This window comes from Carettochelys insculpta, chromosome 2, assembly GCF_033958435.1.
Source record: "Carettochelys insculpta isolate YL-2023 chromosome 2, ASM3395843v1, whole genome shotgun sequence".
Lineage (NCBI taxonomy): Eukaryota > Metazoa > Chordata > Testudines > Carettochelyidae > Carettochelys > Carettochelys insculpta.
The window spans coordinates 71,682,730-71,826,908 of record NC_134138.1 but is presented as its reverse complement, the minus strand read 5'-3'; the positions used below and the strand labels follow the sequence as shown (position 1 = coordinate 71,826,908).

The 144,179-nt window shown below is 41.8% G+C and overlaps 1 long non-coding RNA gene across 1 annotated transcript; it reads right to left on the bottom strand.

The window, feature by feature from the left end:
- Positions 1–79,978: 79,978 nt before the first annotated feature.
- Positions 79,979–136,645, bottom strand: LOC142008549 (uncharacterized). Its single transcript, XR_012644175.1, has 3 exons — positions 136,542–136,645; positions 135,106–135,241; positions 79,979–80,359 (listed from the first exon to the last, which is right to left on the bottom strand). It is a non-coding gene; the product is annotated as an uncharacterized LOC142008549 (long non-coding RNA).
- Positions 136,646–144,179: the final 7,534 nt, after the last annotated feature.

Sequence of the window (144,179 nt, the reverse complement as noted above, 5' to 3'; positions counted from 1 at the left end):
TTCTGCCTCTTGCTCCCCATTACCTGGAGCACCTCCTCCTCGCTCCAGAGCCCCAGCAGGTCCCGCAGCTCGGCCTCCATCCACGAGGGGCCCCGCTGCTGCTTGCCAGCCTGGCTGCCCGCCTGGCTGGGCTGGCTGCCCTGGCTCCCCTTGGGGGGGTGGTCCCCTGGGGGCGCTGGGGGGGCTGCCGGGCAGCCATCGCAGGTGGGGTGGCTGGTTTGGATGGCTGAGGGACGTGCAGGCTGGCCGCGTGTCTGGGCTGCTGCCTGCACGTTCCCTCAGCTTCCTGCACAGGAAGGGAGGGGGAGGGGACCTTTAAGGGGCCGCTCCATGCGGCCACCATTGAGCTGAGGGGCTGGAGAGAGCGTCTCTCAACCCCTCAGCTGATGGCCACCATGGAGGACCCCGCAATTTCGACGTTGCGGGACGCGCAATGACTACACGGTCCCTACTTCGACGTTGAACGTCGAAGTAGGGCGCTATTCCTATCCCCTCATGGGGTTAGCGACTTCTACATCTCGCTGCCTAACGTCGAAGTTAACTTCGAAATAGCGCCCGACGCATGTAGCCATGACGGGCGCTATTTCGAAGTTAGTGCCGCTACTTCAAAGTAGCGTGCACGTGTAGACACGGCTACTATGAACAGGAGGCAGCCAGACAACTCTTCAACACCACATTTTGCAGACCTCTCTCCTCTGATCCCATTTTGGAATTCCAAAAGAAATTATAACTGCTACTTAAGGAACTCCCTGCTGCTACTCAGGACCTTATTTACTCAGACATACCATCTGAGCCCCAAAATGGATTATTGTATTTACCTCCCAAAATCCACAGACCTGGGAACCCCGTACGCCCTATCATTTTGGGTATTGGCACCCTTACCACCGGACCATCCAGTTATGTGGACTGCCTCCTCAAACCCTATGCCACCAACACTCCCAGCTATCTCCAAGATACCACTGACTTTCTGAGGAAATTACAAAACATCAGAAAAGTTCCTGTCAACACCATCCTTGCCACCATGGATGTAGAGGCTCTGTACACTATTATTCCACATGGAGATGGATTACAAACAATCAGGAATACCATCCCTGATGTCACCACAGCCAGTCTGGTGTCTGACATCTGTAACTTTGTTCTCACCCACAATTATTTCCGATTTGGGGACTATTTATAAATTCAGATTAATGTAACTGCTATGGGCACCCGCATGGCCCCACAATATGCTAATATATTTATGGCTGACCTGGTACAATGGTTTCTCAGCTCTCGTCCCCTATTACTCCTCCTCTACTTAAGATACATTGATGACATCTTTATGATTTGGACCCATAGTACAGAGGAAGTATTCCACAGAGACTTTAACAATCTGCACCCCACCATCAATTTATGCCTCGATTACCCCACGTGAGAGATACATTTCCTGGACACTACAGTAAAAATCAAGGATGGCCAGATCAGTACCATGCTCTACCGGAAACCAACTGATCACTATACTTACCTACACCCTTCTAGCTTCCATCCTGCACACATAACTAGATCCATTGTTTACAGTCAAACCCTTCGATACAATCACATTTGCTCTGATCCTACTGACAGAGACCGAAAACTACAAGATCTTTACCAAATATTCATAAACCTGAATTACGCACCAGAAGAAACAAAAAAACAAATCGACAGGGCCAGACAAATACCCAGAGACCAGCTACTCAAAGATAGGCCCAAAAAAGCCAAGAACAGAACAGCACTGGTCATTACCTACAGCTCCCAACTCAAACCACTGCAACACATTATTAAAAACCTACAACCTATCCTTAATCAGGATGCCACACTCCAGAAGGCCCTAGGTGACAGGCCTGTTCTCTCCTACAGACAACCTCCCAACCTTATGAGGATTCTCAGCCACAACCACAGTCTATACCGCAGGAGCACGAGTCTTGGAACTTTTCCTAGCAACAAAGTCTGTTGACAGCTTTGTCCGCATATCTATTCTGGAGATACCATCACTGGACCTAACCAGGTTATTCACAGAATCACAGGCACATGCTCATGTTCCTCAGCTAACATCATATATGCCATCATGTGCCAACAATGCCCAGATGCTTTGTATATTGGACAGATTTCAAACTGTCTCAGACAAAGAATTAATGGTCACAAAACAGACATAAGAACACTCCTGACTCACAAACCAGTCAGTCAACATTGTAATGGAGTGGGCCATTCTGTTAATGACTTAAAAGTCTGTATTTTAATGAAGAGGAATTTTCACAACAGTCTGCAAAGAGAGGCTGCTGAACTCTCTTTTATATTCAAATTTGACACATTAACACGTGGTTTGAACTGAGATGTGAATTTTCTGGGTCATTATAGGAGCTGTTTTGCATACTTGGCTTAATCTAATTCTTGACTCCCGCCCCTCTTCTGCCCCTCTACTCTCTGATTTGCTCACCTTGATAATTTTTTTCTCATTTGTCAACCTTAATTACTTTTTTGGTTCTCTGTGCCTTAAATATTGAGTCTGTTCTGGTACGGATATGGTCTGAAGAAGTGGGTGTGTCCCACGAAAGCTCACCACCTAATAAATTATTTTGCTGGTCTTTAAAGCGCTACTTGACTGCTTTTTTGTTTTGATAGTATACAGACTAACACGGGTTTCTCTCTGTTACATTTAAAAATGCTTGAGATATAAATTTATTCCTTATAAAAATATGCAGCCAAATGAGAAGAAAGAAGAATAAAGACAAAGAAGGAGAGAAAGTACAATAACTGAACAAAACGGGACAATATATAGCCAATATTCCCATTAAACTACACTGCCAACTACCCAAAACAGCACAAATAGTCATTCAAATATGCAAGTGCAGAATGCTGGCAAAAAGCTTCAGTCATGTACCCGAATGTCCTTTCGTGGTGATGGGCTTACATGAATATAGTTTGTATGATTTTTCTTTTCTTCGTACTTTTTGTTGAATTTACATGAGTCTGGGAGAAGAAGGCTATGAGTTATTAATCAGAGTGGGTCAGAAAATTAACCCCCCCCACCACAAAAAAATTAAATTTAAATTGAGTTTGTGGGGATTTTCATTGACCATTTATCTTTTTGATGAATAACTTACTGGCCTCTCAATTCAAGGGACCCAGTCATCTAGAGATAGGCCACATCCTATCATATGGAGTTTTATTAGGCTCATTCTGCATTTTTATTTGTATGAGTGAGTGCAGAGCGGGTTTTTTTTTTCCTGTGAATGAAGTGATATACATTTTAGACAATACATTTATATCACTAGATCCAGGTAGAAAGATCACAGGGGTATTCCTTACTCAGTATGCAAACATAGCTCATTGCCTGTAGACCATCCTGTGGCTCTAACTTGGATTTTAACATGTGTATACAGTGCATACATATATAGTATATTGAAGATAAAAAGCTTGTTTTCTGAACAAATCCCAAAGTAGTCAAACCACTTTCCTTTGCACTTGGGCTGGATATATGTCAGGACAAAGCCTTTTATTGAAAAACAGCAATATAAAATGTATCAGTTCTTGTAAGGCAAACTGCCATGTAGTATTTACCAAAATTTAAACCACATGTTTGCAAAAGTTTACATCACAGAAGGTGGCTGAACTAAAATTATGCCCACATCTGGAGGCAGCCAGTTCTCATTGAAGCAGTTTGGTAAATCTATAGTGAAGGCATAGTCCCAAAATCCAAGTTTCCTTGGACTAGAATAAACTGATTTAACTGGATAAGAAATGAGTGTAACAGGGCACTCAAAATCAAGTAATTTTATTTTTGCTTCTATTATTAATCAGACAGCATGCAGATTATTTGGAGTGATGTCTTTTCATTGGAGATGTCATGTTGGGATGGGAACCAGAAGTTCTAGAAATGGCAATTAAAATTTGATCATTGTAGAGGTCATAAATATGGGAAGAGTGGAAATTAATAGGATGTAGCTAAAGCATATCAGGAATGTAGTGTAAGAAACTGAACTGGGGAATGAAAAAAACAGGAAGAAAATGGGGGAAAAAAAGGTTGCAGATTCCAATTCAAACTATGAATGTACTCTTTGCTTTCTTCCACTGCATTGCAGGATGAAAATTCTAATTAATGCCTGACTTGTCTTTTTTGTGTAAAATTCAGCTATCTTCTGAAAAGTGATGAGGTAAATTTCACCTTCTTTATGGACAGGTCCGATCCCTGTCAGGATTCCGTCACATCTTCTTCACTGATTGAAATAAGTTTTTACTATTTAGGCCACCTGGGATCCCTAGAGACCTATCTAGCAGAACTCTGAGTAATTAACTAGATTTCTTTCTGTTTCATACATCAACAACAGAATTGTTAACCCAGGAGTTGTCTATACAGTGCCGCAGTCTGGACTATGGGGGTGTGAATTGTTGAGGACCTAAAATGTTGCATTCTCTCTACCATGTGTGGATGGTGCTGATATGATCTCAAAGATCCCACAATCATGCTGAGATAGTCTGATTATACAATCCACGTGAGGCAGCTAATGTGCAGCATTTCTGAGACCTCTATACAATTCAAATCTCCATAATCTGTACTGTGGTACCATATATAAAATACCTATGTTCTGATTTCAGAATCTTTATTGCTTATGGCACAAGTGCCAGAAGAGGCAGAAAAGCCAGAAACAGATCAGCTTGACTTTTGGATTCCAGGGGGATAGGGATAAATGTAGTCTATAATATTACTAGAAGTGATGTATTTCTATAATATTGTGTGAAGATTTGTTACCATGTATACTAGAGCAAGGAACATTCATGGGACATCCAGGCTTAGTTACTTCTGTTGAATTTCCTGAGCTTCTCTAGAGTATTCTGTGTGTCTTCAATTTTATGATTATCAGTCTTCCTTTGGGACTCGTGCTTGCTTTTTAGAAAACGAGGTTGAAGCACATGCAAACATCAGAAGAAAGAACATTGTGTGTATTTTTTTCCCCATATTCGTTGCTTGCTGAAGAGATTCTTAGCATGGAGATCTCAGTGGGGAATAAATACCATATGGATATGAGCTCCAAACAAGAAAAAGAGGTATATCAAATCCTGAAATATGGAAGAGAGCACACATTTTAATAAAGTGCTGACAAAGTATAAAAACTAGGGAGCAGGGCATGATAAGGTTATCCATGCCCTCAGCTGAACTTCTCTCAGAAACATGTCATTCTCATTACTCGTGTGGGAAGCCTCAGCACCATGAAAATTTTAGACTAAGATTAGAAGATCCAAAAGCAGCAAGGTCTAGCAACTTCACATGACTTCACACAAACACTTGAGATAGGCTGCTTTCTAAGTGAAAGAGCTTTACCTTTTTTAGCTTTCTCAGCTGTTGAAGACATTCCTGCCAATAGGGTTAGCAGGTGGGAAATTACTTTTTTTTTTTTTTTAAAGAAAGAAGTTAATGTGTTTCTTTCAAACGGGTGCACTATGCCTGCAGCAAAGAATGAGAAAAAAACATTTGTACAAGGAGGCATTAGAATAATAATAAAAAGAGATCTGCACTGCAAAAACTGAAATACCTTCTCAAAATGGTAGATTTCCAGTGTCTGGAGAAGGGAACGTTTTTGTATTTTATGTTTTTATCATTTTCAGTTTGGGATGTAAATAACATTATTCTGTTTTCAGATACTCAATTACTGTTAATGTTTAAAATGTGAAATCAAATGCTGTGCAATAGCTTGTTTAACAAGCTAGACAAGGATATAGACTGGCATATCTGAGATCACTGTCAGGTACAGCTTGCCTGTCTCAAATTTAGGAACTGGGAAGTCATAACAGCGCATGCACACATGCAAACTTCAACATATAATGGTTCTGCAGATATGAAAGAATTTAAAATTCACCCCCCTCCCAAAATAAATCGGCAAGTATATGCATCACTAATTAAAGAATTATGTGACATTTTAGCAAATAAACCTAGTATTTAATGAGCACACAACTCCAACAGCTTCAGTGGCAATATCTGCCCCTGCAGTTCATAGTGTTTGCAGAATTGGACACTAAATTGAAGATGGATTGGTAAACTGATAGACAGAAGATCCTTAAAACATCTGGCCTTCATTATCACGGTCAGGACTTCTCAGGGTCTGTATGAAGTTATCAGTACCTTCCTCAATGTGTTTATCTTTGTGATCCATAACACACTTAGGCCCATTCTTGGGTTACACAGATATTCTTTTGGTACACACAGGTAATTCTCATAGGTAATTTAGTGGTTAGCTATAAATAAAAGCTGTTATTCTTAGCTCACATCCCTCAAATGGAATTCCACATTTATAAAAGATGACCCATAATGTTGTTTATGACCACATGACTGACTGTAAGATCCCTCATACTAAATATCTTCCATTTTTCTCACATCCATGTGAATTTTATTCTGCTTCCCCATTGACAATCATAAAAGAAAAAGTGCTCCACTTATTAATGTTTTCGTTGACATGCATAACTGGGAGAGTATGGGCTAAGCTTCAAACACTTCAGGTAGCTAACTTTAAGGAAAACATTCACAGACTAGGTTTTGTGGTCTAGTAACAAAGGTTATAATTCAACATTTCTAACAGATAATGTACCTTTCATTAGTTCCCTTTTATTCTTCTGGGATTTATTATGGGGCGCAAAAAGCAAAATAAATTACGTTGTTGTGTTGTTGTAATTTTTTTAGATTATACACTTTACATCCATTCCCATTCAATGTAGTATGAAATTGTTCATGTTTGCTGTCAATGCATGTGAAACATTCCTGCATGGAATCAAATCTTCTCGTCATAATCTTACTACCTTTGGCGATCATGTCTGACAGCTCTTGAAAATGCAGATTGCCATCAAAACTCATGAGCAAAGAGACCTAACAAGATGCTGGCACATCCTTCGGGGGAAGAAGTCAAACTAAAAAGTTTGTTGTTTTTAAAGCAGATCATATCCCTTTAGGCATTTTCTCAACCTTCCGCTTTCCCCCTTCATATTCATGTTTTAGAAATGAGAAGACTGATGACATATAGCAAAATAAACATGGAAATACAGAAAAATCTTTTAAAGCTCCTGGCTTCTGAGTTCACATGGATGAGGATTAGGTGACCAATTTGGTTAAAATAAACATACCAACTCTCACATTTGCCTGGTATTCAAATCAAATATCTGAGGTCTGAATGAGTCTGGAAACTTTTTTCTTTTTGGCTATTGTTTTTCATATTTTTCAAAGAATCTTTGAGGATCCAAGAATAAGCCAACCTTACAATACTCAGCCTTTAGTTAGTAATTCTGGATAGATGGTGAAGGAAAATAAATCCAGGTACTTCCAAACATAAAAACAGATAGGAATTTAGACATGAAATTGCTGCATATGGTAAGATTCTGCACAAAAACATACCCGGTAACAAGAGCAACAGCTTGAGGCCACCAATGCTAAGTATAATCCACCTAAGTATTGAGAAGTGTAAGAATAACCTGAAATGCTTTATTTTTGCCATCAGATAAGGCACCCAAATGTGAAATCTGCAATATATAGGAAACAGAAGACTGACAAACTGCACGAGATACCTGGTATACCTTTCTTCAAAGGCTCCATAGACCTATCTGAATAAAATCAGGAAGAGATTACCTGTGATTAATTCACTGTTTCATTCTTTCTTCTCCTTCTCTCCCCTCCCCTTTTTTAATTCTGTAATTTTGCTGTTGCAAAACACTGGATAGTACTGTAATAGCACAGTGGGTCAAAATTTGGACAGGGCACCAGATGACTTAATAACAGATAATGGTCTGCAAGTTTCTATGGGCTCATTTTGGCAATGCCAGTGAACACATCAGTTCAAGCATGTACAGTTAATATCCATACTTTGAATAAAAGGCTTAAGCGAAAAAGTTAGTACAAATAGTAAAAATATTGAGTAAAAACAAGTCCTGGTAGATTCAAAGTTTACCTATTTAACATGCATCTGATTAAGTGGGTCTTTGGCTTATACTCCAATAAATCTGTTAGTCCATAAAATGCCACAGGACTTCCCTTTGTTTTTATTTAACATTGCTGCAATATGTCAGAATATTTTACAGTGCTGGAAGAGGATTACTAGTTCAGAGACTGATGATAAGGATGACAATCTTAGTGCTAGTGTATAACAAATTTCTTTAGCCAAAGACAATGAACTCTGAAAAACTCCAAAAGATCAGGATATACCAGGAAACTAAAATTGAAGATACACTCTGACCAGAATGCAAAATAAATAAATAAATAGATAAATAACCTTGGTCATATTTGGAAGAGAATGCTGGATTTCAGACAGAAGATTGTCAGCAACCTGACCAAGTAACATCTATATCATGCACACTGAAGTTGGATGTTACAATCATTCTTGAAGGTCAGTGTTTGAGGAGTAGCAAAAGTCATTTGAAGAAAGCTGGAAATGACACTTGATTTCTGTTTCTTAAGCACACCTTAATGCTGGTGACAGTATGTGTGGACTGACAGAAAGAATGCATGCCCTCTTAGTCATTGACAACACCACCCAAAATCAGCAAACACAGGCTCTAGGTAAAGTTTTCATCACAGCAGCCAAACCAACCTTTGCAAGGGACTGTCCAGAGACCAAAAAATGTTTGTGTAAATTAGCCAATCATTTGGGATCAGAAACAAAGGTTATTAACAGATGTTCAGTAAATCAGTAAGAGGTAGGAGTATCTGTCAAAGAAGTTCATCTCATCTATCTTGACTTAATAAGCTATATTAGTTTGTGGTGCTGGTTTTTGGACAACTGTATATTTTATTTGCCTCTGACCTTTCCTTCAGGGATGATCTAACAATACTCACCAGAATCAGTGGACTCTGGAATCAGCGTTGACTCAGTGATAGGTCCAAGAAGTAAAGACCAGTATTTTACAAACACTTCTGAGTGTCACAGACTTATGACCTAGAGGCTGTTCAAATGGCTCAAGGGGCTAAGCACAGAGTTAAACAAGGAAAGGGACTAGAGATGAAGTTGAACTTTCTTGTGGGAATCAGTGGGGTGCAGCTGTTGGGAATGGGTAAGAGCTTGTAACAAATTAAGGTCATGTTAGTTATTAATTTATTGTTCAAAACAGAGTTCTTGACAGAAAAGAGTTATTGGTTTGTTACATAAGAACTTACACATAACAAAAGAACCAAATGCAACAAAGGTGAGGCATTTTAGATGATCAGTTATGAAAATTAGATGTATTATTAAAAATACATGGTTTAGTCAATAGTTTATTTTAAACATTTCTAGAGTAACAGTTTACAAAGATTTGCTAATACACGGGGTCTGATTCTACTTTCCATACATCAGCAATTGCACTGAAATGAATTGATTTACATCAGTGTGAAACTGGTGTGAGATCAGATCAGGCGGATGGTCCTTGCCCCAAAGAACTCATCACTGATGATGCGTTGGAGAGGCCTTAGGTGGGGGCTGTATGTGATGGCCAATGGTGTTCTCTTGTTTTCCTTGCGAGGCCTGTCTTGTAGCAGGTGGCTTCTGGGTACCCATCTGGCTCTGTCCATCTGCTTCCTCACTTCCTTAGCTGGGTATTGTAGTTTGAGGAAAGCTTGGTAAAGGTCTTGTAGATCTTTGTCTCTGTCTGATGGATCAGAGCAAATATGATTTTACCTTAATGCCTGGCTGTATACAATGGATCATATAGGTACCCTAGGTGGAAGCCGGAGGTGTGTAGCTAAGCATAGAGGTCCGTGGGTTTTCGTTATAGGGTGGTATTTATGTGACCATCACTTATCTGCACAGTAGTGTCCCAGAAGCGGATCTCTTGTGTGGACTGGTCCAGGCTAAGGTTAATGGTGGGGTGGAAACTGTTGAAATCATGGTGGAACTCTCCAAGAAACTCCTTCCCATGGGTCCAGGTGATGAAGATGTCATCAGTGTAGCACAAGTAGAGGAGGGGCACTAGGAGATGAGGATTGAGAAAACTTTGTTCCAGGTCAGCCATAAAAATGTTGGCATACTGTGGGGCCATGCAAGTGCCCATAGCAGTGCCACTGATTTGAAGATACAATTTGTCCTCAAATCTGAAATAGTTGTGGGTGAGGACCCTTGCTCAGCACCTATGTAACCTGAGAGGCGGCCTGGCTGGTGAGGACTGATTCCAGCACAATGCAATGGCTGCCGTTGTCTTCCGACACAATGTCCAGCTCTGCTCTGGCTCCAGTGGGGCTTGGGGCTTGGAGGGCTCCTCCTCCTGCTGGTGGTGCTCCAGCTGTGTTGGGGGGGCGGTGCTCCAGCACCATTTCCATGCTGTGAGTTGGGGCTGATTGTCCTCCCCCAAGGATGAAGTAGAGTTGCATGTAATAGGGGCAGGTGGCAAGATCCTGCCCCAGAGCATCAGGCAGCATCTCAGGGCCTTATGTAGCCATGGTGGAATTCCTTCACCTTTGCTCAGATCTGCTCCATGAATGGGGGAGGTTGCCCCATTCCACCAGGGTGGCGGCCGTCCGAGCATAGATGGGGGAATGTGGCATGTCGTCTTGTGGTCTTGGAGTATCTCCCCCGCCCCCACAGGTCCAAGGGGGCACGGACCTCAGCCTTGGTCCAGGCGGGGGCCCACCTCTTGCCACCCCAGGGTGGATCCTTGGACTCTTCAGGCTAGTGTCTCAAGGGCATGGAGGGTCATGAGATGCCTGTGTGCGTGCTATGCTGCTGCCTGGTGTGGCTGTGGACACGATAGAGGGAGCCATGTGGCACGCTGCTGCTGCAGTAGTCAGCTTCCTGTCACGGGGTTTCCCAGAATCTCTGTGTCTTTAAGAAGGGCTGGAGGCAGAAAGCTTAGAGTGATAATTGCTGTGGACAGTGTGTCCTGTAGGGCACATGCACAGTCCCCTGGAGGCCTTTTCTGTTGACAGAAAATTTCCTGGAACATTTTTTCAATCCGCATTTTTTGTGCGTGGATGGGCTCTTTCAGAAGAAGCGTTTTTGGATGAGCTCTTTCTGAAGAACTTCTTTTGAAAGAATGCTGTAGCGTAGATGTAGCCACTCTGGGCAGATCTGCAGTACCAGGATCAGACTCCTGAGTCAGCTAAGTACCCACATGTGAGTGCATGACAGAGAAAATCCCTGAATTGCCAATGGATGAGGAATGAATTAATCAACCAACTGGGTAAGAGAAATTAGCAATGCAGAGAAACAGATTTTAATCAACACATTATTCTTCAGTGCTGCAAGCATGGAGTTTCTTTTTTTATTGATTTTACTTAGTGAGTTTCTGCTCTGTCTCCTCACCCCACATGCATAGTCACTCAACTGATTTTATTTACTTGCACGCATAAAATTTAACAACCCAAAATAGATCAAGTATAAAGCAGCACATTAAGAAACATTTTCTTTACTTTGAGTATTTGCTATATAGAAACCATAAATGAAGGAATCCACAAATATGCCCAGTGACAAAGCTTCAAGAATAGCCGTAACTCTATATTCTGGAGTTACCACCCTCTCAGGATACCCCGATAGTGAATGAACTGAACATTAATTGTTTAAAAGTGGAGGGGACTAGTGGTCTGAAGTACCAAAAAGGAAATTAACCTGTCCAAAGGGAAGTCAAGCTAAAGTTTTGGGGACTTCCATCTTCATTCTCTTTTTTTTTTTCAGGGACAATGGGTAAGGCAAACTTTTTACAGAGAGATCCCTGCCACTCTTATCCTACCATGAGTAAATTAAGTTCCCCCAGAAGATAAACAGCCTGGCTATATTTCTCCATGCTATGGCATTCTGAACTATTTCCTGTTATATTTTCCAAAAGAAGGAAAAATATGATTGGTTATGGCCATTGAATACCAAACATAAACAAAAAGCCTTATCTATGAGTCTATGTGGCTCAGTAATTGACACCAGAATGCAGAAAGTTTTATCTCTAGGTCACTGATTTGAATGATGCCCAAGATGCTAGTTGCCAACAATTATCAAAATCTGTTTGAGGACCTGTGTGAAAGTGTTTGGATTGTCTCATCTCCTTTTGTCCTTGGAAGCCCCCCCACATCATGAAAACAGCAGCCACAATTGGTGTTCTGAGGAGAGTGGTCAAGGTCTGAAGGAGAACGATGATCAAACTAATTTTCTTCTAGAGAAGGGATGGGCAACTGTGAATGGTGGGCAGGCCACATGAATGGCCCTTGTTCACTTCAGTGGGCTATAACAGCCCGTTGCCTACTGGGGCTCCACCTGTGGCCCCCTCCCCCCAGCTACCCTGCTTTCTAATGCACCTCTCATGCACTGGAGCATTGGATCCCCTCACTTACTTGCTCTCCCTCCCAGAACTTTTGGAGCATAGGAACTGCCTGATTTGTGCTTCATCCCCACTCCTCCCCAACCCCCCTGTCCTCTGGCCTGGAATGTAATGCTGCAAACAGCTGATTCACAGTGTTCCATTACTGTGAGGGAAGGGGAGGAGGGGGAATGGAGTGTAAATCTGCAGCTCCAGAAGCCGTGGTAGGAAGTGGGAGGCGTAGAAAATACTGGGCTCTGCTGCCCTGCTGCACAAGAGGTGCATGAGGGAGGGGTGTAACCAGGGAGCAAGTGGGCTATGGTGGAGCCCCAGAGGGCCACATGTGGCCTGTGGACTGCAGGTTGCCCACTGCTGTTCCAGAGACAATATGAGTGATTTAATTTCAGTTACAGAAGAAGTACCTACATGGAACTCAATTAAGTCACATTGTTCTTTCATGGGAACCTTTCAATATCCATTCTTGTGTATGGAGGTCTGAATTGTGAGGGCCTCCATTTTCACTTAGTCCGTATGCAGTCATTGCAGTCACTAAGACTTCTGGCTGAAGAAAGACTGATTAAGGATTGGACCTAGTTAGAAAATTTCCATTCCACCTTTTGTGATTACTTCCATCAAACATAATTATCCATTACTATTAGTTTCACATCAGTATTAGTTGTTTCACAGCTTTCATTGTTGCTGCTTCCTGGTTTCCACAGTCTGCTCCTAATGGCCATTCAAATAACTGGAGTACAAAGTTGTTCCTAATACAGCATTTTCTGTTAGATCAAATAAGAATGATTCACCTAAATTTCTCAGGACTTGAGCTTTTTCACGGTGACCAAATATACCAGCTGTATCCATGATTTCCATTCATTCAAAGGGCTGGTTAAGTGAAATCTTTGTCAATATGCACATTCAGTTTTGCTGCTCCTAAAGGTTTAAACTTCCTATTCTGCTGAGAAAATTTTAGTTCATATGGGCTACGTCTACACGTGCAGCCAACATCGAAATAGCTTATTTCGATGTTGCGACATCGAAATAGGCTATTTCGATGAATAACGTCTACACGTCCTCCAGGGCCGGCAACGTCGATGTTCAACTTCGACGTTGCTCAGCCCAACATCGAAATAGGCACAGCGAGGGAACGTCTACACGTCAAAGTAGCACACATCGAAATAGGGATGCCAGGCACAGCTGCAGACAGGGTCACAGGGCGGACTCAACAGCAAGCCGCTCCCTTAAAGGGCCCCTCCCAGACACAGTTGCACTAAACAACACAAGATACACAGAGCCGACAACTGGTTGCAGACCCTGTGCCTGCAGCATAGATCCCCAGCTGCCGCAGAAGCAGCCAGAAGCCCTGGGCTAAGGGCTGCTGCCCACAGTGACCATAGAGCCCCGCAGGGGCTGGAGAGAGAGCATCTCTCAACCCCCCAGCTGATGGCCGCCATGGAGGACCCAGCAATTTCGACGTTGCGGGACGCGGATCGTCTACACAGTCCCTACTTCGACGTTGAACGTCGAAGTAGGGCGCTATTCCTATCTCCTCATGAGGTTAGCGACTTCGACGTCTCGCCGCCTAACGTCGAAGTTAACTTCGAAATAGCGCCCGACGCATGTAGACGCGAGGGGCGCTATTTCGAAGTTGGTGCCGCTACTTCGAAGTAGCGTGCACGTGTAGACGCAGCTATGTTCTGCAGTGCAGTGTAACTTAATTCTTTGGAAGGCATTTTGCTTTCCAGCAATACTATTAATATTACAATGTTCCTTTCCTGGTATGTCCTAGCTAGTTTTTTAAATGATGGGGAAAATACAGATGTGCTGACAGGGTAATGCCATCCTTAGATTTTTTTTTTAAATTAATCTAGTATATTTTAATTCACAATTATATGCCCCCTTTAAAATTCAGAATACCTGATTATTTTAGTAATGCAGTTTATAACATACTGATATAGGTCAGTATTTAACATAAAAAAGACATGCTCCTTTAACACTGTCATGATCTTTTATTCATCGTTTAGCTGCAATGGAAACTCATTAATTATAACGAAAATGTGCTAAATGGGTGTTATATTGAAACCTTTACCAAAGCCAATATTCCAAAGCCATAAAAAACAAGACAGACAATATGACTTCTCTTCCTAAGAGCAGAAAAAATGAAACAAACCCATAATTCCAGAATGATTGCTGGGGAAAAATACAGAAGGTGGTTGTTACTCCATACAACTGCTCCAGTGAAACAAAAATCATGAAATGTCTCTGCAGAATGCAAAGAAGGTTGACAGCACACTCAAAGTGTAATGCATTTGTTGGACAGTCTCATTTCTAGCTCAGCTTTGGCAGCCAGATAAAGGCAGAAACAGTTTATTACAATATACACAGGGTTCCTAGAAAGTCAGCTTGCAGAGTAAATCTTGGCAGAAAGCTAGCTGGGCATAATGCCTCCTGGAAACAGATTTAACAACACTTCTTCCACTTTATTCAACATAGCATTAAGTTATAGTGGGTTTAGCACTAACGTATTTAAAGTGAATATTATTCCCCTTTCAAGTTACGTGTTTACGTTCCCCATGTAAGTATGAATTTGTTGATTATAGTTTCATTTCAGGGTCCAGTCCACAGCTCTAGATATGTTCATAACAATTTAAAAATACAATATAAAAATTAATACACTGACATCTTGTTGCAACTGCCAAATTATAACCCTCCCCACAAATTATGATCATAATCATAGAAATATAGCCATGAACAGGACTTCAAAGGTCATTTATTCCATCCTCTCCATGCTGAGGCAGGACTAAATATACCTATATCACCCCAATAGATGTTCATGTAATGTATTCTTAAAAATCTCCAATAATGGAGAGCCAACAGTTACTGTGGTAACTTATTCCTGTACCTATCCTTTTAGTCAGAAAGTTTTTCCTAATACCTAACCAAGATCTCCATTGCTGCAGATTTAGCCAATTACTTCCTGTCCTAACTTCAGTGAACAGGAAGAATAGTTGATTATCATTCTTTTATAACAACTCTTACCATGTTTATTATTTAATGGTATTTATTTGTCATGCTAGATAGCTTTTCTGCAAGCCCTTGCTGACAGCTAATGTAGTTCTAGTATATTTTAGGGTAAGAAATACCCTAAGATAGACAATGACCAAGATACCTTTTCCCACACTTACACCACCAAAGGAATTGCTTCTCTTTCTTTCGGCCTTTTTATCTAAGTGCATATTTAAGCTCCCAGGGGCTCCTTATCAATTGTCATGGGAATCCATGAATTGTTCTTTCAGATCCTCCTCTCAGGATTTGCCTGCTCAGTTATCAGGTCATATAAATATGTAGCCCAAGATGCTCTCTCTCTCAGGGTATAGAATCATAAGTTCATAGACTCATAAAACTGGAAGGGACCTCGAGAGGTCATCAAGTCCAGATCCTTGCCCTCTTGGCATGACCAAGCACCATCTAGACCATCTCCGACAGGTATCTGTCTAACCTGCTCTTAAAAATTACCAGTGATGCAGATTCCACAGTCTCACTAGGTAATTTATTCCAGTGTTTAACCATCCTGACTGTTAGAAAGTTTTTCCTAACGTCCAACCTAAACATCCGTTGCTGAAGTTTGAGGCCATAGGTCCTTGTCCTATACTCAGAGGCCAAGGAGAACAATTTTTCTCCCTCCTCCTTGTAACTCTCTTTCAGGTACTTGAAAAATGTTACCTTGTCCCCTCTAAGTCTTCTCTTTTCTAAACTAAACAAGCCCATTTCTTTCAGTCTTCCCTCATAGCTCATGTTCTCTAGACCTTTAATTATTCTTGCTCTTCTCTGGACCTTCTCCAGTTTCTCCACATCTTTCTTGAAATGTGGTGCCCAGAACTGGACACAGTACTCCAATTGAGGCCTCATCAGTGCAGAGTAGAGAGTAAGAATGACCTCTTGTGTCTTGCTCACTCAAGTCTTGCATCCCAGAATCTTGTTTGCTTTTTTTGCAACAGCATCACACTGTCTACTCATATTTAGCTTGTGGTCCAGTATGACCCCTGAATCCCTCTTTGCAGTATTCCTTCCTAGACAGTTATTTCCCATTCTATACGTATGAAGCTGACTGTTCCTTCCTAAGTGGATCACTTTGTATTTTCCTTATTAAACTTCATCCTGTTTATCTCAGACCATTTCTCCAGTTTTTCCAGATCATTTTGAAATATGACCTTATCCTTCCAATCAGTTGCAACCCCTCCCAGCTTGGTATAATCTGTGAACTTAATAAGCATACTCCCTATGCCAGTATCTAAATCACTGATGAAGATATTGAATAGAACCGGTCCCAAAAACAGATCCCTGCAGAACCCCACTTGTTATGACCTTCCAGCATGACTGCAAACCATTCATAACTACTCTTTGAGAATGGTTATCCAGCCAGTCATGCACCCACCTCATAGTGGCCCCATCTAAGTTGTGTTTCTATTTGGTTACAGGAATAAGGGGATTTCAAAGTGTGCAGGGTCCTTTTGAAAAGCACCCCATGTAGATGAGCTGTGTGTGATGGAAAGTGGCACTTTCGAAGTGCTGCAGCCACCACTATGCTAATGAGGTGTTGCATATTCATTGCAGCACCTCATTAGCATATCCTGAAGTGTCTCATTAGCATCCCCCTTTTGAAAGGTGGGTGCTAGTGTGGACCCAGCCAATGCGTTCTTTTGAAGTTTCTGTATATTCAAATACTGGCTCAGCTATACAAATAACATTCATAAACATCAAGTGCACATGATTCATGTTATGTTCATATCTTGCCACCTGTCACAATCATGTTTGAGCCAGGCCAGATCCCAAATGTGACAGAGAATTCTGAAGCATTGGTGGGAGCAGGAAGAATAACAAAGCTTCTTCTAGACAGGTAGGATAATTATAAGAGGAGGAAAAAAATAAGAGTGTAGATTCACCCTAGGCCTGTCTTAGCTTCTGCAGATCCTCCAGGAGAGGTACTTACAGTGCTGGAAAATAACTCCAATCTTTTTCACATCTGGCCCTATACTGCCCATGAAGTGGAGATACTGCCTGGGAAAGAAGCATGGCTAGGACAGGGCGAATGTACCAACCCCATGCCTTTTTGCAGTGCTCCCCATCAATTGAGCATTTTTGGAGTTCCACCAGGCATTAGCTTCTGTTACCAGTTGCAGACCTTAAGAGGTGGTGTCATCTGCCCTCTGCCTCTTTTCCTCTGATAGCATTCCCTTCTGGTTATGAGAGACCCAACTAGCCTAGGAAGTGACAATTTACACATCTCCAAGACAGCTTTGGTACATCTAGCCTAAGAATCTGTGAAAATTTTACTGCAATATAACAGAGCTTCTATAGCAAAGAACCAATAAAAAGATAACTAGACCATTAAAAATAATTCTTCCATAGACTGTGGTTGCAAATTTATATAAAGGATTTTACCGCCACTATATATCCTGCCATAATGGTTTTACTCTCACTAATATGGCCAGTCCCAATCCCCTAGAGTGTTTTTCATACCACAATGCATCTTCCTTTGTTATTAGAGTAAATTAGTTAGGAAAAGGGGGGGATATTAATCCAGTAAAGGTCACATCATTTGGATTACAGACAGCCTATAAAACAGAAACCATATCTTTAGCAGAAGTGAATGGCACAAGACTGGGAACTGAAAACTTTTTAAATCATCTGTGCTAACAGACAGAGTTCCAGTCCTTTATGATGAATTTGTAGAACTGTTTGCATGCAATAATAACTAACCAGAATTCTTCTCCCAGAATACATATGTCATTGTCGCACCCCCTGGTCTTCTAAACTATACACAATGGTTCACTTATTTTCCTCTTTCATTTCATGAAATTGGTTTTCTGAGCACAAAATTTCCACAGTGGATCAGAAAATTCATTTCCTTACATATTTCTGCATCCTAGAGTCCAGTGATTACCAGTTATTATTTACTGAGAGCTAACTTTTTTTTTCATATTTTGCAGGCCTGGAGGAAGACGTGTCCCTCCTGGAGGGGCTTCACATCTAACTCAAATAATGTAGTTTAGACTTCCACAGAATGCATGTTGAAGGGCTCGGGGTCACCTTCAGCAAGACTTACATGAAGAGTCCCACAAATTTCAAGCACACAAATTGCATGAATAAGTGTGACTGATGATGACTAAGTCCTGCAGAATCAAGCCCCTACAGGCTACGTCTACACTTGCCCAAATCTTCGAAATGGCCATGCAAATGGCCATTTCAAAGATCACTAATGAAGCACTGACGTACATATTCCTAGGAATAAGAGGATGTCGAAGTTGACTGGGTCCTTTTGAAAAGGACCCCCATCTGGATGAACCGCACGCCAGCAAAAAGTGGCAATTTCAAAGAGCCGCAGCCGCCGGCATGTTAATGAGGCACTGAATGTGCATTTCAGTGCCACATTAGTAATCTTCAAAATGGCCATTTGCATGGCCATTTTGAAGATTTGGGCTAGTGTTGACACAGCCACAGTGATGCTTTTCAAATATAAAATGTAATAAATGACCTGCACTTCATCAATTAATGTTGACTGACTTCATGGAAAAAGTATGTTTTGAAGAGTGATTTTAATTAGGATAGGGTAGTCAACCAGCATATAAGGTGAGCGTGGAAGACAGCAAATCAAGGAGAAGAGGTGGCTTGTAGGAAGGTATGAAAATGAGAGTGGGAGGAGGAAACAAAGGGAACAGTGGAAGAAGATTTTGGAGGACTATAGGTAACGGAAGATATTTTTGGTAATAGTAGCAGCAGACTGTTGTATGAACTGGAATGTGGCAAGATAAGTGGTGGGAAGAGAGACTGGAGAAGGCTGCTGTAGTCAAGATGTGGTATGACTATGGTGAGGCCAAAGTGGGAATGCAGAGAAAAGTAAAAGTATTCAAAATGCGGTAGCAATAAGAATTATCTAGACCCTGGCTATAGGATATTAAGCACTCCGTAATCCATTTGAGTTGTCAGACTAGCATTAATGAACACTTTATGTGGTGACACTTGAATAGGTAGGTTGTCTTTTTGGTCTGCAAACTAGCAAGCCAAGGAACTACAAGGACCATAACCAGCAGCCTAAATAAAAAAAAAATCTGCTATGTGTTAATTACAGCATAGTGTTCTTTCACTATCAAGTGTGACAATACACAGACAAGAAGGAGACAGATAAGTCAGACAGGACACCAAAATTACAAGCTTCTCAGAAAGGTGGATGGTGAAGTGGCCAATGCTAGTGGGGAAGAAAGAAACATGATAATGCAGATTATTTACTACTTGCAGAACTGATCTCCTGCTCCTATATTAAGTAATTTCAGTAAGTATGAGTACTTATAAAATACCTAGATAAAATTTGTGTGCTAGTAGAGATAGGTACCATGTACTGGTTGAATGATGATCGGTTTTTATATACTATAATTTTCACCAGTTTGCCTAATGATTTCAGAACTCTTATAAATCCTTTTGAGAAAAATCTTGGTCATGTCATAAATTGAGCTAGTTATAAAAAAAATAGATACCAAGGTTGCAATTAGAAAATTTCCACATATTAAAGCTGTATTTGCACATATTAAAGCTATATTTTTGTGCAAGGATGTACTTATTCTACAATTAAATGTTTCACCTATGCAAATGAAGGGGTTTTGCATGCAACAGGTGTATACACAAATTTTTCAAGTGCTACTTAGACACCCATAAATGAAAATTTGGAATAAGCTATCTATAGACTCCAGCCTTAGTAAACAATTTGCAAATACAAGCCTGTGTGTGGCTGATATTATTAGATATATCTCAAGCAAAGTAAACATTGTATTTCCATCCCATATTAGGATAGCTCACTCTAACGACAAACATACTTAGTAACAAAATAACGTTTGTGCTCTGACTCATTATTTTCTGCTCCAAGCAAACCTACAACAGTATATTTCATGAAAGGTCCATCCATTCACAATGAATATGCAAAGATTTATGTGTAGTACTCCACGGATCATTTAGCTGCCGTACAAACCACAGACCAGTTGCCTTTCTTAGTGCTGACTGGAAATGGGGTACATTAAAGGGTGAAAAGAATTGCTTTCTTATGATTTTGTGAATTTTATCGTTGCTAAAGGTGCTGGGCTGTCAGCACTGGAGATTGAAGTCTTTGCTTGAACTACAGAATAGGAACAGAACATCAGTGGGAATGGGAATGCAATCTTTTCTGACCAATGTGCCTTAGCCTTCCTTTGGAGGGGCCTCCTGTTTCAACTCAAATTCAACTCATTGAGGCTGTCCCTTCTTTCCAGTTATGAAGCAAATGTGATATAGAATGTTTGTCTAAAACATTTGCTTAAGAAACATTGATACTTCTGGCTTTTTATCTTCTCTTTCTGGTTCTTCCCATTTATCTTGTGATAGCTCTTCTGAATTCTCATGAAGCAATACTTGATCCAACTCTTGACACTTATTTTCAGTTTACAAATACCCAGCCAACAGTTTTGCTAGTAAATGATAGATTGGTTAACACAAAAAAATTTAGATTTTTTTGGTACTTTTACTTAGTATGTGTTTGAACTCTGTCTACCCCTGCTGCAGTGTAATGAAATGGGCTGAACAGTATCTTGTTTTTCCCCGCCTATTCTTGTTACAATCATTCTCTCAGAAACTGATTTGTTTTGTCCTGTTTTCCATTCACATCACGATCCAATCAAACTGCAGAATATAGGAAAGATCAAAGTGGTACAGCATACTCGTCTACAGTAATTCACAGAATATATGAGGCATTAAAATTTCCATTCTTCATTCCCATAAGAAAGACTATAAAGGTAACAGAAAACGATGTAGAATATGAATCTACTCTTGAGACAATGACTGTGGCAAGAAAGGAAAATGGTATAAACCAACAGACCTGTTCTTGTTACAATTTTTATCACTTTGAAAGCTGTTCTTGCTTGTACCATTCCCAGTTTTACTTTTTTTCCTATCTCCATATATTTCTTTTAGATGGCAACCACAATTTGAAGGGGAAAAAAACAAACTCACTGCACTGTTTAGCTCACCTTTTGCCCCACACAGATTTACTGATTTTCCCATAAACAAAAGAATAAAACAATTTGCTTTTGCTTAACAAAATTAACAATAGTGCAATAATGGCACAGAGAAGAAAATGAAGATAAAAATTAAAATGAAGGTTGATTTACAAGCAGCCTTGATCTGAATCTTACCTACAGACTTCACTTGCCAACAGAAGTGGTTGGGAATAACACAGAAGCAGGAAACAATCACAGGAAAATACAAATCTGCTCTCATTATGGCTAGGGCTCCACTACAGTGATCCTCAGAATGAAGTTGTTCCAGAATATCTCTTCCAAAAAAAACTCTTTTGAAAGGTCACAGCCACACACAAAAAGTGGATTGAAAAATCTGTCCACTCTTTCAATAGAGAGCGGACACACAGCCTCAGCAGCTCTTGTGAAAAAACAGAGCAGGAAACACCCCGGATGGGGTCACATGGCAAGCTAGCCCTTGTGGGAGCTCTGGGTACATGCCCCTTTAAGGGCCCTTCCCTGCACTTGCTGAGGCCTGCTGAGCTGACGAAAGCGCAGCAGAGCCACTGCAGGGACCCCAAGCTGGTAGCACCCAGCTACGAACCCACAGCAGCTCCCAGGCTGGCAACGCATCCACACCCTAGTCAGGCCGCTGGTCACTGTGATTGCAGCCGCCCTCCAGATCCTCAGGTGCCAGAGACCTCCCTTAGGGGCCAAGGAGCCCAACCCCGCAGGGCCCCAGCAGCACTACCTTCCCCAGGTGATAAGGTGTGTCTGCAGCTACCTCATCAGCTCATCCACATAAAGTGGCTCCAGAACTTCCACATAAGGAAGAAGATGTTTCTGGCCATGAGCCCCTGGGTGAAGCCCAGAATGACAGCCAGGGGAAGCTCAGGCAGGAACGGGGCAGCAGTGGGGACTGAAGGGATGTGGGAGGAGCTGTCCTCACCCCTGAGGAGGCTGTTGAGGTCCTGCTAGAAGGGGCAGGTGGAGGATCCTGCCCCTGAGTGCCTAGCTGCATCCCTGACCCAGGTGGACCACTGCCACAGGTCCTTGACCTTGAAGCAGGAGAGCAGACCCAGTGAGGTCAAGTTACACTATTTTAATTTTTTACACAACTATTCAGTAAAATAAAAATTAGCCTTCACTATAAGACCTGTCCATTATTTGCTGTCATTATCCTGTCCTGCAGGACAATACTGTAGAATTAAAGGAGAACAATATTGCTTTCAATAAACTGCTTTGGGTATATATACTAAATCTGTACTCTGAATCATATATGCGAGAGATATCTGCTTTCTCTTTATTTGTTTTTAATATTTAGATTCATTTACCTCACCACTAATTTCAGCAATGCTGTTTTCAAAACTGAACACTTTTGCCTCAGTTGCATTAATCTCAGTGTAGTTCACCTCAATGCAGGAATACTGCTGCTGAGTAGTGACATTTTCCTGATAGTGATTTAATTTCATATGATACTTATTTCGTGTTTCAGAACCACCATTCGATTTCCAATCCTTCAAGGATTTATACATGTACTTAGCTTTTTATGAATGCTGAGTAGTACCTTTGACTTCAGTGTTATCTAAATAAGACCTAATGTTTTGTGTTCGCTCACATGTTCTGATACTTGTGTTGATCTCGGTTACTTTCATATCCTAACTTCACTAAGACTACTCAAAATATGCAAAGTGAAGCACGTTTGTAAGTCTTTGCAGGACCACGGCGTTGACTATTGTAGATATATTTGAGCTCTAGCAGCTATATAGCACAGAAATCTTAGTTTATCATAAACGTGTTAAATGTTAAACATTTAGTACACTTCTGATATTTAAATAAAATACATTGTCCATCTATTATATTAAAACTAGGGACATAAAATATATGCAATATCTATTTTATGTTTGATATAAACCAATTATTAAAATAATTTACTAATGGCTAAGAACTAATAGACAATATATATACCATTATACCCTTGTTAACCATCAAGAGCAGGGTTTAAATAGCAGATTGGTATTTCGTTCACATAAAGCTGTTTTACTAAACCTAAATTAAATCCTTATGTGAGAGATTTAAAGTGTGACTGTTTTCACTAATGAACTACCAATTTGTTTCCCCACACTGCATGTTCTAATTTGTGCTTACGATGATCTCTGAAAACATATGGGTACCAAATGTGGTTACATATTTTGCAGATTACCTTCTGAGATATACATCTTGAAACCTTCTGCAATTTTCTCTCTAACTCTATTGTTTTAAATCACATTTCCGCCAATATTTTATCAGATGAGTTTCCTGTGATGAGCATAGTAGATAGTGCTAGTTAATCTGTCCAGAGACTCTGTGATCTTTAGAAAAGATCAATCCTGTGCTCATAATTTACAAATTGTTCCCAGATATCAGACATCATCAGCCTTGTTATTTTCATACTGCAGTAAACACAAAAGGAGAAAGAGACATAAAAGGTAAAAGGCCTTTTGCAACATAAAAGAGAATGCAAGGTTGATGTATCCTTTGCTCATGGTAGTTTTTGGCAAAAGATACAATAATGCAAGTATCTTTCTGATTGATTAAAGTATTGAAGCGCATTCTTTGCTTCATAAATAATGCTCTATTACTTTTCTTCAAAGACAAGTAAACCTTGACAGACTGACCTTTTGCAGGGCAGAGAGTTGTTTCAGTGCCATAAATTATACTGTAAAACGAGTGGAAATGCTACTGAGAAGTGTGTGACAAAATAAGATTAAAGATTACTACACACAAAAGATTGTTGTTTTATTAATGGAGTCCTGTCAAAGGGATGAAAAATTCTCAGCTTTTTACTGGATACTGAGATCATGTCAAAGAGAAAATTATGAATGCATTTTCCAAAAGGCAACTGAATATGGCAAAATAACAATACACTGATTAGTGCCCTGTATGCCCTTTATGTGTTCACTTAAAACAATTTCATTGGTCTTCAAAAAAAGTTTAAGTAATGGGGTTTGCCTTGCACCCCTGAGGGATCCTGAAGCCTGCTGGCCTGTGATGTTGTATGCAGGTGTATCAACATTACAGCGAAGACAATTTGGAAGAAGGGAGGACTAGGCATTTCCTTTTTTCAGTGTGTTTAATAGCCAAGAGGAAAAAACATATGGTGTTTCTATGTGCATTAATTTATCCAATAGAGTCTCAGCTTGAGAGAGATCTCCATGGTACTTGGAGCAAAACTTTTTAGAAGCTGTATTAGAGCTTTGTTTCTTGTTATCCAGATAACCCGTCAAATCAATATGCCTTTCATGAATGTAGAGACTAAAGGTTCATCAAGCAAGTCAGTAGAAATGGAAGAATTTGCAGTCTAAAGAACTCTTTGGGGCTCTTTATTTTTTTTCATGCATTTACCTAAAAAATCTTGATCAATGAGCTCTGGATCAATGCCATATAGTGATAAATAATGATGAGAACTTACAAAAATGAAATACAGCATTGAATCAAAGTGAAGAAAGTGTAGAAATCAGAATTTTTCTGATGCTTGAGTCAGTGCATTTCACTCAACTAATAAAAACTGTAATAGTTTCATGGAACAAATCCATGTTATGCAAAGCTGATATAAATCCATTTCCAGTGCAGATCATTATTTTGATGATTGGATAGGATGTCCATGCACTGGCATTCATTATAGTTAGCAGAAAAGGCCTTGAATCAGAATTACCCTTATTACAGAAAGCTGTGTAAGAGTGAGAGGATGCATGTTCTAACCTGTGACCACTTTTCAAAAGAAGTCATGACAGTTCTTGAATACAAGAGCCAAAGGCTAAAATAATCTTTAGATCACAGATGTGCTCCTACAATTAGCCTTCTAATGCAAATGCTGTTTTATACCTGTGGCCAGCCCTAGGGGAGTTCACTGCACTAGGCAAACAGCAATATATATCACTCTGCACCCACCAACCATAAGTCAATCCTATTGTAATAGCTTTATTTCACTGAAGATTTGGGGATTAGGGTTTTTATTAAATATTATTTATATAAACTTGTCACTATATGTCTCCTTTGTGGATACAGGTTCAGCCTGTTCTTTAGAGGTTTCTTCATTTATTTTTTTCTTTCTGCTAGCTGTACCTTTTCCTCCTCCCTGCCTACTCACCCCCATTCCCCCTTCTGATTTCCCCATCAGACTTGTTTTCCTGTGTAATATATCTGTCCTTCTAGTGCTCTCCAACAGTCTCATTTCTTCCCACTCCCTCTCTGCTCAAAGCTCATCCACAAACACCCAGCCACTCTCTCTCCCTATTTACTCCACCTACACCAGGTCACACCCTTGCTTTCACACACAAGTGCATGCTCACTGACCTCAACTGACATGCATTCATTGCCCCTTGCTCTCTGCCCCTACACATTCACTGTCCCTTACAGGAAAGGCCTATTAAATTTACTAAAAATGATATACCTGCTTTAGAATTCTGTAGTGTGCTGGGCAAGGGGAGTGGGACCTATTGACAAGATCACATTCCCTGTTTTGGGAATCGTACAGAGCTTTTTTAAATTTCCACAACCCTGTTGCCTGGATCCCCAGTTAAACTCTACGGGACTTTTCTGAAGTAAATTATCCACCCAGCCGTACAATCTTCCATTCTAACTTACTTTTTCTTGCAGACTTCTGCATTTCTCCCTTATCCAGCACTCACTCACTCACTCACTGACTGACTGCTCATCTGCTCCTAAACTCACTTTCGCAGAATGCAGGCTTTCTGTGACAAGTTATTCACCATCTTCCAAATCACAGGGCCTAAATGTGGCCTACCTGATTCACTGAACAAATCATGCCAAACAGAGTGAGATGAGTCCCAATCAACAGGTCTTCTGTGCAAAGACAGTGGGGAGAGTGCTCCAGTGTGGAAGGATTCAGGACTGGAACTAGTCAGGGAGGTAACAGGAGAAAGGAGTGAGGAAAACCTGTCTGGGAGGCAGATGTAACAAGGATTTGGTTGCTCGTTGTGCTGCTTGAAGAATACTAGTTGAATTATTTACTTGCATTTAAAAGGATCGTTTGAATAAATTTAAGAGGATAGTTTTGTAATTAGTTTATAGAGATGTGCAAATATGTGTAAATATTAATTTTGGGATACTTTTGAAGAACACATTGGAGGCTAAATATAATTCACCCAATTTTGGTTTCTTTATTTTTCTTGCCAGGATGGTTTATTTTTCTATGACATTTTCAATTCTGACACCCTAGGGACCAGCATGGTCTGTCTAGGGTGGAGTCATGTCTTTTTATCTGACTTGTTTAAACCAAGAGAGAGGCACAGTAAGAGAGAAAGATGTGCACATAGAGAGTAAACTTAATTACCGTGCTGGAATGTAATATAAGATCTTCAGTTTTGCATCTTAAAAATTTCCTTCACTTCTGCACAATCAAGTGTAATTATGCTGAGGCATAACAATGCTTATCCAAGGAGAGATCTATGTTTTCTGTACAAACTGCCTAAATGCAACTCATCACTATTAAGTCTGTGCTCTTTAAAACATTACTTTAAAACTTGATTATTATCATTTACTCTATTACGACCCACTGTTTTTCATGTTTCTTACACAGAGATTTAGAGTATATTTTAGGTGTTAAGTATTGATATAATGAAATTTATAGCAATGATTCAAAATGAAATGAGGAAAAGAACATTAGTATTACTATATTATATATACACGCATACACTGAAGCATACAGGAAATCTGATCTTTTGCTATGATAATGCCAGACATTGAAAGTTTTGCTTTTGAACAGAACAAATCTGAAGTCTCTCAAACATCACATATAAAACAGTTTTTATTTATAGAAAAAAGTACAGCCAATATAGGTATTACCTCCTCATATTTTGTCTTTAAAACCTTCCACCTTTAATTAATTTCCTATTTTGATTTTTTTTCATGGAGGTCAATTTTGTTATCAATTAGGGAAGATATTTTGCATGAACTCTGTTATCTTTATATTTATTTTTATATTTACTTATCCTAATAAAAATCAGAAGCAAGTCCCCTTAAATCAACAGAGCTAAATGCCATCCAACCCCTCTGACTGAGATCAGAATCAGGCTTGATATACATTTGTTAAGGTAACAATGAGGTCATCTTCTCTCAACCCAATCTTTATATTCCCATGGATTTAAAAAAAAAAAAAAAGCCCATTTAATCTAGTGGAGTAAAGGACCTATTCTTCCCTGCCTACATGTTGTGGAACTTTAAAAGCTTCATAAATAGAGTGCAGAGTGCTAACCAATGAGATCAGTAATCTTTATGCACTCTGCCCTCCCTCAACACAGGTGAAAGTGACTAGACAAGGAGCTGTGGGGCAGGGGTGGGAGCATGGTTTTGTATTGCAAAGGGTGAGGGCAATTCTTGTTGGGTTGTAATATATACACATTACAAAGTCTTCAGACCATTTTTTTCCGTTTGACAGCATTACTCTAATGCTCATTAATCAAATAAATGAAGGCCAGGGAGAATGTATATGTATGGGAGTGTACTTCAGCATCTGCAGGGCTCAGTGTGTTTTTCATATGAGCAGGGTTCATAATCTGAAATATGCTACTGAGGGCATTGTGCATTCATATTACACATAAGGACAGATCCTCAGCTGATTTAAATGAGTACAGCTCCTTTAATGTCAAGGGAGTTATGCTGATTTACGCTAAGACAAAACATGGTCCATGACATTTGTTTGAGCTTGGTAGTAAATATGAGCTTTTTTTTTTTTTCTTTTAAAAAGTCAATGTTTCCAACAGTTACAACATGTGACTTTGAAATAATGCACTTAGCATCTATTCCATGCACAAGAACATACGGCAGTACACCAAATATAGAAGTTTGATAATGATTGACAAATATTGCGTTTTTTTAGTTGCAGACAGTGTGAATATTTACATCAATTGTGTGCCATAGATCAGTCTGGTGGCTTATTTTAACTCTGCAATTTCTCACAATGTTCATTTGTGTTTACTTGAATCTATACAAAGCTTTTTCCATCAATGTAACTGTAAATAGTTTAACTACTTTTATAAGACAAATATGTAATGAAAATCCAACTGAAATCATTTTATTGGAAAAGTACAAGCTTTCTAAATTCAAAAAGCAGTAATTCTACCGTATAGAGTGAAAGGCTTGATATGGCTAAAGCAACTCATTTAGAAATGGGCTAGGCTCCTCCTTGAAATTCAAATATAAAGAGGGCTCAATTTTCTAATTTCAGTTTTAAACTAAGTGCCCACAAACACCAAATTTATGCACGCAATGGTCACTTGTGCTTAGAAAATGGATATCTTTATGTATAAACATGTCTTCTGTATTAAAAAAATCTATTGTGCATATGCAAATCTGAATGTGTTCTGTGCTGGTGAGTTTAGGTTGTGCTTCTAAAACTTTGTTCTGAAATGGTCAAGTTAAAGACCACACAGTGCCATAGGGCTCCACTGGGGCTTTGTCAAAAGTAAGGGGAAGTACATCATTGTGGTGCCTCTACAGAAGGCAAGAAATTAGACTGTGATTTATGCTCAGTGGCTCCCTTGTTCCTTCTGGAGTTGGGTGGCTCCAGCTCTATCTGTGGTGCAGAGTACTCGTCCAACTCTGTGCTGGCTGGCCCACCAGCCCTCACTCTGTTTCCTTGCCTACTTGCTCCTGACCAAGCTATAGGAAAGAACAGGAGCCCTAAGCTGTGTCTACACGTGCACGCTACTTCGAAGTAGCGGCACTAACTTCGAAATAGCGCCCGTCGCGGCTACACGCGTCGGGCACTATTTCGAAGTTAACTTTGATGTTAGGCGGCGAGCCGTCGAAGTCGCTAACCTCATGAGGGGATCCGAATAGCGCCCTACTTCGACGTTGAACGTTGAAGTAGGGACCGTGTAGACGATCCGCGTCCCGCAACGTCGAAATTGCCGGGTCCTCCATGGCGCCATCAGCTGGGGGGTTGAGAGATGCTCTCTCTCCAGCCCCTGCGGGGCTCTATGGTCACCGTGGGCAGCAGCCCTTAGCCCAGGGCTTCTGGCTGCTGCTGCGGCAGCTGGGGATCCATGCTGCAGGCACAGGGTCTGCAACCAGTTGTCAGCTCTGTGTATCTTGTGTTGTTTAGTGCAACTGTGTCTGGGAGGGGCCCTTTAAGGGAGCGGCTTGCTGTTGAGTCCGCCCTGTGACCCTGTCTGCAGCTGTGCCTGGCACCCTTATTTCGATGTGTGCTACTTTGGTGTGTAGACGTACCCTCGCAGCGCCTATTTCGATGTGGTGCCGCGCAACGTCGAAGTTGAACATCGACGTTGCCAGCCCTGGAGGACGTGTAGACGTTATTCATCGATGTTGCTACATCGAAATAAGCTATTTCGATGTTGGCTTCACGTGTAGACGTAGCCCTATACAGGCTACTTTACCAATATGGGTACACAATACAATAGAAACAAAGCTTACATCCACTTACTCCCTCCTTTAGGAATATAGAACAAGTCACAGCCTTTTTCTACACAAGTAAGATAAAATCATATTTTGCAAAATTCATCCCTGGTGAGACTGTGTTGAGTCAATGGAGAGGCAACAGGGAGGAAATCCCCCATTTTATTTTTAAAATCTAGTCTTGCAATTTTATTTTAAATTATAGCTCAAGCTGTGACCCTGAGTTAAAATTCTGACCAGGATTTGCATTGTGACACAATGGCAAGCAAAGGGTCCAAAGGATTCACAACATATGTAAATCAACCTCAAAGCCCAGGATCATGTAGTACTCTCAGTTTAACTTCATCTACACAGCAAACAGCCAAACCGATTTCGAGCAAAACATTCCTAGCCCTGTAAACAAATAATTGGACAAAAATGTTTTTCTTTGTGAAGGAAAACACTGTCCTGTAGGGTTGGATAGAAGTATTTAAACATTTTTACACTTATAAATATTAAATGTATCTAATAACAAATTACATACATGAATGATCTTTTGTTACTGAAACTAAACTTTTTTTATGTTCAAAATAAAAAAGCTGTCAAGTAGCACTTTAAAGACTAACAAAATAATTTATTAGGTGAACTTTTGTGGGACAGACCCACTTCTTCAGACCATAGCCATACCAGAACAGACTCAGTATTTAAGGCATAGAGAACCAAAAACAGTAATCAAAGTTGACAAATCAGAAAAAAATTATCAAGGTGAGCAAATCAGAGAACAGAGGGGTAGGGGGGTGTTAAGAATTAGTAGTCTTTAAAGTGCTACTTGACTGCTTTTTTGTTTTGATAGTATATAGACTAGCACGGCTCCCTCTCTTTTTTTACATTGTGCAGGCTTCTTTAGATTACTTAGAAAATTAATGTAATTAAGATCAAGTAAGCAGGGCTGACCATTCACTTACTAGGTATCCTAGGTAAATGCTACTTTGGTTCTTGTCTCTTCAACTAATACTTTACTCTCCTTTAACTTTTAACACTTTTAACTTTTACTCTACTTTAACACTGGAGATCACATCTCAGCAATAACCCCAGTGTTCTATCTTTGTCATTTCCTCTTTGGAAGGATGCTCTCATTTCTGCTCAGTCACCTGCACCTTTAGTTCTCATGTTGACTTCACAGTTTTGTGCTGTGACTGCAGTGTCATTTGAAAGGAGGTGCTAGAACAAAGGGACAAAAGGATTGTGGGGGGGCGCGAGGGATATGTTCGAGGCTAAGAAAGAAGAGGAGAATCTCTTTTGGCAGGGCTGTAAGAACAAGGGACTGACAGGCAGAAATTCTGCAAACAGAGAACAGCAGTTCCATGCTGGCTCTACATTGAATGACTACATTGTTCCCAGTGCTATTGCAGCACTCTTTAGCATCTTGTGAAGCTGCCAAAACAGAGTGTGCCTAAGGCTTCACCTGCAGCTAAAACTCTAGGAGAAAGCATTTACCTCAGAAAGAATTGTATTTCTTGAAACAGACATTTTTATTCTTCAAAGTGTTTTTCCACTTACTAAGTTGAAATATTCCCTTCTTATTGAGCAGACCAAGCTTCCTGTATATATCCCAGCCTTATCTGCACAGGCAACACAGGGAGGACACAAATGATCTGGCTTCTATTCCTTTTTGTGCATCACTGAAAAGTGTGTTTGCTATATTCCAGTTACAGGGCCTGAGGACATAAGTGGGCCTGCAGAACCTTTATTACTGGTGATGATGTGCAAGAAGGAAAGACTTTGGCTTGCCTCTCAGATGCCTAACAGAATTTACAGAGGTAAACTCAGACACTTTTGGGAAAAAGCACTTTTACTGGTTATGTGAGTGTGTGTTAACTGGAAGTCATTCAGAGACAGATTATTAGTGGGATTTAGGGGTCTAAAGATGCAGAGAGGTGCTTAGTGGGATTTTCAAAAGTGCGTATCTTGCAGTGATGTGTTTTATGTTGATAGTCACTCTGGGCCAGATTTCTCTTAATGGGGCCCAGGGCCTCTATAGTACAAGATACTCCTCCGTAAATGAGCAAGTTATGCTTTGCGCAGATCCAGCACTAATGACTGCATACATACAATTATATAAATATTCATTCTAACTCCTGACAGGTTGGGAACATTATCTGTGATAAAGCTCTGAAATAATGAATGCATTGTAAATCAAATCAAGGAGAAGAAAATATTAAGTAATGCATAGATTAAAACATTTTGTATTAGAATAGACAATCATCATCCTTTCTCTTCTGTATAAAAACATACAGTTTTCTTTTAATAATTAAATATTCATAATCCTTTTATGTCAAAAATTTACATATACTAGGGAGCAATTGTTTGCACACAGCTTTTTATTAAAGACCATTCAAATAATGCCTGTGAATGGCACTGTAACTTAGTTAATGTTCTTAAAATATTAAAATTTCTTGAAAGTCTTTGGATAATTAAAACTGTAATCATTAGTATGTACTATATAGCTATCTCTAATGAGGATATAGCTAATGGATTTAAGAAGTGAGAATAATCACTAAAACTGGAATTTTTAGGGCCCTCTGAGATCACCAATTTAGTTTCACTATGGTAGATACATAAAGACAAACAGTAAGAGGAAAAAGAAATAAATAGCATATTTTCCTCCTTGTGTCTGGCAGTTACTTCTGTTGAATGGGTGACTTCATCGTTTCCTTTCACTATTTGTAATTCTAGGACAATTGCCAATGACATATTTTCTCAACTATTCAAAGGCATCATTCAAGCCTTGTTTACACAAAAATTGCCAGAGAAAACATTCACTTGAAATGCAGCCACCCTTTCTCAGTGGTCAGTGCTACTCACCAGAAGTGTTTTTTTCTTATGGCAATTAATAGGAAATTGCCACTATTCATCACTTTTAATACAACTGATATTCATATCCATTGGGGAAATATATGGAAGACAAATACCTGGATTACTTAAAGTTGATCTCAAGGTCAGTAAAAATGATCCACAGGAAACATTTACAGGCAGCTGAAACTGCTTATAATTTATCAGTAATCTTTTGGAGCAGTCTATTGTAGATAAGTTGTGTCTTGATAATTTGGAGTGGCCAATATGAGTTTTGATTCAAAGAGACAGGCTTTGAGTAGGTTAAATGAAAGAGAATGTGTTTATGTAATCTAAAGCCTTGCAAGGCAGGGAGATCAGTGGTACACGTCTCCCAGTGGTGCTCTCTTACACTGTGTGGGTTGATGCTCCAGTCTGATTTAATACCAGATTACATAGCCATAACCTTGTATTTCTTTTTTATTTACTGAAAAAGTACCGTGTTTTGAAAATATGTCACTTGTGTGTATTTCTATAGCAAATCTGTCAATTGAGCACATCTAAGAAAAGCCATAGTCATGCCACAGCAAATTCAAGAATTGAATGTTAATCTGTCTTCCAGTATGTTTTAAAAATGTCACTATTTTTCCCACATCAGATGATGTCCCACCACAGTAAATGCCTTGAATACTGGAAATAAGACAACAGAATCATCATATCGGTGAGACTGGAAAACACATTAAAAATCCAGGACCATAAACTCCAAGTACACAAATAAATATGTATTTTTGTGGGGGGTCCAGAGAGGAGGGATTTATGGATAAAATCAGCAAGAGAGTAAAAAGAACAGTAAGAACAAGTATTAATGTAGTGGAGCAATCAACCAGAGTTAAAACTAGGAGAAAGGAACTAGAGGTCATTTTCTTCTTTCTCCCCTCCCCCGGTCTTTCTTTTGGTAATAGTAGCATTTAGCAGCTATAAAGAAGGATAATATAGGATATAGTCATAAAGATTTGAAGGTTTTGTCACTACACTGTCAGCACTCAGAAATCAAGCTTTAGGAATATAAGGCTACGTCTACACGTGAAGCCAACATCGAAATAGCTTATTTCGATGTAGCAACATTTCGATGAATAACGTCTACACGTCCTCCAGGGCTGGCAACGTCGATGTTCAACTTCGACGTTGCGCAGCACCACATCGAAATAGGCGCTGCGAGGGAACGTCTACACGCCAAAGTAGCACACATCGAAATAAGGGTGCCAGGAACAGCTGCAGACAGGATCACAGGGCGGACTCAACAGCAAGCTGCTCCCTTAAAGGGCCCCTCCCAGACACAGTTGCACTAAACAACACAAGATACACAGAGCCGACAACTGGTTGCAGACCCTGTGCCTGCAGCATGGATCCCCAGCTGCCGCAGCAGCAGCCAGAAGCCCTGGGCTAAGGGCTGCTGCACACGGTGACCATAGAGCCCCGCAGGGGCTGGAGAGAGAGCGTCTCTCAACCCCTCAGCTGATGGCCGCCATGGAGGACCCGGCAATTTCGACGTTGCGGGACACGGATCGTCTACACGGTCCCTACTTCAACGTTGAACGTCGAAGTAGGGCGCTATTCCGATCCCCTCATGAGGTTAGCGACTTCGACGTCTCGCCGCCTAACGTCGAAGTTAACTTCGAAATAGCGCCCAACACGTGTAGCTGCGACGGGCGCTATTTCGAAGTTAGTGCCGCTACTTCGAAGTAGCGTGCACGTGTAGACACAGCATAAGTGTTATAGGAATCTTTTCCCATGTTTCCTCTCAGCTCCATGAACAAACACAGATATTGAGCCTCAGTACCACAGCAATGGGATATTTAGACATGCCAGTATCTATGTCTGTACTTAATTAATAGACATTGTTTTAAAACCTGTTACAATTGAAATCTGTGAACAAGTGTAGAGGTAATCAATATTGTTCTATATGAAAGAGACAAAATATACCTGGTGAAAGACACTTCAGGACAGAGAGCATATGTACCTGTTAAGCCCTTCGTGGACCTGAATTTCAATTGTGAATGTTTAACAACATGCACACAAATAAAAGAGATTAAAATTTACCCTGTAATTTGAGTGATTAGTTTTTGCATTTGTTTATTTTGCAAAAACTACCTTCAGTTTTCTATTGTTCTCCATGTAAAATTCCAATAACACATTTTAATTTTTACCCTCTTTCTTTATGGAAAATGATAGGGAGTTAGGGGCATGTGCTCTCAGAACTGATATTGGTGGATTGTCTGTGCCCTGAATGAAGGAGACTTCTGAGAGCTTGCATATACTGCATGACTAACCTACTCCATATTAAAAGAGTTAATACACTTAGTATTTCAAGTCTGGCAACATCATCTTTCATTAACTGCTGCTGCAGCTGTTTCTTTTCCCTTTAATGGCTGATGTTGTTTATAGGATAGCTTTTTAATATTTATCCCTGTTCTTATTAAATATTTCTACCTTAAACACATGTTGATGAAAAGCTTCTAAGTCATCTAATCCACTCAGAGTAAAATTCATTTCTCTGAAGGTTAGCACAGGGCCTACACATCATTTAGGTACCAGTTAACTTCTGTTTTGAGAGGCAAACTGGGAATTAAGTGCTGATCCCCTGCATTGAGGAGAATTTTTACACTCTGATTGTAAGGCAATATTTCACTTTGCTGTCACAAACTAGTCTACAGAGGAAAAACTCTCCCTCCGTTCAAAACATTCTCACTTGACTTAAGCAAGGATTTCACCCCAGCTCTTCATATCTAGTGCATGAGTACTGCTGTGAATGTTATGGGTGGGCTCTGTAGAAGACGAGCCAGAACTGGATTTTGTTGCATTAAGTCATAAGATAGTTTGGAAATTAACACTCTGAGTGAAGAGACCTAAGCCTCTTGGTTGACTGGGTTGGTGATAGACTTTGCCAGACCCTGGACTATGTGGCAGTACTTGGCTTCAGGCCCCCAAAATGGTCAGGGCTAAGGGCTAGTCTATCCCAGCCTGAACTAAGCACCCCCCAGACCATATTGTGTGGGGCTCCAACAGCAACTTAAAGGGCCCAGAGTTCCAGCTGCTGCTACTGCTGCAGCAGTAGTTTTAGTGGCAGCCCAGAGCCCTGGATCCTTACAAATCATCAGTGCCCATGGTGGGCAACTGACTCCTTTAACACACACACACCCCGTCAGCAGCCCTGGTTTTGAAGGCCATTACCTTAACAACCCTCAATATACTTTAAAAAGATCACTGTTTCACAGACAAAGTAAATAATTATGGGAATTAACAAAATATAAGCAACCTCCCAACTCCATCTCCAATTTGGCCTTTTTCACCTCTGTTTCTGTCTCCCATGTTGTTCCTTTGTCTTCCTCCTCCTTCCCCATTAGCTCCACCTGTACTTTGTTAAGAGGGATCCACACTATCCCTACTTCTGAAGCGTCATTGGGATCTGCTGCTGTAACAAAAGAAACACTGTCTTCTACCTGATCACCCTCTATGGCTTAGAACTACTCCAAGAGGTGTTTTGGTAGCTAAACCAGAGAACTGCTGATCTTTGCTTTCAGATTAAGGCTTCTGTCTTGCAGTGAAGCCTCAGGTTCTCAGGCACAAGGAAAGGTAGAATCCAATTTAGATAATCACTTATTGCAAGACCAACATCTACATGTGGGACAACGACATATCAGAATGAAAAGGGTGTGAAGGAAGAAACAAAAGAAAAAATAGCAGGATGAAATTGGGAGGGATGCAGGAAACTTAAAAAAATAGGAAGCCTGAAAAAGAAGAGTGGAACAGGAACTAACAGCCTTTTATGTTTTACTTCAGTCCCTTTAAATTAGGAAGTATTTTGGTGGAACAATAAGGTCTTACATAAAACTTCAATGATGTTGCATTCATAGCAAATTTAAATCTGGGGCAGTTTATAACTGTAGTAATAGGGTACTGTAGCTGTATGTCTTGCTAAAATATGACCATTTCTCTGGAGGATGCAGCTCTTGGCCTCTAGCTTCAGTCATATATGTTAAAGCACAAAATCTCAGCATGTTTCACACCCTGCCATGTCTAATCACCTGAGTAAACTACATTTAAGCTTCAGGCTCCGCGTTAAACATCAGAAAGGAAACATAGAGCCCTGGCTAAAAATCTGGTCTAACAACATAATGTAGAAATTTTTGAGGCATGTTGGATAGAGATGGAGTAGCTGAAACATTTATGGACACCAGATACCTGATGTTTGACTCTGTATTACCAGCTTTTTCTTAGCCAAATGGGTCAATTTCTGACTCAATATAAGTGAGCGCCAGCAGAATGTATTTTAGAGGACTGGGCGCAGTAGCTCCCATACAAACAAGAAGGGAAAGTAACAGAGGGAGTGAAATAAACTAATGGGAGAATGAAATTTTAAAGCATTAAACATGCCAGTAAGCCTCTCCTCAGGCTAATTTCAGTGAAATGAGAACTAAATATGCAACAAAGAGGGAATGAAATGACAAATAGAGGTTAGTATTTTTGCAGCATGAAGGCTTAGGAACACATGGTTTGCTATATAGCATGTGCAAGATTGCATCATCCCTGTCCCAATAGGTGGGACCTGATATCACATATTATTTCCCAAGTTATTATGGAGAGACTCAGAATTATTTGTCCTATTTGGAGGCTACTCGTATGAAGTTATTGAGTGAATGATCCCATAATAACCCAGGGTAGCATAAGAACCCATCCTCCCAGTGAAGCAGTAAAATTATTTTCCTTCACCCTTTTAGGTTTTACCTTTTATTATAACTTATGTAGGTGTAAGTGAAACACCTGAGGAAAATGCTTATGAAACTGCACAAATGAGAAAGAAACTGACCTGGAGGCAGGCGAAAAGAATAAAGTTGTGATTGGTGGAGGAGGATGAGAGAAGAGTCAGAGTTTTTGTGGTTTGTTTTGTTTTGAAAACAGGTTCTGTTCTCAAATAATGATAGGAGCACAGATGTTCATGAAAAAAGTCTTCTTGAGCTACATGGGTAGCTTGCTAGGGCCAGAGAAGATCTAGAATGTATCACATTTTCCTATAGTTTTACAGCACTTTTTCTTTCCTTTATATTTCATGGCCTGAGAACTCACTACTGGTATTTCTTTTACAACTGGCTAGTTTGTCTTTCTTTAAGAGCTGCTTTGAACTGTGTTTACTGACATTTCTTACACAATGCCAAGCAGTAAATGAATTCTGGCATCTTTTTTTTTACCAGCTGTGGGCTGAGTCTCAGAACTTTCACATTCCCCAGGTTGTCACATGTGCTGCCTAACAGTCAATGGCGGCGTAAAGCTCGTAAGAAATCTTGAAATAATGCAGTAAAGATAGAAGTGGCTAGTTAGAGCTATTTCTGGAACATTTACTGACTAACATTGGATACAAAGATGTGAAATGAGAACCAGAGTACAGTGCTTGCCTTCACAGGAGGATAAAACATCTCAGAAGCTGCACAATAACTTTTGATTTTCCAGCAAGTGATCCTCTCAAACTTTTAAACAGTATATTGAGGATTTCCTGGGTATAAATTTCACTGTACAGTGACCAAGATGGTGTGTATTGTATGGCCACAGAACCCATAATTTGCTTCAGAGTATCAGCCTTGTGAGTGCAGAGAAAACCCTAAGACATAGATTTGAAGTAAACCAATGCAATAGTCATCCTCCAGAGACATGAGCTGCACTGTTAATTTCAACATGGGGCTAATACTAAAACCTGAAGTTCAGTTTAAATGTCATGAATTATTTCACTTATGATAATTTTAACTAATATACTTCCTCTGTGTTCATTCCATAATCCCAAACTCTCCATGATTTCTCGGGTATCAGAACTCCCAGCAACTTCTACAAATCAGTCATTAGAAAAATCTGTGGTGCATGAAAATGAGGAAGGAACACGATTTACTCTAATATAAACAACACAAGACCAGCTGTAAAAATTAAGTTATTCACTTTCATATCCATGTCAACGAAAAGCTCCATATTTAAATGAAGAAAATCTAGAATTACAGCATGCAAAATGCAACCCGATGCCTCAGACTGCATGGAGCCTTGATAATAGCCATGAGAAGCTAAACCTGTGGAGGATCAGTACAATCTTGTTAGGGATGTGGTAGAAATAAACAATTTGAAATACCAAATCTAGTGTATCAAATATAGGGTTTTATTGCACTTAGAATAATTTCCCTTTAGAAAACCTACCCCTGCTTGATGAGGCCTCTGGATCTGTATTAGAGGTGTAAGATATGACCATTCAACCTCTGTTTCTCTTCATGTTTTGCAGAGGTGGAGGGAAGAAAGGAGACGAATTAGGTGAATTATTTAGTGAGATGCAACAACTACACATAATAGAAATTAAGAACAGCTCAGCATCAGAGGTGTGGGGGAGAAGGAATCTATCTTGGAGGTCTAAGCTTGAGCAATAGTATCCCAAAAGGCAAACCAATCACCCTAAAACTGAAATAAGCACTAAAACTACAGCGAGACAAGGCAACAGTCTCAACTGTAAATTGAGATCTTGGGTGGCCATCCAGGTGAGATTCAAATACTGCCCAGATGATTAGCAGCGTGCACAGAGCCATCAACCTGTGTGTCTACTGGTGGTGTACACCTGCACATGCTTTGGTTCACATAACAAAATTCATTCTGCACACATGTGGAAAAAATTAAAGGGGACATTGCTGGGCGAGCCTGCAAAATAAATTTCAGGGAACAACCAGGATTACTGTGAGGTTCTATCACCTCTCAGTCCCAAGCATACAGCATTGTAGAACTACAGCTTTAAAGAAACAAATACAACAATTGCTATGGTCAGATCCTCATCTGGAAGGAGTGAGCACAGTCTCACCAGGCAAAAGAGAAAAAGGGCATTTCTTATTACTGATGCAACCAGTCTGCCCATGTGTATTGCAGTGCTAAGGCCAGCTTCAAGGTTTTGACCTACTAGCTAAATGCCCAGGTAAGATAAAACAGACTCAATGGGCAGATGTTCTTGGGAAGGGGCCAGTCACAGATTATTCAGAGCCTTTGAAGTGACTTCCCCTACCTGCTATCCCCATCAGCATTTCTTCTGGCTAAGCCTTAAGTGCTCCCCGTATCCAGTCATCAAAGCACAACTTTTAATGAAATGACTGTGACTATGATGGGATCATAATAACTAGGAAATAAGTTCAGTACAAAATGAAAAGGTAGACAGGTGAGAGAATCCTTGTTTGAGCTTTGTCTGATCCCTTTTAGTTCCAATCTTCAGCCAATCAGCAGCAATGGCTTCCAACAGAGGACACCCTTTTTAAAACTTTGCAGCCAAATATTCAAGGTCTTAAAAGGGCAGAAACTACACATGATCATCACACCTGTTAACATATTGATCTTAGCCTGGCTCCACTTCAAATAATACATCTGATTAGCTACCTTACTGAATTTGGGGTCTCTATTAGTTACCTTAGGAAAGTCACAACTGCTCTGATTCAGTTTTCCCATTGTAAAATGAGGATAATGATAAGTACCTGCTTCATAGGAAACTTGCCAAAATTAGTCACCTAATGTAAATTGTCATACAATTACTAAGCAGTATTATTACTAGTAATTATTACTAGCTTTTTAATACTACAATGAGGGATACTGAACTTAAGATTTCCCTTTCTTATCTACTCAACACAATATAACTTACTAATCATATAATACACTACTTGAATCATAGCAAATACAGTGGGTTACATCCATATATTCAGAGAGCTAGTGGGAGGTAGGGAAAATCACATTCATTTGGGGGACATATTTCCCAAATAAATTTTGAGCAGTTTACCTTGTGCCTGCTATGATATGATACCTTGTGACTTATGATATTTTTGAATAGTAGGACTGAACCTAATGGAGTAATTCATGGAAAATCTTTCTGCAAAGAGGAAAAAAAGTATCATCTAATAAATACAACTATATTGGTTGTGTTGTGGCTAATAATCCCTATAGATACATGGATCCTGCCCATTTTATCTTCCCTAAGTCACTATTGTCAATTACTTTGTATATTTCTGTTTAGAAAATGGGGTACAATAGCATGTCTTGAGCTCAATTATTTTTGTGCTATTAATATGATTAATTTCGTAATTTTTTTTGCACAAGCAAGTCCCTTCCCACATATACTGAGTTAATTCATTAGCATTTAGAACTGGGAATTGACACCACTCTGATTCTGTCTTTCATAATTGGTAGAGTGTTATTCCCAAACAGTGCCTTTTGTGTGAAGCCTTGTTTCATGCAAACTGACAGCTTGATCACTGTGATGCTGCCATATTAACTTAGTTTTTGGCAGGATGACATTTCTTGTAACACGCAAGCATTCTATTTATTTTGATTTTATTCCTAACCTGAGTAAAGTGTGATACTATTCTCTTATGGAGTGAACAAATCAGGCATTTGATTGGAAATTTTCCTCCTAACAATGCCACCTAAGCAACAAGGCTATGTTTTGTGTGTATGCATTTGTGTGTGTTTTGGCTTGTTTTTTTTTAATGACACAAAGTTGGATTTAGGACGAAATTATATGGTACAATTAAGCAGTATTTTTAAAACATAATTGAAGAAACTAATGAGTCCAGTTGTAAGCAATAGCTGATTACAAGGAAACACAAATTTACCCTTGACATACCAGAAGGATGGACAGTGTGGGGCATCTAAGCAAATGATAAATGACAGTAACAATAGACAAAGGCTGTGTCTACACTACAAAAATAACTTCGAAGTTGCTTACTTCGAGGTACCACTTCGAAGTACCAGACTTTGAAGTTGAGCATCTACACACACCCTACTTGGAGGTTCAACTTCGAAGCAGGGCACTACTCCATTCCCAGGAATGGAGTAAGGATTTCAGAGTTGGGCTCCCTACTTCAAACTTAACTTAGAAGTAAGGGGAAATGTGTGTAGACTCTCCATGGGCTACTTTGAAGCAGCCCCTATCTTTGAAGTTAACTTTGAAGTTAATTCCTCGTGTAGACACACCCAAGGTGATTATGTCCACGCTATTAATGTTACATTCATTACTGCTATATGATGGGTTACTTAGGGGACATTTGTGCCAAATTCTGCCATTCTGCCAATCACCCCTCACAGCCTGATTGAACTTGATCGTGAATGCATTAACAAGCTCCTCAGGGTGATTGTGATGGTCACAGTATGACCTTCCAAAATCAGTGCAGGGCTCCTGTTCTGCAGCCCTCTGTTGAGTACTTTTGAAGCACCAATGTGGGAGATGGGTAAAACAAATAGAGACTGGTAACTTCCTAGAGAAACTGCATCTGCTGGAAAAATAAAGGATTTTGTCATAAAAGTTTGACATAAACCTTCTCAGAACCACTGATTGCAGTTGTGCTGTAGTAGCTTGACCTGGGTAGTATGTGCCTTTGCTGCCTAGGTCTCAAGGGCCAGGTGTTTGAAAATGCTTGGCTCCTGTTGACCTCAAAATGGCTGCCTGCAGAGCACTTTTGAAAACCACACACCTGTTTGGGGCCTAGATAGGAGTACGCATATATATGCATATAGCTTACAGTTCAAGTAGATTAAATTCACAATACAGCCTTAAAACTCCCTTTATCTTTTCGGTATGTTTGATCAAACTAAACCTAAACCTCACAGCTCTCACCAGTGAGAGAGGTTTTAGTTGGCTGATAGAATCTGCTTTTGCTTTGTGATACCATGACAAATTTTAATAGGTATAGATTCATCCATGATCTGAATGACTATAATATATCCCACCTGACTCTCAGCATTATTTGTTGTGAAGAGTTGTTTAAACCTTTCTTCCTTTGCCAAATTCCATAGTCCAGTTTGTATTAATTCTGCTATTTTGGATTCAGTAGAAAAAACTATTCTCTGACAAGACTGTATTTCCCTTCCAAAAGTGTTCTGAAACATCCTCAGCATCCATTCTTTGATACACTGCAGCGAGCTGTCTGCATCCACAAATAACTAACTCAGGGAACTGAGGGTAACATACAGCTATCTTGAATGGGAAGTTCCACAAACAGAGATGTAAGCACTGAAGTTGCACAGTGCTATGCTCTCAAATAATAGGTGTCAACCAAACAGACTCCACTTTAACACTGCAATAGATTACGGTAGCCATTTCCTCAAAAACAACTGTAGGAAAAATGTGTCCCAGGACTTAATACTTGTTCATTAAGCTGTCAGCCATTCCTCTTTTGTAGCCATTAATTTTGTCTTTCTGAAGAAAAAAATTATAAAGGAAAAAGAGGCAACATTAAGGGTAGCAGCAGCAGGAATGAGTGAATTTTCTTATGGCTGACCAGATAATTCACCATAAATAACTCATCTGACAAGTTTAACCTTGATTTCTGTTCACAGTGTCTGTAAGCATAGGTTTCCTCACTTTAATATATGTGTTACTAACAGATTTACCTGGCATTGCTTGGGTCCTTAACTCAATTAAGAAAATTTTAATGATAGAAAATTAAGGCAATGTACATCATTTATGTAAATGATTGTATTTTTCAGAAATAGAGTACTACTTTTATACAGTTAATTTTTATTTCAGATTTCTTCAAGAGATTGATAAAATTTCTCCTTTTAATTTTTTAAGTATTTTTAAATAGGAATTCCATCAAATATATTTGTTTTTTACTCCAATGGGGGAAAAAGAATAAAACCCTCTTATTATTCGCTATGTCTTAGCAAAGAAATTTTATAGTCACTATAGTTTTCAGTAACATTTTCTTCTGGTTTTGAACCATAAGCATTGATTTAGCTCTGTCAAAACAGAGCACTACTTCAAATTTCTCTGTGTATCTCTTTTCTGTAAAGTTTATTAAGAAGCAATCCCATTCCAGGCACAGTCTATTGTCCTCGAACTACCAAATCCTTACGTTGCTTTAAGTTATGATAAGAGGAAGCTGTAAACCGAATTTTGTGCTCCTAGCTCTTACGGTTCAAGAAGAGTTATTCTTCAGTCAGCTAGGCAGACAAACTCTCAAAAATATATAGAAGATTTGAAGTTACCTGACCATTTTTTAATATGCATTTTTTTTAAATTTTGAGGCTTAAATATGGGAAGAACTGTGATTATTCGATCTGCGGTAGCCTCTTTCTGGGCAGTATTGGTTACTCAATAGAGGTGGAAGAATATTTGCAGTGGTCTATTTATGTGTAATTTTTTAAAAATAAAATACACTATAGGTGTCTATGTAGTGCTCTAGGCACCTGTCCAAGACATTAAAAATCACCTAACAAAAGCTGTCCTTGACTATATATATGACAACTACAGTCTCCTACAGAGCCTTAAAATGGGGAAGAGGGAAATATCAGCATTACAGTGTGCCTGGAAGTTGCATAAATTAGGGAATTGGTTAATTCCAGGGGTAGAAAGTCCCAGAGCAGAAGATCCCACAGACACAATAACAAGCCAAAGAGCGGGTCCTCTTTTGTGGTGAGAGAACTCCAGCTCAAACAACAGTACATATTCCATCTAGTCAGAGGGCAGCAGAATCTAAAACATAAGATTCTTTATCAGTTAGCAATTATTAGTTTCTCTCTAATTAATGCTATTAAAAAGCCAATATTTGCTACCAGATACCATACATTTGCCACAACTATTTCCTGTGTAAGAGAAAATGTAGTATCTCAGATGGTGCTCTGTCACATCTGTTGGAAAAGTGAGGTTTTAATTAGCCCAATTTGCTATCTCATATGCCTACTTTGTAGTTTCTTAGGCCCCCCCTCCTTTTTTAAACAAATAAAATATTAACACAGGTAAATTTCTGTTGAGCAACAACAATACATTGGAGATACTTATCTGCATATGGACGTAGCTGTTCCTTGGGAGTCTGAATTTGTTTGGGTATCAACTACCTTCTCTCTTTGGGTGAACACATCGCTGCTTAAAAGATCTGGGAAAACACATCAGCCAAACAAACACAGGACTCAGACAACTGTGGGAGGTGCTGTATGTCAGCCCAAGAACTGATTGTATCAGGTAACAGAGCACACATAGAGCTAGCTATTATTTCATAAACTCCTGAAAGTCCATGTTGCTTGCATTGATTTTCAACTCCTTGTAAGCTAGGCAGTTACAATATTAGTGTCACTGAACACTGTAGTGATTCTGTTGACACCTCAGTTCTGTCAGCTCAAAACAATGGAAAACTGATGCAAACATGGGAATCTATATTACAAGCTCAAGACTATGTGCACTTGCCTGGAAGACACCCAGGTTCTGAGATCTGTTGCCTTCTGTCTCCTCCAAACTGCTCTATGGCATCAAACACATTTTACTAGACTGTCTTGTACGGGGGGAAAAATTGATCTAATTGCAGCGGGAGAAAAATCTTGCTGAGCATCATCCAAAACAAGAAAGAGCACAGCCCTTGGGACCATGATGTATCACACGCTTAGAAATGTCTGGAACAACTGGAAAGCATATGTTATGTTGAAGAGCAAATAGAACATAGACAAGGTGGATATCATCATCAATTCCTTCTGCTGAAATGTTACTGCCATTATTTTTCTCCCCTTCATCAGCAGCGTGCAGAGTTCATGTACTGACTAGTCAGCTTTATTGGGGCTGTAATAGAAATAAAACCAATATACTCAGTAAACAAAACGTAGCCTTTGCAGGGGAGTTTGACCCTAAAATATAGCAAATTCTTCCTTTTAGCTAGAAAAAAAGTGTGTATGGTTTGTTTTTGGAAACTGAATCACCCTTTAATGATTCCAGTTAGAGGGGGAAAAAGATGATTGAATCTGCACTACATTGACACTGCCCTTATGCAGCCTCAGGAAGGGTTAACCAAAGAGAGTTACTTATCAGAAGGTACACAATATATCTGTGGATACTTTGGAGCATCATGTCAAGTGATTGCTTGGAACCTCATCCAAAAGCTGATGACATTAATAGACTCTGACTTCAGCTGAGTGTCGATCAGACCCAATATGAAGATTATCTCAATTGTATAGGTCTCTTGTCAATACAAAATAAAGTTTGAAAAACTTCAATATCCATAAATGTTGAGTATACCTAATGATTGTATTACTGCTATCGGCTAATTTGTGAAGATTATTTCTTATTGGCATTACAATAGCCTAAAGGCCTCCACTGATCTCAGGGCTCCATTGTGTTTCACACATATAGCGAGAGAATATGTGGAGATGGTACCGTGTCATATAGGACATATAAATGGTGGAAAAGGAAACAGATGCAAAATGAGGTGAAATGACCTTGCTAAAGGTCACATAGTATTTAGGGTGATTAGAAACGAGGAGATAGGGATCAGAGCAGAAGCAGAATTAGAGCCCAAGTTGACTCACAATCTAGTGTTTTCTCCATTACACCATACTGCCTCTCCCCACAGATGGTCAATTTGTGGACAATGGGTGGGAACTTACCAGATATATTCATAGTCAGCATATTTTTCTCTTCACAAGCTAGAGTGTAACTTTTCTCTATTCAAGCTGAAATTGTTTGCCAAACGACTTGTGAATGGTTGTCAAGTTGCCTCTGAGCAGTTAACAGTGAGTATTTCATATCTCTGCCATTAAGATTAATACCACCATATGGATATATAGAGAGGAACTGGATAGGACCTCCAGAGGTCATTGAGTTCAGTCCACTTCTCTCTTAGCAGGACCAAGCACTGTCCCTGACAGATTTTTTTAAACTTATTTTCCCCAGATCCCTGCATAGCCTTGTCAACGATTGAATTCACAACACTGAGTTTACAAGGCCAATGCTCAAACCACTGTGCTATCACACCCTACAACCGAACATGCAGTTCACATGGTATGTTTCTGTTGCCTGACCAATAGCTCTGGCTAGTTAAAAACAGTGATAAATGGGTGTTTAGAAGCATCAGTTTTATTCGCTGTGGAACTAGAAGGGCAAATATGCCAAGAAAGGCAGCTCCTATAGTAATTTCTGCCTGAAACAGAAGGACTACAAATCTCTTCATCTTCTTGTGTGATTTCCAGCTCAGTTCTGCAGACTTGAGGATTGAATAAACTTTGGAGAAGCTTATCTGAATCAAACCAGAACTCTGAACCTATCCACGGGTGCCCATCACTAATTCCAAATGGATTTGTTTTTCAATGACTACAGTCTCAGTCAATGTCATCTGCCTTGTGACCTGGTAAAGATAGTGACATTGGTGTGTGTTCTCCTACACCTATTTTACTGGGTAAAATCTCAATAATATGGCTCAGTTGTAAATCCATTTACATTAAAGGTACACCGAATCTCACACATGTTCATTAGTATCAGTATTCTAACAGTGTGGATCCCAGGATACTAGAGATTAAAAAGTGAGTAAGGTCAAATCTTTCTTTGGTCTAGCTTCTGTTGATGAGTGAGACAAGTTTCCAAGCTTACACACAAAGAGTTCTGCTTGAGCTCAGAAGTCAGTGTCTCGTGCTAGTAGAAATTGGTCCAATAAATGTACTACCTCCCACACCTTGTCTCTCCTACACAGTGACAATAGTCAATGTAGCACAATACTATCAGGTGTTAAACTTACATTTTCTCCCATGTGGTATGTTTCAAGTGGAAATTTAAACATCCATAGAGATTTTCAAACAGATTATAGTAACCATAACCTTTGTATCTACTTGAAAATACAGGTGCAAATTTATTTCTAGCTAAGCAAGAACCAAATGCTGCCTTTCTAAATACAAGGATCTTAACATCCAAGCTTGTTCGTGAGCTATAGCTGACTACAAAATGTCTGACATATAAACATGTACAGTCACGTATATCGTCATCCAACTCATCATCTATTATAAATGCATTTAAACTTTCTGTAGTATGAAATCTGCTATGCAAAATCAAATTCTAATTCTAGTTCTGTGTCATTAGCACTTTCATTAAGGAGAGTTATCAAAGTGACTGGCTGGGGGAATGACATATATATACTGTTAAGGCACCAATTATTTTCTAACAGACAAAAAATTATACAAGATCAGAATTCAGCAACATAAATACAGAGGAACAATGAATAATGAATCATGGCACTGTAGTGATCAAGTCCAAAGTATCTGCAGAGATTAAGGATAGGTTTGTTGTGTTATCAATCCAAGCCACAGGAGTCAGATCAAAGACCATAGATAAACTAGGAAAATTCATTGCCTTTCTTGGATGCGTTTTTCTTTCCCTTCTGATTCATCCCTGCACCTTAGTGGTAGGGGTATCTGTGCTGTGTGAATGCAAACAACATTCAGCGGTTGGGGAGGACTACCTGACTGGGGATGGTGAGAGATACAAGTTAGGATCAAGATTCAATAGCCTTTCTCACCCTAAAGCTGCGTCTACACGTGCACGCTACTTCGAAGTAGCAGCACCAACTTCGAAATAGCGCCCGTCGCGTCTACACACATCGGGCGCTATTTCGAAGTTAACTTCGACGTTAGGCGGCGAGACGTCAAAGTCGCTAACCTCATGAGGAGATAGGAATAGCGCCCTACTTCGACGTTCAACGTCGAAGTAGGGACCGTGTAGACGATCCGCGTCCCGCAACGTCGAAATTGCTGGGTCCTCCATGGCGGCCATCAGCTGGGGGGTTGAGAGATGCTCTCTCTCCAGCCCCTGCGGGGCTCTATGGTCACTGTGGGCAGCAGCCCTTAGCCCAGGGCTTCTGGCTGCTTCTGCGGCAGCTGGGGATCTATGCTTCAGGCACAGGGTCTGCAACCAGTTGTCAGCTCTGTGTATCTTATGTTGTTTAGTGCAGCTGTGTCTGGGAGGGGCCCTTTAAGGGAGCGGCTTGCTGTTGAGTCCGCCCTGTGACCCTGTCTGCAGCTGTGCCTGGCATCCCTATTTCGATGTGTGCTACTTTGACGTGTAGACGTTCCCTCGCTGCGCCTATTTCGATGTTGGGCTGAGCAACGTCGAAGTTGAACATCGACGTTGCCGGCCCTGGAGGACGTGTAGACGTTATTCATCGAAATAGACTATTTCGATGTTGGCTGCACGTGTAGACGTAGCCTAATACACTTAGGCTGCTTCTACACAGCATTCCCCTTTTGGAAGAGGAATGCAAATGAGGGAGATCAAAAATGCAAATGAAGCTCTGATTTACAGATCTTGTGCTTCATTTGCATAATCTGGTGTCATTATGCTTCCAGAAAAGACTTTTTTTCCAAAAGCAAAAACAGCCATGTAGATGGGGTTCCTTAGGAGAAAAAAATGTTTGGAAAAGAACCATTCTTGCTCATTTGTTTCAGGAAGAAGGGTTCTTTTGAAAACAGTTTTTTTTTTTCCAAAGGGACGCCATCTACACGGCTGCTTTTGCTTTCAGAAAAGTCCCTTCTGGAAGTGCGATCGCAGGAAAGGTTTGTAAATCAGCGCTTTTTGATCTCCCTCATTTGCATTCCTCCTCTGTAAAGGGAATGCTGCATAGAAGTGGCCTTTCAGTGAGGTTTGAAGAGTACAGTATTTGGGTGTGCATTTTTGTGAACAGTTATACCGGCACCACTGCTTATTCAATGATGAATCTTCAGCCCAGAGCTCAGACTGACTATCGAAGTTGAGTGTTGGGAAAATATGCAGTAAAGTTGGTGGCAATATTGTGGAGGGACTATTTTTCTATCCAAAAAATGCAGGTCCACTAAAATCAAAGTGTTGCAAGAATGTGTGGAATTTTGCTAAATATTTGAGGAGGAAAAATAGAAATTATTTGCTTCAGCTTTCTTGTTTCATTTAAATGAATTATTTTATTTCTCTTTTCCAACCTCCTTTAATGCACACGGGGACAGAGGAAAGAATCCCCCTCTGAACACATCAAAGCTGTGTCTACACTATCTCCCTATTTTGAAGGGAGGATGGTAAGTAGGGTGTTGGGAGTTTATTAATGAAGTGCTGTGGTGCATATGCAGCACTTCATCAAGCAAATTCCCCTCCTCCCTCCATGGCAACTCCGAAGTCTTAAACTTCAAAGTGCTGGCTTGCGTCTAGCCATGGGTCACCCGTTGGTACTTTGAAGGAGTACTTTGTGGAATAAAGGGACTTTGAAGTACCCCAGGCACTTCAAAGTACCGGCAGATGAGCCGCAGCTAAACGCAAGCCAGCATTTTGATCATTAATAAACTCCCAACACCCTACTTACCATCCTCCCTTCAAAGTAGGGAGGTAGTGTAGACACAGCCCAAGTGTTCCATAGTGCCAGCTCCTCCTTCACATACACCTTTAGAAAGGAATGAGCACTGAAAGATCAGCACTTTGGTGGCTTCACAAGTCCTTTGCCCACCTTTTCTTCATCTCAGACAGTTGCTCCCATGTGATGCAAGATACTTAAACTTCTGTAAGGTGTTTGACTTGGCACCAAATGGCATTTTCATTAAAAACATAGAACAGTATAAAATTAACATGGCACACATGTAATAGATTAAAGCTATCTCAATGAGAGGTCTCAAATGTTATTGTAAAAGGGGAATTGTTATAAAGTGGATATGTTTTCAGCTAGATCCTGCAGGGATCTGTTCTTTGACCTATTTTACACTTTTATCAGTGACCTGGAAGAAAGCATAAAATCATCACTGATAAAATTTACAGATGACACAAAACTTGGGGAAATGGTAAATAATGAAGGGGACAGCTCACTGATATGGAGTGATCTGGATCGACTGGTAAACCAAGCACAAGCAAACAAGGTATGTTTTAATGTGTGTAAATGTAAAAATATACATCTAGGAACAAAGATTGTAGACTATAAACACAGAATGAGGAATGCTGAAAAAGACTGGGAGGTCATGATGCATAATGAATCAGTGAATCATGAGTTCTCAGTGAGAGTGTGGCCAGAAGAACCAATAGGATCCTGGGATACATAGAGAGGAGAATCCTGGGTAGGAGTGGAAGTTATTTTAACTCTGGTTTTGGCACTGGCGCAATCACAGCTGGAATCTTGTGGTCAATTCTGGTGCCTTCTGGGGAAGAAAAGTGAAAGCCTACCTTCTACTTTTGCAAGAACTACCCAAACCTTGGGTCTAGGTACAAAAGGTGTTGCAGCTTCCTTACTCTCTGTCCATCACAGAAGATTAAAGGATGACTCAAGGACCTCAGTCTGCTTAGTTTAACAAAGACTGTTATGGAGTGATTTGATTACAATTTTTAAGTAACTTCAGCTGCGTCTACACGTGCACGTTACTTCGAAGTAGCGGCACTAACTTCGAAATAGCGCCCGTCACGTCTACACGCGTCGGGCGCTATTTCGAAGTTGAAATCGACGTTAGGCGGCGAGACGTCGAAGTCGCTAACCCCATGAGGGGATGGGAATAGCGCCCTACTTCGACGTTCAACATCGAAGTAGGGACGTGTAGACGATCCGCGTCCCGCAACATCGAAATAGCGGGGTCCTCCATGGCGGCCATCAGCTGGGGGGTTGAGAGATACTCTCTCTCCAGCCCTTGCGGGGCTCTGTGGTCACCGTGGGCAGCAGCCCTTAGCCCAGGGCTTCTGGCTGCTGCTGCTGCAGCTGGGGGTCCGTGCTGCATATACAGGGTCTGCAACTAGTTGTTGGCTCTGTGTATCTTGCACTGTTTAATGAAAGTGTGTCTGGGAGGGGCCCTTTAAGGGAGCGACTTGCTGTTGAGTCCGCCCCGTGACCCTGTCTGCAGCTGTGCCTGGCTCCCTTATTTCGATGTGTGCTACTTTGCTGTGTAGACGTTCCCTCGCTGTGCCTATTTCGATGTTGGGCTGAGCAACGTCGAAGTTGAACATCGACGTTGCCAGCCCTGGAGGACGTGTAGACGTTATTCATCGAAATAGCCTATTTCGATGTCGCAACATCGAAATAAGCTATTTCGAAGTTGGGTGCACGTGTAGACGTAGCCTTCATGGGCAATGTATTTAATAAGGGGCTCCTCAGTCTATCAGAGAAAAGTTTAACATGATCCAATGTCTGGAAGTTGTAGCTTGATAAATTAAGACTAGCAACAAGGCATAATTTTTTTAATGGAAACAATTTACTTTTGGAAAAAGGTGTCAAAGTTTAAGGATGGCTTCTCCATCACTGACATTTTTTAAAAGCAGGATTGGATGGTTTTCTAGCAGCTATGTTCTAGGAATTATTTGGGAGATGCTCTATGACCTGTTATAGAGGAGATCAGATTATCACGGTGGTCTCTTCTCTCCTTGGAATCTCTGAACCAAAGTGGTATCCAAATTTTGCACTCCCTCATTTAGAGGGAATACACCAGTTCTAGGGCAAGGGTTCCCAAGTGGCTGTGGAGCAGAATTTGCTTCATACTATATTAGTAGCTCTTATGTGTAATGATGATATTTGAAATCTTCCATAATACAGTTTTCTTTATAATTGTCATTTTAATAGTATAGCGTGTTAACTCTTCATTCTCTCAAGTATTTGTATGTGGCTTGACTGGGAGTCGTTAGCGTATATAAAAACTCCCTTTCTGTAGTATTTGGCAGAATAGGCTTATTGTGTTGAGCTAATTGGTAAGCTAAATACCCCTAGATATTAAAAAAGAAATTAGGATATGTATAGGAAAGTAATATACAACAAACATTTTGTGCTTAGTTTAAAATGATGTTTCAGCAGCTTGTCTCCTTGTAGCTAGCTATTAAAAATATTTACTATATTAGGAATCTATTCACCCATCCAAAGAACAATATTTAAATTGCATGCTATTTGTCAGGAATTAAACGACTTCCATATTGTGACATAAATTATTGTTTTGGCAGCTGAAGAAGATACTTAGCAAGTCATCGTTTGCCAATGGTTAACACAGATACCACAGATATCCCCTGTTCTAAATAGATTGGGAATTGTGGTTATATACTACAGTGTGCTGGATGTTGAGTATGGTAGAAGGGTTTTTGGTTAGTTCCTTTTAGAACTGATGGGGTTATATCACATTTTATTAAGTAACTTATGCTTTGATATAGCAGCACAGTTACGTAGCAACAGAAAAACTGTGTTCGTTTTCCTTAGAATAGCAACTCAAAGTTAATGTTATATTGAAAAAGCTTGCACTTACAAGTTACTTGATGTGGTGGGACTGTGGTCTTGCGGTTTAAAGAGGCAACTGTTCTAATTCAAAACTCCAGCTCTGTCACTGGCATGCTCTATGACTTTAGCCAAGTCATGTGATCTCCCTGTGATTCAGTTTATGGATCTGCAAAACAGGTGCAATAATATTATCCTACATTACAAGGAGGTTGTAAAGTGAATTAACTGATGTTTGTACAAAAGTGCTTTGAGATTCCTCTGCTTTGCAATAGAGGAGTATTAACTGCCATTACAAGGCATGACTTCTGTGTGTCTGACTTTCAAATATTCCTTCAGATCAAATCTTCCTTTAACAAAAACTTTATCAGCAAAAGATATTCTTAGGCTTTGAATGAACAGATTATCAGTGAATGTTTGTAAATAATAATTTCACTGTTCACACAAAAACTGAACACAGAAAACATTTCCCACCATAACAATTTAAAGTTCATATAGGAAAAGTTAGAAATGCTGCTTGAGAACTTAGAGTTGAATTCAAAACTATCTACTTTGTATATTTTGACATGTGATAGGCAATTTATGTTTTAATAGTCATGAACTTTAGCTTTTTGTACCATATACACTCACCACCTATATAACATCTCTAAAATCTCTGTCTGTGATGGCTACAATCCTTGCCCAGAATTTGTAATAGACAAGAGGTGCTATGACAACCTCTGCTGCTATGAACTTCATCTTCCTTGACCGCTATATTGATAATGTTACCTATGGCTGTGGATCTTCCAGGATCTGTACATCCCCCCCTCCAGCTGTCAGCCTGCTTTTGCGTCATCCATTGCTTCCTTTCTCTCTACACCCCACTCTACCACTACTTTTGTCTTCTCCTCATTTCCATCCTATCCACTTAGAATGCCATTCCTGTTCAGTGTGGCACGTCTCTCTCAACTTTCTTCTTAAAGTCTCTCACTAGAATCCTACAAACACGAATTCAGTTCACTACGAATTCTATCACTCATCTATTTTTTTAAACAAGGGTCTCTAAAGAAGATGCAAACATTCCCCACTTGGTTTCTGAGGAGGACTGATTTGTGTTTTTTGCCAATTTAGATGGTTAGAACTTTGGGGCACTGATCATATGTATGCCAACCCACAGAACACCAGAATGGGAAGGGACCTCAAGAGGTCATCAAGTCCAGTTCCCTGTCCTCACACCATCTAGAACATCCCTGATAGATGTCTCTTTTATTTTCTCCTTTAACCTGCTCTTAAACATCTCCTCTAATGGAAATCCCACAACCTCCCTGGGCAATTTATGCCAGTGTTTAACCACCATGACAGTTAGGAAGTTTTTCCTAACGTCCAACCTAATCTTCTGTTGCTGCAGTTTGAGCCCATTGCTTCTTGTCCTATCCTTAGAGGCCAAGGAGAACAATTTTTCTCCTTCCTCCTTGTAACACTCTTTCAAGTACCTGAAAACCACTATCATGTCCACTCTCAGCCATCTCTTTTCTAAACTAAACAAGCCCAGTATCTTCAGCCTTGCATAGTATTGAGCACATTGTCACTGCCTGACAAACAATAATGACCTATTATTGATTTTTGAAGCACATAAATTGTGCACAATAGTTTCAAACTGCCCTAGAGTATTAAATGTATAGTAGGAATACTCTTCAAAGAATAATATATTGGGTTAAAAAAGGTTGACAAAAATAGGTTGAAGGCATTCATTGTGCTATAGATAAGCTGTGAACTAGAAATCATGCTATGAGCAAGATATCGTATAAGTAAGAAAGGCCAGTGCAATCACATGTCATCATTGTTAACTGTAGCTCTAACAATGAACCTTGTTGCACATTTAAATCAATGGAATCAGTCTGCATACTTTTTAATAGGAATTTCTTTTTTAAAAATTCTGAATTGAGTAAGCTTTTGAACATTTTTTTTTGGATTAAATACTAGCGTTTCACTTGATCTTTACAAAAGTTTGACATAAGTCAAAATAAAGACGTTGAGCAATTGTTAAAGCAGGGTGTTGTTTGAACTGTTAATAATATATTCGTTCTATGAAAATCCTAGCTCTCTCACACAAGTAAGGTTGCATAAGCCAAGAAATACATATCCCACCACTTTATGATTTTGGAAACCATTAAATAGCAAAAAAGAGATTATATATATATATATATATATATATATATATATATATATATATATATTTGAAATGCAGCCAACTAGCCAAGAAAAGAGGACTCTGTTTCTTTAAGCTAAGGAGAAAAATAAAACCCAATCATTCCAAATGTATTGCTTTAGTCATCTGGTTTCATTCTATTAATGACCTCTAACATCTGCAAAAATATTGTGAGAAGCTAATTTTGTTTGTACTGAGGTGGTGCAGAACAGTTTCTGGCTGTCATTCTAGGATGTGCTATAAAATAAAATTGTCTTTCTGGGAGTCTGACAAAAACCTACTGTACAAGTCCCGTTTATTTACAACAGCCTGAAATGAAAAGAAAACAGAATTTTACAACATGCCAATGTTCAAAAAATGAGTAGCATTTACACACAGATATACATGTTAGTAATAGGGTTTCAAGATAACCATCAAGAGTAAGAGGTCTAGTTTTGATTTGTGGTATTCCAGAAAAATTTTTAACGGGCAAAAAGTATTTCTCAGCAACCGTTTTTCTCTTAGGCTATGTCTAGATCACAGGGATTTGTTGACAGAAATTTTCATCAGAAGGTATCTTCAGGGAAAATTTCTGTCGACAGATTGTGGCCAAACTGCCAAGCGGATTGCAAGAGAGATCCGCTCTGTTAACAGAGACTGGCTGCACTGCCTGGTTGCTCTAAAGGCAAAAACGGCCAACTGGAAGCACAGCAGACAGGGCTGCCCAGTGTCCCGGAATCCCTGTCTGTCATCTGAGGTCCCCCCAGAACATCCCGACCAGCTTTCTGTCAACAGATCTCTGTTGACAGAAGCGTTATTCCTTGTGGGGAGTGGGGTACAGTTGTTCACGAAAGTGCTGCATTCTTTAGCCTTACTGTCGGACTTGGGAATCTGGATGCTCCAGTGGTTGTTTTGCCAACACAACCCTCTAGCACAGACATAGACTGTGAGAGATCATCTTTTAACCCACTGCATTGATTTTCAACAACGGTCTCTTTATAAACAGAGCAGTGGTCCAATCTCCCAATCTCAAAACATCCTTAATCAAATGGAAAGCCACAAAAAGACGGATGTATTAGCTCCTCCTATTGCACTCAGCAGAAGAGCACGGCATTACAACATGCTGTTATTTTGGGGGCAGTGTGAAGCTCCACCATCACAGGGGAAACTTTTGCCTCAGGATCACATACCTCCCCTGGTTCCTTGCCACAACCCAAGAGGAGGTAAAGGCTGCACCATCCTTTACAACAATTGGTTCCATTCATAAGGGGAGAGTATGCCATGGCTTCCCTTCGTTTGGAGCCTGCAGAGGTAGCAGGATTCGTACTCCTCTGGGAAGAGGAAACTGCATTGTGTCTGGTACTTAACTAAGCTCCACTCACACAGGTTGGAAGAAACTTTCAGTCACATGGGTTGGTGACCATGAGAAATCTCGTGAGCTATCCTCTCTCCCATTTTAGACTTTTGACATTGTTGAAAGCAAGGCACACCACCTTCTGAATATGATGAAGAGGGAGAAAATCTAAAGATGGTTCCTCCAGTCAGGCTAGAAATGTGTTAGCTTTACAGGTTGGAGCTCCCTGGTCTGGCACCCGTTGTAGCAGACCCATCTCGAATGAAGGAATTTGCTGGACTGTGAGAAGACCGCTGCTCATGGACCCTCAGCCTGCCCCAGCTCCACTTTTGGCCTTGCCAGAACCCTGCTGCAGGCTCCGGCTCCCAGCCCCATGCCCTGCCATGGGCTACTCTGACTCCCAGCCCTGCCACGGCTCTGATAGCCCCAGCTCACAGCTCTGCAGCAGCTGCCACAGCCCTAGCACCAGCTTCCAGCCCTGCAAGGGTTGCTGTGATGGGGCTGGGAGATGGGGCCATCATAGCAGCCACAGCAAGGCTGGGAGCTGGTTGTGGCTTCCCACCCAAAGCTCCCCAGCCATGGCTGGTCAGCTGCTCTATGACCGCAGTGGAGGTTTCCTAGCCACCGCTGTTCCCCAGCTCCAGCAGCAGCTCCCTTGCCGCTGCCAGGCTACCATGCCCCAACTGCAGCTCCCTGGCTACTGCAGGACCCGACTCCCAGCTGGACCCTGGTCCAGGGTCTCTGGTCCAGCAACATCTGTGGTTCAGCCAGACCACATATGTTGCCAGACCAGAGAGTACTGGATTTCAGAGGTGCAATCTGTACTAAAAAAGCAATTGTAAAACTCCCACAAAATTACACATGCTGTGTGCATTGTGAACACAATCTGATAATGTTTCTGAATATTACATCCTGCTTCATATTAGGTCTGGTGCTAGTCAGCATATTCATCAATGATCTTGTAGTAAATATAACATTGCTACTGATACCATTTACAGAAAAATGACAGACTGGCAAATGATGCAAAGGGTAAACCAGGCCCTTTCAAACACAATGGCTGCGTCTACACTAGAATCTTACTTTGAAGTTAACTGCGCAGTTAATTTCAAAGTAAGGGGCAACTTTGAAGTAGCCTGCAGAGCATCCACACACACTTTCCCTTACTTCAAAGTTAACTTCGAAGAAAGGGAAACTAACTTCAAAGTCACTACCAGGAATGGAGTAGTGCCCTTCTTGGTAGTTTAACTTTGAAGGAGGGTGTGTGTAGATGCTCTGCACTCACTACTTTGAAGTAAGGGGTCTGCCATGGCAGTGGCCCTCCCGGAGCGCAGAGACACTCTGGCTAGCCCAGGCAGGGCTCTATGGTTCCTGCCAGCTGCCTGACAAGAACCAGCTCCCCAGCAACCCCAGGCAGGAAGCTGAGCACGTGCCACAATCAGGGAAAGCATGAGCTCCCAGTCGGACTGCCCCTGCTCGATGCACCAGCCAGCACCCACACCCCCACGCTACCATGGCAGCACGGCAGGACCCCCCCCCACAATTGTCTCCCCTGAAGGCCCCAGATGACAAGTCCCAGGGCTCACAACACCCAGCAAAGGACCTCCTCTTTGGAGGGGGAGAACTTCTTTCAGCAAACCAACACCCAGCAGCGAACTGCAGAAGCCTACGACAGGTTAGCCAGTGGGCTCGCAACCCAAGGCAATGCTGGCTGCACTGAGAGCAGCATCTGAATAAAAGTAAAAGAACTGAAGCAAGCCTACTGCAAAGCCTGTGGCGCTGCCAGCCAGTTGGGGACAAGGCCTGCCTACTGCCCCCACTACAAGGAGCTGCATAGGCTCCTGGGCCTGAGGGAGGCGACTGCCCCAGAGCACCTGGTGGACATCCCCACCCCCCACCATGGACACCAGCAAGGAGGCAGGCCCCTCCAGCACCACCAGTCGCCTGGGCAGGGACTGGCCCACTGAGACCGAGGGTGATGACGAGGGCTCCAGTGAGGGACCCTTGTCATCGCCCTCCTTTCCAGGGTGACCAGACAAGCCTCATCCATCCGAACCTCGCCTGAGCTCCTGGAGGTAGCAGCCAGTAGATATGGGGTGATCAGGATGTCACAGAGCCTGGGCATGGCTCCCCCCCATAACAGCCTCACAGCCCACGCACCCATGGAGGGAGTGGGGGGCACTGAACATGGCCCAACTCTCACCAGCTGGGAACCCTCAACACCCAGGATTCCATGGTGTCCCCAGGCCACCGGGGGGGAAGGGGAGCAGGGTGGGGGCTAGGGGAGCAGGGTCCCTGGACACCCAGGGTCGGGACATGGCACTGATGGGCCGTCCCCATCGGTCTCCACAGGTCCACCATAGGGGAGCTGCTCCAGCCATCGGAGCAGGCCACAGCCTCATGGGGCCCATCACCCCATCACGCATCCCCACATGGCCAGGCCACTCAAAGATGGCACTGGCAGGACCAGGAGGCAGCTGCCAACTGGGAGGTCATTAGGGAAATGAATGGTGTGCTCTGGGACTGGCTGGCGATGGAGCAGGAAGTGTGGGTGCGGCTGGCTGGCAGTGTGAACACCCTGGCCCAAGCTTTGGCCACCCACCTCACCAACCTCCCACCCCCTTGCTAGCCCAGTCTGCAGCCGACCCTCCAGCAGCCACCCCTCCCGCAGGTGCCCACCACCCTCATCGACCTGGGTTGGTGGCTCCTGGCCAGGGCAGGCACACCTGCCCCAGCCTCAGTGCCCCCACACACACACCCTGTGGACGCCAAGCCCATGGCACCCCCACCCCAGCCCTCCCTCCCCATGGTCCCAGCCCCATCCCAGCCCTGCAGGGGGCCCCGAACCTGAGGCAATAGAGGCAGCCACAGCCGCTGTGGCTCTTGGGCCTCCACTCAGCTGGGCGACTGAGCCCTCTCCCATCCTGGTGCCCCCTCTAAGTTTAGTCCCCCATCCCAGCCCCCCTTCAAGTTCGGTCCCCCCACATCAGACCCCGTCTCCCCTCCATAGAGCACCCCTTGTCCCATGCACTGTACATAGTTCAATATGCTCTGTTTTGTTCTGCCAAATACATTTATTCACCAACAATAAAGTGTAATGTTCCCACCCTAATCCCAAGTCCCTGGTGCATGGGGGGGGAGTGATGACAGTGGGAAAGGAAGCGGGGCTGTGTGTAGGGCAAGTGTCAGGGATGGGGGATCAGAGGGCCTAGGGTGTGGCGAGTGGCTGGGAGGGTCAGGGTTGGCCCTGGGCAAAGGCTTCACACAAGGCCTAGACCCTGATCTCACCCCTCTGGGACTGGCCTCATGGGACAGTGGGCGGCTGCTCAAACCCAGTCCCTGGGTCTGCAGCCCAGCCCTGGATGAAGGGCTCCTGTCTGCCCTCCATAACACTAGGGAGAGCACATCAGGTGGCGACCACTGCAGGGACGGTTGGGAGGCTGACATCTAGCCTTGTGAGGAGGTTGTGAAACCTCCCCTTCAGCCTCCCAAACACCCACTCGACAGTTCCCCTGGCGTGGTTCAGGTGGCTGTTGTAGTTGCCCTGGGCTGTGGTGGTGCCTCCGGTATAGGGCTGCATGAGCCATGGGTGCAGTGAGTACCTGACTTCAGCCACAATGCAGAGGGACATCGTGATGTCCCTGAGTGGGAGCTCCCATCGGGGTACATACATGCTCTCCTGCATCCGATGTCCCAGCCATGAATTCTGGAACACAGGCATCATGGGCACTGCCCAGCCACCCCACACACACATCCAGGAAGCAGCCCCTCATGGCCACGAGGGCCTGGAGTACCACCAAGTGGTACCCCTTCCTGTTGATGTAAGCACCCCCACTGTGTTCCGGGGCCCAGATCACCACATGCGTCCTGTCCAGTGCTCTGAAACAAATCAGGAACACCAGTTCCAAGAACTCAACGAGGGCAATGTCCAGGTTCCCGAGGTAATGAAGCATTGCAGGAGCACAGTGTTGATGTTTCGGATGACCTGAGGAGGTGGAAGGAAGACACATCCATGAACGCCAGACCAGGTGGCCCCCTTCCCATAGTCCCATCCACGACATGGTCCCCCCTTCCCTTTGCTCAGTAGCCCTCTCCCCAGGGTGGGTCTTTGGTGTGACCCAGGCTTACCTCTATCAGCACTGCTCTGACAGTGGCATTGCTGACTCCTGATTGGTGGCCTACAGACTGGCTACTGTCTGGGGAGGCCAGTCTCCATAGTGAGATGGCCACCCTCTTCTGCATTAAGAGTGCTGGCTGCATCCAGGTGTCCCAGTGCTGGAGGACAGGGGTAAGCCAGTGGCAGAGGTCCTCAAATGTCTGCTGGGTCATTCTGAAGTTCCTCAGCCACCACTCATCATCCCAGTCCCCCAGCACCAGCCACTCCCACCACTCGGTGCTGGTGGCAAAGGCACATTGGTACCAGATCAGGGTGGTCCAGGGGAGGGGCAGCAGGGCCCTGGCTGGGGCCTGAAGGATGGGGTCTGTGCAAGTGGCCCAGACATGCTGCTCGAAGAGCACAGCGAGCAGCATGGCCAGTAGGCTGGCCACAGTTGTGAAGAGATCCTCCTCGGGGAGTGTCTAAGCAGGCATGTTGTGCAGTCTTCTCCTCAGCATGCGGTCTGCCCTGCTGTCTGCAGCCTGGCAGGCTTGAACACTTGCAGGATGGGGATGCTGGGGGCGCCCTTTGAGGGGACAGCTGTCTGCAAGCCCGGAAGGGCTTGTTGGCCATGCAACCAATGCCTGCATCATATCCTGGCCCCTTACTTTGAAATAGGGTCTGTTGCTGTGTAGACACTTCACTTCAAAGTACAGGGACCCTACTTCGAAGTAAGGTGGGGGCGGCTGCTTTTTGTGTGTAGGCGCTCTACTTTGAAGTTGCTTACTTCAAAGTTGTACTAAGCAACTTCGAAGTTATTTTGTAGTGTAGATGTAGCCAATGTGTCTTAACAAAGGCAAAGTGATTCATACCTGTAAAAAAAAACAAGGCATACAGGCCATTCCTTCAGAATGAAGGACTGCCTCCTGGAAAGCAGTGATGCTGAAAAGTGTTTGGCGGTCATGGGAACAAGTAACCAAACAGTAGTTTCTGGAGAAATGGTGTGCAAAAAAAAGACTAATGTGACCCTTAGAACTATAAACAGGAATAGGAACAGGAGGGAAATGATTTTATTTCCATATATGGCATTGGTGAAGCTGTTACTGGAATTCTGTGCACAGCTCTGTTGTCCATGTTTTAAAAAGGAATTTGAAAAATTGGAGAAGATGCCTAAAAGATTCATAACTGGAGAGATGGGGAAAATGCCTCACAGTAAGATATTTAAAGAATGCAATCTGTTTAGCTTATCAAAAAGAAGACAGAGGAGACATTACAGAGTGTGAGTACCTTTATGGGGACAAAATCCCTGGGACTCATTAATATAGTGGAAAAGGGCATATCAATAACCAATAGCTGGAAGTAAAAGCCAGAAAAATTCAACTTAGAAATAAGGCACATTTTTAAACAGAGTAATATACCACTGGAACAAATTACCAATCTATGAGGTGAATTCTCTACCTCTTGATTTCTTCACATCAAGACTGGATGCCTTTCTAGAAGACATTCCATAGTCAAGCATAAGGTATGCTTTAATCAAACACAAATTATGGGGCTCAATACAAGGCTAAATGGGTGAAATTTAATGGCCTGTAACATATAGGAGGTCAGAGGAGATGATCTAATGGTCCCTTCTGGCCTTAAACTCTATGAATCTGTGAAGTATGAGCTACAATCTAATGTTCGAAAGGTGCCAGAATTGTCTTCAGTATATGAAAGGGCTAATTGATTTACTTTAACCCTTTTCTTCAGAGACTATATCATGCTTGTCTCTATTCTTTTTAGTAGCTTGAAACCATTCATTATCCCATGTATCTGAAGATATCTCCTTTTTTTTCATTTTGTTCCAGTTCACCAACAGCTTAAATCAAAAACATATTTATATGGGAATTATCTTCAACATCCTCATAGCTTGTGACTTCATGCATTATCTGCATGATAGTCTGCTGAAAGAAATGGAAATATTATAGTATCTGTTACAGGAAGCTGAGCTTTGGTGGATGCCAGTGATGGGTAAAACTTCTGAGTTAGAGATTTGATTCACTCAAGTATTCAGACCATTGCATTACTATTCCAAGTTTATCAGAACATATGGCTCTGAAAATGTAAAACATTGTGTACATTAGAAGTTCTGTTAAGTATTATAGTTATCCAAATTTACTGGGCCTACGAACTTGGGAGGAAATTCTCCTGAGAACAGACTTGACTGTTATATCGTCCCTTTCATTTCATATATTAAGTAATTCTCAGTTTTGTACAGAAACTAAGGGTCCTGTAGCACCTTATAAACTAACAGAAAAGTTTTGAGCATGAGATTTCGTGAGCAAAAGCTCATGCTCAAAACTTTTCTGCTAGTCTATAAGGTGCTACAGGACCCTTCGTTGCTGTTACAGATCCAGACTAACACGGCTACCCCTCCAATACTTGACAGTTTTGTACAAGATCCCTTCCTGGGGCCATTTTTTACCTCATACATTGGTAACAGGAGTTCCATAGTGTTTTGACACTAGCTTTACACACTTGAATGGGGTTTGATCTTCTCTGGGCTACCTGGGAAGGCTATCGGGCTACATCAGTGATACACAATAAAATAGCCACACTTGCTTGGTAACCTCTAGCCCACAGGTTTTAGCTATATTCTAAGAGTTCAGACATCTCCCAGCACCAGGTATAGCACAATTAAATGCATCATTTGGAATAGCTGGGCTCTGCTGATACCCACAACTGTCCTTCCCATAACACTGATATGCTTCCCAACGGGCACCATCAGGAGGTTAGGGGAAAAAAGGGGCCATTGCCCCGGGGCCTGGCAATTCAAAGGGGCCCAAGGCTCTGAGCCACCACTGCTGCTACTGTTGCAGCAGCAGCAGTGGGAACTCAGGCCCCTTTAAAGTGCAGCAGGAGCAGGTTCTGAGGGCTGGGAGGGCAGGGGTCCCATGTCACATTCCGTGCAGAGCTGAGGGCCGGCTGCCCCAGCCCCACCCCTTTCTAACTGAGGCCCCACCCTTTCCAGAGGCACAGAGCCTGGTCCTCCACACACACCTTGCCCCAGGGCCCATAGTGGCTGTTGGCCCTGCTGCTTTCCAGGAACAACTTGCCTATTACCATCTCCTATTTCTTCCCTCAGTTAAAAATCCTCTTCCACCAATGATCAATTTGAGCATCATAAAAGGTTCATATGTGATTCAGATATACAAGGCCAGTGTTTTATTCAGTTATTTTTCCATACTATATTGCTCCCCTCTGCTACTCGATGCTGTAAATTTCATGCATCCCATTAAATGCATTCTGCTCAAAAGATATCCTCTCATGCATGTAATCAACAATTTACGAGAAAGTCACATGTGACTCTAGAGAACGAAGGATATTGTCAGGTCAATGCATACATCTCATTTACTATCTTGGTGGCTTTAGCCTTGGGTTTTGTTGCTCTTGTTTTTGTTTTTTGGCGGGGGGCGGGGTGTTGTCTTATTGTTGCTTTTAACTTACTAACTTCTCTCGCATGCTAGAGCTTCTTCAGCTGATGCAGCTTTCATAACTGCCAAAAATTCATCTTTGCACAAGTTGTTCTCTTCTTCTTCTTCAGATTTCTGCTCCATTACTGTTCCCTGAACATGAGCATTTAAATCATTTTTAAAGAAACCTATAGCTTCTTTTTAAATCCCAAACTGCAATCTGCCAAACCTGTACTTGCTTTGCACGTTATCTATAGTACTTTCCCCTTTAAAAAGATTCTCTTCCGGGCTTTTCCTTGGAGTTCCTCTAGTCCTGACTAAACAAAGAACGGTATAAACAAATAGAGGGTAGGCTGGTGAAGACAGTGAATAGGATTATATATGTTTTCTGTAACCCTTGCCAGTAGTTTAGGCAGTTCAGATTCATCCAAACTGAAGCATGCTGATACTATGTTGTTAAAACATAGATAGCTGGGTAGACTTGGCCTTAAATCACACCACACATGGGGGAGCCTTTCTGCAAAGGTATTAATTTCCCTAGTGTCAGAAGCCACACCCACAGCATCACGATTAATGATTAAATGAGTTGCATGCAGTGTTATTCAAATGGTAAAGCACAGCACAATGATGACTAAACAGACTATAGATTCTTTGTTCACTAGGTTGAGATTTTTCCTTTCGTACATCATCAATAACCTGCTGCAGGGCATCCACCTGCAACTCACATATAGCAAGCAGGAAAGAGGACATTAGGAAGGGGGAAACCACAGCTTGGATAAAACTGCATTCTCTGAATGTTTATGAGACATAAATAAATCAAACAGAGTATAAAGAAATAATCTTGTGTCTCCCTCAGCCCCCTGGCTTAAGTCCTGTATTTATAACAACTCATTAGCTTAGGCAATTATTTATTGTAATATCAGCATTTGGGCCGCTAGCATTGAATATTGCAGTATTTATACTAAGGAGGTGGGTAGAACCATGAAAGAAGAGGAAATCGTTTCTTTGGAGAGACTTCTTAGCTTCTATTAAGCATATAGCCAGACGTGCAGCACTGTTCATTAATGAAGTGTGCTTACCCTCTGGCACATGATGGTCTTATCCCAAGCATTGTACGTTAACATCAAGTAAGCCATTGGGTAATAGACTGGTCTTTAGTATGGTCAGCAGATATATCTTTTTTGCATCCTTGCAGCAGTTAACTCCAATAGTTTCTCCTCTGAAGCATCTCACCAGCTGCAGTATACTCAGTTGCTAATTGTGGGTTGCAGCTCAACTTTCTCTCTTTACCATGGACAAGCAGCTCTCTAACGACTTCTTCGTGGCTCCCAACACTATAATTGCAAAGTGAAAAAAAGCCCTCCTGAATATTTTCAACAAACAATGAACATCTAAAAGCCCCAAAATGAACAATCACATCTAAATAGCAAACAATGGCTACGTCTACACGTGAAGCCAACATCGAAATAGCTTATTTCGATGTAGCAACATCGAAATAGGCTATTTTGATGAATAACGTCTACACGTCCTCCACGGCTGGCAACGTCGATGTTCAACTTTGACGTTGCGCGGCACCACATCGAAATAGGCGCTGCGAGGGAACGTCTACACGCCAAAGTAGCACACATCGAAATAAGGGTGCCAGGCACAGCTGCAGACAGGGTCACAGGGCGGACTCAACAGCAAGCCGCTCCCTTAAAGGGCCCCTCCCAGACACAGTTGCACTAAACAACACAAGATACACAGAGCTGACAACTGGTTGCAGACCCTGTGCCTGCAGCATGGATCCCCAGCTGCCGCAGCAGCAGCCAGAAGCCCTGGGCTAAGGGCTGCTGCCCACGGTGACCATAGAGCCCCGCAGGGGCTGGAGAGAGAGCATCTCTCAACCCCCCAGCTGATGGCCGCCATGGAGGACCCGGCAATTTCAACGTTGCAGGACGCGGATCGTCTACACGGTCCCTACTTCGACGTTGAACGTCGAAGTAGGGCGCTATTCCGATCCCCTCATGAGGTTAGCGACTTTGACGTCTCGCCGCCTAACGTCGAAGTTAACTTCAAAATTGCGCCCGACGCATGTAGCCGCGACGGGCGCTATTTCGAAGTTAGTGCCGCTACTTCGAAGTAGCGTGCACGTGTAGACACAGCTAATATGTGATTTCAAAATGTTGGATAACTCCCCCTAGCATCCTCCACAGAGGCAAGGTTCAGGAGTGAAAGTCAGGAAAACAGTAGTACAAACATACGCAAAGTGTGAGGAAACAGAATATGTAAAAAGTTTGTGAATATCCTACAAATCATTGGGTTTGTCTACGCTACCACCTTCCTTCAAAGGAAGGATGGCAATTAGGGTGTTGGGAGTTTACTAATGAAGTGCTGCTGTGCATAGGCAGCACTTCATTAACCAAATTTCCCCCCCTGTGGCAACTTCGGAGTTTTAAACTTCGAAGTACCAGTGTGTGTCTAGCCACAGCTCACCCACCGGTACTTCGAAGTGCCGTGGCAAAATTTTGAGGAGTAAAGGGACTTCGAAGTTTCCCCGGCACTTCAAAGTACTGGTGGATGAGCCGTGGCTAGACACGCACTGGTCCTTCGAAGTTTCAAACTTCCAAGTTGCTGCGGGGGTGGGGAGGAAATTGCTTAATGAAGTGCTGTGTATGCACAGCAGCACTTCATTAGTAAACTCCCAACACCCTAATTACCATCCTTCCTTTGAAGGAAGGTGGAAGTGTAGACAAGCCCATTGTGTGTGCACTGTTCTTAAAATAGAGGCTGCAAAAAGTACAGATTGATGTTCTTTATTAAGGACCATCTCATATTCACATGAATTGTGAATCTTGAATTATTGAGTTTTTTACCAAAATGAAAAAAATAGGTCTCCTTGCTGTTTTTGTTGCTGACCCCTGACGACAGACTTGCCTGCTTGTGGTCTTAAATCAGGGAGTATGTGCTAGACCCTAATCAGAACTCTCATTACGCCAGAGAGACTAGGTGGCCTGAACCATTGGCACAATGAACCTTCCCATATGTGCCCATACAGTCTGTCCTCCTTTGTGGGAAGAATCTCAACTACCCTGTGGAATAATTACAACAAGCTATACACTAGCTCCACTTCCTCTTTGCTCAGATATAGGAAAGGGAGAGACATCCCTCATGCTTTTAGCCAACAGAAGACCATAATGTGGTATCAACCAAACAGGACCAGAGAGAGACTCCTGCTCATTACCCTCAGCCTTACACACCAACATTTGTGCAAGTGAAGAGGAGAGAGTGAGATTTTTCTGGGGTGTAGGAAGAAGGAAAGGCAGAACCAGAGGGAGAAAAAAGAACGTAGAGGGAGAGAATAAAATGCAGATTAAGAGAGAAGTATCAGAGAGATAGAACAATAAAGGAAAAGCTAGACTGAATGAAAATATATTGAAAAATAGAAGAACATAAATAGGGAAGGAATAAGAGGGAAGTAACTTGAAAGAAAAAGGAAGAGAAAAACTAAAAATTCTATATAATAAGAGTTAAGAATTGAGAAATATCTTTGAGAAGCCCTGAAAATGGTACCACAACACTGCTCACTTTTACAGATAAGTCACGTGTAAAACATATCTGGACATATTGTTCATGAACACACAGTTTTAATAAATTCAGTTTTGCTGATGGGTATGGATGCTAAAACTATCAGCAGGTTAATGAATTCTTTACAGACCTAACCAGTAGCAAACAACCAAGGAGGCCTGTATTTCCAGAGCATGCACCAAACAAAATACCTTTTGTATGCTGAGGGAATCTCAAGAACTGACTCTGAATTCTCTTGGCAGCAGGCAGATGATAAGTATGAAAAGATTTTTAGCAAAGGGAAAAAGTGACAAGCCAGGGAGCCAGCACTTTGATGTGCAATTGTACCATATGTGCTGACGGTCACACTTTTGATGTTTACTGGCTCTTTTATAAGGAAGTCCCTTCTTTCAGTCTTGTGGGGAGCTAACTTTTCCAGTAAGATCCAATACGTAAGAGTCTTTTAAAAGTAAGAGGGTTTCTTATTTTTCTTTCATTAACCCTGTTACTTGGGCCAAAAAGTATGAGCCAAAATTAAAAGTGATCCCCTATGGGAATATTATCATATAGTGTTTTTCTCCATCTGGAACATCTAATACTGCACTGTGGCAGTGCAGATGTTCCAGGTGATTAGAAAAATAAGAGGGATCAGTTCTACATGGAAGATTTATTTATCCCAAAGCACAGGAGTTAAAATGATAAAACATTAAATGTAGAATGAAAAATGTATTGTAGAAACAGCTTTGTGAGAGAATCCTTGTCTGTTACCAGAGACAAAAACCTTTCCTAGGCTCCCAGCACTCCCATGACTTAGCATGGCCTTCCACAGCTGAACTCTTTCTTCCAGCTCTACCTCTTACCAAATATGTATGAGGGTGAAATCAAGTCTTTCTGGACTTACGAAAATCAGTCAGGGCTGTGCTCACAGTCAGCTACAACTCAGCCTTCCTCCAAAAGAAACTTCCATATAGGCATTATGGAAGGCACAGGAACAAACCATCCAGATGTGCAGTAAGAAAAGCAAATATGGTAGGAAATCAGCTTGGCTTATGAGGGAAATCCTTGGTGAGCTTAAACTCAAAAAGATGCGTATAAGAAGTGGAAACTTGGACAAATGAGTAAGGAGGAGCATAAATATATGTCTGGAAAGTGCTGAGGGGTAATCAGGAAAGTGGAAGCATGATTGGAACTGCAGCTAACAAGGAATGTGAAGGGAAACAAGAAGGGGTTCTACAGGTATGTTAACAATAAGAAGGTTGTCAGGGAAGGTGTGGGGCCATTACTGGGTGAGGGAGGTAACCTGGTGACAGATGATGTGGGAAAGGCTGAAGCACTCAATGCTTTTTTGACTCAATTTTCACAGACAAGGTCAGGTCCCCGCCTATGGCACTAGGCAATACAGTATGGGAAGGAGGTGGGCAGCCCTCAGAGGGGAAAGAATGGGTTAAGAATAATTTAGAAAAGCTAGACACACAAACCCATGGGTCTAGATTTAATGCAATCAAGGGTACTGGGGGAATTGGCAGATGTCATTGCAGAGCCTTTGAAGGCAAATGTAGTGCTCATCTTTAAAAAAAGGAAAGAAAGACAAACCAGGGACCTATAGACCAGTCAGCCTTACCTCAGTCCCCAGAAAAATCATGGAGGGAATCCTCAAGGTATCCATTTTGAAGCACTTGGAAGAGGGGAAAGTGATCAAGAGTAGTCAACATGGATTCAACAAGGGCAAGCCATGCCTGTCCAATCTGATTAGTTTATGTGATGAAGTAACTGGCTCTATGGACATGGAGAAGTCAATGGATCTGATATGGTTGACTTTAGCAAAGCTTTCGATGCAATCTCCCACAATATTCTTGCCATAAATTAAGGGTGTATGGATTAGATACATGGACTCTAAGATGGATAGAAAACTGGCTTGACAGGTAAGCCCAATGGGTAGTGGTCAATGACCCAGTATCTGATTGGCACTCAGTTTCAAGTGGAGTGCCCCAGGGATCAGTTCTAGGGACAGTACTGTTCAACACCCTTATTAATGACCTGGATGAGGGGAAGGATTGCACCCTCAGCGAAACTGCAGATGACAGTAAGGTAGGGTGTCAGGTAGATACATTGGAGGGTAGGGATAGGATCCAGAGTGACCTAGACAAATTGGAGGATTGGGCCAAAAGAATTTGATGAGGTTCAACAAGGACAAGTCCAGAGTTCTGCACTTGGGATGTAAGAATCCCAAGCACTGTTACAGGCTGGGGACTGACTGGCTAAGTAGAAGTTCAGCAGAAAAGGACCTGGGGATTACCATGGATGAGAGGCTGGATATGAGTCAAGAGTGTGCCCTTGTAGCCAGGAAGGCTAATGGCATATTGGGGTGCATTAGGAGAAGCATTCCAGCAGATCTAGGCTACGTCTACACGTGAAGCCTACATCGAAGTAGCCTATTTCGATGTGGCGACATCGAAATAGGCTATTTTGATGAATAACGTCTACACGTCCTCCACGGCTGGCAATGTCGATGTTCAACATCGACGTTGCGCAGCACCACATCGAAATAGGCGCTGCGAGGGAATGTCTACACGCCAAAGTAGCACACATCGAAATAAGGGTGCCAGGCTTAGCTGCAGACAGGGTCACAGGGCGGACTCAACAGCAAGCCGCTCCCTTAAAGGGCCCCTCCCAGACACAGTTGCACTAAACAACACAAGATCCACAGAGCCGACAACTGGTTGCAGACCCTGTGCATGCAGCATGGATCCCCAGCTGCCGCAGCAGCAGCCAGAAGCCCTGGGCTAAGGGCTGCTGCACACGGTGACCATAGAGCCCAGCAGGGGCTGAAGAGAGAGCGTCTCTCAACCCCTCAGCTGATGGCCTCCATGGCGGACCCCACAATTTCAAAGTTGCGGGACGCGGAACGACTACACAGTCCCTACTTCGACGTCGAATGTCGAAGTAGGGCGCTATTCCCATCCCCTCCTGGGGTTAGCGGCTTTGACGTCTCGCCACCTAACATCAATGTTAACATCGAAATAGCGCCCAACACGTGTAGCCGTGACGGGCGCTATTTCGAAGTTAGTGCCACTACTTTGAAGTAGCGTGCACGTGTAGACACGGCTCTAGAGACGTTATTATTCCCCTCTACTCAGCTCTGGTGAGGCCTCATCTGGAGCATTGCATTCAGTTGTGGACACCGCCCTTCCCCCTGCCAGTATAGAAAGGATGTGGATGCATTGGAGAGGGTTCAGCAGAGGGCAAAAAAATGATTATGACCTATGACCTATGAGAAGAGGTTGAGAGATCTGGGTTTATTTAGTTTGCAGCAGAGAAGACTGAGAGACAATTTGATAGCAGTCCTCAACTTTCTGAAAGGGGTCTCAAAAGAGGATGGAGAGAGACTGCTCTCAATGGTGACAGATGACAGAACAAGGAGCAATGAATGGCCTGAAGTTATATAGGGAGAGGTGTAGGCTGGATATTAGGAAAAACTATTTCACCAGGAGGGTAGTGAGGGACTGGAATGTGTTACCAAGAGAGGTGGTGGAATCTCTACCCTAGAGGTTTTTAAGCCCTAGCTTGGCATAGTCATGTCTGGGATGACTTAGTTGGTGTTGATCCTGCATTAAGCAGTGGGCTGGACTAGGTGAGCTCCCAAGGTCCCTTCCAGCCATAAAATTCTATGATTCTATGATTCTAGGTCTCTGGAAATCTTTCACACATTTTTATATCTATGTAACTGAAAGTGACTTTCTGCACTGAGTCCAGTGATAGCAACTGAATGCTGAATTAAACTTCTTCTAGGGCTAATCCAGTATCACAATTCTATTTATTTAATTTAAGGTTTTTTTGTGTGCATATCAATACAGAATCTAAGGGTCCAAAGCCCATCAAAATCAGTGGGACTCATAAGCTACATTTAAACTACAGCCTAAACTTGAAATAAGCTGTGCAAATTTGCACTATGCAAATTGCGTAGCTTATTTCAAATGTAGTTCAAAATAGGCTATTTCAGCATTTGGTACTGTCTAAACAATACCAAATGTTGAACTAATGCACTATTTAAAGGCATCCTTTATTCCTCCTTCAATAAGGAGCACAGGGATGCTGAAATAATGCACCCATTATTTCAAAAATTATTTTGAAATAGTGGATGTGTATCAAAGACACAGGCTGCGTCTACACTAGCAATTACTTTCAAAAGATTTTTTGAAAGAAGGGGCATCTTTCGAAAAAGCCCATGGAGCATCTACACACAAAAAGCAGTCTTTTGAAAGTAAATCAGAAGAATGCAGTGCTTCTTTCAAAATCACTCTTCCTTTCCCATTTCAGGAAGACTACCCCCTTTCAAAAGCTTATTTCAAAAGAAAACTTGTGTAGACACTCTGCAGGGCCCTTCTTTTGAAAGAATAGTCTTCATTTTCGATCTATGGCCCATTCTTTTGAAAAGGTGGGGGCTGTGTGGACACTGCCTTTTGAAAGAGCAGATTGCACTTTCAATCCGCTTTTAGGTATGTGGATATGCACTCTTTCAAAAGAAGTTCTTTTGGAAGAGATCTTCCAGAAGAGCTTCTTTTGAAAGATCTCTGTAGTGTAGACATAGCCACAGAGCAGCTCTTTTGGGATACCTCTGATATCCCAACATAGCTCTGATGTATAGACATAGCCCCAGTGACTTCAGCTGTGTGTGATCAGGTTCTAAGATTCTGAAAGCAATTTAAGGCAGCACTTCTTTGAAGAAGAAGCAGTGAGGTCCTTTAATATCCCAGTAACCTCTTGGTAATAGTTGACCCCACTATCTTGAAAAAATAGGAGAAAATCTGAGCAAGACCAGAAAGGAAGTGTGAGTAATTACACAGCTCTATAGGCCATAATCCTGTTAATTTGAATAGTGTTGTTTCTAAGGTGTTAACCCTCTTGTTTAACTCATAGGAATGTTGTTAATAACTCTCAATACTTCTCTTAGCAATGGGAGATTTTTAAAAGAACATTGCCTTCTCTATCCTGCCCCAGACCAAAAGTAGTATGCAGGATATTATAGATGTTCCTTTCTTATGTGCAAATTTTGTGACTCATATAACCACTTGAACACTATCCAGCACTAAGTTCTGATCTGTGAATTCTTTACAATATTGATTGAAATTTTCAGTCATCTTTTATCTTAGGCTTGGTCTACACAAGGGAACGAAGTTGATCCCAGATACACAATTTTAGCTATGCAATTAACATAGCTAGAATCGAAGTATCAGGATCAACTTTCTTCCTTGCTGTAGATCGGGGCTCTTCAGGCTCATGCAGAAATCATTCATGCCACATGATACCATGGAATACTAAAGTCGACGTTTGAGCCTAGACAGATTGATTTTCCTGCATCTTCACCCATACAGCGAAATTGATCCCCAGAAGATCACTTGCGTCACGTCAACCCCTTCCCCGGTAAGTGTAGGCATACCCTTAACCAGTTGCAGCACCTGGCATCTCTTTCTTACTTATCTGATATCATATCAGCTTCTAATTTGGCTCACTAAATTAACTTGGAAGTTTTCGTGTAACTCATGTCCTTTGTTGTTGCATTGTTCTTCCTACCAAAACCAAGCCCTGTAAATAAGAACATATAAAATAATCTTTTGAATCTGAGTGGAAGGTCTCTTGTGTCTGAGGTGGCAATTATTTACTTTTCTGTTTTCATTAAGGACAGTTGTTGCCTTTTCAAAAAAACCCGTATTGCAGACAACGGCTCCAGGCCTGCAATGTGGTCTCAAGGACAACTTCTATAAGCACAGATGTTTATATTAGTGAATCATATTGCCAGTAAAATAGGAGTAAGGCTGCAAATCTCCATAATTAGCATGTACACTGTTTTCTGCAAATCAGGTGCCTATGTTACCATGAGTCCAACTGCACACACTTTGAAAGGATCCATAAACTCCCCAGTGAATGGTTTGAAACTATTTTTCTGGACCTGCAAATGCTTACTGTCTCCAGACCTATGAGACTGGAAATAAATCCTATTGGAAAACAAAGCAAGGAAGACAGAGATCCATCTTGAAAGCCACAGTATTTGTAGGTACAGAAAGCTATTACTGGCCCACCTTGGGCAGGTAAAATGGGCGAAGTTTTACCTTTGGTGGGAGGAGGAAATGTTGTTGTGCAAGGTAATGTTTTTAAAAAAAAACATTAACAAAAACCCCACAACTCTTTGGTCAATGGGTTGGACTATTGAAATACAATATGGAAGATAGATTAGTAGGTGGAATATGGACAAAGTTCCAAATGGTGCATGGACAGCAAAATCTACACTTCTGAGTGGGGGAGGGAGATGTGTACAAAACCCAACTCACCATTAACTATAGAGTCATAACCTCTGTATGTATTGATCTATAGATATAGATATATAAATGCGTGTAAATGTGAGAACATGGAGCATTATAGATTAGCTCATGTCTAATGGAAAGAACTGCTATATCCTGGAATGATTTTTCACAATGAGCTCCATGGCAACTCAGGGGATATTGCACAATTTGGGGGCTTTGTGTTGCATTCTTCTACTGGGTGGGATTAATTCAAGTTTCTTATATGTTCTCCCAAATGACTGAATTGTTCTTTGAAATCACCCCATGGAAGTAAATGGTCTGGTGAGTTTTAGCCTCATTGTAACCTGTACCCAGTTAGATTAACAGATATTTTGGAGCATAAGCTTTCGTGGGCAAAGACCCGCTTCATCAGATGCATGACATCTGATGAAGCAGGTCTTTCCCCACGAAAGCTTATGCTCCAAAATATCTGTTAGTCTATGAGGTGCCACAAGACTCCTTGCTGTTCTCGAAGCTACAGACTAACACAGCTACCTCTCGGATACTTGTACCCAGTTAGTGATTACTGTGGTGGTGTGAATGTTTTCAGTCATTGATTGCTGCAGACTGATGTGTAGCTGTAAGGTTAATGTTATGTGAATCCTAAAGTTTATTTTTCTATGCCCATGATTTTATTTTCCTGAGATTACTGTAATGTGTAGGTGCTATGAAAATAATAACTCACATTACAATTATGCCTTCTCTTTGAGGAGCTCAGAGAACTTTAGAATCTCTTTAGAAAACACTCCCATAAGCTGGATAAATATTATCCTTATTTGCCAATTATACTTACAAAGTTAAGTAATTTAGCCAAGATCTTGTAGGAGATCTGTGGCAGAGCGAGAAACTGATATCTGATCACTTGACTCCTAGACACGTGCTTTAAGTCAGAAGACCCTATTTCTTCTCATGTTAAGCTGTAATGAGTAGATATAGACTTGATTATTTTGATGCTCATAGCTAGAATCTGATCTGAATCCGAATTTCACCTAAATTAAGATCTGGGAGCTCAAAGCCAGTATTCCGTAGTGGACTCTTTTCTAATGGTGGCCGTAAGTGATATCTGCACAGGCACCTGTGTGAAATAAATATATAGTAGTATTCAAGTTTCCAGAGGATAAAATGCTCATTTCACATTAACCACCATTAAAAATGGTACTACCTGACAGCTGTATCAGCGTAGTTGGAAGAAATGGCAAAGATATAAGAGCAGGGAGGTTATACTACCCTCAGATCTCTAGGGAAGGTCATGTTGGTGGTACAATTTGGAAAAATCAATGTGCTGAGAGTACATCTTTTGTATTTCTGTGAATGTGACTTGAGGTCACTATAAAAGGGACTTCATGTTCAGAAAGTACAGAGCACCTGCCTCCAGAACCTCAAGTTTCTTTAAAGTATCCAAAACTGTCCCAAAATAATTAGTCACTTTTTGAAATCTTGGCCTCAGTCTTGGAGGTCATTTAATTTCAAGCCCACTAGTGTTCATATTTTTAAATGTGAAATGTACTATAGTACAATATTAAACAAATTGGATGGATTAATGATTAACCTAGCAGGGAGACACGTATGTCAAGCAAATTTTCTATGCCAATCATCCAAAGAAGAGGGTCTTACCCATGAAAGCTCATGCCCTAATAAATTTTTTAAGCTTTAAGAGGCTACAGGACTGCTTGTTAATTGGTCAGTGACTGGCTTATAAAAAAAATCATCTATAAAAGAGACAGAGGAGAGCAGATCCTCTGAAGTGGGTCAGGAGGCTTAAACCAACCACTGAAAAACTCCACAAGGGGAAACAGGGCATCTCAGAGGAAGTTACTAGAGGCTCCTGGGGAGAGGACGGGTTTTCCAAATGTAGAATGAGAAAGTCCTATGGAGAAGGATTCTTATGGGGGAAGCTTGTGAAGCGGGTGCACCAGCAAAGTAAACGAAGAAAGAATACTTCTGAGTGGGAGAGTTTCTGAAAAAAAAGGACTATGAATACTAAATCTCAGAGAAACATGGCTCACATAAAAGACTTCATATCAAACAAATGCCAGAAGCTATATACTGGAGGAATTATATGAACTCCTGAAGCAGGGTCATCGCAGTTCACCCTCTATAGGGACCTTGATCCAAAAAGAAGAGATCTTACCCCTAGCCAGTGACAAGATTCTACAAAACAGTTTTTGGTAATGAAGATCTTACTGGTAAGGAACTTGGACATAATTGAGGTTGATGTACATAGGTTGACTCAGATCTCTAGGGAAGGTCATGTTGGTGGTACAATTTGGAAAAATCAATGTGCTGACAGTACATCGTTTGTATTTCTGTGAACGTGACTTGAGGTCAATATAAAAGGGACTTCACGTTCAGAAAGTACAGAGCACCTGCCTCCGGAACCTCAAGTTTCTTTAAGGTATCCAAAACTTAAGGGTCCCAAAATCATTAGTCACTTTTTGAAATCTTGGCCTCAATCTTGGAGGTCATTTAATTTCAAGCCCAGTAGTGTTCATATTTTTTAAATGTGAAATATACTATAGTACAATATTAAACAAATATTGCCCCTGCCCTGTCCTGCTATGAATGGTAAGTGAGAAGCCTAGTATTGTGATGTTCTACTTTTGAGGTAGAACAAATTAGAGCCCAGAGGGATCCTTGTTCAATATTACAAGGCTGATTAAAAAGTTCAACTCTTTAAATTTCTGATTCAGGGAAAATGGGGCAACAATGCAATGGCAGTGCTAAACTGGGTTGCTAGGGAATGCTTTAAGGATGAGGCATTCTGTTACAAACAGAAATAGAAAAACTGATGCCTACTTTCATAGCAACGAAAATGGAGCAGTTCTATTCTATCCATCCACACAGCAAAATATACCGGTGACCTAAACTTTCAAGATTTCCCCTCATTTTATTAATAGAGTGGAAGAGAAACAAAGATGAAGTCTGACCCATATTTATCAAACAATCCGTGCAGAACTCACATTTCTCATCAGGACTAAATGTAAGGACTCAAATGGAATGGCACTTTTTTCTGTTTATGTTTAAAAGTTTTATTTTGTTGATTTTTTTTCCTTCCTTGATTTTTATGGGAAGGCAAATGCACCATAGAATGAAACTTCTTAATAATGTAAGTAGCACTTGATTCAGTTCTGTGGCCTTTTTTGTATAATGGTAATAAATATTCCTTTTGGCAAGGTCCAACACAAGTTAATAGTGTGTGATAATCTTTCTACAGGATTTTTAAACAGACTATTTATGATTTTCTTAGGAATATCATACTCTGTAAATCCTAAAAGATTTCAGAGTACTGGCTATAGAACACTAAATTATGAAGAGCCCTGTTGATTTAATCTGTAATTCCATAGGATTTTCCATAAAGGAACTAACAAATAACTAAGAAAAAATCCATACTCTGGACTTCAGCTGGAGAACTCTTACCAGGTGGCTGGGGAGATGCATGTAAACATAACAAGACTTGGTCCTTTGCTCATCTGGAGGCCATAAAAAAGTTGCAAAGTTACAGGCTGAAGTAATCCTTATAGCTTATTTTAGTCAGGGGAGAAGAGAAGATTTGCAAAACTATGGCTCAGAGTGATTGTGCAGAGCTCATTCAGATACAGCTTCCTCCCACCACCTCCCACCTCTATTCCTGGCAGAGCTTCATGAGTACTGTTGTGCAAAGAGAAAGGGGCTAGATTTGACCCTCATGAAGAAAATGGTCTCCGCACATTTTACAAGGGAGAATAAGCATAGCAGACTATAGCCTTCCCTTGGTCTTGGTGCATAACTGCCACTGATGTTAATGGGAATGGTGTTCGCTAATGAAGACCACATCATGATAGTTTTATCCCCATTTCAGAAGTGGGAATACTGAGGCACAGAAATGTGATGACGTCCAAGGTGGATGATGTGAGAGACTGGCAAAGCCAGCAATAGAAAATTGGTCTTCTGAGTCTCAGTTCCAAACTACTAAACCACACATTAAACCTCTCTAGTCTGGCACCCTCAGAACCTGGCTTGTACTTAACCAGAGAATTTGCCAGACCACCAGAGGACAGTGCTGTCTACCAGCATTACCAACACTTCCACTGCTTACTGGGCTCTTAGAAGACATTTAGAAGTAAATTAGAGCTAAATAACTGCACAGGACACTGAAAGCCAGGACTGGTGGCTGTATACAAACTTTCTGGAACTGAGGGAAACTTGACCACGCCCATGATAAGTGGACATCCAGATATAACTAAAATCGTGTTGGAGCATGGATGTTCCTGAACCAGAGAGTGCCGGACTAGAGAGCTTCAACGTGTATTTTGCCTAATTGTGTCTATAAACAGATGGAGTGTTCAGTCTGCACTCATCAGAACATGTGAACATTCTACATAGTCCAATTCTAATCCCTCCTGAAGTTTGTCTTTATTAGTAACACAAGTGTCATTAGAAGAACAAACTTCTGATGTTTTTCCACAAACTTGGCTGTTCTTCTGTTTCCCGGCAGAACCGCCTTTGTCCCAGCCCCTAGTTCTCTCTAAATCAGGAAGAGAATCCAAACCCTTCACATTCTGGTTGGAGTTAACAAAATTCTGACTCAATAGTAACTACTTGCATCTCCACACATTTTCCAAGCACTGAATATACAGATTACTCAGCAGAAAAGCCCTGCTTTCATATACTGGGCCCTGCTTAGGGTCTTCTTTTCTTTGTTCATTCCCTTTTATTCCACAGAAAGATTTTTAAAAATGAGCTACACAAATGTAAAACAGAAGTAATATGGTGGCGAGTCAGGTTCTTGGGTTCTACCCTCTCTGTAGTTCCGTTCCCTAGTAATTATGCTATTTTCTAATCTTGTCATAAAATATAATCGTGTCACCAAACAAAGATGGGAAAGTTGTAATGCCTTCAAAAGCCTGTGGAAAAGGTAGTGGTATAAAGCACAGAGATATTCCTTCAACCTTTGAAAACATGGTATTTTTATTGAAGAAGTAATAAAAAATAAGAATAGTTATCTAGTCAAATCAGAAGGCCAGATAATCACCTAGTGCAAATCAATCGATGCTGATTTACACCATAACAACAACGTATTGACATACATTCTCTGGTAAGAGAGGCTGGCATAAATGCAGAGAGACAAACAGAAGGAATGCAAGAATACCAGGCCCAACCTCATTACAGTGGATCAGTTTGAACAAGTTTGCAGTCTACCCATGAGTAAAACACTCAATTGTGACTTTACATGAAACAAAATTCTGTTGCCAAACATTTAATTGAAATGCCAGAATTAACACTTGGCTGAAACATATATGCAGAGTATTTTAGTTTTTCTGGTTGCATTCCACTATTGTAGTCCAGCTGTTCCCAAGTACAACTTAATCATTACAGAGGAGTAGTTATAAGGCTGGGAGAGCAGAAGAATGATACCTCTATTAATTTAAGATACCATATTTTTAGCTGGCCTGTAAATAACAAGAAATGGAAATACTTTTCTTAAACAGCCTTAAATGCATATGTGATATGCCAACTAATAGCAGACACTCTGATGAAATACAACATTTGTTTAAGAAGTAAACTTTAATCTAGCATCAGAGTGGAAATATATTTTGGACTGCATCTGGTCTTTGAATTGACACAGTTAGGCAAAAACAACTTTGAAAAAGCAATCCATTATTTGCTCTGAGGCAGAACAAATAAGGTCACAATATTTAATATGATCTGTCATTAAGAAATCTTTAATTATAATGCCAGCAGTGAAACAATTGCCATGGTGCCCCTGTCCAAGCAATTTTGCAATAAACTATAAAAACACAAGCTATTGGGCAAATACAGAGTAAGAAAACCCTTTTGGCTTGATTTCTCATTCCAGCCCATTGCTCCCCCTTACTCATTTAAGCCTTTCACATTGTAAAACATTTCTTCATTTCCAACAGATAATACTTTCAGTTGAAAGGTAATTTTTGAAGTCTATTACTTGCATTCCTAGTGAAGAGCACAAAATAGTGTTTTGTTCTAATGTGCCATTGAAATTGTTTGAGTAGATACACCATGGAATCAAATACAAAATGTCAAAATAGTTTCCATTAACTATGCACATTTGCCCTGCTTCAGTTAATGGGCATGTTTTTGTTCTTCTCCTTCATCTTTGCATCTATAAGAAGAAATGATTCAGTTAATGTAACTGAAAAATACGTGGAAAGGGTAGAACAAATTACAAAAGCATCAAACCACTATTCCACCCACATACTTTATTTTATAATGAAGTTTAATAATGACAAAATTCTCTTTAGATTTAAACATCAGTCATTTCTGCAATTGTGGTTCATGTGAAAAATCTCACCCACAGTAATGTTTTACAAAAACACAGTAGAAATTGTACATCACATTTTAGACTGAAATGTCATAGTGAAACCTGAGCTAGATAGCATGGAAATATATAGGATGTTAAAGTAATTTGCCATAACTTGAGGAACTGAAACAGGGACTTTGTCCCCATCATCATAACAGTTGTGAAAAGATCCTTTCTCTTTTATAAACTCCATAACTGTGCTTCATCTCAATTACGGTGAGAGTCTTTGACAACAAGTATGATATAAAATATTGTTGCAATAGTTAAATGACTTGTTTTGTGATGAAGGTGCCATAAAATGGAAAGGGCTTTATGAGAGTGAACAGCACCGCAAATACTATTTTCTCTAAAGAACACAAAATAGATTTTGTCATCCCTTTTTTTTTAAAGCAAGGAGAAGTCTCCTGCCTTTCTAAGTTTTTTTTTTTATTTGCTGCACTAGCCATATAAGGCATGATGCATTCCAAAAATGTTAGCCCCTGAGTGAGCTGTATTCAGAAGCAAACATCTCTGCTGCTTGGAGGTCACAGCTCAGGTTTCTGCATCCAACTGAGTGATTCAGCAGCACAAACTTTCTTCATGATTACAGAAGTTCCTCCTGCAAAGAACAAAACAGGGATGGAGACTTAATTGAAATGTTCTCAACTGGCTCTGTGCCTGGTTCAGAGGAGGCTAACCATTGTCCTTTTCTGGCTGGCTGGATTTTTAGATATTGAAATTTAATTTGGGTCAAAGTTGGATTAGCTGCCATGGAAACTGTACTGAAGTCAGTCTTAAAAATAAATTTAAAAATAGCTAATATCTTGCATGTTCAGGTTCTGCTACCCATCAGATGAGAGCATTGCTTCTTTCAGTAAATACCTTTAAAGCTAGGTTCATGAGAAACCTGTAACTAAGGACTTGCACAGTGAGATGAGGCAGGCCAGCATGGAGCTTTCCAAGAAAAAACAGATCAGTCGACCATACTCTGCCTGTCAATAAAAGTGCAGTTCCACAAATCCTGTCTATTAAGGTATGCACCACAACTGAGTTCTTGTCTATATTTGTTGCTGCTTTGTACTTTGCTGCTGGACTGTTGATTTCACCAGTGCTGACCAGCAGCACTACAGATGTCTTTTGCTTCAAGGGGCTAAATTCTCAGGAAAATGTTATCATTGGTCACCAGATGGCACTATGATATCACAATCCTGATTTTTTCCCCTATATACATGATGATTTAAGAAGTAAAAATGGGTTCAAGTGACTTAGGACTGGCACTACTGATGAAAGTGAAACTGGAGAAATGACACTGAGCCCCGAGCACATTTGGGCACAGTTGGATGCGACTATCACAGAAGAGCATTGTGATGTTTTCACTGAAGAAATATTTGTTTTGTTATTAATGAGAAGTGGTGAAAACTAATAAAATGTGTCTATATTCTTGTAATATAGCCGGTCCTGTGAATTGCTAAAGTCAGGATTTAGAAGTCGTGGTGCGTTGAACTGAAGGATTAGGCATATTTCTTTCTGAGAGAAAAAGGTATAATAATATTATTAGTAGGGTGCAACTAGACACAGAGACATATTTATGGGCAATGAGGGGGCTCTGCATCTGTGCCTATCTGGACAAGATTTAATAAACTATCCTTGTGTAGTTTACAGTATGTGCCATTTCCTCAGAACATATCTTCCCATAGCCCCTGTACTCCTAAACTTAATCTGAGGAACCCATTATTCAATTATTTTAGCCAGATGTTCAGACCAGGATCTCTTTGCTTCTCACATCTTAATTATGGACTTTGTCATTTCCAAAAGGCTGTATGCTTAAATTCTCACATTAAAATAAAACACTGAGTTCTTCATGACCCTAAACTCAGCCATCAACAACAGCTCATGAACCGATACCTGTAGAATCTTGAGAACCAGTTTTGCAACACAGAACATGTTTTCTCTCTTTCAAACACAAGTAGCCAACTGGAGCTTGCTTTAACCCCACCCTCTTCAATAAGGTTGCAGAAGGCTGTGAATCCATGGTGCCCAATATGCTAGCCACTAGCTACATGTGCCTATTTGTCTGGTTGAGTGTGGCTAATTGTCTTGAACAATAAATACATTTTCAGAATAATGTGGCTAGTTTGTTTCTTCAGTAGCCATTACTTCTTCAGAACCAGTTGGAAATCACGGCTGTGAACAGAAATAGGTCTAAAATCACAAGGGTGTTGTTAGCATCCCTTCAGATTTAAAGTCTCCAGTTGCTTCGTTAACCTTGTAAAAATGTTTATTTTTAATGGTAGTTGCAGGTAATGGAGAAAAGAAATAGATTTTGCTGACTGCCCTGTCCAGCTGTGAGGGTGGGACCACAGATGTGGGAACCAGTGGTGCAAGTAAACAAAAGTTCTTGTGGTACAGGAAGAGGAGGGCACATCAGCTAAGTGTGTCTGTGGGTAGAGGAGGGAGAGAGGAGAACATGGCATCTCCATGTGACTGTACCCAGCCCCCAGCCCAGAATCCACATGCTCTTTATAAGTCATTGCTTTTAAGTGCCCCTCTGATTACAGTTTCACAGCAGGGCAGCAAAAAATGTAGTTGTCTTGGCAGACTAAGCCAGACATTTATTTGATGTCAGAAAAGGAAAGGGAAAGAGTAAATAAGAGAAATACTGAGGGGAAAGAAAATGACACATGAGGAGGGGGATGACAGCCAGAATCCAAGTCTGCCATGCGGGCTTTAGCAGAAGCTAGTGGAGGTGTGTGGTCCCTGGCCTGGTTGGGTAGAACATTTTTCAGCATCAGGATGAAAAGGCCCAATGGTCTCATGTTAGAATTTGAGGTCCCGTCAGACAGTGTGGGGTGGCAGCCATAGTGGCAAAGCTGGCTTTTTCCAGGTATTGCATTCTACTCAGTCCCATTTCATGACCTCAGACACAAAGGCCAAGAAGATATACGGGTTGCATCTCTCAGCTCTGGTACTCTCTGGTCTGGCAACATCCCTCATCCAGCAGGGCAGGTAGTGGAGCTCTGCTTGCCCCATAGCAGAAGGGACGGGGAGGCTGCTGCAAGGCTGGGATCTGGGATCTGGCAGCCAGGGCTGGGAGATTGTGGAGTACCTGCACTGGAGCTCCCACCTGTCCTGCAGCAGCAAAGTCTGGGAGGCTGCCTCAGGGCTGTGAGTGAGCCCCACTCCCACCCCACCTGTCCAGCAGCAGCAGGAGCAGAACACTGCCTCGGGGTCAGGAGCCAGAGCCCCTGTTTGCCCCACAGCAGCTTCTCTGCTCTTGCTAGTGCATGGCCCAGACCTGGAGCCCTGGCCTACTCTACGGAGCTGGAATCTGGTGTTCCTGCCTGCCCCATGGCAGCAGGGGCTGGGATCCTACTGTGAACCTGCACTAGAGCCCCTTCCTGCCCCATGGGGCTAGGAGTTGGAGCCCCCGCCTGCCTGTGGCATAGGGATGTGTGTGTGCAGGGGCTGGCTGGCACTCTAGGGCAGCCCTGGGACCCTTGGCTGTCCATTATCCTTTGTCCCGCAAATTCTCTTGTTCGGGACCAGTCAGGTCCTGACCATGACAGATAAGGGAGGTGCAACCTCTAATAGCCTCATGCTATTAACATTAACCAATCAAAACACATCTTGGTGATTTCCACCGTAAATGTTTCCTTCCCTTTCTAGGACTTTTCAGCTCATTGTCATGACAACCCACAACTTTCTATTAAACAATCTGGTTTGTACCAGTCTATTTATTGCAACTTTTACTGAATTTTCTGACCAATTTTATGTAACAAGCCAATTTGGACTTTTGTCACCCTGGAAAACTTAAGAGTACAGTCTTTTGCACAGCACAGTTAAGCAGGCAAACAAACAATGTATTGGGGACACCAAGTGACCAGAACTCATGGCACAGCAGGGCAGCAGCTTATTTTTTTAATGGATGAATGATAGCATTGCTTATTAAAACTAATAGGCTGCATGGAAGATGGATGTTTTTGAAGAGTGATTTGAATGAGAACAAGCTGAGATTTTTGTGCACAGGGATCAGGCTGGAGCTCTGGGATGTTTGGGAAGCATGACCCAATGCTCCAGGATAAGAAGACCTGAATGAAGTGAAGGGTGAATGACAAGCCAAGGACAGGTAGGGCAAAAGGAGAGCAGAGACATAAACCAGAGCAAAGCAGTCCAAAGATTTGAAAGTGAGGTCAATGGTCTTCAAACATGAAACAAAAATCAAGGTGGATCAGTGGAGACACTGAAGAGGAGGGTGATTTTTGTGCGTGAGGCTGCAAGCATTTGAACTCCGTGTTTGGAATTTCCTCTTATCTTTAATTAAAACTAGCTGATTGTGTGACCCAAAGAAATGCACAATGGACTTGGATGTAGGAGATTTTGTTTCTATTTCTAGCACTGCCAATGACTCCCTGGATAATGTAGGGCAAATCCAGGCTCTGGCCTGTGCCTCAGTTTCCTCATATATGAAATGGGGTTAACAACACGGACCTGTTTTAAAAGCTTTGAGCTGTACTGCTAAAACCAAGTTACTATTGTTATTAAATAAGATATTTTATTCTTTAACTGCCAGAATATCAGTCAGTCTGTGAAGCTTGCTTCTCCTGTGAGTCTGCTTGGTGTTATAAAAATTTGCATTTGTTTGTAAATAAGCCCTGGTTGAAGGTTCTGTTCAATGCATATGGAGCTGTGTGCTGGTGTGGCGGTCATAGAAATTACTTCCCTTCACTACAAGCATTGCAAACATAATCAAAATAATTACCATCCTTTTGGATCCTGGACAAGTTTTTCATTCATAAAGGCTTCACAATTGGACCCATGGAAATCAATTATTTTACACAGCAGAATCCGTTTTAAGTTTCTGTGTTAATACTATATCAATCACTCCTATTTCTTTCTTGCAACAGCTATGCATTGATTTCCAGGGATTGTACATTAAAATAAAAGAATAATCCTCAGCCCTATTTTAATGCATTCACTATTCTTAGCAGCTAAAGTTGGTGTGAAAAATGCCTGCATTTGTTTTTTCTAGTGGTCTATCTGGTTAAAATTAAGTCTCCAAAAGCAGGACAAAGCTCCTGTAGTTAGAACTGGATTTTTCCATGACTGTGAATGTATCTAAGAACTCCATATATCAACTGCTGCAAGTTAGCCTGTCACTCCTTTACATCCAGTGAAAATCAAATACTGAGAACTGAAACCCTTCAGGGCATCCCATTAAACTATTTTGTATGGAAATTAGATAAAGCCTGAGGTGGCAACTGATGCATTCTGGTCTCCCTCCTGACCCTTTGATTGAACTCGAAGCAAAATAAAGAAAAACATATGTCTAAAATACAACTCTTCGCTTTGGATTAAACAGTTAGCTGTCAGAGACACAGTTCCTCAGACTGGGCTAAAAACAGTTATGATAGTCACAAGCCAGCATTTATGTGGTGGGATATAGTACCCAGAGCTGTCAAAAACAGATTTGCATGGCAAGAAATCCAGGGTGTTTTTATAGAAGCAATACTTCCTGCCATCATTACACATAATTGTGCCAATTTCAGCCTAACTTCTGAGCCAGCTAAACAAATGGGCCAATGGGGCTTCCAGTCCCACAAGATAATTTCATAAGGTTGCTATAGTACCCGCTGGATGTGACATTAAGAAGGCCCTAGGTGTCCCTTTTTGTCCCCCTTTCGCCTCCTGCTCTTTGCGAACTATCGGTGGTATTTCTGAGGAGCTTTGGTATCTAAGTTGGCCCTGTATGAAGTGGTGATACAAAAGACCATCCCTGGAGTGGAAATTTGCCAGCTAGTTCTCCCAAAGATCATTCAGAGAGAGCACTTCATTAAGCCACTTATCATTAACACTTGACTCTGTTCAAAGCTCCCTTTACACATTGCTAAAACCACCTGAGATCATGAGCAGCAGGGCCCCTATCAAGGTGGCTATAGCTGCAGAAAATCCTAAGTCTTCAGTAAAATACCCTCACTCTGTGGTTATTTCACTGAAGAGCATCTAATGAGCAACATACACTGCATTCCAAAGTCCACCAGAGGAAATACACTGAGCAGTGTGATTAACTCACGGTTTGCAAGTTCTGTTCACTGGACTACCTTTTTTTGTTGTTATAAATATTAAAATAGCCATTGTACTCTTCTATCTGTTGCCAGAACCATAAACCCTCTAATTCATCATGCTAATTGGCCCTTAAACAAAGATTAGAGCTGAAAACAGTCTGAAGAAGTGGGTCTGCCTGACATAAGCTCATCACCTAATAAATTGTTTTGCTAGTCTTTAAAGTGCTACTGGACTGCTTTTTTGTTTTGTCAGCCTTACAGAGATCTTTTGAAAGAAACTCTTCTGGAAGATCTCTTCCAAAAAAACTGGTTTCAAAAGAGTGCATCCACACACAAAAAAAGCCCCTGGAACTCTGGGAGCCCTGTGAGGGTTCAGAGGTGTAAGCCTGTGGCTCCTGCTGGGGCTGGCTACTGGCCATTGTTGCCTGTGGCTGAAGCTCATTCTGGGCTGCTCTTAGCAAACCCTCCGCTTCTTGCCATGGGGTTCCTGCATCCATTCTGCTTTAAGGGCGGCCGGACGCAGGAATCATAGAGCCCCGCTGCTGCTGGCTGGAGCGGCCCCGCGCTCCAGCTGACTAGCGCTATGGAGGGCCCCTCTTTCAAAAAGCATATACATGTGTGCTCTTTCAATTTAGTTTTTAAAAAGGGGGCAATCTTCCTGATATGGGATCAAGGTTCGGCTTTTGACGTCTGCACCCTGTTCTTTCAACTTTCTTTCAAAAGAAGGTGTTGCACTTGTAGACGCTCGTCCTGTTCTTTCGAAAGAAGGACACGTATTTCGACGTTTCATGCATGCGTAGACTCAGCTTAGAAGCACACCCATTGAGCCATTGCAGAAAGTATAACAAAACGTGCATAATTTTTGGCCTACAGATTTGAGAAATGATGAAGATTCTGCTATCGTTTATGGTTTCCTTCAAAATATACACTTATTTATAAATGAATGGCTTTGTAATAACTCAGTGGCACCTTCATAAATCTTACCAAAGTACAGCTGTCTGTAATACATCTGATGAGAAATGCGTTTACTCTTTCTGGATTAAAAATAGAAAAACACGATAGTACAAGTTCTTTAGCAGGTTCAGATGGTCACTTAGCATATAATAAAAATCAGGAAATGAAAGTGCCCTATGGCACAGGGAGAAAGACCACAAAAAAACTTTTTTGGAGGATACAAGAAAGCATTTCTTGTGTTTCCTCAGTTTTCAGAATTAAAAAAAATCAACTGAACCTCTTCTCAAGAAACTAAATATTTATTCAAATCTTCAGCTTGTTATTTCTTCATTAAGAAGGTTCCCCCTGCTGCTCAGTGGAATATATGAGTAACTTTGCAAATGTCAGAAGCACTCAAGTTGAATCAACTTGGGGAAGTGATAACAAGGCTCATAATCAAGTGGAAGTACAATAGTGGCATATTTCAAGCTGAGAAATAATAGATCAATACAGAAGACTCGTTCCCATGGGATAATACTGCCATTTGTTTTTATTTTGGGGTTGTTTCTACTCTACATCAGAAGAATAACGCATTTGTGCTTTAACCTCCAATTTGTAGGTGATAATTTGAATTATAATCTTAGACCAGTGGGCATTATTATGGAAGGGAAATTTTGTATTTTAAATATAGAATAAAGGAGTATTTGAAAATCACCTGATTTAATTCTGAGATTTTTGCCCTTAATACGTGCATGAGTTCGAATGACATAAAATTTCAGCAATGTAGTGAAACTGTCTGGTCCTGTTAAGAAAACAAGAAGGTATAGCAATACTGGAATTTATTCTGACATAAGGCATAAGACCATACAGTCAAACTAACCATGCCTATGGGATTTTTATGAAAATAGATCTTTTAATCTTGAAACCATATGGATTTTACTTTTAATTTGGATATCTATAAAACTGTTACAATTGTGCAGTTTAGGGACAGACTGATATGAAGGCTTCTATTGGACTATTGTGTACCTTTGAATTTATATCGCCTTTATTATCAATTAAATCACAGTGTATTAATCTCAATATCATATACCACTAATATTATCTCAGGATCCTTCTACAGTGTAATCACTGGCCAGTGTTAAAGTAAGTGCATTGCTTCAGAATTACAACTCCCATGTCTCTCTCCAGTTCCTATGTGTCAATAATAGAGTGCATTCTGAAGTGCATTCTAGTACTTTGTCATTTCTAATCTGGACTGAACTGCATGTGCAGAGTACTATTCTTTCTCTATGGGAAAATATGTATGTCACATTCCCTAAAGATTATGTACCTGAGCCATTGGGCCTTTCTTCAGATGAATAACCACAGTGAAGACTAAGAGGCTTCATAAGTGAGTGCAGGCTGTAGGATCAGATCTTCATATGAATGCTCAGCTGTTTTGCTCTTTTGTGGCCAATGGATAAACTAGCAGAAGTACTTTGGTAAGAATCCTTTCCATAATTTCCCAGTGGACCACATCCAATGCTCTCTGGAAGCTGAATGCTTGGTTGGCCACCGAGGAGAGATTTGTACGCTGCCCAACTGATTAGCAGAACACCCACGGCCAGCAGCATGTGTTTTTACTGGTGGTACACATCCACACATGCCCTGGTGCACATAACAAAATTTATTCTGAATAAGGATGGAAACATTAGCGGGAACATTAGCCACATCCCCAGCTGTTTAAGTTTTATACTTTGTAAATGTACACCCTCATATGTATCTCCTTGTGGCCTGACAATGGTCACTTTCATTTAAGAAATTAATAATCTGCTATTTAGACTATGGGTAGATGTCCAAAGGGGGGACGACTAATCAAAAAGAAGGGAAAGTAGCCTACTCATTCAACACATCTTGCAAAGCAGGGATCAGAATAGCTGGACAATGTGGCCTACACAGAGTGTTCCTGCCGGGCCAATCAAAGATGGTCCCAAGAAGGCCAGTTGGTCTTAGCCTCAAATCTCTAAAGGAGCCTCAGATTTAGATACTTGGGAATTTTTTGGCATTTGGTAAGTTTTGAAACTTGTTTTATGTGCATCCCTCAATAATTAGTACAGTTTCACAGAAAAAGGGTAGAAAAATATTTGTTAAATAAAATAAAAATTAAATTATGTCTCACTCTTTTGAATGCCTTTTTTTGTTTAATGTGTCCTCCTTTTTTATTTTTGTTATGGCTAGAGGCCTCAAAAGCTGGAAGTTACCTGGGCTTCTCTCGATCTCTGCTAGAGGATGCATTCTGCCACAGAGATCCCCTTTCTACCACACCAGCACCTGTCCTAAGCAGATGAGAAAGGAGGCAAGGTGTCTGTGTTACTCTTTTATTTTTTATTGTTTTTATTTTTACCTCTACCCCAGTGCCTGGATCCCACCTGGTTGTCTTTGTATGGTCAGGGATTTACAGCCTCATGTCACAGCAACCTCTCTTTGGTACATTCATTACCTCTAGCCTCACTGGTTCTGCACTTTCCTGCTGGTACAGGCCACTGCTGGAGACAGGATACAGAGCAAGATTTTATGAGCATATGCTATGACAAGTCTGAAGTTTTATCTTAAATCAAGAGAGGGTGTTGGTACACTAATGTGGCTTGGGAATGGCTCTTTAGGCCTGCATAATCACAGGATATCCATGAGGATGAGGTGTGGTCAGAACTTCTCTGCCCATTCACAGAGTCAAAACATCCCTCAAATGATTTAGAGAAACTTCACAAGACTCTCACCCAGCAGTTCCTAACTTCTGAACTCCTCCTTGAAGGTTTCTTTCTAGGGGGCCATGCTTTCCATACAAAGTATTTTGTTTCACTAACAGCTATGCATGATGTTTGTGTATGCACACAGACAGGAGGGTAATATTGCCTGTTACCGACCCTTTATCTGGAGATTCATGCATTCTCTAGCAAGCACATAATAATATTGTAGGCTGGAGGAAGAGTGAATAAATTGCCTTTACTAATTTAGAAAAAAAAAATACCCTACCGGTAGTAACCAAGCAAAACCACACGTGAGATGCCCCTTTTAATGAGTGTTTTAACAATAACCTACAGGGACAATGGAAAGACAAGTTGGGTGAGGTCATATATTTTATTGGACCAACTTCTCTGAGCAAAAGAGACAAGTGTAAACAGAGGACATGAGGACATTTTGGGAATTGCCTAGATCATTCAGAGGTTGTCTTATTGCCTGCTTTACAGGGCATTTTGGGTGCCTTAATGCTGTGTCGCTATGGCTCAGAGTCTGAACACAAGTGGTCAGCCAACACAAAGGTCTCACACTGACTTCCACCATTCTGGATACTCTTTGCAGGGTAACCTCAACAGCCCTTCTGGTCCTGAGTCTCTCCAGATACATCTGTGCCAAGTTCACAATTACCAGACACTCAGGCTACGTCTACACCACAGATTTTTTTCAAAATAAGCCCTTCTGGAAGACCTGTTCTGAAAGAACCTCTTTCTAAAGAGTGTGTCCACACACACAGAAGAAGGTCAAATGAGTGATCTGCTCTTTCGAAAGACAGCATCCACACAGCGCCCACTTTTTTGAAAGAACGGGCCAGGGATCAGAAAATCAGGACCCATGAGGACTGCTCTTTCAAAACAAAAAAAGGGCCTGAGGAGCGTCTACACACATTTTCTTTCTAAAGAAGATTTTGAAAGGGGGAGCTCTTCCTGAAACAGGAAAGGAAGAGCGATGTCAAAAGAAGCACCACATTCTTTCCATTTACTCTTGAAAGAATGCTTTTTGTGTGTAGATGCTCCGCCGGATCTTTCAAAAGAGCCCCCTTCTTTCAAAAAAGCTTTCGAAAGAATTTGCTAGTGTAGATGCAGCCTCAGACTTTTCCCTGATGGTCTATCAACGCTGAATGTGCCAAACCTGCTTCCCAGTTCTCGTTTCACTTTGGAAACATGCTCCAACAGGTTTCACAGCAGAGAATGGCTTGGGATGACAATAAAGAAATCACTGACTGTGATGAAATAGAAAGGACAATTACACATACAAGCTACACATATAGGCTACGTCTACACGTGCACGCTACATCGAAATAAGCTATTTCGATGAATAGCGTCTACACGTCCTCCAGGGCTGGCAAAGTCGACATTGAACGTCGATGTTGGGCAGCACCACAGCGAAATAGGCACTGCGAGGGAATGTCTACATGCCAAAGTAGCACACATCGAAATAAGGGTGCCAGGAACAGCTGCAGACAGGGTCACAGGGTGGACTCAACAGCAAGCCGCTCCCTTAAAGGGCCCCTCCCAGACACAGTTGCACTAAACAGCACAAGATACACAGAGCTGACAACTAGTTGCAGACCCTGTGCTTGCAGCATGGATCCCCAGCTGCAGCAGCAGCAGCCAGAAGCCCTGGGCTAAGGGCTGCTGCACACGGTGACCATAGAGCCCCGCAGGGGCTGGAGAGAGAGCGTCTCTCAACCCCTCAGCTGATGGCCGCCATGGAGGACCCCACTATTTCGATGTTGCGGGACGCAGATCGTCTACACGTTCCCTACTTCGACGTTGAACGTCGAAGTAGGGCCCTATTCCCATCCCCTCATGGGGTTAGCGACTTCGATGTCTCACCACCTAACGTCGAAGTTAACTTCGAAATAGCACCCAACACGTGTAGCCGTGACGGGCGCTATTTCAAAGTTGGCGCTGCTACTTGGAAGTAGCGTGCACGTGTAGACGTGGCTATACACTCCTATACACTTACAGATTATACCAAAATTCCTTGGCTAATGCAAATTATCTGTTACCTTTGCTTCATTTCCCAGCATGTGCCCTATCACAGAGGTGATTCCATGTTTCATGGAAAGCAGCCCACCTAGATGCTAGCCCTCAGTTTCCAGCCTCACGGACATAAGTTCTTTCCTTCAAGAGTCCAGGTTGAGGTAAAGAAGAATAAGGATTTCTGCATGATCCCTGAAACACTTTAGAAGTGTCTAATCGCTTGAGAAGGATATGAAGTGAAAGTGGTACATTCAGTTGATGACCACTGTTGTTCTTATGGCAGTGGTGCCTGGGAGCTGTAAAATTCTCTTTCCTCAATATATTTAGATGTGTAACTCTCACTCTGTTTGATGCCCCTGGCACAGAGTTCTTAAAGATTTTCAGTCACTGTGCTTGTTAGGTTATGATCTAGAAGTTATCTATGATGTCTTGGAAAGAGAGAAATATATTCCTCAGAGAAAATGGTAAATTAGGAGTAGACTCTGTTGTTACTACTGAGGACTGTGGTAATCATTTTAGTGCCAAGGAGATTCCATATTAAAAATCAATTACAGATTTCATTATTCAAAAGTATAAGGGGCAGGAAATGAAGCCACATAATTAATACATCTTACAAATATTATAATTTGATCATCCTTTCTTTATCCTTATGGAGCTTGTATTATTTTGTGGGTAAGGGTAACCCGCATACCTCCTGGATATGTACATATGTGTTTGTGTGTGTGTGTGTGTGTGTGTGTTATAGCTTCAGCTAAGAGGTGTGTAACTTTTAGCTCATGCAGTAGAAGCTCATACACCACGCTCCAAAGGCCCTAGATTCTATCCCACCCAAGGCTGACCAGGGTCTGTTGAATCGTAACAGAGAGGAAGCCGTGCTAGTCTATACACTATCAAAACAAAAAGCAGTCAAGTAGCACTTTAAAGACTAGCAAAATAATTTATTAGGTGAGCTTTTGTGGGACAGACCCACTTCTTCAGACCATAGCCAGACCAGAACAGACTCAATATTTAAGGCACAGAGAACCAAAAACAGTAAGCAAGGAGGACAAATCAGAAAAAGATAATCAAGCAAATCAGAGAGTGGAGGGGTGGGGGGGGGAAGGTCAAGAATTAGATTGAGCCAAGTATGCAGACAAGCCCCTACAGTGACTCAGAAAGTTCCCATCATGATTTAAACCATGTGTTAATGTGCCAAATTTGAATATAAAAGCCAGCTCGGCTGTTTCCCTTTCCAGAACGGTGCGATAAGGTATGTGTGTTACTGAAGAAGAATTATCGCACCGTTCTGGAAAGGGCAACAGCCGAGCTGGCTTTTACATTCAAATTCGGCACGTTAACACATGGTTTAAATCGTGATGGGAACTTTCTGAGTCACTATAGGGGCTCATCTGCATACTTGGCTCAATCTAATTCTTGACCTTCCCCCCCACCCCTCCACTCTCTGATTTGCTCACCTTGATTATCTTTTTCTGATTTGTCCTCCTTGCTTACTGTTTTTGGTTCTGTGTGTCTTAAATATTGAGTCTGTTCTGGTCTGGCTATGGTCTGAAGAAGTGGGTCTGTCCCACGAAAGCTCACCTAATAAACTATTTTGCTAGTCTTTAAAGTGCTACTTGACTGCTTTTTGTTTTGACAGGGTCTGTTGGTGTCACATGAGGTCATCTGGATGCAGAATTTTGTATTTACAACTCTTCTGTACTATTTGATGCCATGATCATACTCGACTAAATATAGGTCCAATGTGCTGGGGGAAACCAGACTATTTGTTTATTTTCAATTATCTGTAACAGTCCAGTCAACTCCCTCTGACTCCAGAATTTGATGATGTTGTTATGCAAAACACTAGCACTGCTCTGGGACTGGCTTTCTGATAAAATGAGAACGTTTTTAAAGAGGGAATAGGTTTATTTTCAATTTATATGAAAATTTTATAGAAACCTAATGATACAGAAAGACTGCCCAATATCAATTCTAATCATCAGTGATGATAACATGGTTCATGTTGTATTATACACAAAATAACTATATTTAAAGAGCATAATTAAGGTTGCAAAGTCAGGCACTGAAAAAATCAGGAAATGCCAGAACTAAAATAGCCTGTGAATCCTTAATTCAGTCCTCTTGAATACATGTATTATTACACTGTCTTTAATTACCTGATCACATAGCATTTTAATAGACCCCTTCCCCATTGTGTGCACAGAGTGAACCTGTTCTGGGAATAAATCAGGGCTGTGGTGGAAAGGAGGTAGTTGTGTGAATGGTCTTGGCCCCAGTTTTTCAGAGGTTGAAATGTATGTGGAGAGTGAAGCAGGAGAGTGCAGAAGGGGGATGGGAGGTCTCATGGGGAGGGCAGTTGAAATTTTACTGGTGCTTCTTTCACAGAACTCATCCCCTTGCCTCATGGGAGCATTGTGAAAATAAATTCATTAGTATTTGTGAAGTGCTTGGATCCAATAGTGATGAATGGCATAGAAAAAACCTATGAGAACGTTAATAACTCTGTCTTCTGAGCAGTGTTTGAACAGTGTGCAGTAAATAAGGCCCAGGGCCACACACTGAACAGTGAGGAGAAAATAAAATACTGAATAGCTGCTCATTCAATCAGAACCATTCATCCTGTGTGCAGAATGAGGCAGGGGTGTTGTGGAATTAGCATGGGATCTTGGAATTAAAGACTGTACCATAATGCATATGCACAAGGGGGTGAAATTAAGGTTGCACAGGTGCATTTTGGCATTCCTACTTTTGAGTGTTTGTTTGAATGGTGTTTTGGGGCATAATTGGTAAGATTTTTAAAAAAGCAAACTGAAAAAAACAGAAACATTGTGATAGGGCATCTTCTTAACATCCACATGGGTCACCAGGGTTGGAACCAGATGTCTGCCCATTGAGCCAGCAAAGTAACTGATAGGACTAGGAGATGTCATCCTGTTGCAGAGCAGCACTAGGGGGAGGGGGTTCACAGATAGATGCTGACACCAGAAGAATAACGAGATTTCCATTCCATACTCTGGAAGGTCCAGTGGACACCAACTCTTCTGTCCCTTTTCACCCCAAGAAGCCCACCCTCTGCCACACCTCCCGTAGGCCGCTGAACAGCTGATTGTGATGGGCAGGAGGCACAGGAAGAATGAGAGAGAGAGAAACAGAGAACGATGGGCGGTGGGTGGCGGGGATGACCAGAAGCACTGCTGGTGAGTGGGAAATGCTGGGGGGAGGGAGGAGAGCTGGGCAGGGGGTTGCCAATGGATGCTGAGTACCCCTCACTTTTTTAATTGTGTGTGCTCCAGTCTCACAGCACTTAGAGAATTGGTGCTTATGATTATGGCTACGTCTACACGTGCCATTTGCATGGCCATTTTGAAGTTTACTAATGAAGCGCTGAAATGCATATTCAGCGCTTCATTAGCATGCGGGCGGCAGCCGCGCTTCGAAATTGACGCTCCTTGCCGCCGCGCGGCGCGTCCAGACGGGGCTCCTTTTCGAAAGGATGCTGCCTACTTCGAAGTCCCCTTACTCCCATGAGCTCATGGGACTAGATAAGAGACTGGGACTAGATAAGTGTGGAGCTCCATGAGCTCATGGGAATAAGGGGACTTCGAAGTAGGCAGCATCCTTTCGAAAAGGAGCCCCGTCTGGACGCGCCGCGCGGCGGCAAGGAGCGTCAATTTCGAAGCGCGGCTGCCGCCCGCATGCTAATGAAGCGCTGAATATGCATTTCAGCGCTTCATTAGTAAACTTCAAAATGGCCATTTGCATGGCCATTTCGAAGTTTGGGGCACGTGTAGACACAGCCTATGAGTGTCATCACTTCAGCTTGACCCCATCCCAATATTGCCTCTTCTATTCCTTTGTCCCACCTCTCCTCAGGCTTCTCATCCCAGTCTCCACACTTATCTAGTCCCAGTCTCTACCTCCATCTTTGCTGTACAGATTCCAGTCTACCCCCCTCAGTACCAATGCATCCTTTCCCCCATGTCTGTGTTCTCGCCAAGCCAGTGCCAAGTTCTAGTTCCCCTCTCCACATTGCAAAATCTGTCTCCTCTGCCTCAGTCTTGTTTTACCCCATTTTTAATCCCAGGCTTCTTCTGTTTGTTTGTATTCCCATAGTGCCTAGAAGTCCCTATCCTGGATCAGGACCCTTTTGTGCTAAATGCTGTACAGACACATAATAAACGATAGTCCCAGTTCTAAGAACCTTGTTCATCCCACCCTTAACTCCCACACTTTCTTCATCTGATCTCAGTTTCTTCCATTCAGCCAATCAGCTCTATGGCCTCCCCTTTTTCCTCATGAGCTCCCACTCCCAGCCTCCTTGCCTTTCTGTTTCTCCATCCCAGGCTCCTGGCCAGCCAGTCTAAGCCTTGCCTCCATGCCCTTCACTCTCTCCTGGTCCCAGCTCCCTTTTTCCTTGCTCCACAGTTTCCTAGACTCTTTGCTCAGCCAGGGCAAACCACAGGTTCTTGCATCTCAACATCCAGGCTCAGTTTCACGAGACTTCAGCTGTGTCTACACTTACATTCCTCTTTCAAAAGAAGAAAGCAAATGAGGGAAATTGAAAATGTAAATGAAGGGTTGATTTACATATCTCACACTTCATTTGCATAATCTCTTTTCAGAAGAGATGCTTTCAAAAGAAGAAAAAGCAGCATGGACGGGATTCTTTTGAAAATAAACCCCATCTTTGAAAGAACCCTTCTTTCTGAAACAAAATAGGAAGAAGGGGCTTTTGCAGTCCAGAGAGGTCCTTTCAAAAGGTCCCTGTCTACATGGGTGGTGTGCATTCCAAAAGCGTCATTTTTGAACAGAGCGCAACGGCCATTATGCTAAAGAGTCACTGCATATTCATGTCAGCACCTCATTAGCAGCTTCCGAACTGCCTCATTAACATGCCCCTTCTGAAAGGAGGAGTCAAGTGTAGACATAGCTAGATTCAGATCAGAGGGCTTTCCACTCCACACTGTTTGGCCCTCGCCACTGGATTATTGAGAACAAAGTGGAGACAGGCTTTTTGCTTTCAGGTCCAGTGCTCAGCCCCAGGCCTGAGTAGCTATTACCAGGGAAATGTGGTTTCATCCCTGTAACCCCGGTCTGGAGTACGTTCAGGCACTCCGTGGGGGCAGCACATGAGCACTCCAGACACATAGATGGTCCATGAGGGAATGTCATGTTGCATGCACTATGGAGCTGGTACATGCACACTAGGAACGGTGTGAGACCGGAGCATGCTCATTGCAGAAGGACTCTTTAGAACACATAGCTGCTAAAACTGAAGACATGTCTACTGAGATTGCGCAAATTTTGACATTTCTAACTTGGACAGATTGGGCAGACTTTTTACAGGGATTCCAAAATCCCATCCTAGACAAAATGGCATCCCCCTGCCAAATTTCAAAGCCATGCTTCAAATCATGGGGAATTCAAACCCAGGGCTGCCATTTTTCAAAACTATCGGTAAAACAATCTATTTTCATGTTAGCCTCATTCTCCGAAATGGCTAAATCAATTTGTCTGAAATTTTCCAAATCTTCCAGCCTGAGACAACAGTTAGCATGCAAAATTTCAATCTCGATGATTAAAACATGCCGAAATTGTAAGTAACTGAAAACATGATCCTACAAAGGGAATTGCTGGACATACTTAAAGAAGGGGCACTACCAGCTCTGCCTTTAATACTTCTTTTAAAGGAGTCCTTTGTAAATATGTGTTTTGAGAGTTGATGGAATATAAAGGGATCTATTAAGGAACCCATGGGGTGTGAGTGATGTTAAGGAGGTGAATAACCTTGACAGCCTTCAGCTTTTCATTCATTTTAATATAAACCATTTAATGCAACCCAACACCCATAAAAATGTACATCTTTCTGCCACCAGTCCCCAAACACCTTCTGAAAGGGTGTACCTGTTATAAGGGGCTCACAGAACTTCCCTTGGGTTACTTAGAGAAATAGGATATTCACCACTTCCACATCTCTTTTTTTCTTATTTGTCCTTGGCTTTACAGAAATTTTATAGTAGAGATCATTCCCTAAGTATCAATTCATAATAATGCTATGCCCAGTGTTATGAATAATTAAATATATCTTTGTCAGGGAACTCTGGGAAAGGATCTATGCTTTCAGAACCTAACATTCAGGGAGGTCTTGAGCAAATTCGTGAAACTAATTTAAACCTTACATTTAGTTCAGGTTTCATGCTCTGACCTTGCACAGCCCAGCCTGTGAATAGAACATTGTCCTCTGGGTGCAGAGTCTCAATAACTGGACATTTTCTGGGTCCCTGGATTTGTACAATGAGGTATCTACTCCAATCTGTGTTCATAATGCTCCAATGCCTGCCAGGAATGGCTGCAATATTGATGCCTTTCTATGTCGATCACATCATTCACAGAGCAGAGTTCAATAAAATGATACTGTAGTTAACAAGTTTTATAACACAAAGTTACTTTAAAACATGGAACTAATCAGAGGGAAGCCTGTTTATGCATGTCACCACTACACTGAATTGTCAATAGATAAACAAAGATTTGCTTCACCCATTGTCATGTATATCAAGTAAGTCATTAATCTAAACTAATGAACCTTAAGATATATGGCAGACAGTTTTTATGGAGCTCCTTCTTAATGATATGTTTGCTTTTCACTGCAATTCCAAGAGAGCCCATTATCAGGAAAGCAGCACATTATAGCCAAAAAGCCTTGAAACCCACTGCTTCTGCTCTTTGTTGAGGGCTCACAATAAGCAGCGCTTACATGTATGTACTCACAGAGCTCTCTAGAATGAAAAGCACTAGTGAGAAATAAATAAATAATTCAAATAAGAGCTGAAATAAGCAAATAATGAATCCATTGCCTGATCTTTAGTTAGTTACGGATTTGGATCATTCCCAAAAAACAAAAATGAAATCTAACTTCAAACTGATCCATACCCATGTGTATTACAAATTCGTGTGCATGCCCTCTTGGAAAATGACTGCATGCTTTTGGCACAAAGCAAGCATTATTGTGGGACAGTGTATGATATTATAAAATGTCCTATTGACAACAACCAAAAATCGTACGCATTTTTGCAACAATATCAAGGATAAGAGCATTTAAATGGCCACTATATATGACTGGTGTCAGAGGACAGAGAAGTAAACTGGTGGTCTGTTTCTTGATCCATTCTGTTAGTGGTAAAAAAAGTTCTTCAAACTTTTTTTATAGGAACTGAAAGGACCATTTGATCATCTAGTCTGACTTCCTGTACGTCACAAGCCATAGAGTGAAATGCATTTACCATTGTATCAAGCCAAATAACATCCATTTGACTAAAGCATGTTTTCTAGAAAGGCATTTAATCTTGATCTGGGGACACTGAGAACTGGAGGATCTATCACTTCACTTCATTTGTGTCTTAGTTCTAATTTGAACTTAACATCCAGCCATTAGTTTTTTTATGCCTATAGCATAAAGAGCCCTTTTACCTGGTGTCTTCTCCCCATGATGATATGTACACAGAATCACGGCAACATTGTACTAGTGTAAAACAAAATTACTGAAAGAAAAGGAAAATAATGAGATATATAGGTTCCCCCACCTGGTTAGTTGTTTCCAGTCTGCCCCAGACATTGTCCTCTCATAGCCTGTAAATTTGTGGGAAACACTATCTTTTCAAACAAAATAAGATTGAAATTAACAGCTTCCATCAATTTGTGAAAACTATTTTCAAATTCTGAGCTATGACTTTAAAATAGGCCAGGATTTCCTGGTCTTGCTTTCATGCTATGGGACATTATAGAGAAGCTTGAGATCTGGGTATCTCAGAAAGACAACCTACAGCAAGGGGCTTAAGTTGTGACTCCATTCCTTAGGAGTATCGTGTTTTGTCCCTGGCTTTGGTTCCTGTGGGGTAAGAGTCTGGATTTTAAAGAAATAAAGTAGTGTTACTTTGCTACTTTCCAAAAAGAATATTTCATGTTTTATCCAGCTTCTCTGTTTGTACACCATGAATGTTACACTTCCAAGTTATATGAAAGTCTTGTGACAGCTGGGGCAATAGTGCATCAAGCTATGAATTCCTTTTTTTCATTTTTTGTGAACACCATTTGTGACCATAACATTTCATTATGGCTTTGAGAGATTTTTTTTTTTTTGTAGCAGGAACTTGACACTGATTGCAGAGATTACATCTGGGAAGCTTTGACAGAGGAATTAATGGCCTTCATCATTGAATGGTTTTATCCTGGTAGACAGTGGCTTCACTATTAGCAGAGAGATTGACTTCTAAGCAGCTGGGTCAACAGCCACTACAAACCTCAGGGCAATTTGGGATGGGGACCCAACTCCTTGCTCCAGAAGGGGCAGTGCTAAGGGCAGAAGGAGTCGGGCCCAGGCCAGCTAGCCCTTAGCACCACCTGAACTGCAGCACTGGGTCTGCCCTGCCCCTCCGCCTAAGAGCTGTGGAGCCGTGTTACTGCTGCACTGCAAAGGGGTCCGAAGCTCTGGCTGCTGCCACTGCCAAAGTAGGAGCTCTGTGCCCCTTTGAATTGCTGAGTTCTGGGGCAACTGCCCCCTTTGCCACCTGCCCCCATTGCTGGGCCCACTTTGAAGGGCACTGTCCAGGTGCTGGCAGGTGTAGCCATCTGCAATTTCCATGGCAGAAACTCAGAGGAAAGAAGCTGTTTTAAAAGAGGAATAGAGGTAACATCTCTAATTTGGAACTCTTGTGTCTGGCAACATCCATAGTCCAGCATGATTTCATTTAGCCAGAAGACCACTTACCATGTGTGTGGCCAAGTTTCCTTCAGTCCCCTAAAGTTTGTTTCCAGCCACCAGTCCTGGCTCTCAGTGTTCTGTGAGGGTCTTTGCCCATGAAAGTTCCAAAATATCTGTTAGTCTATAAGGTGCCACAGGACCTCTTGTTGCTACCCCTAAATGTCTTCTAAGAGCTCCGTAAGCAGTGAAAGTGTTGGTAATGCTGCTAGACAATATTGACCTCCCATTATCCAGCCTATTTTCTCATTTTTCACTGATCAGGTCCCAAGGGTGCCAGACAAAAGAGGTTCAACCTGTATTATCGAAAGAAAGGGAAGCCATTCTTCCAATACAAACAAGACAGGCAGGTCAAGAAGGTAGAAGGGGTGACTGGCTTGAAAGACTTGGACCAAAAATCTGATCTCAAAATTTTAGTAAGGTCACTCAGAGAGATTGTATACAGACGTTGTTTTCCATAGGTCTGTAACTCTCTTGGTTTTGTTTCTGAGTCAAGTATGTGTGTCTAAGAAATTATTTTGCTGAGCCTGTGTCTCCTTGATTTGCTGTCATATCTAGAAAACTAGCGCCATCACAGCAGGTGGACTCTAGGGAAATATACGTAAGGAACTGGAGGCCCAGGATTACTAGAATGCTGGTTTCACAATTAAGGCATGCAGAATGCAGGACCCCATTGTTCAAGAAGGATCACAGGCATGGGGATCATGTGTCAGACAGACATAGCACTAGGAACAGTGATCAGTCACCACCCAGACCATGAGGGCATAGAGGCATGTGGGATTCAGCAGTTGCATCCTATCACAATCAACTGCATCTATCTAGAGAGAAAGACTTGCCCAGTTGTGTTCCATGAGTCAGACTCCCAGGGTGGACCATATTTCCCATGATGCACCCAGTATCACATGGTTTCTCTAATATATCATACAACTCAGTCCACATTGCATTGTGGGATAAACAAGGAGCTCAACCCATAAAACAAAATAGGTGTCCAAACTACAACTCCTGTTAAGGCAACAGAAACGTGGTTAAATTCGATCTGATTTGAAAAAAACTGTTTCAAGTCCATTCAACCAAACAAGGTGAAACATTTCAAATTCAGGAATGTCAAAATTTAATTTTGATCAAAATATTTCTGAGTCAAATTTCTTAATTTGCATTCTGGGAAAACTGGCAAACTGTCAGCTTTGTTCTAATTGTACTGGAAAAAATACAACTTTTGAAATGTCAGAACTTCCAATGGGATGTAAATTTTTAATTCGGCTTTGTAGCATGTCAAAATTTCCATAATATCCTAGCTAAAGTTTTGCCATGAAAAACAGGCCAAAAATAAGTAAACATGAGATAAGCAAGTTATTTAGCTGTTGGGCTTTTCAAAGAGTCAACTGCACTTGAAAGAGTAAAACATCACGCAAACCTGAGCATATCATGATACTACACCACCCAGGAAATCTATATTTAAGAGTTTGCCTGTGATCCTGTCTGTCTATTCAAGAACTCCACCTTAAATTGTAAGGCTATGTTTACACTAGAGGGTTTTGTTGACAAAACTGGCATTTTGTCAACAAAATCCCAGGGAGTGTCCAGATTCCCAAGGCTTTCTGTCAACAGTAAATCTGTCAACAGAAAGCCAGTCTGGACGTTCCTGGGGGACCTATGTCGACAGACGGGGCTTCCAGGACATCCCTATTAGCAGTCCTGTCTGCTGTGCTTCTGTTCAGCAGTTTTGTTGAGAGAGCGGAAGGCAGTCTGGACAATCTCTGGCAACAGAGCGGATCTCTCTTGCAATCACCTTCGCAATTTGGCAGCGGTCTGTCAACGGAAGTTTTGTCGGAAGATATCTTGTAACAAAAACTTCTGTTGACAAATCTCTGTAATCTAGACATAGCCTAAAAACTAAAACCACCAAATTCGATGTGCAGCTTTCCCTTATCATAACTCAAAGCAATGTAAACGTTTGGTTGTGCGGAGGTCATGGCTGAAGCTCTCGTACCCCCAGATTTGTTGCTTGCTCTTTCACTTGCTCGCTGTCAGAAATTGAGGGAAAAGTGCAGCTTGCTGCATTCCTCACTCTGTCTGGAGAGGGAGGGGCAGGTGAGCTGACATTTGCTCCCTCATAGAGATGGGAAGGGGAACAGCAAGTGGTTGGGAGTAAGGAGGGACTCGGGGCAGGCGTCTGGGTTGCAGGGGGTCTCAGATCAGGATGTTCTGATGTGTGGAGTTCGAGACAGAAGAACTGGGGGGGCTCGGGGCAGAGTGATGGAGGGTGCAGGAGTCAAGGTGGGAGTGAGATGGAGCTTAGGCCAGAGGCTGGAGGTATGGGGGGCACAGGAGTGAAGGTTGGGGGTGAGGAGGGGACAAGGGGCAGGGGGTTAGTGTGAGGGTGCAGGAGACACAGTTGGGGGGTGAGGTTCACGGCCAGGGACCGAGGGTGTGGGGGATAGAGGTTTTCAAAAATACAGTCTTTTAAATAAACCATGTAAATTTTCCTTTTATTTAAAAAAAAAAAATGATCTCACATCATTACTGAATGGAGGACCCAAGCAATTCAGATAAAAATGCTTGTATGTAATATATCACAAGAAGTATTTAAAAAAAAATTACACCACTTTTAAGTTTGACCTTCATCTGGTTGTCTGGACTGCTTGTTCTACAAGATTTAAGTTCTGTATAGCTGTAACTCTACATATATAAATAGTATCACTGAGTTCAGTTATACACTTGTTTAGGAGTTTGTTGGATTAGGTCCAGAGACTGTAAGAGTCATGGATGGTAACCTCATATTTATAAGGCACCATGAGAGCACCCAGTTAACAATAGCACTGTGAGCTTCCCTGAATGAAGCAAAAATGTATAATGAAGTATGCCGTACCTTGAAAATACATTTTGTAAGAATTAGGTCACATAATTAGCCGTTCGGCATTATTCAGCTCTATAACTTTTCAAAAAATACGATTTTAGCACCTTCATTTTTTTCTGGCAACACAGTGAAAATTGTCCTCTACAAGAGATCGCCCTCATTAAAAAATCTTCTGTCTTGACACAATCTGAAAGTAGCCTCAAAACTATTTAGTACCTTTCTGCTGAGCCTTTACTTCAGTATAATGATCCTCAGCTGATGTAAATTGGCATTGCTTCATTGAAGTCAGACACTATTTGCTGACCCTCCTCCATTAAGTGGAGAACCACCACTTCAGAGATGCTATAAACGAACTTCCAAAGTACCTGAGATTTGTAGTTAGTACTAGCTATGAGAATACTGTCTGGGGATCTCTTAAAAAAATGCTCTTTGAAATTCTTCCCCCATTTGTAAATACTTCACCATTCTGTAATTTAAGTTGCTATCTAACCCTTCTTCTCTCTCTCTCTCTCTCTCTCTCTCTCTCCCTCTGTGTGTGTGTGTGTGTGTGTGTGTGTGTGTGCAGTCCATGTACACCTCGATAAATATTTAGAAAGGAAACCTACAGAGAAAAACAATCTTCTTTCAATACAATAACAGATCTGCAGTATGACTTTTTTTACTTTTTCGTGGACATAGAAGTAATTCTGTTTACTGCTTACCCATTTACATTCTGGCTTTGGATTTACAAGAAGACAAAAAGTTTGTTTCCATTAGTGCTAAAATCAAAGAGAAGCTTTCACCCAAGAAATGTCAGGTACCGTTACTTTCTGTGCAGTATGGTAGTGCTGCATCTGTTGAGGTCAGCTATGGGCATTATATCTATCTGTATATGAACAATGAGGCCTGTGAACAGACTTTGAGACAACCCATAGAAAATTGTTTTCATATATGGCAAAAATAAGAGCTGCTGAAAAAATACCAGATTTCCATGCTGTAAAGAAATTATACACAAGTGATTAAAGTTGACTATTTACATTGTATTCTTCATTTTCTGGAGGAAAAGTAAACAGTTCTCATTATGGAGTTAAGTGAATTCTAAAGATTTGTAACACAAATCAGATGTGCATCTCTAAAAGTAATACAAGCATAACATTTTGTGCTTCCATTAGTCTTCTAAACAACTGATATCAGTTGCAGAGCAAGAAAGGATAGTTTAATCCCAAAGCTGGAATATAGGTAATTTTTAAAGAATCCTGACGTTTTTAATATTCTGTATGGATTTGCTTTTAATAAAATGTACAAAAAAGTGCCTATCAGAGGATGCTGTATGAATAAAGGACCAGAATCATTAGCAATTATGAATGAACCATGTAAATCTTTTCCCATGCAACTAATCCTTATTCACAGACTATGGTTACATTACAGCACTCTGTTGGTAGAAGTCACTGTCGGAAGAGATTTCCTGACAAAACTTCTGTCAACAGAGTGCAGCCACACAGAAAAGCTGATCGGAAGAGCGCTCTGCTTTGCCTACAGAGCGAATGGACTGCCCGGCCACTCTCTTGACAAAACAGGCATCTGGAAGGACCACAGACAAGGCTGCCCATTGTTGTGGATGCCCTGTCTGTCAAGAGAAGGCCCCTCAGAGCGTCTACACAGGTTTTTTTTATGGACAGAATCTGTCAACAGCAGCATTATGCCTCATGGCTGACAGGCAGAACGCTGCCGGTGAAAAGGCTGAGTTCTGTCGATGAACTGTCGACAAAATGCACTTTGTTCGTGGACATTCCACCAGTGTTGTTGACCAAATCGGGGTTTTATCAGCAGAACTTGCTAGTGTTACTGTAGCCCCATGGTAGTCCCATTCACTTCAGAGGTATCAGTAATGTACGTAAGGCTTTGCAGAACATGGCTTTAGTTAATAACATACATTAATTATTAATTGATGACTATTTTCCTGTACTTTAGTGCTAAATTGTATTCAATCAAATGCAGCATATGCACTTCTTGTTCTGTTTCAGCTTTTTGGGTATTCATGCAATTAGTATAATTGCACATTTCACTCTCTCACTGAGGCATCCAAACTTCCTGAGCAGTGAGCCTAACATTGCAAACACAATTTTTATAGCACCAGTATTTTTAAAATAGTCCAGTTTGGACTATGGCAGATTAAAATTACATGATTTAAAAAAATGAATCTCAGATCTGCCCTGCGATTGAAATCTTTTCAATTGAAATTTCTTCTCTATCAACCCCTTTAAGCAAGGTATCAGAATTGGATGTTTTTAAAGCTGTGAAATCCATTATATTCTGCTGAATCACATCTACTTCGTTTTAAAGATATTCGATTCTCAGACAATTATTGCAACCTCACTTTTGACCTATCACTCAAAAGATTGCATTGTCTTTCAGGTTAAAAATAAACATTGAGAAGTAGAATAAAACTGTCATAAAATAAAGGAATGGTGCTAATGGACAAGATGCCATGTTGAGTTTAAAATGAATGGGAGCTTAAACTAAACCCCAAAAGAGCAGTATTTAAGATAAAAATCCAAGAACCTATCAGTAAGATCCTTCTAAGGGAGATGTAAATATGATATGTTCAGTTCCTGCTGTTTTGCACTTCTTTAAATTTGTATCAAAACTGCCCATTTTCTGATTTTCCAACGTTAGTTTCTGAGATCAGGCAATTGATTCATTGGCATGGGTCAGGAAAAATTCTGAGTATGTGAGTGGGTTACTTCTGAGGGTTTCACTACTTTCAGAAAACATTCTTATAAAAGTAATGTAATGAGTTAGAGTAATATTACCTCTAAAAAACAAATATCTAATTTCCAAGTGAAAGGGAGAGAGTCATTTGAAGCACATGTTGGTCATGCCATTGGCTTCTCATTTCCCTTTCTATGATCTTCTGAAGACAAGTAACCACAATAGGGTGAAATTGAGGAGCAACTCAAGTCTACATCAAAAGTCACATTGATGTCAGCAGGAAAAAGACTTTGCTCAATATGGCTAAAATTCTTGTGGAAGCTTCTTAGGGACCAGTCAAAGTAAATATTACGTAAAATTATGAAATCTTTCAGTAGGCTCTTTTTTTAAACTGTATCTCAAATTCATATGTGCAGTCTTGGATTGAATGTGTTATGGTAATTGAATTGTCATTGCAAACCTGTCAGTCTGCATCCATGGCTAATTGAAAATACATTTCCCTGCGGTTTCAGCAATAAATAAATCCTAGCTTTTCTTGATATACACAGGGGAATTTCTTGATATACACAGGCTTGTGTAGACCCAGCCAAGAAGATCAAGAATGAGCTTGCAAAACTGGAGACTCTCATAAAAAAAAAAGAGCCAACATACCACACAAACTTCCACGTAGCTGGACTTTACACAAACAAGACAAACCATTTACAATGCCCAGAGGAGGAAGGACAGCAAACTATGTAAATGCCTACATGCCACAAGAGACTACAAAAGTGGTGCCTTTAACTTATCCAGAAACATTGTTAGTATAGCCACCACACACTTAGCCTGGCAGAAGACTTTGTTCTATCTCAGGAACTCTCTTTCTGCCCCACCACCCCTACCCACATCATACAGCTCTGTGGTGGTCTGGAAACCTATTTTTGTCATCTCCAACTCAAGGAATATTTCCAACACACCACTGAAGATTGCACTGATCCACAGGATCCCTCCTATTAACACTACAAGAAGAAGAATTCCTCATGGACTCCTCCTGATGGTCAGAATAACAGTCTGGACTTCTACACAGAGTGCTTCCACAGATGTGGAGATTATGAACAAAGAACATCATGTACCCATAACTTCAGGCATGAAGAATGCAATACTATCCACAGCTTCAGAAACCACTGTGACATTAAAAGACGCTGACAAAGGAGGTGCTGTAGTCATCATGAATAGGTCAGATTCAAGCAGTCCACATTATCCTCTGATCCACTGAAGAGTAGCAAAAGAAATTACACCATCTGCTCAAGAAACTTCCTGCAATAGCACAGGACCAAATCTCCATAGACATACACCTAGAGCCCCCCGCCAGAGGTAATCTATCTATCTATTCAGGATTAGTAAACCTGGAATTCCTGGACACTTCATCATCTCAAGTATTGACACTCTTACAGCAGGGTTGTCTGGCTAAGGGGACTCTCTCCTCAGATCCTACACAACCAGCACAGCCAGCTGTCTTCAAGATACCACTGACTTCCTAGGGAAATTACAGTATGTTGGTGACCTTCCCGAAAACACCATCCTGGCCACCACAGATGTAGAAGCTTTCTTCATCAATGTTCCACACAAGGGTGGACTACAAACTGTCAGGAACATTATCCCCAGTGATACCATGGCACATCTGGTGGCTGAGCTTTGTGACTTTATGCTCACCCACACCTATTTCCAATATGGGGACAACTCATACATTCAAAACAGTTGCTATGCCATGGGTATCTGCCTGGACCAACAGTACACCCGCATTTTTATTGGTGATTTAGAGCAATGCTTCCTCAACTCCTGTCCCCTAGCAGCCCTCTTCTGTCTATGCTACACTGATGACATCTTCATCATGTGGACACATAGGAAGGAAGCCCTTGAAGAACTCAGCTGGGATTTCAATAATTTCCATGCCACCATCAACCTCAGCCTGGAGCAGTCCACACAAAAGATCCATTTCCTGGACACTACAGTACTAATAAATGATAGTCACATGAACACCACCCTACACTGGAAACCTACTGATCACTGTGTTTACCTACATGCCTCTAGGTTCCATCCAGGACATATCACATGATCCATTTTCTACAGCCAAGCCCTAAGATACAACTATATCTGCTCCAATCCCTCAGAGAGAGACAAGAACCTTCAAGATATTTATCAAACATTCTTAAAATTAAAATACCCACCTGAGAAAGTGAATAAACTGATTGACAGAGCCAGAGGAGCACATAAAAGTCATCTACTACAGAATAGGCCCAACAAAGAATATAATAGAACTGCACAGATTGTCACCTACAGCCCCCAGCTAAAACCCCTCCTGTGTAACACTGACAATCTACAACCTATCCTGGAAAACAATCCTTACTTTCACAGACCTTAGAAGGCAGGTCATTCCTTGCCTACAGACAGCACCCAACTTGAAGAAAGTACACACCATGCCACAGAAACACTAACCCAGGAACGTATTTCTGCAACATACCCTTTCACCAACTCTGTCCACATATCTATACAAGCAACACCATCAGAGGACCTAACAACATTAACTACGTTATCAGGGGCTCATCCACCTGCACTTCTGCTAATGTGATATACGCCATCATATGCCATCACTGCCCCACTGCCATGTATATGGGCCAAATTGGGCAGTATTTATGCCAACAGATAAATGGACACAAATCAGACACCAAGAAATGTAAAATACAAAAGCACAGTAAGAGTACACATTAGCCTCTCTAGACACACAGTAACATTTAAAAGTAGCCATTATTTTACAAAAAATAACTTCAAACCTATAAAGAGAAACAGCAAAGCTGCAATTCATTTGCAAATTTAGCATGCTCAAACTAGGACTGAATAAGGACTTAGAGTGGTTATCGCATTGCAAAAAGCAATTTTCTCTTTCTTAATATTTACATCTCCCCATCAACTTCTGGGACTGAGCCATAGAATCATAGAGTGGGAAGAGACCTTGGTGGGTCATCAAGTCCAACGCCCTACTCAGGGCAGGACCGGTCTCAAACTAAATCATACCAGCTAGGATTTTCTCAAGCCAGGACTTAAAAACTGCTAGGGATGGAGAATCCATGACCTCTCAAGGTAACCCATTCCTGTGCTTCACTAGCTTCCTAGGCTATGTCTGTATGAGAGAGTGTTTTTTTCAAAAAAGCTGGGGCTCTTTAGAAAAATCTGGTGCAGCATCTACATACAAAATGCATTTTTTCATAGAATCATAGAATGCTAGGACTGGAAGGGATCTTGAGAGGTCATTGAGTCCAGCCCCTTGCCCTCATGGTAGGACCAAGTACTGTCTAGACCATCCCTGATAGACATTTATTTAACCTGTTTTTAAACATTTCCAGAGATGGAGATTCCACAACCTCCCTGGGCAATTTATTCCACTGTTTGACCACCCTGACAGTTAGGAACTTTTTCCTAATGTCCAACCTAAACCTCCCTTCCTGCAGTTTAAGTCCATTGTCTCTTGTTCTATACTCAGAGGCCAAGAAGAACAAGTTTTCTCCCTCCTCCTTAGGAAACCTTTTCAGATACCTAAAAACCATTATCACGTCCCCCTTAATCTTCTTTATTCCAAACTAAACAAGCCCAATTCTTTCAGCCTTTCTTCATAGGTCATGTTCTCCAGACCTTTGATCATTCTTGTTGCTCTTTTCTGGACCCTTTCCAATTTCTCCACATCTTTCTTGAAATGCGGTGCCCAAAACTGGACACAATACTCCAACTGAGGCCTAAGCAACACAGAGTAGAGCGGAAGAATGACTTCTCATGTCCTGTTCACAACACTCCTGTTAATGCATCCCAGAATCATGTTTGCTTTTTTAGCAATAGCATCACACTGTTGACTCATATTTAATTTGTGGTCCACTATAACCCCTAGGTCCCCTTCTGCCATAATCCTTCCTAGACAGTCACTTCCCAGTCTGTATCTGTGAAAATGAGTGTTCCTTCCTAAGTGGAGCACTTTGCATTTGTCTTCATTAAACTTCATCCTGTTTACCTCAGACCATTTCTCCAATTTGTCCAGATCATTCTGAATTTTGACCATATCCTTCAAAGCAATTGCAACCCCTCCTAGCTTGGTATCATCTGCAAACTTAATAAGCATACTTTCTATGCCAATACCTAAATCATTGATGAAGATATTGAACAGAACCAGTCCCAATACAGACCCTTGCAAAACCCCACTTGTTATACCTTTCCAGCAGGATTGAGAACGATTAATAACTATTCTGAGTATGGTTATCCAGCCAGTTGTTCATCCACCTTATAGTAGCCCCATCTAAGTTGTATTTGCCTTGTTTATTGATAAGAATATCATACAAGACTGTATCAAATGCCTTACTAAAGTCTAGGTATACCACATCGAGCACTGCTCCCTTATCCACAAGGCTCATTATCCTATCAAAGAAACCTATCAGATTAGTTTGACATGATTTGTTCTTTGCAAATCCATGCTGGCTGTTCCCTATCAGTTTACCACCTTCCAAGCATTTGCAGATGATTTCCTTAATTACTTGTTCCATTATCTTTCCTGCCACAGAAGTTAAACTGACTGGTCTGTAGTTTCCTGCATTGTTCTTTTTTCCCCTTTTATAGATGAGCATTATATTTGCCTTTTTCCAGTCTTCTGGAATCTATCCTGTCCCCCATTATTTTCCAAAGATGATAGCGAATGGCTCAGATATCTCCTGTATCAGCTCCTTGAGTATTCTAGGATGCATTTCATCAGGCCCTGGTGACTTGCAGACATTTAACTTTTCTAAGTGATTTTTTTAACTTGTTCTTTTTTTATTTTATCTTCTAAACCTACCCCTTTCCCACTCGTATTCACTATGTTAGGCATTCTTTCTTCAGACTCCTCAGTGAAGACTGAAACAAAGAAGTCATTAAGCATCTCTGCCATTTCCAAGTTTCCCGTTACTGTTTCTCCCTCCTCGCTGTGCAATGGGCCTACCCTATCCTTCGTCTTCCTCTTGCTTCTAATGTATTTATAAAAAGTCTTCTTGTTTCCCTCTATGCCCATAGCTAATTTGAGCTCATTTTGTGCCTTTGCCTTTCTAATCTTGCCCCTGCATTCCTGTGTTGTTTGCCTGTATTCATCCTTTGTAATTTGTCCTAGTTTCCACTTTTTTTTTTAATGTTGAGATCATGCAAGATCTTCTAGTTAAACCAAGGCAGTCTTTTGCCATATTTTCTATTTTTAACTATGCAGTGGAATAGCTTGCTTTTGGGCCCTTAATAATGTCCTTTTGAAAAACTCTCAACTCTCCTCCGTTGTTTTTTCCCTCAGTCTTGCTTCCCATGGGACCCTACCTACCAGCTTTCTGAGTTTACCAAAATCCCCTTTCCTGAAATCCATTGTCTCTATTTTGCTGTTCTCCCTTCTACCATTCCTTAAAATTGTGAACTCTATGATTTCATGATCACTTTCACCGAAGCTGCCTTCCACTTTCAGATTCTTAATCAGTTCCTCCCTATTTGTCAAAATCAAACCCAGGACAGCTTCCCTCCAGTAGGTTTTTTAACCTTCTGAAATAAGAATTTGTCTCCAATGTAGTCCAAGAACTTATTGGATAGTCTGTGTGTTGCTGTGCTAGTTTCCCAACATATATCCGGATAGTTGAAGTCCCCCATCACCACCAAATCCTGGGCCCTGGATGATTTCGTTGGTTATTTAAAAAAAGTCTCATCCACCTCTTCCACCTGGGTAGGTGGCCTGTAGTAGACTCCTAGCAGTACATCACCCTTGTTTTTTACCCCTTTTAGCTTAACCCAGAGACTCTCAACACATCTGTTTCCTATGTTCATCTCCACCTCAGTCCAAGTGTGTACATTTTTAATATATAAGGCAACACCACCTCTTTTTTTCTCCTGTCTATCCTTCCTAAGCAGGCTGTACCCTTCCATACCAACATTGCAATCATGTGTATTATCCCACCAAGTTTCTGTGATGCCAACGATGTCATAGTTGTATTTATTTATTAGCACTTCTAGTTCTTCCTGCTTATTACCCATACTTCTTGCATTTGTATATAGGCATCTAAGATATTGACTTGATCTTGCCTCTCAGTTTTGCCCTGACTCTCCTTTCTCTCTGCCATTATAGCCCGTGCTCTCTCCCATTTCCGACTCATCTCCCAGGTCTCCATCTTCTCTACTTACCTGTGGGCTTTGCTCCCCTGTCCCCATTGAACCTAGTTTAACGCCCTCCTCACTAGGTTAGCCAGTCTGTGTCCAAATAGGGTCTTCCCTCTCCTCAAAAGGTGAACACCATCTCTGCCTAGCAGTCCTTCCTGGAATAGCATCCTGTGGTCGAGGAAGCCAAAGCCCTCCTGGCGATACCATTTACACAGCCAGGCATTCACCTCCAAGATGCACCTGTCTCTGCCTGGGGCCCTGCCTACTCCCAGAGCCATGTAGTCACTCTTGACCTGCTCAGTGTCACACCTCACAGTATCGTTAGTGCCCACAGAGATGAGTAGCCTGGGGTAGCAGTCAGAGGGCTGGATAATCCTCGACAACACCTCTGTAACGTCTCAGATATGGGCCCCCAGCAGGCAGCATACCTCCCAAGATGAAATATCAGGGTGACAGATGGGTGCCTCTGTCCCCTCAGAAGAGAATCGCTGACCACCACCACCACTCTGTTTCCTCCTCACAGTGGTGGCAGCTGACCTCCCAGCCTTGGGGATACGAGACTTCTCCTCTGCTGTACGGGGTGATTCTTTGTGTCCTGTATCAAGTACAGCATAATGGTTTCCTAGTGCCACAGTGGAAGGGTTGGGAGCAGGGGTGAAGCACTGGCTGCTGCCAGAAGTAACCAGCTGCTAGCGTCCACCTTGAGCCACTCCTCCTCCACCAATGGTGTGTCATAGCAGTCCTATGTACTGGGACAGCCACCTCAGCTGTCTCCACATGAGTACTGTCTAGGTGTTGTTCATGGATTCAGATACTCCTCAACCTAGCCACCTCCTCATGTAGCTCTCCCACCTGCTGCCTTAAACTCCCCCCTCGGCAGCCCCCCATCTGCTTCACTAGCCTGGTTGCTCTGCCTCTGCAATGACTCTGTAATCACATCAGCCAACTCCCTTAGCACACTTGGATGCATGAGATCTGGCCCTAGAGTTTTGTGAATATCCAGCTTTTCTAAGTAGTTCTTAACCTGTTCTTTCCTCATTGAGGGCTGCTTGTCTGGGAGCTGACCTTGTCTGTGAAGACAGAGGCAAAAAAAAGCATCGAGTAGTTCAGTTCTTTCATTATGTTCCCACCCCTAATCAGTAACAGTTGCATGACTTCCCTGACCAGCTCTTTATTGCTAACATGCCTGTAGAAACCATTTTTGTTACCTTTCACATCCCCAGCTAGCTGCAACTCCAATTGTTCTTTGGCCTTCTCAATTATACCCCTGCATACTCAACAATATATTTATCCCCTTCCCTAGTCATCCGTCCAAATTTCCTCTTCTTGTAAGCTTCCTTTTTGTGTTGAGGGTCACCAGAGATTTCTCTATTAAGCCAAGCTAGTTGCTTACCATATATATTTTTCTTACTGATCATGGAGATGGTGCACTCCTGTACCTTCTATAGGGCTTCTTTAAAAGACAGCCAGCTGTCCTGGACTCTTTTACCCCTCACGTTAGTTACCAGGGGGATCTTGCCCATCAGTTCATTGAGGGAGTCAAAGTCTGCTTTTCTGAAGTCCAGGTCCTATTTTACTGCTCTCCTTTCTTCCTTTGGTCAAGATCATGTACTAAACCATCTAATGATCACTGCTGTCCAGGTTGCCACCCACATGTCTTCTCCTAGAAAATCCTCCCTGTTTATGAACAGCAGGTCAAGCTGAGCCCAGTCCTGGTTGGTTCCTTCAGAACTTTCACCAAAAAGTTGTTCCCACCATTCTCAAAAGAACTTCCTGGATTGTCTGTATACTGCTGTATTGGTCTCCCAGCAGATGTCCAGGTGATGAAGTACCCTGTGAGAACAAGGGCCTGTGATCTGGTAGCTTCCATTAATTGTCTGAAGAAAACTGTATCTACCTCATCCACCTGACCTGACTGTGGTGCGTGTCTACTGTAGACGACATCACCCTTGTTACTCCTACCTCTAATCCTAACCCAAAGGCCTGGTCTACACTAGGGATCAAAGTCGATGCCTGATATGCAATTCTAGCCCTGCTATTAGCATAGCTAGAAAGGACATATCAGGATCAACTTTGTTCCCCAGATTGGGGCTCTTCAGTTTTGTGCCAAGGTCCCCTTCCTCCACATGGCAATGTGGAGTACCAGAGTCAATGGCCAGGCCCAGAGAGATTGATTTTGCTGCATCTTCACTGATGCAGCAAAACTGATATCCCAAAGATGAATCGCAGTGTGCCGAAGCCCCTGTGAGTATAGACATACCCAAAGACTCTGAAAAGGCTTTTCTCCTGTTTTATAGTGGAGCTCTGACCAATCATTCTCTCACTCAGTGGTTTGTATGCTAATAATCCTCCTCTAGCGCCTTTGCTAAGAAGGAATTTGACTCCTGCCTTACATTTCATTTCATTCCCTGACCAAATGACTTCACAACTGCACATCTCTCCATATGCCATTCAGTGCATCTCTGCCAGTCACAATATATTGCATCAGTATAAGACACAGTTCAAGAAACAACAAGACGTGGCAAGGCTAGGCAAGGAAAAAAGAAGGAATGCATACAGAGCAGCACTTGAGGAGAAAATCAGGAATGTAGGCACAGAGAAAGACCTAGATAAGAAAGGGATGGGCATGGCAATCGAAGAGGAATTGAGAAGATGGCTTGGTAGGAAGAGATCAATAAGAAGTGGATTACACAGGGGATGCTGAAGTTGGTCCAAGACAAGAGCATTCAAGATCAGAAGGGATGTTTCTGAGAGGGCAGAACAGCAATATAGATCGAAATGCGATGAGGTAAGGAAAGTGGCCAGAATGGATAAGGTGAAATGCTTAGAGGAGCAGTGTGAACATATAGGCTGTGTCTACATGAGCCCCAAACTTCGAAATGGCCACGCATATGGCCATTTCGAAGTTTACTAATGAAGTGCTGAAATGCATATTCAGCGCTTCATTAGCATGCGGGCGGCAGCGGCACTTCGAAATTGACGCACCTTGCCGCCGCGCGGCTCGTCCAGGTGGGGCTCCTTTTTGAAAGGACCCCACCTTGGGAGCTCATGGGAATAAGGGGACTTTGAAGTAGGCGGGGTCCTTTCGAAAAGGAGCCCCATCTGGACGAGACGCGTGGAGGCAAGCCGTGTCAATTTCGAAGTGCCGCAGCCACCCGCATGCTAATGAAGCTCTGAATATGCATTTCAGCGCTTCATTAGTAAACTTCAAAATGGCCATTTGTGTGGCCATTTTGAAGTTTGGGGCTTGTGTAGACATAGCCATAGAGAGGTATTATGGCAAATGTAACACCAGAGAGGTGTATAAGATGATCAGTGGCAGCCAAAGCAGATGGTCATCAAAGGTGACAACAATGAGGTGCTCATGAACAAGAAGAAGGTTGTGCAGCGATGGACCACATATTGCACTGATCTGTACAAAGTACAGTTGGCCCCATCAGTCTCAGAGAGACTGATCAAAGAACTGAAAGAGGTATCGCCACTAAGCATCAAGATCGAGATTGATATTTTGAAGAAGGAGGTAGCTAGAGCAGTGAAACAACTAAAGAACAACAAGAGCCCTGGAAATGATAAAATCACAAGAAAGATGATCTAATATGGTGGAGAAAGTGTGATTCAGGTAATACAGCAACTATGTAATACAGCATGAAAAGAAGGGAAGGCACCCAAGGAATGGACAAGATCCTTGCTAGTGGCAATACACAAGAAAGGAAGTGCATTGGAGTGCAAGAACTACAGAATGATTGCCCTAATGAGTCATCTAAGCAAGGTGCTGATGATGATACTGATGGAGAGACTGAGATCGCAGATAGAAGAACATCTAGCAGATGAGCAATGGGGATTCAGGAAAGATAGAAGTACCATACAGCAGATATTGCCACTGAAGTTGATAGCAGAGAAAGCTTGATGAAAGAATAAGGATATCTACAATTGCTTCATCAATTTTCAGAAGGCATTTAACAGTATAGATCAGAAAGCGACTTGGGCAGTGTTGGAGTTATATGGAGTTGGTAGCAGACAGATATGATTGTTGAAGAATATCAATGACAATGCAGAGGCTGTGGTGAGAACATGTGTACAGTTGGGAAATTGGTTTAGAATGAGTAGAGGTACAAGACAAGGAGATCCAATATCACTGAGTATCTTCATCATGCACCTAGAGAGAGCAATGAACAAGATCAAGGAAGGGGTAGAAGGGATATTGGTGCATGGGATGAAACTTAACTTGAGGCTTACTGATGATATAGTTATCTTTGAGAAAGATGAAGAGAAGCTAGTGAGAACAGTGCAGGTATTAAATGAGGAAGGGAAGCAGATTATGAACATTGATAAAATGACGACAATGGTATTTGGAGATAAGAAAACAAAAAGGAAGATCAATACAGATGGAATCGCACTAGAGAATATAGAGAAGTTCATATATCTGAGGAGCAACATGACATATGATCTATACTGTAAGAAGGAAATAGTGACAAGAATAGCGAAAGCAAGAGGGAGTTTGAGGGTGATGGATAAGATCTCAAAAAGCTAAGTGATTAGCTTAGGAATGAAGCTGAGCATCTTGAAAATGTGTATTCAGCAGCATGTTGTATGGATGTGAGACAAGAGGATAAAGAAAGATTCTAAGGGCTTGTCTACACTAACACCTGCCTTCGAAGGAACGATGGTAATTCGGGTGTTGGGAGTTTATTAATGAAGTGCTGCTGTGCATATGCAGCACTTCATTAAGCAAACTCACCCCTGCAGCAACTTCAAAGTTTTAAACTTCGAAGTACCAGCACACGTCTAGCTGCAGCTCACCCACCAGTACTTCAAAATTTTGAGGAGTAAAGCTACTTTGAAGTTGCCATGGCACTTCAAAGTACCAGTGGGTGAGCCACAGCTAGACGCATACCAGTACTCCGAAGTTTAAAACTTTGAAGTTGCCGCGGGGGTGAATTTGCTTAATGAAGTGTGGCATATGCACCGCAGCACTTCATTAGTAAACTCCCAACACCCTAATTACCATCCTTCCTTCAAAGGAAGGTGATAATATAGACAAGCCCTATGAGAAGAATATTGGCATTCAAGAGGAGTTATTGTAGAAAGATCCTGAGAATAGGATGGATGCAGGTCACCAATGAGGAATTATATAGGAAGATACAGCCAAAAGAGAACCTACTGCAGAAGGTTATACAACAGAAGTTACAGTTATTTGAGCATCTCTGCAGCATGAATGACAAGCAAAAGGTCAAGACCCTGGTATTGGGCATAATGGATGACTTGAATAGGAGATGCAGACTCCACAGAGATATAGAGTAGATGATATAGTAGATATAGTATATAGATAGATAGGTGATATAGATATAGTGGATCAGTGTGAAGCTAGTCTACAGAAACTAAGCCACTCCTCACCGGACAGAGTAAGATGGAAGGAAATAGTGAGGGAGGCATCGGACACCAAGTGGCACTGAGCCCATAGTTGCTGCTGCTGCTGCTGCTGCTGATCTGAGCAGTCAGGGGCTTTGCCAGCAGAACCACATCTACACGGCTTGAGTTCTGTCATAAACATGCAAATTGGCCTAATTAATATGCACATTAGTCGTGTATATGCAAATGAGCCACCATTTTGCATTTTCAAGACTGTTTATTTGCATCAAACTATCAGCACTAGGGCTTAGTGTAGCCACAGCCTTAGTGGTTCAGGTAACACAGGACTCCTCATCATTTCTGCAGATACAAACACAGGTTTGCCTCTGAGACTTTACAGGCAACTAACATTACATCATCCCAGATTGAATCAAGAAAGTAGTTTCATGAGTACCAGCTTCTTTGACTCAAATTCCATCGACCCTCAAAGATGTTTGAATCTTAGTTTATTTTTTTTTAAAAATGTCATTGCCTCTAGCAATGTCTTTACTGAAAAGCAAATAACAGTTTGTGACTGGACTTTCCTTGGATAGTTGACTAGTTTGTTCCAACAGGGTTTCATATGCTAACAGAGAGCATTGTTTCTGTTTAGTTTAGTTTTTTGGTACCAGGTACATTTTACTGTTAGTTACTGTTAGAACTCACTGTTCTAACACAAAGCCTACCACCTTTATGAAGTTAACATCACAAATTTGCCAAGTGGCTCTCTTTCCTACTTTTATCAGATAAGTCAGCTTTCACCTGACAGAAGCTTAGAGAAGTAACTCAGACAGAGATGAGAGGTCAATAACTGGAATGGGTGTTTGAGATTCTGTGGCATGCACCATGCAGGAGGTCAGACTAAATTATTATGATGTTTCCTTCTCACCTGAATGTCTATGAGTCTGTGTTGAAGCCCAAGTTTCTCTTCATCCTTCTGAGTGATGATGGTGATCTCACAGGCTAATTGCTTCTTGTGGCATCTTATTAGTTATGATGGTTTTTCTTACAATTCTTACAATTATTAATGTGTAACATTCCTATTTTCTGGTTGGTCTCTCTTTTGTTTTCACCAAACAAAGTATTTTATGGGGTTAATTCACTGATATTGCTCCGCATTCAGTTCTTCAACCTCTCATCTAGTAAACCATGAAGAGGTCACTTTTCAGGTGCTGGAATGTCTATTTAAAAACTAATTGCAAAATGTTGAATGTCTCTCAGGCATACCCTCACTTCTTCATTAAGCCTGGTATAAAAAGAGAAATATTCACTAAAATTCCGTAATCACAACTCAGTTCTTTATTCTTCCACCTTAATCTGGTTTCATTAACATGAAACCTCATTAATCCTCCTTCCTTGTTACTCCAAGACTATTTTTTTTTGGTGGGGGAGGATGGGATTGGGGTTTGTGCTTCTGTTTTTGTTTGTTTTTGCATTGATTTAATAGAGAGATGCCAGGGGAACACATCACGTGTCAGAAAGTCATGCTAGCTACCAGGCTGCCAGACCTTTGCCAGGAGGAAATGGAGTTATTCATGTCTGGAGGAATCAAAGATAAGGATACATTATCTGAGAAAGTCAAAGTGTGCTTTTACAAGAGATGTGCTATATCTTGAATTTAGTAAGTATTTTGACTTGACACTCTCATAAGCAAAACAGAGAAATGTAGTCTAGATGAAATTACTATAAAGTGGGTGCACAACTGGTAGAAAAACCATACACGAAGTATAATTATCAATGGTTTGCTGTCAAATTAGGGGAAGTATCTAGTGGTGTCCAACAAGGGCCTGTCCCTGTTCCAGATCTATTTAGTACTTTTATTGGTGACTTGGGTAACAGACCACAGAGGTTAGTCTGTAACTGCAAAAACAAAAAGGAGTCCTGTGGCAGCTTATAGGCAAACAGGTTTATTTGCTCATAAACTTTTGTGGGTACCTGACAAAGTTGGTTTTACCCAGGAAAAGTAATGCCCAAATAAATCTATTATTTTCAAGGTGCCACAGGACTTCTCTTCATTTTTGAATAACAGGGTGGGCAGTATGTTTATAAAACTTGCAGGTTATACTAAGCTGAGAGGGTTTGCACAAACTTTAGAGGACATGATTAGCATTCAAATCACCTTAACAAATTGGAAAATTGGCCTGAATTTAACAGAATAAAATTCAGTAAAGACAAGTCCAATGTACTGCACTTAGCAAGGACAAATCAAATGCACAAATATAAAATGGAGAATAGCTAACTAGATTTCAGGTTCCCACATTAAAATATGAATCTACAATGTGAAGCTGTGAAAAAGATCAACATGATTCATGGGTGCATTATTGTAGTGTTATATGTCAAACATGAGAAATAACTGGCTGTACTTGACAGTGGTGAGACCTCATATGGAGTATTCCTTCTAATTCTGGACACCACATTTTAGAAAAGAAGTGGACAAAGTAGACCGAGTCCAGAGGACAGCTGTAAAAATGATATCAGGTTAAGAAAATCTGACTTCTGAGTTAAGGTTATAGACACTGGACATGCTTAGTCTTGAGGAAAGGAAACCAAGGAGGAGGGATCGGCCAAGAGTTTTCATATGTTACAACCTTTTATAAATTGTTGTTGTTTTATCAATTGTTCAGCATTTGCTTAATCTGCAGCAAGGAATATTTAAGTAAGATTTAAGGAAAAATCTTTCTAATGATATGAACAATTAAGGCTTCCAACAGAGGTTGTAGAATTCCCATTTTTTCAGAAACTGTTGTACAAACACATTTTAGCCATGGTGTAGTTTTGTTTGCTCCTGCCTCTTCAGGTCCCTTCCAGGCATACATTTCTATGACTTCCAGTTATGACACCCATTTTGCAGATCAAAAGCTGAGGTAGCAATGCTGAGTCTTCTCTGTGAAGAGCAGGATGTGTGCTTTAAAAGAACTGAAAAATAATGTGTATCCTCGATGAGAATATTATTCCTGGTGGATAGATGAAGACAAAAATCCAACCATAGCCAACCTGCACCTCTTTAGTAAATATTTGTGCTCAATGTTACCTACAAATTATAGTTTTTAAAAAAAAGCTATTAACTTATAATAAAGTAACTCTTATTCTGGTCTTGCTAATAGCACAACTGGTAAATGTTCAAGGAATACTGGCAGCAAGTCCCCACCTTCAGTATTTTGATTAGTTCTGCTTGGCTTGTGGTACCAGTTGACTGAATTTAAGATTATGTACATTAAATAGAGTAATGTCTTTATGGTAACTGGGCAATTATTTAACCACTGCATTGTACCTCAGACTTCATCTTTCCCAGATAAATGAAATAAGTTCCTCAGCCTTCATCCAAAGTGAGAGAGAATTATTTTGACACACACATAATTCATAGGAAAATGTAATACACTTTTAATGTGCTTCACGTTGTATTTGAAAAGTATATAGCATGACACAGAAAAACTGCACATATACAGCATTCTTATTTCCTGGCAGGCTGTGCCCCTGAAGCTGTAGGTGAACTCAGTGGGAGTAGTAGATGCACAGTACCTCTAAAAACTGGGCCCCATTTATTGCAGAAGTGGAGCCATAGCAAAGGATGGAACTTGTATGTTGGTCCATGATACCCTGCCAAAATATTAACAAAAGTGTCCCTTAAATTTCTGCTGGAGTCAGTTATAGGCGTGATGTTCCCTGGATAAAATATTCTCTCTTCAGAAGATCCATCAGTTCCATACCCACTCCATCCATCAACCCTTCCAATTCTTACCTCTGACTCCCAGACCTGGCAGCTGCTCCCCACACATGTTGCAGAAATTCTGCAGTTTTTTGTGGCAAACATATTTGTTGGGGTAGGTGAGCAGGGCGCAACCTGGCTAGTCAGCTGGGAAAAGGAAAACCCTTTTGTCCTGTGGGTGGGCAGTTTTTTAACTGTCGGTGGTCCCTCTCAGCAGGTGTAGGGCTCAAATTAACAAGTCTCTTCAGGTTGAGGTTGGGTGAGCAGTCACTGACGGATACTCCCATGTAGTGTAACAGGATTAATGTGGGCCCCATGTTTGTATGCTGTGGAGCAACTGTGTGCAGCCAAACAACTACGCCTGATGTCCCCCTATAGGTGTGGATGGTGGGTTTATAAGCAAACTCCTCTTCACAGATGCAACAGTAGTAACAGGTGCAAGGCAGTTGCCTGATAGAGCACCTACAATTCCCACCTTAAACTTCACTGCTAGGAACTCTCTCTCCTTTGCTGCACTGGAAGTCAAGTATCCCAAACACCTGAGAAGTGAATGTGTCTCAGCCCAGACACTTACACTTTCAACACAAGCTGAATAGACTTCATGTGACATCTCTAAGGACTGTTGTACATTCAAATTAAATTCTATACCATGTGACCCTAAACAAAAAAATATTGTTTTGTATCAAAGTATATTTGTTTCGTATTACTTATCAAAAATCGGCCATTTTTGTTTGAATGAAATGAGAGATTTTCATTTTGCTCAAAATATTTGGTGGAAACTAATTCCCGTTTTTGATCAGACCTAGTATTAAGACCTTAGAAATGTCACTTGAAGTCATTTTAACTTGTGTTGAAAGCATGTCTGATCGGTACAAGATGCACAATTTTTGTTTAGATTTGGAGTCACACAGCATGGAATCTAATGAAAAGAATTGTTTTTCTGGTCTTCCTCTAATTTTTCTTTTCCTTTTTTCTTTCTCCCCTCTCGTCTTAAATAGAAGAAAAGCATTGAAGAATGGGGAAGGAATAAAAACTGCCAACAAAAATTATCTTTCTTCCATTCAATGTTAATAGAAATTAGGCTTTTTTTAATTTCTAATCATTTTGTAAATAAATTTTAAATACATTTTTCATTTTGAGTCAGATCTTAAAAGATTAGAAAATTTCAAACAATATAAAAATGTTTCACAAAGATGTTCATATATTTTGATAAGTTTTTTTTGGTTGGTCGGCTTTTTGGTTTGTGTTTTGGTTTTGTTTGTGTATTTTGTTTTTTTGGTCAGAAAGCTTTTATGTTGAATTTTTTTTCAAAAAGCACTACCTGAAGCTGTAAATTACTTCATGTGGCTGTGCCTCTAGGCTGCATATAATCCTTGTGGAAACAGTTGGTCAGTGCCTTGATTTAGGGATTCTGTACCCATGTAGTAAGGCCGGGGCCTTGGAGAAAAGGGCAGGGCATCAGCAGACAGGGAATCATTTCCTAGAAGCCAGCGTTATAGCTGAAATGTTTTTATAGTGCTTTAAAATCTTGGCGGGATACTAGGTTGTCTTCTTCCTTTCAGTGCTTATCTGGAAATGGGGCAACTTGTACTTAGTCAGCTCAGTGAAGCTGGAAAACAATTTCCAGAAACTCCCATTGACTTCACCTGAAGTAGGACTGCATGGATTCAAAGATATGGGATTAGACTTTAAACCCACCACATGCAGTGTTCCACGTAAGCAGAGCACAAAGGCAGCCACCCAGGAGAGACTCAGGTTCTGCCCAGCTGATTAGCAGAGTGTTCACAACTGCCAACAGCCTGTGTTTCTATTGGTGGAACACATCTGCACATGCCTCGGTGCATGTAAAATTATTCTGCACGTGGATGGGAAAAAAATAGAGAGAACATGGACAACACATAAGGAAATAGATTTCATATTACCATGAAGACTGAACAATTTCATTTTGAAAACATTTCACAATTTAGTTATGCTGATAAATGCTTCTCTTTTACACTTCCAAGTTTCTGGGTTCAGCAAAATGGCTCTTGCCTTCAGTTAAATAATGCCATTGCAGTACTGGAACAAAATTGCTTTAGTCAGAAGGAAATACTGTATGTATCTTTTATTGTGTTCATTCATGGTCTTATGGCTCCAAAATCCTCAAGCTGGTCTCACAAACCCACTTTATGTCCCTCCATGCCAAAGAAGAATTTATATTTGCATCTTTGAGTTAGCTGAAAGAAACATTGAAATTCATGTAACCAGGCAGCTCCCTGTCAGCAACCCGTCTTAGAAGTTTCAGAAGGACTAGTGCTAGTGATTTCAACAAGGTTGTGGATTAAATTACACTCCAGAAATTGGATCCAGATATGGCTGTTGCATAGGATTGAATACCACATGAATAATAATTGAAAGCTCCCTCATACCACCGAACCAAAACTATTTTGAGGTTTCTGGCATCACAATTTTTGGAAAAAAATCAGTTCTGGGAATACACATATGCCTGAAGGCTTCTAGGCTAAGGTGTTTTAAACAAGACAAGATTTTGTTTACTGTAAAAAGGGCTGCTTATATTTTTAACTGTTAACTAGTCACTGACAAAGGCCGTGTCTACACGTGCCCCAAACTTCGAAATGGCCACGCAAATGGCCATTTCGAAGTTTACTAATGAAGCGCTGAGATGCATATTCAGCACTTCATTAGCATGTGGGCGGCAGCGGCGCTTCGAAATTGATGCACCTCGCCGCCACGCGGCTCGTCCCGACAGGGCTTCTTTTCAAAAGGACCCCGCCTACTTCGAAGTCCCCTTATTCCCATGAGCTGATGGGAGTAAGGGGACTTCGAAGTAGGCGGGGTCCTTTCGAAAAGGAGCCCCGTCTGGACGAGACGCGCAGCGGCAATCCGCGGCAATTTCGAAGTGCCACTGCCGCCCACATGCTAATGAAGCGCTGAATATGCATCTCAGCGCTTCATTAGTAAACTTCGAAATGGCCATTTGCGTGGCCATTTCGAAGTTTGGGGCACGTGTAGACGTAGCCAAAGTATAATAGAATCATAGAATCATAGAATACTAGGACTGGAAGGGACCTCGAGAGGCCATTGAGTCCAGCCCCCTGCCCTCATGGCAGGACCAATCACTGTCTAAACCATTCCTGATAGACATCTCTCTAAACTGTTCTTAAATATCTCCAGAGATAGAGATTCTACAACCTCCCTTGGCAATGTATTCCACTGTTTGACCACCCTGACAGTTAAGAACTTTTTCCTAATGTCCAACATAAACCTCTCTTGCTGCAGTTTAAGTCCATTGCCTCTTGTTATATCCTCAGAGGCCAAAAAAAACAAGTTTTCTCTCTCCTCCTTATGACACTCTTTTAGATACCTGAACGGCTATCATGTCGCCCCTCAATCTTCTCTTTTACAAACTAACAAGCCCAATTCTTTCAGCCTTTGGCATTGAACAGATATTCCCATTATTAACAGTTTTCAACTAATTAATCAGATATTTTTGCCATTCAGTATCATGCTAAGGATTCAAGAACTAGAGGCAACAAAAGGCATCAGAAAATCAAATACATAACAACCCTCTGCTTCTCACTATGTTCAGTCATTTTTTATGACCAGCTGCTTACAATAAATGTTTTGATGTCTTTAGAGAAGTTAGGCTACCTCTGGTGGAAAGTCAGATTCTTTTAATCAGTTTGTATTCTGCTCCAGCAAAAAGTGTGCTTGGTACATCCTCTGGTGGTGGCATTTGGAAACATCTGTTTGGTCTGTGAAATACCAATTCTTTAGCTCATGGTCTTGTTGCATTTGATTTTTTATTATTATTATTATTTATGGAGCTCTAATGCTGAGCAATGGATATTTCACAATGAAAGCTCAGAAGCCCCACGAAAAAACACAAACTCTCATCATACAGAAGTGGTTTGAGTTCTGCATGCCAGTGTTGATTGACTATATAGATTCAGAACAGCTGATGGCACTCTCACACCACACGTCGGAATTCATACGTTACTACTATTCCATAATCTAAAATGTTGAGAGTACAACTGAAACTTTACAATGGAAAAGAGACAAAGCTATGTAGGTCCTGACTGCACCAGCCTTACACTAATTAAAACTTATGCAAATAATCCCAGTAAATTCAAGCCCTATAAGAAAAAAAATACTACCCACTGAGAGTAAGAGTTGCAAGATCAGGTGCCAGGAAGTTGATTAATTTTTAAAAGAGGATGTGATCTCAGCCTTGCTTCTCTGTGTATGTTAATACAAACTGACAAAATTATTATTGCAACACCTTTGCACCACGCCAACTGGTCTCAGAGGTAAGGGGAGGTCACACCTTCTGCTGTATTCTTCGTGGCTTCGTATGACAGCACAGACCCAGCACAGAAGGTTTGTTGTAATTTAACAAACAACATTAAGAGCTATACTGGGAGTGGGATGAACATGGTGTCATTTAAGAATTAATTGTTGGCAGAACGAGAGAACCCTGAAAAAGGTGTGAAGCAATATTAATTTTAAATCACCTAATAAAAACATCTGAACAGTATTTGCTTCTTTATCAGGAAAGTGTCCTCCACTTCGCAAAAATAGGACTTTTTCCCCATTTAGGAAGATAATTCATATATTAAACTTTTTGAATATATATTTTATGCAACTATATATTTGTGTGCACATGCACGGTCAATATCTCCTAAAATACTTTGGGATAATAACAATCACTACCTTCCATTAGAGCATAAGATCAAATAACATTTCATATTTAGAAAGCATATATAAAATTATTATAAAGTCTATATATATAAAGGCTGTTGTGTTGCATTACACTGTAATGGAAAGGAGGTGAGGAAAATAATTCCTTTGAGAGAAGCCTGCACCCAAGTAGTTTAGTGTGGGGGGGACTGTTGAATACAGATCTTGTTGGAAGAGGCACCTGTATCCAGAGGCACTCGACATAGATATTGAGATTCAACACAGATCTTTCTGTCCCAGCTTTGCCTTTGGTAGGCTGTCTTGCTGTGTGTTCAACAATCACAACACCGGAACACACACTAGACTTTTAATTTATAATGTGGTGGTAATCCCAACTCTTCTCACTTGGGTGACCTATAGAAAACACCTGAAAAACCCAGAATGCCAACACCAGCACTTTCTTTACAAGATCCTTATTGTAAAGTAGGAGGATTGTCACATTAATGCCAGCATCGTTACAGAGGCCAACATCTTCAGTGTTGAGGATCTGACTGTGCAATACTAGCTGAGTCGGAACCGTCGCTCTGGCTGTGTCTGCACATGCCCCTCCCTTTCGGAAGGGGCAAGTTAATAAGGCTCTTTGGAACAGGCTAACAAGGTGCTGACATGCATATTCAGCACCTCATTAACATAATGGTGGCCAGTTGTGCTTTGAAAGTGCTGCTTTTGAAAAGCAGATTGGCTTCACGGAGGCAGGCGCTTTGAAATAAGTGCCACACTTTGAAATTCCCTTATTCCCAATTTGTTTTGCCAGAGATATCGCAGAGAGATGGATGTTAAGATTGGATCTGAAGAAGCACAGAATAGTGGCATTGCTCATCTGCCTTAATACCTTTGAATTCTGTTGAACCTCCCTTGACTGGAAAAAAGGTGAGGGCAGAAGGAGAAAATGCCTTTTAAAATTCACTTAAATCTGTTTATCTGTGAGCCAAATGAGAACCCAGATCACTTGTCAATAGCTCAAGGGCTTCCAGCAGAACCCCTCAGCCAATCCCTCACCTGGCCTTCCATGCTCATGTGCATTCACACACAGAAGGTAATGACAGCTGTAGCCTAATAAAGTTCAGAGGTAAGCGCTGACTAAGCTTTGTCTAGAATTTGGTTATGGTTGTTTCCTAGTTAAAGACTGGGGTGGTTTTGGTTTCTTGTGTTATGTATTGCATAACCCCCCAGGTGTTTCTTAGCTTACATATTGCAGCTTCCAACGTTGGTGGTACAACGGTAATGGTAACATTACAGCCGCACTGATCACTCTTGTCTAGTATAGCCATAGCTATTATACACATAGGCACTCAGTGAAGGCCAGTTTGGGGAGGCAAGCCCCAGCCCTGCCTTTTCTGTACCCACCAGAACCCAGCCCCCATTGTGGCTGCTGGCCCTGGTCCTGCAACCCCACTCCTCTCCATTAGGGTTCTGCCTCCCCCACCACCTCCAATCTCCCTTCCCCAGTGCCAGGTAGCTGGGCAGCCCAAGTCCTCCCTGTACTTCCAGCCCCACAGTGCAGGGGAGCCCAAGCATCCCCTTTCCTTGGCCCGGCAGCCTCTGGGAGCAGTGCTGTGGCCTCAGCCCTTGGAGCAGCAGCACAGCCCCAGCCCTGACTCTGCAGCCCTGGGAGCAGCCAGGCAGCCATGCCACCCTGCACATAACCCTAGCCCCAATCCTGGGAGTAGGTGGGCAGCTACACTGCGGCCCCAACCTTCCCAAGTGGCTGGAGCGCTGATCAGCAAGGCAGTTGCACAGTAGCCAGATTCTCAGCTTTCTCAATTGCCCAGAGTTGGTGGACAGGGTCCCCCCAGTCTTTTGGGGAAGACAACACCTTCCCTTGCCTGTCTTACCCCCTACCCATGATTGTATGTTTTAAACATTTTCCACCACGGAACTTGAGGACAAAGCAACAATTCTGCAAGTTGTTGGACTTGATGTGGGAATTACTGGCTGAAAAATCTGTATGTCATATTATGCAAGAGATCAGGATAAATGAGAGTGATGTTCCCTTCTGGCCTTAAAATCTGCAAATTCATTAACGTGATACAGCTTCTCTGGATTTATATGGGTGTAATTGTGGTCAGAATCCAGGCTATTGTGTTCAATTTTAGATACTATTGTACTGAAAGAACAAATAACAGAGAGATAGGACCCAGAAGGAGGCACAAGTAATTATAAAAGCTCTAGGAAAAATTGAAAGTAGTATGATTTGAAGAGAATCAATATCAATCAACTTTTCAGGATGCTGAAGAAGATAGTGTATGTAAGTCTTTGCAGTCATATTAAACTTAAGTAGGTGAGTGCATGGGACTATGTACAAGACAAAAGCAGGAGAATGCTCCACCAGAAGTTCTGGAATTGCTCATCCAGAGAGAAAATGCCATAGCTGATCCGAATGGGCTTTTCCGGATTTAATACAAGTAGAGTAGAGTACAGTGGTAAATAATAACAGGTTTCTTCTACAATATGAACCAAATCTGCTGGTAAGTGGGTCCCACGGGTAAGGTTCTACATCAAAGACCACAACCACATAGATTATCTCTGCTATAAGATGGGAGGCTGCGTTTTAGAAATGGCATAGAAAGGAACATATCTGAAGGCCGTATCACGGGCCACCTTCACTACCCAGTATCCACATGCTAAACCCAGCAACTGAAATTAGACCAAAGTATTACAGATTATTGTGTGCTGCAGGTAAGGTGCCTGGAAATGCAGCAGCTCCTGAGCCCCCCACCATGTAAGGGAAATGATTAAGTGAGATATAACCAGATGGGCCTAGCATGTCTCCACTCATAAAACAGGCCTTTGAGTCCTTTTATCATCCTCGTAGCTCTTCTCTGCACCTGCTTCAGTTTGCCTTTTTACAAGCTGAATGACCAGAACTGTACATGGTATTACAAAGGAGGCCTTATCAGCGCATTGTATAATGGCATTAATACTTTTCCATCTTTATTGGAAATGCCTCTGAGGATATATTTGCCTTTTTCACTGCTGACATCAAACTGACATCAAACTGGCTCTGTCATCCTATGAGGAACCCATAAAACCAGCTCTAGCTGGATAACCAAATGCATATGAGTTCCCCAAGAGAGTGACTGCAGTTGGTGAATGTGGAAGCAGGAGCTATCTAATCAAACAATAGAGACAGTACCAGTATGATATATGGAAAAGTCTGTTGAGTTCTGGTGCCCACATTTTAAAAAGGATGTGGGCAAACTGGAAGGGTTTCAGAATAAAGCAACCAGAGTGATCTGATATCTGCAAATAATGGCCTTCTATTAAACCAAAGATGAGCAACCTAGACAAATGAGTGAACTGCAAGAGTGGCCCTCCCTCAACATAAGAACATAAGAACATAAGAATGGCCATACTGGGTCAGACCAAAGGTCCATCAAGCCCAGCATCCCATCTGCCGACGGTGGCCAATGCCAGGTGCCCCAGAGAAGGAGAACAGAAGACAATGATCAAGTGATTTATCTCCTGCCATCCATCTCCTGCCCTTGTTATGAAGACTAGGGCACCATCCTTTATCCCTGGCTCATAGCCATTTATGGACCTAACCTGCAAAAATTTATCAAGCTCTTTTTTAAACCCTAATAGAGTCCTGGCCTTCACAGCCTCCTCGGGCAAGGAGTTCCACAGGTTGACTGTGCGCTGTGTGAAGAAAAATTTCCTTTTATTAGTTTTGAACCTACTACCCATCAATTTCATTTGGTGTCCCCTAGTTCTTGTATTATGGGAAAAGGTAAATAATTTTTCTATATTCACTTTCTCCACACCATTCATGATTTTATATACCTCTATCATATCGCCCCTCAATCGCCTTTTTTCCAAACTGAAAAGTCCCAGTCTCTCTAGCCTCTCCCCATATGGGACCCTTTCCAAGCCCCTAATCATCTTAGTCGCCCTTTTCTGAACCTTTTCTAATGCCAATATATCTTTTTTGAGGTGAGGAGACCACATCTGCACGCAGTACTCAAGATGTGGGCGTACCATAGTTTTATATAGGGGAAGTATGATATCTTTTGTCTTATTATCGATCCCTTTTTTAATAATTCCTAACATCCTATTTGCCTTACTAACTGCCGCTGCACACTGCGTGGATGTCTTCAGAGAACTATCCACTATAACTCCAAGATCCCTTTCCTGATCTGTCGTAGCTAAATTTGACCCCATCATGTAGTACGTGTAATTTGGGTTATTTTTTCCAACATGCATTACCTTACACTTACCCACATTAAATTTCATTTGCCATTTTGCTGCCCAATCACTCAGTTTGCTGAGATCTTTTTGTAGTTCTTCACAATCCCTTTTGCTTTTGACTGTCCTGAACAACTTGGTGTCATCTGCAAACTTTGCCACCTCACTGCTTACCTCATTTTCTAGATCATTGATGAACAAGTTGAACAGGATCGGTCCCAGGACTGACCCCTGGGGAACACCACTAGTTACCCCCCTCCATTGTGAAAATTTACCATTTATTCCAACCCTTTGTTTTCTGTCTTTTAACCAATTCCCGATCCATGAAAGGACCTTTCCTCCTATCCCATGACCACCTAATTTACATAAAAGCCTTTGGTGTGGGACCGTGTCAAAGGCTTTCTGGAAATCTAGGTATATTATATCCACTGGGTGCCCCTTGTCCGCATGTTTATTAACCCCTTCAAAGAATTCTAATAGATTAGACAGACACGACTTCCCTCTGCAGAAACCATGCTAACTTTTGCCCAACAATTCGTGCTCTTCTATGTGCCTTGCAATTTTACTCTTTACTAGTGTTTCTACTAATTTGCCTGGTACTGATGTTAAACTTATCGGTCTATAATTGCCAGGATCTCCTCTAGAGCCTTTTTTAAATATTGGTGTTATATTGGCCGTCTTCCAGTCATTTGGTACCAAAGTGGATTTAAAGGATAGGTTACAAAGCACTGTTAATAACTCCGTAATTTCACATTTGAGTTCTTTCAGAACCCTTGGGTGAATGCCATCTGGTCCTGGAGACTTGTTACTATTCAGCTTATCAATTAATTCCAAAACCTCCTCTAATGTCACTTCAATCTGAGTGAGTTCCTCAGATTTGTCGCCTAAAAAGGCTGGCTCAGATTTAGGAACCTCTGTAACATCTTCAGCCGTGAAGACTGAAGCAAAGAAATCATTTAATCGCTCCGCAATGGCACTGTCTTCCTTGATCGCTCCTTTTATATCTTTATCATCCAAGGGCCCCACTGCTTTTTTAGCAGGCTTCCTGCTTCTAATGTATTTAAAAAACATTTTACTATTGTTTTTTGAATTTTTGGCTAGCTGTTCCTCAAACTCTTTTTTGGCTTTTCTTACTACATTATGACAGTTAATTTGGGAGTGTTTATGTTCCTTTCTATTTTCCTCACTAGGATTTGACTTCCACTTTTTAAAAGCTGCCCTTTTCTCTCTCACTGCCTTTTTAACATGGCTGTTTAGCCATGGTGGTTCTTTGTTAGGTCTCTTACTGTGTTTTTTTATTTGGGGTATACATTTAAGTTGGGCCTCTAGTATGGTGTCTTTAAACAGTTTCCATGCAGCTTCCAGGGATTTTAGTTTAATTACTCTACCTTTTAGTTTCTGTTTAACTAGCTTCCTCATTTTAGTGTAATTCCCCTTTTTGAAATTAAATGCCAGAGTGTTTGACCGCTGCGGTGTTCTTCCCAACACAGGAATATTAAAAGTTATTATATTGTGGTCACTATTTCCAAGCGGTCCAGTAACAGTTACCTCTTGGACCAGATCCTGCGTTCCAGTCAAGACTAGATCGAGAATCGACTCTCCCCTTGTGGGTTCCTGTACTAGCTGCTCCAAGAAGCAGTCATTTAAGGCATCAAGAAATTTAATCTCTGAATCCCGTCCTGAGGTGACATGCACCCAATCAATATGGGGATAATTGAAATCTCCTATTATTACTGTGTTTTTTATTTTGATAGCCTCTCTAATCTCCCTCATCATTTCAGCATCACTATCACTGTCCTGGTTAGGTGGTCGGTAATATATTCCTAATGCCATATTCATATTAGAGGAATGAATTGTTATCCATAATGATTCTATGGAACATTTTGATTCCTTTAGGATTTTTACTTCATTTGATTCTATATTATCCTTCACATATAGTACCACTCCGCCACCCGCACGACCTGTTCTGTCTTTCCGATATAATTTATATCCCGGTATGATAGTGTCCCACTGATTTTCCTCATTCCACCATGTTTCTGAGATGCCTATTATGTCAACTTCCTCCTTTGATATGAGGTACTCCAGTTCACCCATCTTATTAGACAGACTCCTAGCATTAGTGTAAAAGCATGTTAGAAAACTACCACTATTTATATGTCCGCCTTTCACAGACGCGTTGGATTTTTTTATGCACGATTGTTTCACATCTGATCTTGCCCATATATTATTTCCCACGTTCCCTATCTGACTAACTTCTAGGGAATCCCTGTCTATGGAGCCTCGTGTAAGAGAAGTCTCCGTCCGATCCAGGTGCTCCCCCGCACCAATCGGCTTTCCCCCACCTCTTAGTTTAAAAACTGCTCTATGACCTTTTTAATGTTTAATGCCAGCAGTCTGGATCCACCTTGATTTAGGTGGAGCCCATCATTCCTGTATAGGCTCCCCCTACCCCAAAAGTGTCCCCAGTTCCTAATAAATCTAAACCCCTCTTCCCTACACCATCGTCTCATCCACGCATTGAGACTCTGAAGTTCTGCCTGTCTATCTGGCCCTGCGCGTGGAACTGGAAGCATTTCAGAGAATGCCACCAAAGATGTTCTGGATTTCAGTCTCTTTCCTAGTAACCTAAATTTGGCCTCCAGAACATCTCTTCTACCCTTCCCTATGTCATTGGTACCAACATGTACCACGACGACCGGCTCCTCCCCAGCACTGCCCATAAGTCTGTCTAGATGCCTCGAGAGATCCGCAACCTTCGCACCAGGCAGGCAAGTCACCATACGGTTCTCCCGGTCATCACAAACCCAACTATCTATATTTCTAATGATCGAATCCCCCACTACTAAAACCTGCTTCTTCCTAACAGCTGGCGCTCCCCCCCCCGGAGAAGTATCCTCGGCACGAGAGGATACAACATCACCCTCTGGAAGGAGGGTCCCAACTATGGGATGGTTTCCCTCTGCTCCCCTTGACTGCTCTCCTTCCCTGAGCCTTTCATCCTCTGTAACAGCCTCAGGACTGTCAGATTGGAGGTGGGACAGCCGTACTATGTCCCGGAAAGTCTCATCCACAAACACCTCTGCCTTCCTTAGCTCCTCCAGTTCAGCCACCCTGGCCTCCAAAGCACGCACTCGGTCTCTGAGGGCCAGGAGCTCCTTGCATCGAGCGCACACATACGCCACCCACCCACAGGGTAGGTAGTCATACATACTGCACTCGACACAATAAACAGGATAGCCCCCCTCTTCTTAGTGAGCTACAAGATTGTCATGACCAATATGGTCTCTGGGGTAGGATAGTTTTGCTAACTGCACTTGTGTACCTAGAATTTGTGGGGAGTGCTGATTGAACGGTAGCACAATTGAATGGTAGCACAACTGATTGATTGAATGGTAGCTTTGACTGGATGCAGAGGGAGCATGCAGCTCTCAGAGTCAATGTGGTGTGCAATCAGAACGCACTGCGTGGGTCACTTTCGTAATGTTAACTGGAAAAAACACTATATGGACAGGAATCAGCAAAATCCAGCAATCCTTTCTGTGGGTGACAGTAAACAAAATGTCTCATAGGCCACACATAGAACCCCGAAGGGCCACACCTGGCTGTAAGGCCTCAGGCTACCCACCACTGTATTAGACACTAAAGAAGCTCAATATATTTTGGTTTGTCCCAGAGAAGGATAAGCAGTGACTTAATCACAGTCTATAAGGAGCTACTCGAGGAGAAGACTGCTGATGGAAGAGGGCTCTGCCATCTATCCTACAAAGTGACATCAAGAGCCAATCACTGGATGCTTAAGATAGATAAATTAGCAAGAAATAAAGTGTAAATTTTTATTCAGCAGGATAAATTACCTTTGAAAAAACTTACTTGGGTATATGTTGTCTTCTCCATCACTTGAAGTCTTTAAATCAAAACTGTAGCTCTTTCTAGAAGGTAAGCTCTAGATCAAATAGCTATTGTCAGCTTGAGGCAGGAATCACTTGGACAAATTCCATGGCTTGTGCTATGCCAGAGGTATCATCATACAGTAAACCCTCACTCAAGTCAACGAACCCCAATTTAGCAGATTTCAGAAACAATGGACATCTGTCAGTCCCCTGCCCCCCCACCCCATCCAAAGAAAGTAAATTGCTGGCAACTCACCAGAGCTGCCAGAGCCACTGCCACAGCTGGGTCCCTTTGCATGACTAGGACTGCTGGAGTGGCTGGGTTCGCCACCATGGCTGGGGCCACCACAGTGGCTGGGGGAGCTGCCACGGCTGGGGCCACCACTGCCACTGGAGCTGCCACATGATCCTTCCATCAGGAATGGGGCACTTGCATGGGCAGGTGTCGCTCATGGTACATGCTCCACCCCTGGTGGGAGGAGCATGTGGTGGCTACAATGGCGGCGGCGGCCCCAGCTGATGCAGCAGAACCAGCTGCTGCAGTGGTCCAAGCCACAGCGGCGGCCCCAGCCACGGTGGTGGCTCCTCTAGTGGTGGCAACGGCTCCAGCTCCACCAGCTCAAGCAGAGGTGGCAGCTCTGGCGGCCCTGGTAAGTTGCCGTCATTTATTTGGGAGGGAGCTGGGAAGGGGGCAGGGTGCTATAGTGTGGCTGTGGGAGGGGGCAGGGTGCTATGGTGAATAGAAGTATGCGGGGGGAGGGTGGAATTCCTTCCTGATGCCACATATGGCCATGACTTAGACCTTGAGCATGTGAGCAAGAACCATACAAGCACCTGAGACACAGAATGTTTCATGCCATCTGGCTTACACTACCCAATGTCTCATCTCCCATGGTGGCCAGCTCTGATGCTTTAGGGTAAGGTGTTCAAAAAATCTTGCATGCTAAGATGTCTACTGCAGTTCCACATCCCTGTGTACATGTTATTTCTCTTGTTCCCCAATTTTCACCTCAAATAGAAAGAGGGAAGAGAGCTTCTTTCTATGACCTAAATGGGATGGGACAAGATTTGATCTCCAATGGACTTGCCCTTAATAGTATTAGGAGTTCTACTCGTTATAAGACAAGGCTCTTTGTGTATTTAAAGTTTGAATGTTGACTTACAAAAGGGTAAAAAAGATGTATGTGTTGTGGGGGGGGGGAGTTTTCTGCCCATACCTACCCTGTGAGTTGATTGCTGCTTATGCCTTCTGTTGCAACTCTGGGATTAGGAAGCATTGTAGGTTCTTCTTGTAAATTAGTTCATCCACGCACAATGAATGTAGGATAGAATGCAGTGAGCCTCGCCTGGTTTATCGCTTCCACAAAAAAAGAAAATAAATGTATGCAACTGGACTGGTTTTAAAAGAAGTAGGTGTTACTTGGGCTCTGGTGCTTTTTATATCCTAGGGAAAGATGCTACTTAAAAGGAAAGGCTAAACTCATTGAAAAACTGTTCCCTGCTCAATCACTCCCCTGGCTTAATTTAAGTGTAATGGCCATAGCTTGATGCTCACAGTTACCAGACTAAAGAAAACCTCTGGAACTATTAGCAACAAAGAAAATGAGTCTTCTCTTCTTTCATTATGTTTAACAAATGAAAAGGGTCTGAAATGAACATGCATAATGCTCATTAACCATTATCTGACCACCCTCCCCACAAAAAATGTAACTTTTGATTCCATACTAAGCATGTAGCTATAGAAATAAATCCTAAAATGAAATGTACACTCTAGAATCAGATTAGATTTTGTAAATTGTAAACAACTGGTGTATGTTTGATTGATGAACAGCTGTAAGGGAATGGACAAAGCCTGAGAATGACTCATCTGCCAAATCTACATAGAAATGAGAAATTGCACCACATTGCTAAAATGTAGAAAATCAAGCATGTTATAAACTGTGCATCCACTGGCTGAATCTATATGGGAAAAAAAAAAAGATTCCATAATACTAGGAACAGGCTGTATTACGAAAAAGTGATAGGAGTGTGCTTCTTGCCATGGAGAAAGAAAAGCAGGGTGAGACAAAAAGCTGAAAGTTATTGAGGGTAGGAGTGGTTGTAAGTCCAAGATTACAAAAGGTTGAAGATGACCTGTGAATTTGCTTTTCCTTCAAAGCAGACCTAAGCCTCCTCTTGAAGGAAGGTTAAGAAATTATGTTATTTGCAGCTAGAATGCCCAGACATCTGCCACTCTGGCCACATTCAGCCTACCAGAGGCTTTTCTTGCAGCTAGAGCCTCTTTGGAGATGTCCAGGGTGGAGAGGGGCAAAGCAGTGGCTTCTCCCCAGTGCCATCAGCAGGGCCTGGTCCTTGTCTCCTGGAGCCACAAATACTGTAGGAGCAGGGGACCAACATGAATTTCCCACCTTCCTGGGGATGGTGGGGCTCAAGCTTCGGGCTTCAGCCCTGGGGTGGTGCATGACAGGCTCTGGCTATGTAGCAGCAAGTTGCATTCCACGGGGCTTGAGGCTCTGGCTTCAGCTTTGGGTTCACCCCCACCCCCTGCCCAAGGTTCTGCTGCCTCCTCCAGGCACATCCATACAGCAGGACCCCAAACTCCTATCCTGGGCTCAGCCCCCACCCCCACCCCCATTGCCCCTGGGTTCCTTACTCACCTCTCCGTCCACAGCTCAGCTTTTCCCCCAAGTTTGTCAGGCCTGAGTAGGTCGATCGTGAATATCTCTTTTCACAGGCTCCCAACCAGCTAGCAAGTCTGCTGTGAAAACACATTATTAGCAATTATACAAATGTCACTTTTCTCTGTAGCAAACTTACTAAATAACAATCTAAGAAAAGCAGCCAACAAAGGAAAACCTGCACAGCCCCTTGTTAGTGTTTCTATTCTGTGTTTGTCAAGTAAAGAATAGAGACAACTGTACATTGTTGTTAATTATAAAGTCATCAAAAACACTACATGACTAAATTACGGTGATTTGGACATGTATATGTGAATGTTTATTTGTTTTTCAAAAAAAATATTTTAAGGAAAATTGTCAGAGCAGCCAGCAGCAGGACTTGGTGGCTGCACTCTGAGGCCACCAAAAAATCTGGTGTGAGAACTCCTTTGCTAGTGTTTATCACAGAGTCCACTTGGGGATACACATCTCATAGAACTTGAAGGGACCTCTGGAGGTCATCAAGTCCAGTCCCCTGCCCTCTTGACAGGGCCAAGACCCTTGTTCTTTTTTTTTTTTCCAATCTATTTGCCCCAGACCCCTAAATGGCGTCTTCAGAGACTGAGCTCACAATGGCAGGTTTCGCAGGCTAATGCTCAAACTACTGAACTATCACTCCCTGAGCATGGTGAATAGTCACAGAGGGGTAGCCATGTTAGTCTGTATCTTCACAAAACAGCAAAGCAAGAAGTGGGTCTGTCCCACGAAAGCTCATCACCTAATAAATCATTTTGCTAGTGTTTAAAGTACAACATGACTGCTTTATTTTTTATCCTGAGCATGTTAAACATAGATGACAAGGACATCTGCATTTGTCTCTCAAACCTAGAGGAAACAGTGAGGTCCACAAAACTCAAAAATTCTTAGCCAATCCATGTGCTCCTCTAGGTTAAATTCTTATAACTCAGATATAGTGTGCGTCCTGAAAGGAAGCGCTAGCAATGCACCATCATTTGTGTCTTGGATAATTCACTGAAAATATTTCTTTGAAATAGGAAACTCAGATATTTGCTTATACAGTAGGGTCTCAACATTTGCAAGTGCGACATTCATTAATTCAATTATTCACGAATGCCACTTCCCTGGGGCTCTGGGGAGGGAGAGCCAGCAGCCGCCATTTCCCCGGGGCCCCCGTATTCACGAAAATCAACATTCACGAGGGTTCTGAACATGGAATCCTTGTGAATGTTGTGACCCTACTGTGCACAACTTCTGGTTTTAGTTAAATATAATACGTTGCTTGGTCTAGGATGTTTTCTTTTACAGAAAAAAAGTAGTGCAAGCAGAAAGGTGTGTTAGCTGCATTAAACTAAGGGCTATTAAAAATAAGAATAATTACACAGAAGCCTTATTTTGACCTCTACTTTTCCCAGTGTGCACTGTCTTCTCTGCGGGCCCTGTTCTGTAAAGCACAGGGCACCCTCAAGTCTCACTTGACTACTTCTGAACTTTCTGCCTGCCTTTGTTACTTGCACGGTGCCAAGCACATTGTTTGCAGTGGACAAATAAATAATAATTATACTTAAATTACATAAATAACAGCCAGCATAAAAATCCCGCAGGAATGCCTTGCAATCTGCCACAAAGACAACTCCTGAAAGCATGGCGGGGGCTAAAAGTAACTGGAAGTTCAGCTACAGGCCCCCACAATAGATAGATCTCCATTGCAGTGCTGCCACGGAAACGGATGATAGAAGCAGCAAATATGTAGAACACCCATGGAGGGAGCAGAATTGCACAGCTGCAGTTGCTACAGTACCTGTGGCTACTTGCTAGGGTATGTCTCAGTGCGTCTGTGTCCTGGCTGGGGTTCTCAGATCTCAGGTCCCGATTTGGCCAGGGAGGTGGTGACCCTGACCATTTCCCATGCTGGGTCCCTTACTTTCCTCTTGAGGACTCTCTTGTTAACACTGACATTGCAACCACCCTTACCCACACGTACACTTGCTGCAGCTGCCTCACAGCAATCTTTTATGCTTACTGCCTCTTCTTCTGAGCCAAATAGCCTGTTTAATTGGAATTCATGCCAATTTAGGCAGCAGTAATTTCTGTTTGACTGTAGCAATCTCTTTTTACATTTTCTGTGGGACATGATATGACCAGGGGAAAGGGTCTTATCCATAGATTACTCTTAATTTTCATAGCTCGGTTCTTCCACAAATAGGGCTTCCCTGAGGGTCCGTCCAGTCCTATGGAATCAAATAATCAAGAGTCTCAGAGGGTAGCCATGTTAGTCTGTAGCTTCACAAAAAACAAGCAGTCCAATACCACCTGAAAGCCTAACAGTTTTATTTATTTGGTAATTAGCTTTCGTGGGTAAGACCCACTTCATTTGTCTGGCCCTGTCAATCTGTTTCTTTACTTCTCCGAGTGGGTAATTACATTTTATGAATACTTCGTAAAGATCTTATAATTTTCTCTGTCAGGGGATTTGAAGGAGATATGTTTGTATTTGAGGGCCAGCCAAATACCCAGAAGCCAGATACTTCATGATAGGCCCAAGCAGGAAAATAACAGAACACTGCTTGTCATCACCTCTAGCCGCCATCTTAAACCCCTCCAGCACATTACTGAAAATCTACAGACTATACTGGAACATGATCCTCCACTCTCACAGGCCCTACATGACAGGTCTCTTCCTTCCTACAGACAGCCACCCAACCTCAAAAAAATACTCACCAGCAACCACACGCCATACCACAAAAACACTAACCCAGGAACCTATTTCTGCAACAAACCCAGCTATGACCTTTAAAAAAATCAAAATTTGCCACTTGAGTATTGTGATGTGGGGGGGGGCAGAGTAAGGCAGCTTACAACAGTGCTCTTGCCAGCAGGGAGTTAATGAGTGCTGCAGGGTGGCAGGACAGTGAATCTATTGGCAGTTTGAGAGGTAGCAGGGGTGTCTGGGAAGTGAGGGCTGAGGTGCTGGGAACTTGTGGTTTATGATCCCTAGTTTTTAGGCAGCACTCCACTCTTGGTCCAGAACCTCAGGTCCTGGCTGCCAGAGCTCCACTCCTGGCCTCGGGCTGGGGGTCCTAGCTGCCCAGTGAAATGGGACATGGATCCTGCCTATCTGGCCCCATGCAGCAGGGTCCAGGGTTCTGGAGTCTGGGTCCACTGATGGCTGCCTGACCCATGCAGACAGACCCCAGATCTGGCTGCCTTCTGCCTGGCCCCCAAGTTGCCAGAGACCACATCCAGGACTCAACTTCTGGCCCCACTTTTTGGAGAGGTCTCTGGGCTTAGGGACTGTGGGAATCTTGTGGTGCTTTGTTTCTCAACCCACAGTTCATGTAACACATTGTGGTCCACATAAGTGGTCCAATATAATAAACAGGTTGAGAACCACCTGTCTGAAGGCATCATGCCTAGGATCAGCTTAGACTTTTGCTGCTTTTGAATTTCTGTGTGAAATAAATCCATTCACTTTGGCCCCTGTTGTGCTATGGATCTTTTGGCATGCCCTTGCCTCTTGTGTTTCTAGACCTGATATTTTATAATTCAGTGATCGTGGATTGGCTAAATCATACAATGACATGAATCAATTAGTTAAAAATGCTGAAGCATGTTTGCTAAATTCCCATCTGTACTGTCACTCTAAACCTCATGCACTTGGTCACTGTTACTGTCTCACTTCCTAATACTCCACTGCTTTCAGAATTGTTTGTGTTTCTTTTTGATTTGCCTCTTGAGTAAACAGTTCCTTATCTGTGTGAGTTACTGCAGTTTTCTCAGTCCTGACTAAACCTTTCTCTGACTTCTGGGTTGCTTTTTTTGCTTACCCCATATTAGATTGTTCCACTAAAGAAATCAAGCCTTTCTCTAACTATCATCCATAATCACAGGATTCACCTTCCACTGATATTCTTCAATATATCAAAAGTGAAAATCAGCTTACACTCTCATTTTTCAAAGTTGTTTTTAAATGTCATATAAAATATTGTTGACACGACCTACTGTATGCAATAGTATAAGTTTCTCTCTGTTCTCATACCTTTTATCTGTTTTATATACAGCTCTGCCAGATTTTTACATGGAAGGTACTTTAAAAACTTCCATCTGTAGTGTATATTTATATTAAAGCCTATGAGAAACAGAGAGCTTTACCTCTGTGTGAGATTAAGATGTTTTTGTCTCCATCACACAGATATCATCTGAAATAATGAGGGCATGTAATTTCTTTTGTGCTTCTGAAGCTCACGAGTTAGAAACAATCTTTGATTTATAAATGCTGGAGTGTACGATAACAAAAGGTGTTTATAACATGGGGGATGAACTACAGTTTCTCAAGTAAATCTACGTTTACTGTCTTCTTAGAGGAAACAAAGCAGGGAGTAATAGTGGCAGTTCCTGTGTCCATTGCACAAAGTACTAGTCTTGTATTTGTAAAGTAATAATAATAATACATGAGCTCCCATCTACACACTTACGGCAAAGAGAGAGCCTTAATAAACACATTTATTTTTCCCCCTATGACATTCAGAGGCTTGGACAGTTGCTTATATATTATAGGTGAGGAAACACAACATTTTATTTAGGTTGCCTGATACTTCCCATTATAAGGCCCTGTTTTTAGTTGCTTGTAATATTGCCAAACTTAAACCATTTGGGCTGAAATTTTCCGTACTGGGTTTGTCTCAGGCTGAGCACACTGGAAAGTTCCAGCCAGTCCAGTTCTTTCAGAGTATAAGGTTAGAAGGAAAAAAATCATTATTTTGACCAAATTGAAAATTTCTGGGGATAATTTATTTGAAAAACATCAGGAGCCTCCTTCTTTGGACCAAGGACTTGAAATTTGAGAGGGGAGTGTACTTTGTCTGGTTTTGGGATCTGTGTTAAATTTTGCCCGGTTATAATCACTTTGAAAACTGCAGCTCACTCATGTTCAGAGATTTCTTAGAGTATAGCAACTAAAATCACCACAGCTGTGCATGCATTGGACATGTCCAGCCTAGGTCTGTGCATGACTGTCCCAGCAATTACAGCTCTGGGCTGCTTTGAGTCAAGACAGGTCTAGAAACCAAAACCAAGAGCAGGGAGCCTGTCTCGCCTATATTCTTAATGAGCCCATGTCAGGCCCAGCTCTGTGGAGGAGGAAACTGCGCAATTTGAATTCAGTGCAGACAAAAACATGACTAAGGGAAGGAGGAGAATAGATTGGCACAAGGAGTATGGGGAGAGATTTGTACTGGAATATGTTCTGGTGAGGAAGGAAATGGGGACTAGGAGCTGATGAGGAGACTGGAAGCCAGGGGAAAGAGATTGGGATTCTGATGGACACTAGGACGGAGACTAGGATGACTAGGTAACTGTGATTGGGACACTTGAACTGGCTGAGCAAGGATACTGGAAGGATATTGAAACTTGTAATGGAAGAGGGGAATAGAAGAGGGCTAGGAGCCAATTAGTTAAGAGAGAGACTGAGATCAGATGAGGTGCTGGGGCAGAGTAGACTGAGGCTTTATCTACACTAGGCAGGTAAGTCAACTGGAGATATGGAACTGCATAGCTAGAATCAATTTATCTGCAATCGACCTACCTGGCTGTCTTCACAGAGGGAGGTCGATGGGAGAAACTCTTCCGTTGACTTCCCTTACTACTCACAATATTGAGGAGTACAGGGCTCGGCTGCTGACCTCAGACAGTTCAATTTCATGCTTCTCTACTCGACGCATGAAATCGAACTCCCAAGATAGACCCTGACTGGGTCAATCATCGTCTAAACTAGCCCCAAAACTGTCCAAGCAAGGAGACTGAATTAACAACCTCAGGGCAGAGGAGAGACACCTGATGAGAGGCTGTGTGAGGAGTGGACTGGGATAAGAAGACGGGGGGCGGGGTTAATAAGATTAGACAAAGAACATACGGAGGCAGACTGGTACTTGCAATCAGGGGGTATCAGGAAACTGAGGAAGGCAAAGAGAAGAAGAAATCCCTTGAGATCAAGACTGACAAGAGACAGATGGATGAAGAGAAGAGCCCATGAGGAAATTAGTAATTCTGTCTTCGGCACAGGGTTTGAGTAGTGTGTAGTAAATGAGGTCTGGAGCCACATTCTGAACAAAGAAAAATGAAATATTGAATCAGCACAATCCATCTTGTTCACTGAGTGATAGAGAATTCCTGAGGAAAAAATAGTATTGGATTATTTTAATTATGTAATATTAATGTAATAATGGCTACGTCTACACGTGCAGCCAACATCGAAATAGCTTATTTCGATGTTGCGACATCGAAATAGTCTATTTCGATGAATAACGTCTACACGTCCTCCAGGGCCGGCAACGTCGATGTTCAACTTCGACGTTGCTCAGCCCAACATCGAAATAGGCGCAGCGAGGGAACGTCTACACGTCAAAGTAGCACACATCGAAATAGGGATGCCAGGCACAGCTGCAGACAGGGTCACAGGGCGGACTCAATAGCCAGCCGCTCCCTTAAAGGGCCCCTCCCAGACACAGTTGCACTAAACAACACAAGATACACAGAGCTGACAACTGGTTGCAGACCCTGTGCCTGCAGCATAGATCCCCAGCTGCCGCAGAAGCAGCCAGAAGCCCTGGGCTAAGGGCTGCTGCCCACGGTGACCATAGAGCCCGGAGGGGCTGGAGAGAGAGCATCTCTCAACCCCCCAGCTGATGGCCGCCATGGAGGACCCAGCAATTTCGACGTTGCGGGACGCGGATCGTCTACACGGTCCCTACTTCGACGTTGAACGTCGAAGTAGGGCGCTATTCCTATCTCCTCATGAGGTTAGCGACTTCAACGTCTCACCGCCTAACGTCAAAGTTAACTTCGAAATAGCGCCCGACGCGTGTAGACGCGACGGGCGCTATTTCGAAGTTGGTGCCGCTACTTCAAAGTAGCGTGCACGTGTAGACGCAGCTAATATGTAATAATGCCTATGCATTAGGAGGGAGATAATTAGGGTTGCACAGGCAACCTTAACTGTAGTATTTCCTAGCTTCTTAGTGGTTTACTGCACTCAATACATTTTTGATGTATTTTGTATCCAACATATGTAAAATCTCTCTTGACACATACACACTGTGCATTGTCCACCATTCCAATATCATGAGTTGTGGTGTGAATTCTTCCCAGCTGCCCAGCATTCAGTCAGCTGGGCAGGATTGTAGAGGACTGACCCATCCCAAAGACCCAATGCCTGGCTGACAGCTCTATTGTGGAACTCAAGCCAGGGAGGAAAAAGCCACCCCTTAGGTCAAAGATTCAACTCTTGCCACACTCCCAAATCAAATAGTGATCTCTCTCCTCCTTCCCCCACCCCCTATCTGACAATGAGGGAGTCCATCATTTTTACAAGCTGGGAAGTCCTTCCTCTCTCCTGCTATGGTGTTTCTGACAACCACAGAAGGATTAATTTGTACAAGGCCTCCTGCCTCCCCAGCAACCTAGCAACAGCATCACGCTCTTCAGGTACAATCCACCAAGAAGAGTTTGGTCTCATGATGTAATGCTCACATATAGGCTGCAGTAGCGTTGTGGTAGGTGGAGTTTCTGTGGAACAAGTAAGAGCTGGAATTCACCTTCTCCAACCTACTTATGCAGCATCAG